The 143500-nt window shown below is 47.8% G+C and overlaps 1 protein-coding gene and 2 long non-coding RNA genes across 4 annotated transcripts; 2 read left to right on the top strand and 1 right to left on the bottom strand.

Moving 5' to 3' along the window:
* The first annotated feature begins 9227 nt into the window (after window positions 1–9227).
* LOC119865309 lies at window positions 9228–13664 on the top strand. The gene is made up of 3 exons (XR_005377041.1): window positions 9228–11623; window positions 13088–13193; window positions 13605–13664. It is a non-coding gene; the product is annotated as an uncharacterized LOC119865309 (long non-coding RNA).
* Window positions 13665–44444: 30780 nt separating this feature from the next.
* LOC111091940 lies at window positions 44445–64342 on the bottom strand. Of its 2 annotated transcripts, XR_005377039.1 has the most exons (4): window positions 64162–64342; window positions 61013–62063; window positions 45525–45673; window positions 44445–44565 (listed from the first exon to the last, which is right to left on the bottom strand). It is a non-coding gene; the product is annotated as an uncharacterized LOC111091940 (long non-coding RNA). The 2 variants fall into 2 exon arrangements; XR_005377040.1 differs by lacking the exons at window positions 44445–44565; window positions 45525–45673 and adding an exon at window positions 46989–48051.
* Window positions 62973–141836, top strand: SLCO2A1 (solute carrier organic anion transporter family member 2A1). Its single transcript, NM_001011558.1, is given in 14 exon segments — window positions 62973–63068; window positions 99680–99817; window positions 105211–105373; window positions 122603–122830; window positions 123637–123735; window positions 125839–125975; window positions 127734–127812; window positions 128392–128556; window positions 129623–129812; window positions 131693–131858; window positions 134192–134355; window positions 137598–137662; window positions 140386–140509; window positions 141716–141836. Coding segments are annotated over 14 exon segments (1935 nt in total).
* Window positions 141837–143500: the final 1664 nt, after the last annotated feature.

Below are 143500 nucleotides of genomic sequence, written 5' to 3'. Positions count from 1 at the left end.
ATGAGTATGATGTTTAGGTGGGCTTATAATAAATGGCCTTTGTCGTGTTGCAATAATTTCTTTCTATTCTTAGTTTGTTGCATATTTTTTCATCATGAAAAGGTGTCAAGCTTGTCAAATGTTTTTTTCTTTCAGTTGAGATGAGATAATACATTGTTTCTGTCCCTCATTTTGTTAATGTGATATATTACATTGGTTGATTTTTTATATGTTGAACCATTCTTGCATTTAAGACATAATTCCTATTTGGTCATGATGTGTTATGCTCTTAATATGCTGTTGAATTCAGTTTGCTGCTATTTTGTTGGTCAGGAATAATTAATCTGTACTTATAGTGTGTTTGGCTTTGGTATCAGGATAATGCTGGCTTCGTAGAACAAACTTGGAAGTTTTCCCTCCTATTCAGTTGTTTGGAAGAGTTTCAGGAGAATTGGTGTTAATTTTTCCATAAGTATTTGGTAGAATTATCTACTGAGCCATCTGGTGCTTGGCTTTTCTTTTTGAGAAGGTTTTTGATTACTGATTTAATCTTTTTACTCATTACTGGTCTGCTCAGATTTTCTGTTTCTTCATGGTTCAGATTTGGTATGTTGTGTATTTCTAGGAATTAGTCTATTTCTTCTAAGTTATCCAATTCACTGGTATACAATTAGTTTTTTGTTTTTTTTTTATTGGTGTTCAATTTACTAACATACAGAATAACCCCCAGTGCCCGTCACCCATTCACTCCCACCCCCCGCCCTCCTCCCCTTCCAACACCCCTAGTTCGTTTCCCAGAGTTAGCAGTCTTTATGTTCTGTCTCCCTTTCTGATATTTCCCACACATTTCTTCCCCCTTCCCTTATATTCCCTTTCACTATTATTTATATTCCCCAAATGAATGAGAACATATAATGTTTGTCCTTCTCCGACTGGCTTACTTCACTCAGCATAATACCCTCCAGTTCCATCCACGTTGAAGCAAATGGTGGGTATTTGTCATTTCTAATAGCTGAGTAATATTCCAGTATACAATTAGTTTTTTATAACTCTTTTTATTTCTGTGACATCATTTGTAATATCCCCTTTTTCATTTCTTTTAGTTATTTGAGTCTTCTCTCTTTTTTCTTAGTTAATCCCCCTAAGATTTTTGTCAATTTTGTTAATCTTTCAAAAAACAAACTCTTAATTTCATTGATTTTTAAAATTACTTTTCTGTTCTCTATTTCATTTATCTCTTCTCAAACCTTTATTATTTCCTTGCTTCTCCTAGCTTTGGGTTTGGTTGTGGGGTTTGTTTGTTTGCTTACTTCTTTAGGTGTAAATTTAGGTTGTTGAATTGAGATCTTTTTAAATTAACATTTAAAACTAATTTCCCCCTTAGCACTGCTTTCACTGCATCCTGTATATTTTGTTATGTTGTGTTTGCATTTTTATTTATGTCAAGGTATTTTCTAATTTCTCCTGTGGCTTATTCTTTGGTAGTTTAAGATTATATTAATTTCCACACATTTTTGAAGTTTTCTGTTTCCCTTGTGCTCTTGATTTTTAGTTCCATTCTACTTGTATTGGAAAAGATATTTGTATAATTTCAATCTCAAATCTGCTAAGACTTGTTTTGTGGTCTAATAATGTGGTCTGTTGTGGAACATGTTCTATGTGCACTTGAGAAAAATGTCCATTCTCTTGTTATTGGGTGGAATGTTCTATATATGTCTGTTAGGTCTAATTGATCTATAGTGTGGTTTAAGTTCTGTTTTCTTTTTGACCTCTCTGTCATTGCTTTTTATTTTAAGCATCATGATCTGTCAATTTCTAAGAAATTTGAGAGAAACCAATGAATATTTCTGGGCTTTTATTACTTTTTATTTCATATATGGCAAAACACATTTTTAGTGCTTAGAGTCTAGTTCACAACTGCCATGTTTTCTTTTTAATAAGAGGTGCTATCCTCATATCATACCTCTTATCAAATATTCTTCCCTGTTCCAGTTTGTGATTTTTACTCTGAATTCTATTTTGACTGATGCTAATACTATATACCTGCTTTCTTCTTATAAGCATTTGTAAGATACATCTTTGCCCATACTTCTACTTTCTGCAGTGTTTTAGTATGCCATATTTTTAAAAAGAATACTTTCTTTTTTAAAGTGTAATCTGACAGACTTTTTAAAATCAGTGAACTTATTCTTGTTATATTTATCATTATTATTGAGAACTCATCACAGTTATTGATTCCTACCAGCCAAAGACCACCAGAAATACTTATGTGGTCAAACAAAGTTGTATTTATTGGTACTTGTTGCAATAAAGCCAGTGCCTCAAAGGTTCCGCATGATGTGTGGTCTCTCTTGTTGCAACAGACCAATAACTTTGTTCAACTAGCAATATGTTTCTGGTGGTCTTTGTCCTCAAGGTAAAGAGGTGTGTGTGTTTATCTTTCTCTCCTATCTCTACCCCATTTCTATCTCTTTCCCAAATCATGCTCTCTCTCCAAATGTGCCTTGCTATCTAGCTACCTTGAGTCTGTTTCAATTTCTTTGTCTCTACTCCCATAACTCTCTGTTTCTGTTTCTGTGTCTGTTTGTTATGCGTGCGCGTGCACACCCACAACTCGACTCTGCCACATTTACTACAGCCAGAAAAATTTATTGGCCTGAAAAATGACTGCACTCTGAGCCTGGGACTAGGGGGAGAGCAAAGATGTATCAAGAGTTTTGCTGATTTAAAGAACAGAATGGTCACAAGTGCCATCTCTCATCCTGATTGTTTTTGATGGCTGATGAACCTGTAATAATATGGGTATTATCACATTTTTATTGCTTGGATTTGATTAATCTATATTACTAGGATAAAAAAAATACTGTTTGTACTTTCTTTCCTATCTTCTCTTCCTTCTGCAGCTCTAAATCTTATGTATTACAGAGCCAGGACTTTGACTTGTGATCTTTGGAACACCCTTTGCATGTTAGGTCATCAAGAGTCAGACTAGAAGGAAGAGTGTGGGGACTTGGGGAAGATGAGACTAGGCCTTGGACCAGAAGCCAGCATGGAGTGGCTTTGCTAATAAGCTCTCCTACCTATATCTAGTCATTATTAAAATGCCTTCCCTTTACACTGCGTACTCACAAATGATTAAATTATATGTCTCTCGCTTATTGAAACAACTCTGTGAAGTAGATAGGGAAATATCAGTGTATGCATTTTTTTGATCAGAGAAATGTGACTGGATGTACACCTTGTGCATTGACTGTGCACGCCTACTGTGTGGCTCATTATGTGCCAAGCCTTAGTGTTCAGGGATGAATTGAGCATACTGGCTGTCTGGAAGAGCCAGGTAAGGGAAGCAGACCATCAAAGTCTACAGGAATGACCAAGGCTAACACAGAACAGGTTATGCTGGGAGTAGGGGGATGGCAGTGGAGGGTGGGCAGACTTACTGAGCCCCAATCCCTCTCTCAGGGATCCAGAAGGGCTGTGAGCAGGATTTTATTTTTTTTAAATTTTTAAAAGATTTTATTTATTTATTCATGAGAGACAAAGACAGAGACAGAGAGAGAGGCATAGACACAGGCAGAGGGACAATTAGGCTCCATACAGGGAGCCTGACACGGGACTTGATCCCAGGTTTCCAGGATCACACCTTGGGCTGAAGGCGGCGCTAAACCACTGAGCCACCCGGGCTGCCCTGTGAGCAGGATTTTAAAGGGTGATATAGTATCACAAGAGAAAAGGAAGATGGGCAGGAAAATGTTTAGGCAGAGGAAACAGCAAATGTGGGATGGAATGGAGGTGGATCCAGGTGCTTTCTGACAGTGGTTGGAGATAGGGCAAAGAGGCTGAGGTCACCAAGCTGGTGAGCTACAGTGGATGCTGGAGCCCTAGGTGTCTGTCCCCATTCTTCTGGCCTATGCACTCTGATAGCCTCTGGCTTTAGGTGTGTTCAAAATGATTCCAGGTGTATTCTTCATTCACTCTCCATCCCCCTTTCTGTGCTCCCTCTCCCTGTCCTAGAGCTCTCGCCTAGTTCTAGGGCCAGTTCTGCCCCTCAGCATTTTATAATATAATAAAGTCCCTTGGATTATTTAAGCCCTATGAGTTAGATTTTTGTTTGCCTTTGTCACTTGCTACCAAGAGAGTCCCAAGAAACCTCTGGACAAGTAAGTGATACCCTCTAGTGCAAGCCATTTTGAAAACAGCTATATGGAGAAGGAGGCCTAGGCCCCACAGTCCAAGTGAATCTAAGATATCTGTCAGGCAGAGCAGGCTCAGGTAACTCCCCAGCTCCACTGCAGGGATGGAAGAGATAAAACAGCACGGTATGGTCAGACCTACCTGAGGAGGAGGAAGAGGTGCCTGGGTATGCCTGAGGGAGTGGAGTGGGGGAGAGTATGGCCAAAGTTGACCTTGAAGACCAATGAATATTCTGAGTTCTGACCAGGCAGGATAAAAAGTCTCTCTTTGAGGAGCTAAAAATTAGGGAGGAGAAGCAGAAGGTTTAAAAACAAAACAAAACAAAACAAAACAAAAAACCCACAAAAAACAAAACACAGAAAAGTTCCCCAACCAGAATTTACTTTATTTATTTTTTTTATTTTTTATTTATGATAGTCACACACAGAGAGAGAGAGAGAGGCAGAGACATAGGCAGAGGGAGAAGCAGGCACCATGCACCGGGAGCCCAACATGGGATTCGATCCTGGGTCTCCAGGATCGCGCCCTGGGCCAAAGGCAGGCGCCAAACTGCTGTGCCACCCAGGGATCCCCCAGAATTTACTTTAAAGGAAGGGATGTTGAGGGAACACCTGGCTGGCTTTGTAGGTGAAGCATGAGGTGTGCGACTCTTCATCTTGTAGTCATGAGTTCAAGCCCCACACTGAGTGTAGAGCATACTTAAAATAAAATATATATATATGTTAAGGGAAGGGAGGTTGGATCAGAGATCCTGAGAAGTGGTACAGATCTGGGTTCTGTGAGCACCAGGGCCAAGCCCCATGGAGAACACCTCTAAACAGGGAACTCTGGCCCCTTTGCCCCCGCTATAGCCCCATTGCCCACCATGGCATTTGGCTAAGCTCAGGGAAGGCCCTGCGTAGCTTGTCTTTGGAGGGAGGCCATGCTGTGCTCCTTGCTGCCTGCTTTGCTATCTCACAGTGTGGTTTGTAGTCTGCTTCATCAGCATAACCTGAGAGTTCCAGAATCCAAATCTGCATTTTAACAAGAGCCACAGGTGATGTCTGCATGTTAAAATTCAGAAACACCAGTTGTCCCTTTGGGTTTTACTGCATGCAGCCCTGTCTTTGTCTTTGGGCAGGTTTTATTTGGTTGGTTTGTTTTAGCTCAGGTTTCCCATGGGAACCTTTGATCAGCAGGCTAAGATAGAATCAATCATTTTCCTATGTGTGTGCTAGAAGGTGTGTTTTCAGGGGCACCAGACTTTGAGGTGGGCCTTTGGAGGGGAGCAACAGATGCTTGCACCAGAACAAAACTGGCTGAGAGGTCAGAGAAGGGTAAGGAAGGATGGTTGTGGGGAAAGGGCCATGGTCCTAGGGGCCAGAGTGATGGGCAGCCTCCCAGCTGCCACCTGCTCCCCCAGGAGTCACCCTGGGCCTCAGTCTGAGGACAGTCCCACCAAGCCCCGGGGCGGGGGGGTTTCAAACACAACTCCTTACCCTTGTTCAAGACCTTGGTCAGAGGTTGGGTGGCATGTAAGAGACAGAGGACAGAAGCCAGTCCAACTCATGATACTTGAGGAGATTTGATTGGTGTCCACCACCTCACAGTGGTAAAGCTGTAGTAGAGCTCTCATCTCAGGGGAGACCCTAAAGCTTATCTATATTACAAAAGCCCCTTCTCCACTGAGTCATATTGAAACCAGTTTCACCTCCATCATCATCACCACATCCCACAGGTATTACTGGGGAAATCTGTTAGGTCAAGCACACAAGAGCCACAGCCCCATGTGCCAGAGGAAAAATGAAAACACCAGTTGTGGGATCCCTGGGTGGCGCAGCGGTTTGGTGCCTGCCTTTGGCCCAGGGCGCGATCCTGGAGACCCGGGATCGAATCCCACGTCGGGCTCCCGGTGCATGGAGCCTGCTTCTCCCTCTGCCTGTGTCTCTGCCTCTCTCTCTCTCTCTCTCTCTCTCACTGTGTGCCTATCATAAATAAAGAAAAAAGAAAAAAAAAAGAAAAAAAAAAAAGAAACACCAGTTGTCCCTGTGATGGTGGCCCCTAGGTTGGAGAGTTTTGCCCTCAGGCGGTTCCTGTGAGCTCTTGGCATCTTGTACACACCCCAAGCAGCGAAAAAATTCCAGGTCAGTCTAATCATGGCACTGAGGGACTTACAGGTCAGACACTAGAGAATTATTCTGGTGATTCCTTGGTTGTGCCCTTAACATTGGAAACCTTAGAGAAGAATGTGTTTCAATGGGGCCTTCTGAAGGGATAAGTACACACTTGGGAGTCTAGAATATGATGCCAACACTTTTCATCATTCCTAAATCGTGTATTAGCCTTTGCCTATCCAAGACATTTTGAGAACAGCTGTGGGTAAGTTGGCTTATGGCTCATCCAAGCTTGGATGGGCATAAGATGCCACCGAGATTAGGTTTGTCAAAGCTATTGGTCCATCCTGACAGATACAGAAAGTGGGAAAGGAAGAGGTGTATTACTGGAATAAAATTGTACTATATGGCATTGGCTTAGAGTTAGGTGGTAAGCAGTGAGGAAGCTATATTGAGGGCTGGAGAAGTAGAGATTCATGTTGTTAGTGAAAAGCTATTTGATAAAATGATGCTTTTTTTTTTTTTTTTAAATGTAAGAGGAAGACCACATACCTAATAAGTCCTCAGGTCCAGAGCAAAGAATGGAGAGTGGGGTCTTGGTTTGTGTGAATGTTATTGGCTGTGATGACATGGTACTGCAAGAATCCTGTGTGTTCAGGAAGGACTCAGCTGGTGTAAAAGTAAAAATGAAAGGAAGTTTCAGAGATTCCAGAAATGTGGCACCTTAAAGGGGGGGAAAGCCCAGTAATTGGAAGCCCCAACTAGGAAGAGATAAGATTTTTAAAAGATTTGACCTATAAAAGCTCAGTAGAACTTAGCTGGATAAAGCACTAAGGGCATACAGCTTCATTTTGGCCTTTTAGTTCAAGCTGGTAGCTGGTAGGCTGGTAACTGCCTTTACATCAAGAGAGAAGCAAGGGAAGGGGTGAGAAAGCACTTTGAGATTTGAGTATTAGGACCAGGAAAGAACCTTGATGATGATTAGTACATGGAACTGAAAGCAAATAGATTAGCAACATAGTATCTGGAGGAATTAAATTTTGTAAGGAACAGAAAACCTGGCCCAAAAACAGTTTTGACTGTTCAAGACTTAAACAGTTGTCAGAGTGGCAGTGGTGTGCAGTGGGAGGCAAGCTTAGGCCTCACGGTCTTCCATACACGAAACATCCTAGGAACTTGTCTTCTCTGTCAGCAGCCAAGCCATTTGCTAGTTCTCAGGAAATGGACACAATGAATTGAACAAATTGGATAACTAATAGACATTTCATTTCAGATTTACAATATCGAAAGGTGAACATTTGCAACTTCTGATTCTGACCAAAGTGGACTAATAGACCAGGTTTACTTCCACCCAAAACAACTAAAAAATTAGACAAATATATAAAACAATGTCATTAAGTAATTGGCAATGAAGAAGCAATGAAGAAGGGTGATCCCTGAAGGATGAGAAGCAAATGAAATGCACCCTGTGATGGCCCCAGCCTTATGCCTGGAGGGGAAGACCCAGGGAGAGCTTGGCAGTCTCCTCAAGTTAAGGTGATAGAGCTAGGAGGCCAGAGTGGCTTGACTTTGCCAGGCTGATCATCAGAAAGGAACAGTTGCACAGAGAACTCTAGAAATCTAGAGAAGGTCCCTGGAGTGTTCAGCTGAGTACTGGCCATGCATGTGTATGAGGAAATTTCATAAGGCAGGGGAAAGTATCACCTGAAAAGGGCCAAAGAGAAAATCCCTGTAGTTCACACAGAGACAGACAATGCCTGTTCCCACAACCCAGAGAGGAAAGTTTCATAAGTCACAGGGCATCAGATAGAATGTACAGAAGAGTTTACTTCAGTTGGGGGTGGGGGGGAGTAGACCCATACTAAACACTACCTCTCTAACAAAGCTCAAACCAAGACCCAAAAGAATTAAACTGGTTTCAAGTAACTTAATCATGCCCAACAAGAATCAAACATATTTGTAGGAATACAAAAATATCTAGCACCCAAGAGGGTAAAATTCTAAATGTCTGGCATACACTCAAAGATTGCCAGGTCTGCAAAGCAGCAAAAATACGTGATCCATAATGAAGAGAAAAATCAATTAACAAAAACTAACCCAGAGATTATGTACATGAAAGAATCAGTAGGTTGGGATTTTAACACAATTATCAGAACTATGATCCATATGTTCAGGAAGATAGATTAAAACTTGAACATGTTAAATAGACATGGAAGATATAAAGAATAACCAAATTAAACTTAGAGCCATGAACACTTCAATGCCTGGGATATAAAAAAGACACAGAAAAAAAAAAAAAAAAAAGACACAGGATGTTACATAAGGTAGATACTGGAGGAGAGAAGATTAGTGAATTTGAAGACAGAGTGGTAAAGTAACCCAATATAAAACACAAAGGAGAAATACTCCAAACAAAGCATCAGTGGACTCTAGGACATCAGGCATCCTACTATACATGTAACTAGAGTCGCTGAAGGAGTGGAGGGGAGAAAAGAGATGAAAAACATTTTTTTTCAGCTTTATTGAGATATAGTTAACATATAACATTATATAAGTTTGATGTGCTGTTTACAGTGTGTTGTTTTGATACACATAAGTATATCACATAAGTGTATACACATAAAGATATATTGCAACTGATTATTACCACCATAGCATTAGCTAATACCTCCATCACATTGTATGATTACTGTTTCTTTTTTTGTGCTGAGAATGTTTAAGATCTACTGTCTTAGTAACTTTCAAGCGTACAATACAGTACTGTCAACTATAATCACCATACTGTACATCAGATCCCCAGGATTTAACTTGAAGCTAGAAGTTTGTACCCTTCGACCAACATCTCCCCATTCCCCTACCCACCAGCCTCTGGTAACCATCATTCTGGCTTTTTATTTTTTAGATTCCACAAATGAAGGGTCATAAGTATATGTCTTTCTCTGCCTGACTTATTTTACTTAGCATAATGCCTTCAAGGTCCATCCATGCAGGATTTCCTTCTTTCTCATGGCTAAATAATGTTCCACTGTATGTCGATACATACCCAGAAGTAGGATTGCTGGATCCTATTAGGATCATCTGGTAGTTTTGGTTTTTTTTGTTTGTTTGTTTTGTTTTTGTTGTTGTTGTTGTTGTTGCCTTTTATTTTCCAAACTAGATGAAAACAATGAACTTAGATATCCAAGATACAGCAAATCTCATACAGAAGAAAAATACACTAAGATGCTCCATAAATTGCTTAAAACGAAATAAAGAAAAAAAATCTTAAAAGTAGCTAGAGGGGGAAAAAGATGTATATTTCTCATTGCAATAAATGCAAAATAGAAATATAATCTAAAAACATTGTTTAAGTGCCGAAAAATAAGAACTGTCACCCTAGAATTTTTTACCTAGTGAAAATATCTTGATGTGATGTAACACCATTTGAAAGTAGACTGACAAGTATTATATGTATGCTATAAACTCTAAAGCAACAACTAAAACAGCATAGAGTTATTGCTTATAAGCCAACGAAGGAGAAGGAGATAAAAAAAATCCTTGATTGATCCAAGAGTAGGCTGAAAAAGAGAGAAAAGAGAACAAAGGACAGATGAAATTTGGCACTGTTAGAACAGTGCCAAACTATTTACCCTATCCTAAGTAATACAGGTGAATAAGTAGGCAAAGAGGTGGATATGATATAGATGGTGGGAGTGGGTGGTAGGTAAGTAGATGGGTAAGTGAAAAGTTGAAGGTCATGGAGTGCATACATTTATCTCCAGGTCTTAGATTCTTCCAGAGTCTGGGGGGCCTTGACCTTGGTTCCTGATATACCTAGTGACTACTTAATTTCAGCCTATTTTCTTCCCTGGGAAAGACCTGTAAGGAGATGTATCATGAAAGATGGATTGAATTTAGACACCAAGAAAGAGAAGGGGATGGTTTTTCAGGAAAAGATAAAAGATAAGCAAAGATAGTAGAGAAAAAAAAAATCAGAGACAGCTAGAATACCCATAGGAATTGAAAGAAGGTATAGGATCAGGAGGGTATGAAAGCAAAAAAAGTTGAATGCCTAACCCTAGTACAGTTACTTCAATGACTGCTATTACTGTTAGTTTATTGAGTAGTTACTATGTTCCATAAGGTTTGCTAGAGGTGGTACATATCTTGTAGCTACCCTCTGAAGTTGGTATTATTACCCTAATGTTATATGTAAGTATATTAACAAAAAGAGATAGATTAACATGGCTATGGACACATAGTGGGTAAATGTCTCAGCTGGAATTCAAACCTGGACGAGGGTGACCCCAATCTGGTCCTTTTGTTGCCTCATGGAAACAATCTTCTCCCTGGGTGGACTATGTAGTAGTTTGAGAGGTCTTACTATCTTCATAGGCCCTCCACCTTGGGATGCTATATTTTCTTCAGGACTTGTGATCCTTAGAAATAAGTCCAAAAACGTCGTTTGACCTGGGGTGGTCCTGGTACTGGGCCTCAGAAACTCAGGAAACAGAGAGTGAGTACCTTAAAGGGGGCACGGCTTTCTCTCATCAGTCTTGCTCACTCTGGGCAAGAGTCCCCCTCCTCTTAGGGACCCTGGAGATTGGGGGAGAGCTTTCTGTACTGGCTTTGAATCCCAGGTCTCACCAGATGTATGACCCCAGACTAATCCCTTTATTATTCTGAGCCTCAGTTTCTTTTATATATATATATTGGTGTTCAATTTGCCAACATATAGAATAACACCCAGTGCTCATCCCATCAAGTTGAGCCTCAGTTTCTTTATTTGTAAAAAGAGACTATAGGTCTTAGCTCTTGGATGAGCAGGTGTTATCAAATGCTCCACCAAGCTGGGTCATTTCTCCCTTAAACAAACAAACAAACAAACAAACAGACAAACAAAAACAGTGAGAGGCTGGGAGGGGTGGCTGGCATCATGCAGGGACTGGCTCTGGTTGCACTGAACTCAGGGTGCTAAGATAAAGTGAGAGGAGACAGGATAGGGACAGCCTTTAACCTCAGACAGTGCAGGGTTCTGTTCCCCGCTCTGCCACCTACTGGCTGTACTTGCACTTTGTATAAGTTCTGAACATTTCTGAGATGTGGTTTCCTCAGCTCTGAAGGGGGATAATCATGGGGCCTACCTCAAATGGAGTATCAGGAGAACTCAATGACAAGTGTCTGCCAGGGCCTGGCCTGGAGCTGGGGACACAGCTATTTTGTGCTATTTTTGGGACATTGTGCTATTTTTAGCACATGGGGCCTGATGAGGGGTGGATTCCTGGCATACAGGGCAAGCAGCTCCTCTCCTTGCTCCTCCCAGCCTAGCGTTTGGCTAAACAATGTCAGGGTTGGCAACTAAAGACAGAAGCATGAGGGTAAGGCCTTTTTTCTTTTGTGACTAAAGCATGTTTACTAGAGAACAACCAAGGGTACCAAGGGTTAGGTTTCCCTAGCCCTGGGGAATGCTCTGGGGGTCTTGGAGGGAGCCCTGAAATTAGCAGTGCCTGGCTAGGTCTGAACCTCTCCCATGACCCTTGACCAACTCAACACTGCTTCCTGAACCTTCTTTGCCGCCTGTCTCCAGGGATCAGGGTTCCTAGGAGCTGCTGTTTTTGCTACTAAGAATCTTACTATTAAAACTTCTGGGGGATTGGGGGCTGGGCAGCACCTGGGTGGCTCAGTTAGTGAAGTATCTGCCTTCAGGTCATGATCCTGGGGTCCTGGAATTGAGCCCTGTATTGGGCTCCCTGCTCAATAGGAGCCTGCTTTTCCCTCTCCCTCTGCCTCTACCCCTGCTTGTGTTCTCTCTCTGTGTCAAATAAATAAATAAAATCATTTAAAAAATCAAAAACATTAAAAAAACTGTGGGACCCCAGAGGGTCCCTTTCCTAATCTGATAGATGAAGTATTGGTATATCAATGTTATCTAAATTTCAGATGTTTGCGTATTATCTGTGTGTTGGGCTGTATTTGTATAGAATCTGTTCCATTATTTACTTAACACTCTTCTTTAAAAAGACCTATTTAAAAAAAAACCCTTAAGTGTAATCATTTTAAAAGGCAACTTAACATATGTCTATGATAAATAGAAAACCTGACATGACATGAGTAAGAAGTGTCATAAATATAAGTAATATGCTTAGAACAACAATGTGTGTCCCATCCTATATACAGTGATCCCACATATCACACTTAGAAAATGCAGGGCTAGATCCTATGGCTCCTCCCAGCTCCATGCTTCCCTGACCTCTGTCTCTTCCTCCTTTCCGGGAACACAGCCGAGTTGGGGAACACACCCCCACAGTCATTATTCTTTGCCCTGCTGTTATCTCTGTGGACCAGCAAATCCTCCTTGTGATTTTGCAGGGTAAGGGACAGAGGTCTGGAGCTCCTGTGTCCAGAGAGGCCTCTGATGTTGGGACAAGCAGTATAATCCAAAGAGGAAGTCCCCTTTGTTATTTAGTCCCACCTAAAGAATCTCAGACATTCTCTGAGAAGAATAACAGCAGAGATTACATCAGCAGCCTGTCCTCAGGCCCCAGGGGACACAGGCATCCCCTGGGCAGCCGCAAAGAGACAGATAGCACACCCTCACTTGGGGACTAAGAGCTGCTCTCACTTTCTGAGGCCAGCTCTTTCGAGAATGTCAGGAAGAGCAGGGCAGGAAGGTAGAAGCCAGGGACGTGTGTGTGCTTAGGTCATGTCCAGAGCAAAGAAGCGGCCAGAGGGCTCTATGGGGCTTCTTTGTTGCAAGTATGACATCTAATATTGATTGAGGCCTGGCATGTGTTCAGGCCTTGTCATGAATGATCTCATCAGGCTTTATCTCTTTCATTCAGAGATTGGTTTGAGGAGGAAGAGAGCTGGTGAGGGGCAGAGGAACTCCAACCCAGGACTGTTGGGACTGCAGCACTACTACCTTGCTTTCCTGAGTAATGTCTCTGGGTAACCTCTCTCTTCTCATCATTTCCTGCTATTCCTTCCTTCTCCATCACCTCTTGATTTATTAAAATAATTACTGACAATTTATTGTATGCTAATCCTGGACTTTGCATGAACCACAGAGAACTTCTCCCACTCTGTACTGTCTCTAGTTCTCCTATTCTCTCTTAATTTTTGAAAATCTATTTTATTAGAGTAATTTTTAGATACTATAGATTTACATACAATAAAATGTATCCTTTTTAAGTATTTTAAAAATGTATACACTTGAATAGCCAGAACCCAGACCAACATGTAGAACATGTGCATCACCCCCAGAAGTTCTTTCCAGTCCCTTTGTAAGCCAATCCCTCCCCCACCCCAGGAAAGTACCAGTCTATTTCTGTCATTATAGATTAGTTTTTCCTTTTCTAGGACTTCATATAAATGAAATCATACACAGGATCCCTGGGTGGCTCAGCGATTGAGAGTCTGCCTTTGGCTCAGCGCGTGATCCTGGGATCCAGAATTAAGTCCCACATCGGGCTCCCTGCATGGAGCCTGCTTTTCTCTCTGCCTATGTCTCTGCCTCTCTCTCTGTGTCTCTCATGAATAAATAATTAAATCTTAAAAACAAATAAATGAAATCATACAGTATATATTCTTTTATGTCCAGCTTTGTTTGCCCAGCATAATGTTTTAGAGATTTAGTCCATTTTTATTGCTGAGTAGTATTCCGTGGTGTGCATATACTACAATATGTTTACCCATTCATCTGTGGAATATATCTGGTTTGTTTCCAGTCTGGGGCCTATTCTGGTACAGCTGTCATGAATATTTGTGTACAAGTTTTTTTGTAGACATATGTTTTTATTTCTCCTAAAACCTTGGAGTGAGATTGCTAGGTCATATGGCAAGAATGTGTTTTACTTTATAAGAAACTGTATAAAACTGTTTTTTACCATTTTACATTCCCATGATGTATGAGCAATGTCTGAGAGTTTTGGTTGCTCCACATTCTCACCAACATTTTGTGTTGTCTGTTTTTAAATTTTAACCATTCTTGTGAGTCATTGCATATATAGTGGTTTCTCATTGTTGTTTTAATCCATTATTCACTGATTACTAATGGCTTGAGCATCCTTGCATGTGCTATTCATGTGCTATGTCATTCATAAGTTTTCTTTTATAAAGTATCTGTTGGAATCTTTTGCCCATTTAAAAAAATTGGGTTGTTTGTATTATTATTATGATTATTATCATAATCATTATTATTTTGAAAGAGAGAGCATGTGAACAGGGGGAGGGGCTGAGGGAGAGAATCCCACACAGGCCCCATGCCCAGTGTGGAGCCCAATGCAGGTTCCAATCCCATAACCCCAAGATCACGATCAAGCTGAAAACAAGAGTCAGATGCTCAACTGACTAAGCCATTCTGGATGCCCCTATTTGTCATCTTACTATTGAGTTGTGAAAGTTCTTTATATATTCTAGATGCAATTTTTTTCTAACATGAATATTTTCTCTTGGTTTGTAGCTTCTCATTTTCTCAGTAGTATCTGTTGAAGAGCAGAAGTTTTTAATTTTTATAAAATCTAAGTGATCACTTTTTCTCTTCTAGTTAGTGCTTTTTGTATCCTGTTTAAGAAATCTTTGCTTTTCCCTAGGTCACAAAGATTTAATCCTATATTCTAGAAATTTTATAGTTTTGGCTTTTACATTTAAGTCCATGCTCCAGTTCAAATTAATTTTTGTATATAATGTAAGGTAAGAATTGAGGAGCCTTTTTCCCTTTACAGATATTCAGTTGTTCCAGCATTACTGAAAAGATGATATCACTTGTGGAATATCAATTGACCATTTATGCATAGGTTTATTTCTATACCATCTAATCTGTCCATTGATCTTACACCTATAACACACTTTCTTGATTACTATAGCTTTCTAGTATATCTGAAAATCAAGTATAGTATAAGTTCTTCAAATTTGTTCTTCTCTTTCAAGATTATTTTGATTTTTACATCCTTAGTTATTTCCGTATAAATTTTTTTAAAAGATTTTATTTATTTATTCATAGAGACACACAGAGAGAGGCAGAGACACAGGCAGAGGGAGAAGCAGGCTCCATGCAGAGAGCCTGATGTGGGACTTGATCCAGGGTCTCCAAGATCACACCCTGGGCTGCAGGCAGTGCTAAACCGCTGCACCACCGGGGCTGCCCTCCATATAAATTTTCATATCAGTTTTCCTATTCCTATCAGAACTACCTGCTGGGATTTTGGTTGGAATAGTATTGAGTCTATAGTTCAAATTGAAGGAGAATTGACATCTTAACAATGTAGGGTCTTCCAACCATGAATATAGCATATCTCTTTGTTTTTTAAAGATTTTATTTAGTTTCTTTTAATAATATTTTATAATTTTTAGTGAACAGGATGTGTTCATACTTTGTGAAATTTATCTCTTTCATATATTTTGATATTATAATTGGTAGTTTTAGTTTCATTTTTCAGTTCATTGCTGGTATATAGAAATAAGATTGATTTTTATATATTGACTTTGTGTCCTACAAACTTTCTAAATTCTCTTATTTCTTCTAGTAACTTCTTTTGGTAGATTTCTTAAGATTTTTAACATATATGAGCATGTTGTCTGCAAAATAAAGACAGTTTGGCTTCTTCCTTTCCAATCCTTATCTTTTTTATTTCTTTTTCTTGCCTTATTACCTAGGCTAGTACCTCCAGTATTCTGTTGAATAGAAGTAGTAAGAAATACATCTTAGGACCATTCTTGGTTTCTTTCTTGATTTCCCACATAATGCCATTATTAGATCTTATGATTCTTCTTTTGAAATATGTCCAGAGTCAGATGACCTCTTATATACTCTATATAGTGAGCTAGTTAAATGCACGGACTCTAGATCCAGAATGCCTGAATTAAAATCTTGACTTTACCAGCTACCTGCTCTGTATGTTTGGGCAGTTACCTAACCTCTTTGTCTCAGTTTTCTGATTTATATAAAGAGTATGTATAATTATACCTACTTCATAGTTTGTTTTTGTTGTTGTTGTTTTTTTGCTTTGCTTTGTTTCTTTGTGTAAGGATTAAGCCTTGGCTCATGGGAAGTGCACACTGAATATCAGTATCAAGTAGTTCTGTAAGTGATTTCACACTTCCAGCTCTGCCCCTACTTCAGGCTATTCTCAACCTAGAAACCAGATGGATCCTATTAAAAGGTAATTCAGAGCATGTCACTCTCCAGTTCAAAACCCTCTAGTGGTTCCCATTTCATTCATGGTAAAAGTCAAAAACTTTACAATAGCCTGCTAGTCTAGGTTATGTAGGCTTAATGAAACCCCACACCTCACTGTTCAGACACTCCCCTCTTCAGGGAGTGGACTACAGGAAGCATAGTAGCTCAGCCGGAAATTGCATGAGTGGTTAGGGGCAGGTAAGAGTAGCTGCCCACTCCCATTGTGGGGCTGCCCTGCCCTTCAGGAAGTGTATTCTTGCCCAGCCCAAACTCTTGTTCCCTCCCTGAGATAACAGGGACTTGTCACTGCACACAGGCTAAATGAATGAGTGAGCTTGAGAGGCTGGGGAGAACTAGCAAGGTCAGCCTATTCAAGTTGACTAATTTCTTCTTTTTTTTTTTTTTTTTTTTAAAGATCTATTTATTTATTTTCGGGGAGGGGAGAGGGGCAGTGGGAGAGGGAGAGAGAAAATCTCAAGCACATTCCCTGCTGAGTGCAAAGCCCAATATGGGGCTCAATTCCATGACACCACCTGAGCCAAAACCAAGAGTCAGATGTTTAACTGACTGAGCCACCCAGGTTCCCCAAGCCTGATTTCTTAATGAGCTATGTATCATGCCTAGATGGTCATGGAGTCAGAGTAGTCCAGCTGTAGCCTCTTTGGCTTCTGAGAGGGAAGGGTATCTCTCTGTGCCATCTGGAGGACAGGGTCCAGCCTGATGTTTGAATGTTCTCATTCCTGTTTGAGGCCCAGTGATGGTACTGGAAGGTCCCTTGTGCTGGGTGCCAGTGATTCAGTGATGAACAAGACCCAGCCCTGCCCTCCCGGGGCTCATCATCTGGCAGGGAGACAGACGTGTAAATGCCCAGTGGGACAAGTATTAGAGCTGCAGAATTGTGAGGAGGGTACCGACACAAACCTGGGGGCATGACAGGCACTCAGAGAAGCCTTCCAGGGAAGAACACAACCCAATTTCTCAGAAATAAAAGCTGTACAAGTCTTCACTGATTTTTTTTAGGAATGGAGACTCCAAGGATTGCCTTTCTAACAGATAAGGCAAGCACTGTCACCCACTTCTTACCACACCTGCACCGATGTCATCTAGCCATCTTGTGTGAGTCGGCATCCTTGGCTGGAAGCCAGGCCCAGGGTTGTGGTTGTCACATCCCTAGCAGAAGGGGATGAAAAGGGGTCCTGATGAGTGTTTAGCATCCACTGTATGCCCCACGCTGTGCTGGGCACATTGCATGCATGGTCTTGTTGTTTGTAGCACTGCTCTGTGAGATCAGTATCATTACTTCCATTTTATTTTATTTTTTTAATTTTTATTTATTTATGATAGTCACAGAGAGAGAGAGAGAGGCAGAGACATAGGCAGAGGGAAAAGCAGGCTCCATGCACCGGGAGCCCGACGTGGGATTCGATCCCGGGTCTCCAGGATCGCGCCCTGGGCCAAAGGCCCGCGCCAAACCGCTGCACCACCCAGGGATCCCCATTACTTCCATTTTAGAGATGGAGAAACTGGTTCAGAGGGCTTTGGTTTTGTCCCAGCCATGCAGCTAAGAGGCCAAACCTGGATTTTTTTTTTAAGATTTTATTTATTTATTTATTTATTTATTTATTTATTTATTTATTTATTTTATTTATTTATTTATTTATTTATTTATTTATTTATTTATTTATTTAATTTATTTATGAATGAGAGTGAGAGACCATAAGTGGTGAGGGGGGAGAAGCAGGCTCCCCACTGAGCAGGGAGCTCAGGGCAGGGCTGTGTCCCAGGACCCTGGGATCATGTTCTGAGCTGAAGGCAGACACTTAACCAATTGGTCCACCCAGGCGCCTGGATTTGCACACAGACCTGTCAGCCTTCAAGCATGAGTCCTTCCCACAGAACTCAGGATTTACCTTCATGCCCTCTAACACTCCTGAGAAAGGGGGAGAATAATATCTGCAGTGTCTCCTTCACAGCCTCCAGGCATTGGAAGTGTTGCAGAAGCCAGGGCTATGACCAGTGGGTTCTGTAACTATCTCCAAACTTCACCTCACTCAGACTTCTTACTCAGCCTCAAAGGGAGTCTTGGGCAGGGCAGTTCCTGTGACAGGTAAAACTTTTCCCTTACCACCTGCCTAACAGGAACCAGCACTTTTGTTGCCCAGTCACAAGGAGACAGACTGACCAACACTCCCTCCCTAAAGATGGCTCCCCTCCTTATGCAAGTAACATGTTAGGGCCCACATTGATATTAATGACACTCTCTAGGTATCAAGCCCTTTCTGGGTGCCAGGCCACATTGGAGACCAATCATTATATCCCTCACCTCAAATCTCTGAGGCAGTCAGAATTTCCATCCTCATTTTGTAGAACAAGCATTTTTTTTTATAGGCTCAGAGAGGTTAAGTCATTTTTTCAAGGTCAGTATCTGATTTTAAACCAAACTGACCCAAAGTCAGTCCCTGATCTGCCCTAGAGAAACCAGAAGTATAAGGTGGGGAGAGGGTCAGAGATACACTAGAAATTCACGGGTGATTCTAAGTGTCTTTGAACAGATGTATTGGGGAGCTAGACTCACAGGGGCTCTTTCTTGGGGACCTAATGCTCCTCGAGATCGCATCCTCCCTGCCTATGCTGCCACTTTGGGGGTATTGCCAACTTGAGGATGGATGTTAGAGAGTCAAAAGCATTGGACTCTCTCCATGGCCAAGCTCTGCCAACTTTTTCACTCAGTCCCTCATCTAGGAGCATTTCCTATTTGATGGCTCTTCCTCTCTGCAGGGGCCCAGCTTGCCCAGCTGTTTGCCACAGACAGGAGTTCTGGGGAATCCCTTCATTTCTTCTCATCTGTCCTGATATCACTGTATTTCCAGCCAAACTTTCCTAGACAGGAGTTTGATTGCTGGGAGAGGGGTCTATGGCCTTATTGTCAAGGTTTGGGAAGCCTGAAACACTGACAGGTGGCTTCTGACAAACCATGGAGCTCTTGGGGCCAGCCCCCAGGAGCTCTGAGCTCTAATGGAGGTCCCCCAGGCATCAGACTCTGTAACATCTTCTAAATAGGGAGGCTTTAGCTGTAGGACTACATCTCAGGCATTGCAATTCAGCCAGGGTCTCTCACAACATCTGCTTCCTGAATAATGAATCAGTAACTGACTGGCTCTCTTCCCCCAAGCTGTCCCTCCTTCTCCTTATTCCAGGATCCCCACATCCTTGCCCTAGCTTACTAACAGTCTCTGAGTGAGGGCCTGCGACTGTCGATCTGATCATTGTCTCCTGGACTCCTCTTTAACTCTATGAATATTAGCAGACTGTGCCTTCCTGAGAGGCCTTTACGCCCATCCTTCTCCTTTACCACATGCTCTCTTATGCTGACCTCTTCTCTGTCCCTTCCCACTCCATGTGCAATTCTTCATTTTTCATCAGGAGCAGAGCCCAAAGAGCACTGGGAAGGCTCAAGTGGCTCCAGCCTGGCCAACTTCCTAGGAAGCCAGCATAACATTGGAGCTATTGTGGGCTTGCTGTTGGGCCCTAAGAACACACAGAAGGTTGCCTTTCTGGGTAGGGGTGAAGGAAGGTCTACCTGAAGACCCAAAGGAGGAAAAGTAAGGATGGAGGGGAAGACATGCGGGGAGGAAGGGGTCAAAAATCATGGCCGTTCCCTGTAGTCTGGGAGGACTGAGTCTGCATCCTTGTGGGCAGATTTACAATAGGGCAAGAGGCTTCCCCTTTCCCATACCATGTCACATACGAAGGACTGCAGGCCTGGACACATTGGCTGTAGAGTGTTGGGCAAGCAGAGACAGAAGGGAGAAGGACCAACCTGAGTGAGCTGGGCCCAGGAGAGCCCAATGGCAGGTTTATGCCACAACCTGAGAGGCAGAGTAATGGTACCTAGTGGATTCAGGGATGGGGTGAGAAGTTGGGCTGGAGAAAGCTGACACATCTGAGAAGAGACATTTCTGCCTACTCCCAGTCCCATGGGTTCCAAGCTTTCCAAATGTGTGGACCCTTTTTGATATCCAAAAATCTGACGTCTTTCACATGATTGACAGTATTTTTACTTTTTCTTTATGGTAATAATTCCCAAAAAGTAAATTTAAAACAGGCTATCTATTTAGGTATGGGCTTGGGACAAAATGTTCCTGAATGCTGTTAAGTATTCTGCTCACAACCTTTAGAAAAGCAACTTCATTTCAATAGGATTAATTCCTTCTTCTCAGATTTGATGTACTGTTCTAATTCTGCCAAATACATAATTATTATGTATTTGGATTTCATTAGTTGCATTATTTAAGAAGCCTAAGAATAGTACCATTTTGCTTAAAAATACTTTTTCACTCTGGAAAATTTCAATCACAAAACTAAAGAAAATAGTAAAACAAATCCCCATGTGCCCATGACCTGCTTTAATAATGAACACATGATAGATCTTGTTTCATCTCCAACCTCTCCTCCCTCTCCTCCCCCTCTTCTCCTGCCTCTGGCCACTGAGTTATTTTAAAGCAAATTCCAGACTCATAACATTTCATCTGTGAACACTTCAGTCTCTAAGAAGGACTCCTCTAACACCTAGAAGTTAACAATTATTCCTTAATATCATCAAATATCCTATCTTATTTAAATTCCCCAATTGTCTCATGAATGGCTTTTTACCGAGATAGTTTGTTTAAATGAGGGCCCAGAGTTCACATATTGATTGCATTTGGTTCACATGTCTCTTAAATCTTTCAGTATCTAGTAGTTCTACCTCTTTTTTTTTCCCCTGGTCATTTGTTTATTGGAGAAACCAAGGCATCTGTTCTATAGTTTCCAGTTTTCTAGACCTTGTGGTTTGCACCATCTTGGTGTCATTCATATGTTTCTCTGTTCTCTGTCTTTTCTGTGAATGGTAGTTAAGTCTGAAGGTTAACTCAGATTCATGGGCAATATTCTATAAGAACATTTCATAAATGGCATAATTTCCTATTTGATTACAGCAGGAGTCACATAATGTTTGTTATCTCTGTTTCCGTGAGACAGTTCTTTATAGATTGGTGCACTGTAGAGTTTTCTACCAACATTCTAGCTAGTGGTTTTAAAAGGCAGCCATTAGTGAACATTGCCTAAATTCATTATTACATTAAGGTATGCAAAGTGATGATTTTCAAATTCTTTCCACCTCTTCTGAACTTATTAGCTAAAATTCTCTAACAAAGATCTTTCCTACAGCAACTATTTAGTTACCCTGGAATATGGTTTGTGCAGGGATTATACTTTCTTTTCACTAATTTACAAAATAATAAGCTGATGTCCTAATAACTGCCAAAGGTGACAGGTGAGATGGGTGTCTAAGATCTTATGAAAATTCACCAAGTTAGCCTGCCACAGTCTCATGTCTCATGGATGTCAGCTTAAGACTGCAACTGCTAAGGTAGCCTGGGTGGCTCAGCGGTTTAGTGCTGCCTTCAGCCCAGTGCCTGATCCTGGAGACCCGGGATCGAGTCCCACATCGGGCTCCCTGCATGGAGCCTGCTTCTCCCTCTGCCTCTCTGTCTCTGTCTCTCATGAATAAATAAATAAAATCTTAAAAAAAAAAAAAAAAAGGCTGCAACTGCTTGGTTAGAGACAAAGGACTTTATTATTCATGGCATGGCAAGGAACATGAACTTCATGTTCACTTCAGTTTCCTTGTCCCAAGTCCTATGGGGCAACATGGAGTGCCCCAAGTGGATGCTGTATATGCAGGAGGGTTGTATCACAGTAAGGAGTCACCTTTGTCCTAGAGGGAGAACTACTCATCCCCTTAAGGTTACTCGCTGCTAACATAACCCTGATAAATGGCCTGGATATAGAATGATCAGGGCCTGGCATTCTTTGCATATCCAGCAAGAACATGCAGGGATGCTCAGGGCCCATCGCCTTTGTCTGACAGTGTTTTTGTTTCTGTATTATTATGCATGGGCATAATATTTTAATATATTTGATGTATTTTATCCCATTGCAGTCATTATTCTTTTTTGATGCTTAAATTGTCCCATGTCTGGCCAGTGGCACTTGCCTCCTGTGATATTTGTCATGACCCCAGGACTCTTGGATAGCATCCTTGCTTTCTAGTTTGACAAAGTGGTGCAGCTCACCTTGTAAATTTCCTGCTTCAGACCTTCAGACATTTCCCCAAGAAGCTCTTTATTGGGAGACTGTAATTTAGAGACCATAATCTGAGTGCTAGAAGTGCTCATTGCTACTGAATGGATCATTACTTCTAGGTCTTTGCAGAGGACAGAGGTAGGAAATAGGTGTTTGTTTTAAAATATAAAAGTAAATTATGAGCCAATATTAATATTTTAGATTAAACTTTATAAAATTTGACTTAAATTTAAAATTTTATATTTGTATCTCCTTTCTCTTACACTGAAAATTTTGATTCCTATTAACACTAATGTAATTACTGATTTTTTCTCCTGTAGAATAGTTTCAAAATGATATTACTAATATTATCACCACAACATGATTACTGAACTAATCAACTTAAGATTTCTTTGCAGTTTATTTAGCATATGTCTTATTTGGAATATTTGGCCAAGTTACTGTATTTTAAAGTAACTCTAGGATGCCTGGGTGGCTCAGTGGTTGAGTGTCTGGCTTTGGTTCAGGTCGTGATACTGGGGTCCTAGGATCGAGTCCCATAGCGGGCTCCCCCTGGGAAGCCTGCTTCTCCCTCTACCTATGTCTCTGCCTCTCTCTCTGTGTCTCTCATGAATAAATAAAATCTTTAAAAATTTTTTTTAAAAGTCACTCTAATAATTCTGTATATGGTTAAGCCACCAATTTGATGTTTATTTAGGCTATTTGTTTTATTTTGTATTCAGTTTTTATGTATATTTTATTTTGTTCTAATTTTCTTCAATTCTTTATATTTTCATTTTAAAAATTTTAATTATTTAATTAAAACATCTACATGATTTCAAAGGCAAAACTATAAAGTAAGAGAAATTTAGAGAAATTCAGCTTTCATTGTCCTTTCCTAATTCTTTTACACTCCCCCATGTGGGAAACTTTTCATTTCCTCTTCAGCTGTTGTTGCATTTGTTTTGAAATGTAGACAAATATGAATTTATTTATTTACTTCTTTATATTTCCCTAGTTCACATAAAAAGTCGTGTCTTATACACATAATTCTACATTTTGCCTTTTTCATAAACAATATATGCCCTGTGGATTTTATCAAGAATGCAGAAACTCTCCTTATTTATTTTTATAACTATATAGAACTCCATTGTGGCTGGAGTGGCTTATTAAAACAGTCTCTGATAGCTAGAAATGTGGGTTTCTAGTATTTTGCTCTTATAAGGAGTGCTTCAGTGAGTAGTCTTACAACATGTCATTTTGGTTTTGCTAGTGTGTCTTTGGAATAGATTCCTAGAAGTAAGATTGCTGAGTAAAGGGGAAACAGTTATGTAATTTTGCCAGATATTACTAAATTTCCCTCCACAGAGTTTGTGCTATTTTGCATTCCTGTCTTGCATACATTTTAAAGAGTAATGTGATAGTTTTGTTTAATATTTACAGTGTGTCAGAAATTATATATATTGAGGGGCTCCTGGGTGGCTCAGTCAGTTAAGCATCTGACTCTTGGTTTTGACTCAGGTTGTGATCTCAAGGTCGTGAGACTGAGCCCTTCGTGGAGTTCCACGCTGAGTGTGGAGTCTGCTTCAGATTCTCTCTTTGCCCTTTCCCACTGTGCATGAGCTCAATATCTCTCTCAAATAAGCATATTTTTTAAAAACTTTATATATATTGAGAGCAATTTAGACTTATGATAAAATAGAGTTAAATTTTGAGGGAGTACAGTATTTCAAAACATTTTAGGGTTTCTCAAGGAAAAAAGTGTTAAACTATTAGGTGATATAAGAGACTAAAGAATGATTGGTTTATAGTCATATTGTTCCCAGTATACCTTTGACATGAGGTACACCTGTGTCCCTATTCCTGCCTGTCCACCCATTATCTGGGTGACCCTGCACAAGTCACTTAACCTGTCTGGGCCTCATGGGGAAGACATTTGTGGAAGGTGCCAGATGAGATAATATATGAAAAGCCTTTGGCATGGAGTCTGGGGTAGGTGGATGACCACGGGGGAGAAATTATTATTATTTGACTGTTCTTGCCAGGACCACGCTCCCCTTCCCTCTCCTTGTGGATCTGCATCGAGGAGGCAGCTATGAAAGGACTGAATGGGCCAGGGGTGGGCTGAACAACTTGTCCAGTTTGCCTCAGATTTTTCTGGTTTTAACTTTGAAAGTCCCATGCTCTGGGAATTCCCTCACTCCCAGGCAATCTGGAACAGCTGGTCACCCTCTTGGGGAGAGAGACCTGGCTTAAGGGCCAGAGAGTTAGAGACAGCTCTACCCCTCTGTTCTCAGTCACATAGCCGAACAAAACAAGCTACTCACATAAGGAACCAAGAGCTGTTTTGAAGTTAAAATAGGGACCTCAGCTTGAAAGGCTGAACCACCAGGGGAAATCAGGCATGCCCAGCTCCTTTCTCTTAGTCTGTAGTTGGGGATGGTTTTTTGTAAGGCCTTTGACCTTTTGGTGTCAACTGTAACTGAAAACCCCCTTACCTGTCTCAGAATGGTTGAAGGTAATATTTTATTGATAACAATTGTGAGGTGTGTAGTTAGCCTATTGGCTATTATGAAATATGGATTTTAATGTAATAAGAAATCCTATGAAGCTGTATTTAATCTTCTGTATTCATTGGAGTAAGTCATTGTTTAATATTGACGAAGCGAGTAAGAACACTGGTATTTGGCAGCCTGAGCTTCAGGACTCACGGCAGGAATTTTCATGCCAGATTTATGTCACTCAGCTCCAATTATTCCAACATTTTCATGAAAGGAAAATGTCCTTCCATAGATTGCAGGATGCCCCAAGATTGCCAAGAAGTAGGCCAGTCAGCTAGAGAGTTGAGGAATATGCTGGGATCTACTGACCCACCTCCAACCTCTCGGGCTGCGGAGCTTCCCAGGGAGCTCTCTGGTCCCTGCGAAGGGCCAAGGAACAGTCTCAGGGTGTGGCACCACAGGCGCTCTGAAGATTTAGCCCCATTGGGCTTATAACATGAGTCATACAACCAAATCCTGTTAATTGCCTCTGAAAGTGTAACTTTTGTCCAGAATAGTTTCCCAGTTTTCAAGACCCAGGATTCCTTTCTCTTAGCGGGTACTCTGTCAGTGCGAAATGTGGGCCATCTCCTGTGGCCAGTTACTCACTCTCATGCTTCCTTTGATCTGAACATCCACCATGCCATTTTTTTTAACCCTGTAGTTTCTTTTTTAATTTTAATTTTTATTTACTTATTTGAGAGAGAGCATGAACAGAGAGAGGGGCAGAGGGAGAGAGAGAAGCAGACTCCCCGCTAAGCAGGGAGCCCAACGTAGGGCTCGATCCCAGGACTTCGAGATGATGATCTGAGCTGAAGTCAGACACTTAGCCGACTGAGCCACCCAGGCACCCCTACCCTATAGTTTCAGGTGCATTGTGTTCCATCATCCCTGTGGGGATGTTCAGCCAGTTGTGGCAGCCTGGCATCTAACAGCTCCCAGTAAAGTGAATAAAGCCTCCTCACTGTGGGCAGCCCTAGTTAGGGGTGATCCCAGGGATGTGCAGGATGTCCACTCATAGCCCCAGGCACTTCCATTGTCACCCTGATGCAGCCTTCGGTAGGCACCAGACCAAAGATTGGTCAATGGGACTCCCTCTTCTGGGACCTTGATTCTCCAAAAGAGCTCTGCAAGGACTGAGTGGACAACTGGACTTGAACCCATTCAGATGCAGCTTAGCTCTCCAGGCCCCAGCCTCTACAGGCTCCCATGTGTCTTCCTGCCTGGGTGCTCTGTGCACAGGCTGGAGCCTGTGGCCTGCCTGGGGCTACAGCACGCAAGTGGTACATAATGATGAGGAAGACCTATGAGCCACCATGCTTGGGGACTTGCCTACCAAACAGACTGCCTCCTCAGAGCTGGGGATTAAAACATTTTTAAATTAATTCCTCATTTTGATTAAGTAATACATAAATCTCATAATAAAATGCAATAAAAAAAGTTTCTCTCTGACTCCTGTCCTCCATCCTGTCCTGCCAGTGTCTTAGTTTCTGTCCAGAGCTAACTTACATGTCCTTTATTATGATGACTTTTAACATCACAAATAGAGTCCACCTACTTATAAACTGCCCTGCACCCCACTTTTTTCCACTAACATGTCTTAGAGTCTCAATATTTCTGATGGGAAGAAGTAATTGGGTGTCTTTGTTGGAAGGAACACGGACTTCTTCAAAGGATTTGTTTTAAAGTGAGAGGCTGGCCTCCAGGGAACCTCCAGACAGGAGCGGGGAGCAGCTCGAGTTGCTCTGCAGATCTTTTAGGACCACTGCCTATTCTCTGAAGAGAAACTTTTGACAAAGGCCATTGAACTATCTCCTCCCAGTATGCCTTCTTGTATGTGTGGGTGTACGTGTATGCACACGTGCATATTTCTAACGCCCACTGCCTTGTGTGGGATGTGATAGGATGGGGAAAATCAGCCCTTGTCCATCTTATAGCGCTGAGCACAGGGCCTGGTACATAGTGGATACCTGAGAAACAGCTGATGGTCTCCTCCTGGTCCCTCAGCCTAACTCCTATACTTTAGCCATGATACACCATTGTTTTCCCAGCTTCCCAGCCCCTGCTTAGGAAAAATTTTGTTGTTTCTTGTGATATTTCAACTCTTCTACCTGGAGTATCTTCCTGAGTTCGTTATCATCCATTGAGGTTGTGAACATGCATTCTGGGCACCCTTCTCTGGAAAGCTTTCTCTGACCAGCTGGGCCAGCCAAAGGCCACTGAAGGCATCCCTCTGTCTCACACAGGACTGCCCCAAACCCTAACACTTACTCACACACAGCAGCCCCACCCTTACCAGAATCCCAGCGCTAACATCAACACCAGTGACACGGTATCATACATGTGGAACAGTGCCTCACTGGGGCCTGAAGGCTCTCAGTGGCACCTGGAACCAGAGAGTTCCCAACAGCCTAGGGTCCCATCTGTGGATCTGCCATCCTTCCAAGGTGAGCCATTGTCTCTTCAGCTGGGAGCCCTCAATGGGTAATTTCTTCTTCATGCTCTCTCTTGCCTATTCTTTTCTTTAAACTCCCGAGAAAGAGGAAGCTGGAGACAAATATGGGAACAGGTTGTACAAGCCACAGAAAGGACTTTAGATTTTGCTCCAGTGAACTGGGAAGGGTTCTTTGGACTCTGAAATGCTCTAGAAGAGTGACAACATCGGGCTCACATTTTAAAAGACCATTCCACAGCTGTGTAAAGAACACATTCTAGAGAGACAAAGGCAGAAGCAGGGAGACTGGTGAGGAGGCACGGCAGTAACTCAGGTAGGAGAAGATGGTGCTCGGACTGGGAGGCAGCCATGGAGTTGGTGGGAGAGGTGGTCTGGTTTGGTCTGGACAGAAAAGTGAAAGAAGAGCCAGCAGGAGATGTCAATGAATGGGGGACGTGGAGGGAGACAGGCACCAGTAGAAGCCCAGGGTTTTTGTCTTGGGCTCCTGGAAGGTGGGATCGGTAAAGCTATGGGAGGGGCAAGTGCTGAGCAGCTTGACAGGGTCAGACCCTAGGATACCCACTGGGTCACCATCTGACCCAATAAAACAAATCTTCGCCACGACAGGCTTCAATTTCTTCTAAATAATCGGTGACTGGAGACACAGGCTTGCAGAAAACCCAGTGTGTTCCCCTTCTGGGGCCCACTGTGTAGTGCAGTGATGGTGTAAGGCCTTCCAGTAGGGTACGGAGCCCGGGGGGCTGCTCTTTCTACTCCAACAGCCTGATGACACCTGCTCCAGTCTTTGCAAGAACACCATCTGTGGCAAGTAAACTCAGTTATTGTGTTTAGGTCTATATCCTCCAATTCAATACTACAAGATAGTTTCTAGACTGCAAGCTGGCTACTTTGGTTAAGTGATGACTTTTGTTGTAAACAAATACAGCCTTGCAGCCTCAACCGCAAGGCATGAGGAATTCTGACCCCATCCCACCATTGTTGTGCGAAATGTCCACTCTGTGTCTTTTGAAACAATAGAGCCCTCTGAAATGTAAACAGTGCCTTTCCCCTTGGATGTCCCTCCTGGGCCATCCTCCCCTCCCCCTGGGTCTCCGCAAGTGAGTAACTTCTGCAAGGAGACTCTCCCTCTGGGAGGTCAGGGCTGAGCCTAGAGCTCCTGTGTTCTTCCCGGGCAGGACTCGGGCTTTCAGTGAGAAGTGGGAAGACCTCTCTGGGTCTCTGCATCTGTAAGTTTGGGTAAGCAGATCATCAAGCGTCTGAGTTTCTGGACATTGTTGCTTGAGGCTCTGTTCCGGGCACCTGGCAATGCCTCCCAAGAAGGTGTCCATTGCATGGTGGAGGCACTTCCATGTTCTTCCTTTAAGAAGTCATGACAGGGGGATCCCTGGGTGGCGCAGCGGTTTAGCGCCTGCCTTTGGCCCAGGGCGCGATCCTGGAGACCCGGGATGGAGTCCCACGTCGGGCTCCTGGTGCATGAAGCCTGCTTCTCCCTCTGCCTGTGTCTCTGCCTCTCTCTCTCCCTGTGTGACTATCATAAATAAATAAAAATCAAAAAAAAAAAGAAGTCATGACAGGGCTCTGACCTATGAGGGAGGATAAGGACCCAATAACCAAGAGGCAAGTAGGTGTCCTCCACCCCGTTCTGGCGTGCAGGCTTCTGGACACTGCAGGAAGATAATGATGGTGGTGGCTAACATTTATTGAGGGGCTTGCTCTATACATGACACTGTTCTAAGCACTCGATATAGATGATCATATCGTCTAATCCTCACAGCTACCAAACGAGGTGGGTGATGTTATTGTTGCCATTTTGCAGTTGAGGAAATCTAGGCTTGGCAAAATTAGGCAAGGTGACTGGGTCACACAGCCTGGGAGGGCTGGGGCTAGGGGGGAAGCCCGTGTAGCCCAGTTCAAGAGCCTTCATGGTGATGGCTGCTCTTAGGCAGGGTAAGAGAGTACCTTCACACAGTGGGTACGGGATCGCCAGTCACCATAGCATAGAGGCCTTGCAAACACATGTAAGCTTGCTTTGGGGGTTCAGAAATGAATGGGACAAAGTTCCTGCCATTAGGGAACTTACGGCTTTGCAGAGCAAGGACCATGTGCAAAGCCCACCACCCTGACCAGTGCCCCTGCCCAGTCATTGTTTTATAATGTTCCCTGGGTAATGGGTAAAAATACAGAACCTTGCTCTGCTGGGATGCTAGTGTTACTGGGCTGAGACACCTGCCTTTGGGGGCTTAGACACTGTAACACCCTTCCTTACAATGTTAATGGTGAACTTCAGTGGGGGTGAACCATGAGGCCAGTATCTATTGTGTTCATGGGTCTAGCACGGGGCTTGGCACATTGTAGGTAACCTGGTGAGGCTCCAGTTAACAAAGAGTGTAGATTGTTGAGAGGAGAGAGGCTGCTGCACCATCAGCACGGCAGAGCCGGCACCCGGGTCACCTGATGAGGCTCCCAAAGTCACAGGTGGATTCTGTGGATGACTCCCCAGGGCCCTATCCTGTGCCCTGGGAAGTGATAGTGCTTTGGAAATATTCTTTAGCCTTAGGAGCTGTCGGTGAGTGTGCCATGGAGGACCAGCCCCAAGGAGGCCTGAGTAAGGCTCTTCGTGGAGTGCACGGGAGGCTGGGAGGAGCCTTCAGAGATGGATGGGAAGAATAGAGGCCCGCTGCATGCTGGGTCCAGACTGTCACTCCCTGACCAGAGGATTTGGAGAAGGGAGGTGTGCCGGGAACGTCCAGATCCTCCTTTGAAGGAGCCAATCTCCCATGAATGGGTGTCCAGGACTTCCTCAGGTGGGAGATGACCAGCCAGACCAAGAGCAGCATAGCAGCACAAGGCAGGGGCTCCCAGGAGAGTTACCCACCTTCCTGCCCTCCAAAAGGTCAGAAAGAACTTTCAGCCCCTCAAAGACATTGGGCATAAGTGTCACTTTCATTCGGTGAATATTTAATGAGCACCTGCTTTTGTACCAAACCCCTTCTTCCATAGAGCCCACGCCCCACTGGGATGATGAGCCCTCTTTCCCATACACTGAGAATTCTCACTTAGAGAGGCCTGCGCCTCTCCCTGAAGCCAAGAGGGTGGCCGAATGGCATGGACTGGAGCTGGAAAGTCAGGCTGTCAGAAGCATCAGGAGTAGCAACTAGGCCAACTGGTTGCAGACTTTCTTAGCTACGGATTTTTTTTTTTTAAATATCTCACCTGGAATCCCACATAAAGTGTTTTACTAAGCATAACTTTATTTGTTGCCTTTCTGTTTGCGGTGTGTGCTTACTAAACCAATCGGTGAGAACAATAAGACAGATTTGATCAACATAACCACTTGAAATCCAGGGTTATGGAAATCAATTGGAATCATGCCAACCTAGGCATCTAGCGCCTTCCCACGTATCAGGGATTCTCCACCTCAGCACTGTTGACATGTATAATTAGATATTTCTTCATTGAAGAAATGCTCAGGGCCTGTCCTGAGCATTGTAGGATGCTTACCACTCTCCCTAGTCTCTACCTACTAGATGCAAGTAGTAACACTCCCCTCAGTAGTGAAAACCAAAAATATCTCCAGATATCGTCAAGTGTCCCCAAGTGGGGAAGGGGAGCGCAAAATCACCCCATCTGAGAACCACTGCCATCTATTTTAATTGAATATCAAGAAAATCCTGTTTCACATGGGGAAGTACTTGTATTTGGGAAGAGTGTATTTTGGGTTTTTTTTTTAAATCAGCTCGCTGGACTCTCCTAGGACCACATTTAATTAATGTTTTATTCTAAGGTCCGTACCAAAAACAAAAAAAGTTGAAAAGCAGCAGCTCAAGTTAATGTGTTGGTAGTTTTCAATGTACTAAAATTTGTATGTAACACATTTGTGTGGGTGTGTTGTTTTTATTACAATTTTGAAGAATAGGAAAATCTTCATATTAAAAACATTCAGACCAAATGTTGGCAGGTCCCCTAAGCCCTCTGGGAGGCACGTTCAGAGATGCTGGTTTCACATTAGGAGGCAGCTGTGGAGAGGCCAGGTTGGGCAGTAGGGCAGGGTCATGGTGCCCCTCTGCTGCCCCAGAGACCCCAAGACTTCATTGGGCGATGCTTGGAGGAGGCAGGAAGGGTGTGTGGAGGCCTGGGGGCCTCTCAAGATCTAGAATTGAAGAGAAGAAAAAATAAAGATTGAGTTAGGGGTGAAGCCTCTCAGTTCTAAGAAAGGGCCCCCTAATCTTGGTGACGCAGGGCCAGGAGGTTAAACCCAGAGCAATCATAATGAAAACAATCTGTTTGCACCATTTGATGCTTCCAGAAATTTTCAGGAGCAAGTCCAAGGTGGAGAACCCAAGTGGAAGCGCTGCTGGTTGGAACTGAGCAGGCGGTAGTGAATTAAAGGCTGGGGGACAGCATCTCTCCCAGCTCCCAAGGAGGAGGGCACTGGCCACCCGGGGATGACAGGGTGGGGGCCCACAGGCTGCAGGAACAACAGCTGGCTTTAATGTTCTGGCAAAAATAGGCCTTCCCTGGAATCAGTGTTTTCTCCCTCCTCTGAAATTGGGAGCCAATTTCGGGGCTTGCTCCTGGGAAATCCGTCTCAAAGGCGATGGGACAGCTGACCACAGGCTAGAACTCACTACCCCTGTGGGGACTGAGAGGGAAACGTGGCAAAGGCTTGGCGAGGGGGCTCATGACCCTTGTTGCTGTGTCCTCAGCTTCCGCTGGGGCTCTTGGGGGCAGACTTGCTGCCCGGGGACCCGCTGGAGCCTGGGGTGCAGAGGCACGGTCAGGGTGCCCTGAGCTCCCTCCTCCCCTTTCCCTGCCCCACGGTCACTCTGGGGAACTTGGTTCTTATGCCCCAACTGGCCACTTGCAGGGTGCTCAGCCCCAGCGCCACCGCCAGAGCGCCTGTCGTCCCGCTGTGCCTCAGTTGCTGACCGTGGGGCTGCGGTCAGGGCGAGGGCCGGGCCTGGCAAGGTGAGCGCTGGGGCAGCCCCGGGGTCTGAGGAAGGTGCCCGGAGGCTCGGGACACGAGGTCCATGCGGGATGCTCAGACTGTCGGGGTGAAGAGAGCCCGCGGGAAGGGGCCTGGGCGGCTGGAAGACCAGGGGGCGCTTGGCCAAGGCCGATGGTGCGTGTTGACGGGGCGGGCTGATCCGGGGCACCGGTGGTCCGCTGCCAGACATTATGAAGCGCCAGCTGTGTACAGGAGCTGTCCTGGGGTCTAGTGACAAAGGTCCAGGGGACTTGAGAGTTGATCAAGAGATGATTCTGGTCCTTTCCCAATACCCTGGGAGGCCCCACCTGGTGGTGTGCACAGTGGCTCCCCAGAGCCTGGAGTCCCTCCCTGGGACCTCGCCACAGGGAGGCCATGGGGGGGGAGAGTGACCACAAGACGCAGTTGCGAGGGCCTTGCGGCTGCCTGGGAGGGGCTCCTGCCTCGTTCTCAGCGCCTTGCCTAGTCCTGGCTCCTAGACCCCAGCCCAGGAGGCCTGCAGGGCTCCTGTGCACCCCCACCCCGGGGGCTCTGAGCTCCCAGCACCTGCGGGTGTGCATCCCCTGGCCCCCTGAGACTGTCAGGGACCTCCAGCGAGGAACCACTGGCCCCCACGAGCCCACGGCTTGCTGTGCAGCGTGCAGAGCTCAGTCAGGGGACAAGAACCCCGGGACCTGTACTTCAAAATCACGGATGCAAAGAAAGGCCCTTCTGCACCCCAGCTCCTCATTCTGTGGGGCCCCTTCCCGCTGTGCCCTTGGAAGCCCCGCAACTCTGCGCTCTCCGCTGAGGGCTGTCCCTGGCTCGCCTCCATGTCTCTCCCCTGGGATGACTGGACCCTGAGGAGTCTCACGTCGGAGAAGCACCTCACGGCCTCCTGTGACCTCAAACCTCTCTCGGCGTTGGCGGAGCAACCGCGGCTTCCATTTACAGTGGAGGTCATGGAAGCTTGGAGAAGGTGAGTATGGTGCTTGAGAGTGGGCTGCCCCCGAAGCCGATTGCCCTTCCCAGGCCTAGGCCCGGCCCCGCAGCTTTGCTCGCAGCCCCTGCTCCTTCCAGGACAGCAGGCCGCTGCCCTCAGCACACAGGCCACGTGGGCTCTGCTCCTGTGCAACTGGAGTGACTTCCCAAACCAACTGTGAAGTTTCCTGAAAGGTGCTGCGGGGCCACCAGCCTCAAGGGTTCGGCAGAGCCCTGCCCAGGAAGCACCGAGCGCCCTCCCCGGGCCGTGTACTTGTGCTAACCCTGGCCTCAGGGGCCTTGCTCTCCTCATTCAGGAAGGATGCTGGGGAGGCGGACGGAGGCTCTGGGGAAGGCCCAGCCCTTCTGGGAACCATCCTGAGGGAAGTGGAAGCTCCTGGGTGGTCCTGCCCAGCACTGGACCGCACCCGCCCTTGGCTTCAGGCGAGCTTTGGCGCTGGAAGGACCTGGAAGGACAGGGGCTCAGCTCCTGGGCCGGGCAGGAGGCAGAGGTCAGCACACTCCAGGCTTTACCTTTCCACCCAGAAAGCTCCCTGTGGACGGAAGGCCCGGGCCCCTCCCAGGCCGTGCTGGAAGGCTGAAGGGCGTGGAGCGTGGGGACCAGGAGCCTCTGCTCTGCCAGCAGCGCTCTTGGGGCTCCTGGCCTCTGCTGAGTGGGAACTGAGCTGGGAACTGTCCTACCCGAGGGCATTTCTGGACCCCAGACCACTGCCCACTCCCAGTGTCTGGGTCCCAGGCGTTGATCCAGTGAAGGAATGGGCCTCTTTCTTTGCTGGTGGATGAGACACACCAATTAGAATCCTGCCTTTCTCTCCAGACTTCCTAAGCCCCTACCTGGTCTCCCCTCGAGGCACACAGGCCTTCTCTGTCCTCACATCTCTGCCCCACTCTCTGCCAGGAATGCTTTGTCCTCATGTCTCCCCTTACTGACTCCTGCTCATCCATCAGCCCCATCTTTCCCCTATATCCCCAGATGCCTTCACGGACCCGGTCCCTCTATCCCATGCCCAGGCCTTTCCCTCCAGAGTGCACCATGTGGTCACAGTTAGTGACCTGAAACTGAGCCCTTGACTTCCCTTCCCCAGCCGCAGGAGGACTAACGTAGTGCCTGTCACTTGTGTGCCAGACCAGACACAGTGGGAGCTGTCTAGCTGTGTTTATGGGGCAAACTGAATGTCCTAGCAGGATTGGGGTTGTCAGAAAGTACTGTTATGTGAGCCTGTACACACCTGCAGTAGGAAGAGGCGTGCATGGCCCAGAGAAGATTCTTTAGGACAGGGCAGGGCAGGAAGCATTACAGGGTTCATACTGAGAGGGCAGGCCAGGACAGGGTGCCAAGGTTGGTGCTGGGCTGGAGGATTAGGGGGGATGGCAAGTCTTATCACAGGTTTGCAGAGGAAGAAGAGACCTGTAGGGGATAGCCAAAGGCAGATCCCCTTAAGCCTTCGGGCAATGTCACCAAGGGGTCCCCCCTGACAATAGAACTTCCTCCTTGTAGGGAGGCAGCAGTGGATTCAGGGGCAATGGGCTCAGACCTACTCCTTGCCATGTCTTTCGATCCCCACTCTCCTCATCTGTAAAGTGGGAAGGGTAAGACCTAACTGATGGGGTTCTTGGAAAGTCAGCTGAGGGAAAGGTGAATCAAATGTCATTTTGCTTTTCCCATCTCTGCAGAATCACGGGCCAGAGGTGAGGGCCAGAGGAAGGGAGTCCTCCTGGCTTGTGGGAAGCAGTCCTGCTCCTGTGACTCATGGCTCTGGGAAAAAAGCAGAAGTGGATTCCTGTGACTTTGCAGAGTTGGGGAGAGTTTTTCTTGCCCTTTCCAGCCCCATTGGTCAACAAACACGTACCAAGCTTTTACCAGGGGCTGGGCACTGTGCAGGTACCTGCAAACGCAGATGGAACGACACATCTCTGCCTTAGAGGGCTCCTTCTCTAGGGCTCAGGGAGGCCTGACCCAGGCCTGAATGAGGGACAGATTTGGGAACCAGGGTTCATTTTCTAGAGAGCCCAGTGGCCTGTTAGTGTGAGGGAGCCAGGGCCTGGCTGTCACCCACACTCACTCCTTAGGAATCTGTCCACAGTTCCTGGCTTTCAGTGCTCTGTGTGTCTCGGCCCAAATGTTCTGGAATGCCAGCTTCACATGGCCAACTACCACCAATCCTTTCCCACATGGGGGCTATTTGACAGCTCGAAAACTTGTCCAAACCTGAGCTCTGGAAGCCCTTTCCAACTTTGTTCCACCCTGATCTCGAATGATGGCAACTCTGGCCTTCTAGCCCTCAGGCTAAAATCTTGATCACCCTCCCTTTTTCCCACAGCCTACCCCCAATCTGTCAACAGTCCTGTGACCTCTACCTAAAGTAGAGCAAAACCTAATCCATAGCTGTAGAAAGCTGACTATGGTTGCCTGGAGTTGGGGGTGAGGGAGATGACAAAGGGACACAAGGACACTTCTGGAGGTGATGGTTTAATGGGTATGTACGTATTTTAAAATGCACCAAATCATACATTTTGTATGCGTATGATTAATATGTATGCCAAGTATACTTTAATAAAGATGTTTGTTGTTTATTTAAAAAAAAACAACAGATGTTTCCAGTGACTTCTGCAAGTCCTTCTATAAGACCCTTCCCTCTTATAGACTCAGTTTCCCCACCTGTGAAAGGAGGGTCTCTAAGGGACCTTCCATCTGGACCGTCCATCTGGACCTCCTACCACTGTAATCACCTCCCTCATCTCCCTTAGAGGCATCACACATCTTGAGGAGACAGAGTAAGGCTGTGTGGCCTGGGTTTGCCCCAGGACTCTGATCGCAGCTCAGATCGCCAGTGCTCCGTGTAGAGTTGGCTCAGACCAAAATAAGAGCTTAGTTGGGGAGAAGTGGATGCCAGGAAATAGGGCCAAGTCATGTAGGAAAATAAGGAAATGAGTAAATCCATGACTCTATCACTGCTCGGGTTCTTTTCAGGCCCAGAAAACTTCCAGAAAGCTGGACAGAAGTACAGACATTTTGCCAACATCTGCATTTGATGGATGCAGAAACTAAGACCCCGAGAAAAATCTTTTTTCAAGTATACTGAGCTGGAAACTGGCAGAGCTGTTACACAAATGCAGGTTGCTGTTAACTGGACTTACTGTGGTGATCATTTTGCAGTATATACAAAAATGAAATCATTAGGTTGCACACCTAATACTAATATAATAGTTTATGTCAACTATATCTCAAAAAAAGAAATACAGGTTGTTGGACTCCTAATCCAGTGCTCATTCCAGCCCCTCCCCTGGGGGTCAGAAGACATGAAGTTCATCCACAGGTCCCTGAGCCTCTCTAGGCTGGCTCCCCCTGTGGCCTCGGCCTCTGCCCCTCCACATCACCCCCCGGGGCCTCACGGAGGGCTGCACCCATTTGTGAGCACCCCCCCCCCCAACAGGGGGAGAGATTGCACAGTGCCACGTGCCCCGAAGTGCTTCCGTTCAGAGAATTATCTGTACCTGCCTCCTTTGGGGGCAGGAGGGCAGGGGCTGAGAGCCCTAATCTGAGGCAGGTCTCAGGTGTGGAGTCCGGAGGGCCTGGAGAGAACCATCTGGAACTGAGCACCTGTTACCCGCTCAGCACCTCGCATCCATCATCAGAGGTGGTTCCCAAACCGCCCTGTGAGGCTGGTACTGTTAACTCCATTTTGCCCTGTTTTCTAAATGAGAAAACTGATGTTTGGACAGCCAAAGCAGCTTCCTCTGGCCTCCGAGCTGCGTCCTGGGAACACCAGGGCTGGACCGAAGTAAGCCCCATTCCCCAGACTTTCCAGAAAGGAGGAAGAGGAGGAGAAACAGCAGCAGCGGCAGCAGAGTCTGGCACTTCCTGCGCCAGGCCCACCTTGTCCAAGCCACTGGACCTTTTCAAAAGCCTCTTAACTGGTCTCTGCGTCCTCTTTGTTCCTTGCAGTCAGCTCTCAGCACAGTAGCTAGAGTGATACGATAGGAAGGCCACACCCTGCCCCCCTCTGCTCAGAGCCCTCTGGTGGTCCCATTTCTGAGAGGAAAGCCCAAGCCTTGGCCGTGGGCTGTGAACCCAACACCAGCCGGCCACGCTATTCTCAGCTGGTTTCATCCCCTGCACTCCCCTCCCCTTCTCAGTCACTCAGCCTCCTTGCCTTCCCGCAGTGCATCAGACACACTCCTGCCCCAGGGCCTTTGCACTTGTTCTCTGCCTGGAATGCTCTTCTCCAAACATCCACATTGCTTAATTCTTTCATTCCTTTGAGTCTTTGTTTAAACATCACCCTCTCCCTGAGGCTCTCCCTGACTACCCTAGTTAATACTACAGCTTATGCTCTCTCCAGCCCAGGATTCCTGATCATCCTACCCTACACCTTTTCTTTTGCCATAGTACTTCTCACTTTCTAATGTATAACACGATTTACTTATTTATTGTATTTATTGTTTGTCTCCTTCGGAAGACTATAAGCTCCATAAAGCCAGGGATCAGTGTCTGTTTTGTAAGCTGATGAATGTCAAACATATAGAACAACACACTGAACAGCGCCTGGGGAAAAGTGGGCCCTTAATAAACACATGAAGTTTTGGGGAGGTCACGACCCTGGAAAGAGCACGAGCCTCTGCATTACCTTGATCTGGTTTCAGAGCACTCCTCCAGCACTGGAATAGCTGCTTACTTTTATCTCCTTAAGCCTCCACTTTCTCATCTCCAAAATATGATTTATTTTGAGATATAATGCACATGAGTTGCCCAGCGGAGTGCCTGGCCCACAATAGCCATATGAGAGCCAACTGCAGGGAGAAGTGACTTTATTTAGCAAATAAATGTTATGAGATGAAGCTCTGGCAAATTAAATAGGACAAGTAGAGCGGGCTCCCACAAACTTGATTGGAGTGTGAGGCTCTTCTCAGAGGAGATATTTTCTTCTCTCCTTGGAGAGAGAACACTTGGAAGTGTTCTGGTCCCAAACAGTGAGTTTGAGAGAACGCTACAGAGGAGTGAGGGGACCAAGTCTCAGCCCCGCTCACTCACTTCCTGGCAGGGGCACTTAGGACCTCTGGCTTTGCTTTCAGGCATTTCATTTATAAAATAAGATGAGAATGCCTTTTGTGCTGACTTTGGGGGGAATTAAAGGGATTGAAGGAGAAAGCGTGTGTGAGCATGCTTTGTGGGCAATGCAGGATTGCCTTTATGAGAGGGGTGCACAGCTGCTTATATGGGATACGATGCTGGCTGCTTTCAGAAGGTGTTATGGGCTGGATTGTGCCCTCCCAAATTCATGTGTTGAAGTCCTGACCCCGAGTATACCACAGAATGGAACTGTACTTGGAGATAGGGTCTTTAAAGAGGCAATTAAACTAAAATGAGGTCATTAGGGTGAGTTCTAATCCTATGTGGCTGGTGCCTTCTAAGAAGAGGCATCTTAGACATAGACACATACAGATGGAAGATGACGTGGAGACACAGGGAGAAGATGGTCATCTACAAGTGATGGAGAGAGGCCTCCAAAGAAACCAACCCTGCTGACACCTTGATCTTGGACTTCTAGCCTCCCGAGCTATGAGACAGTCCATAGGTGTGATGTAAGCCTCCTAGCCTGTGGTGCTTGTTACAGCGGCCCTGGGACACCAATGGATTAGGTCTGGATGGGACTCCCTGAATATTAGCAAGCTCAGGGAACCATGCTGCTCTGCTCCTTTCCCGCTCACACACATACTAGTCCCAAACATCAGTTTCCAGAGTGCTCCATGGTCCACTCCTGCCTCCCTGGGTCCCAGAGATGTCTAATTAGGTCTTTCAGCCTGAAGAACCTAGTCACTCAAGAGGAGTCCCGATAGTACCATGGGGGCCATCACTGGGCAAAGACCCTCGAGAACATACACTGTTGCGATTCCATGAGGAGGGGGTTTCTGGAAGGGTTGGTCCCGTTGATTGGGATGGAAAGTGCAGTGTCTTCTTTCCTTTTTTTCCTGTTGGCAGAGGAGAGAAAAATATCTATTCTCCAGAAAGGGCTGGGCATACATCCAGGGCCCTGTGCCCAAACCCCCTCGTCCCTCTACATGCTCCCAAAGTCCTGTCTGGACATGCTGGGCTGTTGGGGTTGGAAGATCTGTTTGTGTCACGCGGTTGCCTCTAAGCTATGGTGTCTCAGATCCTCTCAGCGAGAGCCCAGGGCTCCGGGAAGCTGCCGGCGGATGGCCTTCCCGTCTCCTCTCCTCTCCTGCACTAGGTTTATTAAGTCACGAGATGTGGTGGGGTCCACTTGCCTTCCCCAGAATCACCTAGCCCTATCCCCCTTTCAGGACAGGTGGCCCCTGTATTTTTTTTTTATTATTTTAAAATTTTATTTAAATTCAAATGAATTAACATAGAGTGTAGTATTGGTTTCAGGAGTAGAGTTTAGTGATTCCTCACTTACATACAACACGCAGCACTCAGGGGTCCCTTAAACTGCTTTGGTCAACAGTACAGGCCAAAGGCCAAGGGAATGAGACCCACATATCAGTGAGGTGAATGCTGACCCTCTTGGAGGAGTTTCCAAGTCGGGTGCTAGGGTACAAATCCTATTAAAACTTCATAGGAAGTGTCATTTCTTCTGCAGAGTAACAGGAAAAAATAGACAAAACATGGGTTTTCTCGGCAAAACAAGGCCACCCACATATACTCCCCTTAAATCTAGCCCTGCCTGGTGTAACTGCGAATGTTGGTCTGTTGTCATGTAATGGTCACACTGCAGCACGTGGTCTGAGGCAATTTCCTCATTTGACTGGCTTCTGACTTCAGAAAACGGGAGCTCCCAGGCCCCTCCCTGGCTGACGCACCCTCGGGCCTACCGGGAGAAAGCTCTGAACTCCAGCCCCATAGCCCTGGTTCCGGTTGCCTCTGAATTGAAGGCTAAAGTTCAGCTGCCCTTGGTCAGCTGGGGTGTCGAGCCCCAGAGGAACAAACTGTCCTGTAGAAGCTTGGCTTCACAGTAGCTACTGGCATGTGGTGTTTCAGATCCACAGGGAATCCTGTTTGACATTGGACAGAGCTCAGAATCCACACTGTAGCTTTGGGTGTGAATATTCAGTCCTGACCAAGTATTTTCAATGAAGGGTTTTGGACTTTTGCTCCATCCTTCATGCCTCTCCATAAATATGGATGCTTTCCCACAGAAGCTGGACAACATGCAGATGTCAAGTTCTATGGCCTCTAATCTATTTGTGCAAAGGATCAAACTAAAATGGGCTTTTCTTGACAGTTCCAAGAGTGGATTAGCAGCCTGTGCTTGTGGGTGTTATGAGGCCAGAGTGACCTGAGACCCCCACCTTCTGTCCTTCTGTCAGGAGAGGAGCCTCCTGGGAAAGGAGATGACTGAGGAGCTGGCCCAGGTCCCTACATGTCTGAGGAGTCCCTGAAGGCCCTCAGCAGCCTGAGCTGGAAGGTCCTGGAAGGAGGAAGCTTCATCCCATGGGGCCTGCCTACATTTGCAGCTAAGAGCATGATGCCTGATTTCACGCGAACCCAATGCCAGGGAATTTCCTTCTCATTGTTGCCTCCACATTGAGGTGAAGGCAAATAACCAATCAGGAATGTATTTTTTAAAGATGTTTAGGGAGTTTCCTGGCTGTGGCCACACATTCTCTCTCTATACCTCCTACTTTTGCAGCCTGATCCAGTTGGAATTCAGAATGAGATGAAGCCTCAGGAATCATAAAATCCTGACTGATTTCTTTTTAAGTCAAACTATGCCTACTAGATGATTCTTACAAAGTCAGGAAATGAGAACTATGTTTAGTAAAGATTTCCAATAAACCACACTGGACAATCTGTGGTTGGTAGAGTGCCTACTCCGCCCACAGGGATTCCTATGTTGACCGACTGTGATCAGCCGCCCTGACCATAGCTGACTGTCCTCCACCTGAAGGCAGCTGCTCATTGGTGACAAAGAAAGGAGCCTGGTACCTGGGGTCAGTCAGTTCAGCAACGCTTTGCCTTCAGAGCAATTCCACACTGGCTGGATTCCAACTGCCCCTGAAGTTCCTCTCTCAAGGAATCTTGAGTTGGACACACAGAGCAAGAAGCAGGAAGAAATATTTGAGAAAGAGAGAGACTGAGAAAGAGAGAAAGCAAGAGACACAGAGATGTGGGCAAGCCATCTCGAGACAATGGCAGATCCACCAGGGCAGGAGAGCATCAAGATAAGGGGGACACCTGGGCAGAGTGGTTCTCCTGTGCTACAGTGCTGGGTTCCCAGCTTGGGTTTGCATCCCAGCCCTGCAGGTACTGGCTGTAAGATTCCCAACAAATCACAAATCTCTCTAAGCCTCAACACCCTCCTCCTCAAATGGCAACAATGGGACTCTATACTATAAGGCTGTTGTGAGCACCACATGATAATGGGTGCAGAGCATCTAGTGTCATGTCTGGGACCCAGGTGGGACAGTAGATGCTCACAATTGTCAATATTGAAGCTGCCTTAGTATTAACCCCAAACCATGAATGCTGACTGCAGGGTACTGCTGGGGTCCTGCCCCAGTATCTCTCTGTCCGTCCTTTCTCTTCATTTCCAATAAGCAGCCACCACTCCAACTAACTGGACAATGTCTGTGTTTGCAGCTTGAAATAGTTTCTTTAATGCAGAAATAAAAAGAACTGTATCAATTTGCTAGAGCGCGGTGGCCAGGATGCCCAGTTCCTCCAGCACGCCACGTTATCCACGTGGGAAAAGCAGCTGCTGGGCAGTGGCTTGGCCTTTGAAGGACTAGGTCTTGAGCGTCCTTTGCGTCAGTGCGAGCACAGTGAAACACAGGGATGGGGCAGGGCCTTGGCTCAGGGAGGGAGAGGTAGTGGAGGCCATTTCAAGCCTGGAGTGGAAGGAGGGAGCGGATATCCTGGCCTGTCCAGAGGAGGAAGGGCAGCACTCCAGGGGTCTGATGTCCCTCAGCAGCGAGGCCATGCCCTTGCCTGTGTATGTGTGTGAAGTGTGTATGGACAGGGGTGGGAGGAGAGGCAAGAGTGCAGTGTATCCCGAATCCATTGACGCATCTGTGTTTGCCGGGGTGGATGTGTGAGGGCAGGCTGCAGGAAGGGGTGTGCGTGTGCAGTCTTGTCCCCGGGGAGCACTGTGGTCAGCAGTCCTGAGTGTGTGTACCTGAGGATGGGTCACATGCTCAGGTGTGAGTGTGGCCCCAGGTGTGGATGAGCGCGGGGTCAGCAGTGGGCTTCGTGGATGGGTGATGGTGGTGCGTGCCCAAGTGTGCGTACAATTCTGTGCATGTAGCCCTCTGCCTTCAGGGCCCTAATGCAGGCCCTAATGCAGGATGGGGCAGGGCAGGCTGCCGGGCCACCAGGCTGACTGGGCTGTAATGACAGCCTTTATGGGGCCTGCTGAGTCCCAGGAACCAGAGGCATTGAGGAGCTGCTGACAGAAGACAAGGAATGAGGAAGTCCCAAAGGCTTCTCTGGGTTTGCATTTCAAGAGGCATGGAGTGACCTTCGCCTCCACTGCTTGGGCAGGTGTCTCCCTCAGAGAAGGGGAAAGGTCAAGTTTCACTTTTCTTCTAGTTGTTTTCACTTTCAGATCTTGATGAAACACCAGGAAAGGTGCAGGTAGTGATGACAGGATGTGTGCCTGGCTTCGGTGCCTTCATGAGGGCCCCGGCAAGGTGGCCATGCTGCACAGACTCAGGAAGAGGGATGCTGTGCCTCCCAGAGCACCCCCCCTCCCGGAGCCGTCTGGGCCTCCTCATTCGGACTGCTGAGAACATAGCTCCTGAGAGCAGGCGTGGTTGTCCACTGTCGCACGGGGCCTGGTGGCGGAGCAGAGGCCAGAACCAGCTATCAGGCCCGGGATTGGTAGAGCACAGCTGACTGGCCAGCAGCAGGTGAAGGCAGGAGTCGAATTCCCGACCCATGTTCCAACAATCTGTGCCAGACAGTGTGGCTCCCAACACCTCTGTCCAACTCTGGGGTCCCCCCCAATACTTCTCCTCAGCCTGAGTCTCCCATCCTTCAGGAAGGTTCCTCCCATGAGACTGGACATGAACAGCCCAGCTTTCTCTCTGGGTTACCAATCCCTGGCTCCCCATGTCCTCTCCCACTTGGGGTGTGTCTGCTTTGCCCTGGACCACCGGCCTCCCAGGTCCTGGGGCAGAGCCGGATGGTCACTGTGGGCTCTCTATTCTCCAGAGTTCCCCCAACAGCAACAACTCACATGAACACACAGGCACAGACACTGCGCATCCTTAGGAACACGTCTCCCCGTCGCACACTGCTTGCCCGCCCACAGCTGGCCCCTCTCCGCTCTCGTGGCCCCTGTAAACCAGTCCCGTTCCTCCTGAGGCTTACTCTCCCGGCCCCTCACCCCTCGCTCTTCAGGGGCTCCACCCGTGTTGTTTGTGTCTTGGTGGATCTTTGACATTCCTCAGGAATATGTATGTTCTTCATTTCAAATAAAATAATGATAGTCTTTTCCCAATTCACAGAACAAGTCAAGAGTGAGAACTCTCTCTAAGTCTTTTTCTCATTAAACGTTTGACATCTAAGACCTCAAACAGAGAAACAATAACATGTTTGATGGAAAACATCTAGATTCAGTTTCTCACCCTCAATCTTCACATTAACTTTGGCTGTTGCTTATTTTTATCTCACTGAGATGCTGCATGTGTCTGAGATGAAATGCCGGTACAAGGACACCTGCTTGTAGAATGGATTAAATGGACTCATTCTCTGGGAGGTCACTCAAGAGTGGCTTTGCTGCCACCCGACCGTGGGCACCCCCGACCTGCACTTGCTTATGTAGTCTGGAGAGGCCTGACCAGGCTGGATGCTTGTCACCACCTGGACTTGGCCCCTCATGGCCCTCAGCCACCTTGTGTTGGCTTGCTAAATTTATCAAGTAAAAATAAAGATCACCCAGTTAAATGTGAATTTTCGATAAATGACCAGTAATTCTTTTTTTAGTGAAAGTCTGTTCCTGCAATATTTGTTGTTTTTCAGAGATTCACATTGAACTGGACACCCAGCATTTTATCTGACGACGCTAACCTGGTGCTTATATCCACTGCGTGTGCGGTCCACTTCAGAGGCCCTGCAAGGGTAAAGAACCGAGGTTTGTCAAAGATCTACACATGAGGGCAGATTCTGTCCTCTCCTGGCGTAATGCTCCTCTCTCACACAGCCTTTGGCCGGTCTCACTGATGCCCAGACCCCCAGAGCTCACGTCAGTGTTTTAGCTTATATGGCAGTACCCAGCAGCATAGTGCTCTGGGCTTATACTTCTGTGGTCTCTTTTTATTTTCATTCTCTTCTTTTCCCATTCTAAACACTGAATGTTTGTGTCTCCTCCACCCTAATTCATATGTTGTCACCTAATCCCCAGTGCGTTGGTGTTGGGAAGTGAGGCTTTTGGGAGGAGACTTAAGTCCTGAGGGGGAAGCCTTCAAGAATAGGGTAGGTGTCCTTATGGAAGGGACTCCAGAAAGCTCCTCCATCCCTTCCTCTTTGTGAGGACACAGTGAGAAGACAGCAACCTGTGAACCAGGAAGTGGGTTATCACCAGACACAGAACCTGCCAGCGCCTTGACCTTGGGCCTCCAGCCTTTAGAACTGTGAGAAATAAATTTCTATTGTTTCTAAGCCAGGCTATTCTGTTATAACAGCCTGAATGGACTAAGATACTCATGGACACTTTTTTTTTTTAATTGAGGTGAGGTGACATACAGTATTAGGTTAGTTTCAAGTGTACAATATAGTGTTTTGACATCTATATATACATGATGTAAGGCTAGTTAACCATCCGTCACCAAAGTTACGACAGTATAATTGGCTATATTCCCTGTGTTGTACTTTACATGGGGGTGGCTTATTTATTTTATAACTGGAAGTTTGTACCTCTTAATCCCTTTCACCTATGGCAACCACCAGTCTGTCCTCTGTCACTTATGAGTCTGCTTTTGTTGTTTTGTTAGTTCATTTGCTTTGGTTTTTAGATTCCACATAGGAGTGAAATCATATGGTACTTGTCTTTCTCTGACTTATTTTGCTTACCGTAAGGCCCTGGAGGTCCACCCATGAACATGCTTTTGGAAAGAAGGAAGGCAAACCCGATGAAGATACCACCTCCACATTGCACTCAGGCGAGGATGATGCAGGGAACATCTGCGTGAGTGATTCCCACTTGAGAGCAGAGCTGGATTCTGCTATGACATTATCCAGGTTAACACCATTATGCACATTTGTAAAATAAATAATATGATTTTTTTATGCTTAGACTTCAATAACACTTCTAAGCCCTACTAATAATACTTCTGGATTGGAGATACAGCAACAAAATCAATATTTATTACAAAATATTCGATATTTGAAAACAGATTAATCTTGTTCATTTATCTGGTAAAGTATCACATTTTAGGCTGATTTATTCATTTATATGCTTGTGAAACGCTTTGGGATGAACATTGCTTTCAAATACAATGTCCGGAACACGCTCTGCTTTGCTTCTCTGCACAGCATTTTGGGGATGTGTCAACACCTCTGCTGGCCCTGTGAGGGAGTCACGGATTGGGCTCCTGCTCACCACCCCCCAGCTTAAGCGGGTCAGCAGCCACATTTCCCACCACATCAGCATTGGCTGAAATAACTGGCAGGTTGACGCAAAAACCTGCTAGGATCTCATATTTCTTCTTGTCATGGTTTCCCTACAGATGCCAGGTCACGAGCTAGATATGATGTTGAAAGAACTAGCAGGAAAGAGGGGAGTTGCACTGCTTTTGATTTGTGCAGACAAAGGGCCAAGAGAAGGGGCAGCAGGCAGACCCCAGCCTTGGCAGTCTTAAGGAGCAGACTTCCTGCTTGCTCTGCTCCCAGGAGTTCTGCTCCAAGAAGTCATTTTGGCATCTGAGCCCAGAGACAGAAACCTGGAGCTCTGACTTCAGGTCACGTAGCCCAGACTGGCAGCACTGTCCAACCCCAAGCCAGCATGAACTGGCAGGACCTGGGCAGGGGCTGAGGGTCTGGGGACAACGGTCATCTGCTGGAGCAACCCAGGAGGAGTCTCCCCTGGCCAGGGGCCTGAGCAACATTGACCAAGGAAAGGAGTATATTCCATGGGGGTGCTTGAAATGATCTTAGGTACATGAACTTTAGCATTTTTGTAAATGGTTATGAGTTATTTCAATCTAAACTAGAAAAATATGATATCAAATTCAATAATCATTTATTATACGGTGATATGCCATAGGCTGACTTCTTTAACTTGGGCCACATTATCACATTATTTGGCCATTTAGGTAAGATGTCTTTGCCCAGCAAGATTGACTTCCCTAAGGAAGGGCCTATGCCCAAATTTCTGCAGGCCTGGCTCTGAGAGCCCCATCCACCAGGAGAGCCAGACATAAAAAGAAGCCCAGCTGTGAACAGATCTTCCCAAATCTTGGCTCCAGGCAAGATAGGTTTGTTTATATCCGGTAATCGAATCAATTCTTTAAAAAACAATCTTTCATTTGCCTTTTATTGAGCTTTGACTCCATCCCCGGCCCTTCTTGGTTCTTTAGTCCTCCTTCAAGGACCCAAATCTGAGGCCTGGGAATTAGGGACATCACTCAATGAGGAATCTACAAGGGGAGGGATGCCCTCAAATAATCAGAGGACATCTTGCCCTTGTGGATTTCTGGGCCTTTCATCTCCAGAGAAGGGCAGGCAGCCCTGAATGCTGCCCCAGTTTGAGGACCATCAGAAGGTGGTTGGGGCTCCTTCTGGGGTGAGGCCAGTGAAGGGGACCGCCAGGTTGGCCAAGTGGACAGGGAGCCTGTGGCCAGGAGATTTTCATTTCTGAGCTGCTGAGTGACCAATTCATTGTTCCTGGGCAGCCAGCTGCAGGATGAAAGAAGATTTGCTTAATGCCCCATCTGAGAACTTTAAAAAGGGAAGGATTAAAAGAAACAGGAAAAACTCAAGTCTAGATGAGAGTAGCCAGGATCGCATCAGATGTTTAGGAAAGGACAGATTATGCTAGAATGAATGCAGTTCATTCAACAAATATTTATTGAGCATCTTTTGAGTGCCAGGCAATGATCCAGGCACTGCTCCACTGGTTTTATTAAAATATGGCTATTTTAAATTGGATCTGCGTCTTGGTAAGGAAGTGAGTACCATTTTATTACAGTATTTGCCAAAGAAAATATCAAATATTTTTAGGCTTCATCCAAAGAAACTCAACCCCCGCCTCGGCAGCTTCATATGCTCATGAGTACATACACCTCAGTCCTCTGAGCATGAGTGCCCTTCTTCCTGTGCAGATACAATCAGCCCTTGGTAGCTGAGGGAAACAGGGCAGACATTTGGCTGGGGGCTCAAGGTACAGGCTGTTTATTCAGTCCCTCTTGCAGACAGAGGGCAGAGAGGAAGGAGACGGCGTGGCTCTGAGGCTTAGCCCCTGGGGAGCGATGCTGGCTTGTGTTGAGGCTGTGCTCAAGGTCCACATCAGCAAATGTGTTCATTGCATTTCCTTTCCAGAGCTGGCATCTGCTGTGCATGGAAAGTCCTTCTGTGGGTGCTGCTTGGGTAGCTCAGGGTCCTAGAGGAAATCGAGTATCCCGAATGTGATTGATAACATTTTTCAGCCTTTGCAGAGGCATGGCTTTGTGTCCTCTTAAAACTCACATGGATGAGGCATAGAGAAAATGCAACAGTCTGAAAGGAATATCCGAGTCTAACTTGGAAACAGCAGAGCAGCCTCTGATGGCCATCAGTACCACCTACCTATGCCTTGCACACCATTAATGGCCATTAATTTCTACTTCCTGCTCTCCAGCCAATGAAATGGACCAAGAATGAGTCCAGGCACAGAAACAAGCTGATGTTGAGGGGTTCGCCATCATCAGCTGAGCCAAAGTGGAAAGCCGAAACCATCCCTCCAGCTTTGATGGGAGTGGCCCACATTTATGTGAGCCTGCTGTATTCATTGAGGGTTTCAGGAGAAGGCAATTTCCTCTAAGACAGTGATTCTCAAAGCATGGTTGCTGGACCCACAGCAGAATTACCTGGGAACTTGTTAGAAATGCCTGTTCTCAGGCCTCACCCCTGACCTTTTACATCAGAAGCTCCAAGAGCAGGGCCCAGTGATCTGTGTTTCTGGTACACACTCAAATATGAGAATCACTGCTCTACACGAACCACCTAAATTTATCTTCTTTGCATCTGCACAGGCCAGGCAAGTATTGTCACATATTGTCTACAGGTGAGAACACAGATCCCACTGTTTATTGAGGGGCCCGTGGGTCTGGCCTTCCCAGTGCCCACCTGCTGGCCACTGGCCTCTCTCTTCAACTTCTACTAAAACGCCTCGGTGGTGGGGAAGGCAGAGCAGCAGAGGTGAACAGAACCAAAATGTGCTGTCGTAGAGGCCAGGTAGGCCATGCTTCTATATGACCTGTGACACTGTCTCTCAGGGAGAAGTGGATGAAGAGATGTTTTGCAAGGTAACCTGAGGTCAGGAAAGGGACAGATGGTCTGTTTGCAAGGTAAGAGCAGTTAGGCTAGCCAAGGGTATGAATCTCACATAACTAGCAAAGGATGAACTCTGGCACTTGAACTACATTGAGTGTTTTAGGTCTTCAGACGTACCAAAGAGGAGAGAAGCAAGTTGCAGCTGGAGCGGAGGACGTTCTGACAGTCTTCCACCCTCTTCCATCACTGTGGGCCTAAACGCCTCCTCCCCTCTGCCACAGTGAAGCTTTTGTACCAAGAGAGAATGGCCAAGACTCACATCCCATGGAAGAGTCAGTGGAAGTTTACAAGGGCATGAAAACATGAAGCCTTGCTAACTTCTGAAGGGTAATGGGACCTTGAGGGAGACAGAAACAGTTTTAAAAGACAGAATGGGGGGAGGGAGTGGAGTGATTGAGGGTGGCATGAGGTTCAGAGCAGTGGCCCAGGTGGTCACATGATGCCCTCGGTGGGGACATCTTTGCCGTCTGAGTGCCAAGACTCCATACTCTTCACACTTTAGCCTGGTTCCAAAGAGTGAATTATCATAATCTGGATGAACAATGCCGTTATCCTTACTATTTGCTGCTATTGCAACTGCTTGGCTGTCAGAAGTGAGAAAGACGTCTAGCAAGACTCGGAGATTGCTGCCTCAGAGTTGGTGGGTAACAGATGAGCAGGAAGATGAAGAGGTTTGGGGGAAAAGATAGATGCACTCAGCTGAGTTCCAGGCATCTGTGGGCGGTCCGGATTAGAAGTCAGGGGCCACAGGGTGCGTGGGTTGGAGGTCAGACAGGATCCAGGTTAGAGAACGCTAGTGTGACTCACAGCAGCAGGAGGCAACTGAGTTCACGGGGTCAGAGTGAGGAGAGGATCTGAGCACTAGAGTGCTGGCATTTGAGAGGGGTGCACCTCGAGAGAGTGCCATGGAAGAGCCTGAGAAACAGGCAAGGAGGGGACAGGAGAGGCAGCATGAGTGGGGTGTGTAGGCTCAGTAGAGAGAGAGTGGGTGAGGCTGACGAGAAGCGGCCAAGAGCAGAGCCCAGCCCCTGGTGATCCCACTATGATGGTGAAATCTCCAAGCCAGCTTAGTAGTGGGTTGAGCTGTGAATGGTGAGTGAGAAAAATAGAGACGATTTCAGGAAGCCTGACCATAAAGGAGAACAAAAAACCCAGGACAGTGGCAAGAGGAAGTCAAGGAGTTGCTCTATTATTAATGTGGGGGATAGCATGAGAACCAAGCAATTTTTCTGCAGGGAGAGAAGAAAAAGAGACCGTAGGGGAAGACCTCAGGGTGAGGAGGAAACTGGAAGGAAAGAATATCCTGCCTGAGAAAGCTGAAGGCGATGGACCCGGAGCACATCCAAGGGGTTAGTCACTCTTAGTCAAGAAGAGTGACAGCTCTTCCATGGAATTCTCTAGGCTATAGGCTAGAAAGAAGTGGAAATAGGTGGGGACAGACAGATGGGAGGATTGGAAGGAGCTAAAGCACTGCACATCTCTGTGTAGGGCAAGGCCAAGACCAGATGGTTGGGATATGGCCAGAGTAGAACATGGGTGTCCAGAGGTAGAGCAGCTCCTGGTGGAGGCGACCCCCAGGTGTGTGCACAGATGACTGATGTGGCTGAGAGGCAGAGGCCACCCGAGTGGAGGAGGTCGGGCACTGAGGACATGGGGACGGGAGGGCGGTCGTGGGATGGGAGTGGAAGCAAGAGGAAAAGCTCTTGAAGAAGGAAGAAAGGGACCAGCGGGGGAGACGGGCTGAGCACTTGCTGGGTTGGCTATGTGAGCCTCATGGTAGGAAGGGCCCAAGAGACAGAAGCGCCACAGGGACCCATGAACAATGGCGTTATCCTTACTATTTGCTGCTATTGCAACGCTTGGCTGTCAGAAGTGAGAAAGACGTTTTGGAGAAACGTCACCCTTTTGGCCCTGGGTTTCGGAGAATGAGCAGCTTCACTCAGAAGGGCATAGGTAGGCCCTTGGAGGAAGCCAGTTCCACCAAAAGGCAGAAGGGAGCAGAGGGGGGCAGAGGCTGAGGAGGTGGGTGGTGGGGACCACAGACCCAGGGCTCAAGGCAGGCTGAGAGGAGCTGGAAGGGTGGGGCAGTGGGAGCAGTTAGGTCTGGGGGGAATCAGAGGGGACTGAGGGTGGAGGAGTCAAAGGATCTGGAGCCAAAGGTCTTGAGTTTGAGCACACCCCATGCCAGGGTGGGGGGCCTGGCTGCTGGGGTGCTTGGCAGGGTTCGCTGATGTTCTTCAGGCACCAAGGCTGAGGGAGGAGGCAGGGACGGGGGGGGGGGGGCAGTGATCACGTTCCCTGAGTTATGCCGGGCGCACTCTCAAATCTAGCTGGGGCTGGTGAGGTTCGCTTACTGCCTTTGACGCCTGCCTTTCTCTCTCTCTGCCTGGATAGAGCCTACTCACCCTAACGTGGCTCCCACCTTCTCTACAAGCCCTTCCCGATCATCTTTGGCCTCTGAGCTCTTACCACATTCATTGTTTTCTCATTTTAATCCTCAAATAACCTTGAATTTTTATTTTATAGCTGCACATCTATAGCCTCATTAATATAATTGGTGAGTCTTTGCTGATTGCACACCAATCAAAGGTTGATTGATTTTTTTTCTTGGAAAGCATGCATTGGGGTGAGAGGCAGAGGGAGACAGATAATCTCTAGCAGACTTCCTGCTGACTGTAGAGCCTGGTGGGGCTCAATCTCATGACCCTGAGATCATGACCTGAGCTGAAATCAAGGTAGATACCCAACCAGCTGAGCCTCCCAGACACCCTGATTTTTTTATGTGGATGTTACTATATCAAGATATCATGCATGTTATAAGCACATAAAAATAGGAATTAAAAATCATGAGACAGAAATATCTATAAATAGTTGTGATATATTTGTCCTTACTGCCCTTGGGGTGGTCCCAGGCCCCCACCAGTGTGCACACACTCCCCTTGAGGTCACAGATCTGTGTTATGAGCTGGAGGGATATGCTGGTGTCTTATACCTCCTCCATGTCTCCTTTGTGAACAGGAATCATGTCATGTGCATAACAGGTGCTTAGTAAATATTTATGAAAGGGACAAATAAGTCATCCAGGAATGTTTTGGAATAGAGGTGGCATCACGGTATGGCCAGTGGCTTGGACTTTAGCATGAGATGGTTTGCATTTCAGGTTCCAACTCTGCTCCTTTCTAGCCCTATTGTCAAGGCAGGTTCTGGGGCTCCCAGAGTCTCAGTTCTCCCCATGAAAAGGGGCACAATGACCAGAACTCCCTGACTGGATGTGGATTTTGACAAAGGTCAGTGACTGAAACATTAACACTTGGAAGCACCTCAAAGTCACCCGCACACCGTCTCATTTTGCAGAGGTGGTAAGGAGCAGCGACCCCTCCCTCCCCTAAGACCACAAGGTCAAAGCAGGGCTGGACCAACACCCATCTAGGCAACAGATTGATGGAGATTTGGTTTCAATTCTGAAAATGGTGCTTATGGAAAATGGTTATGTGGTCCAGTGATTCTTCTCTCTCTCTCTCTCTTTTTTTTTTTTTTTTAGATTTTATTTATTTATTCACGATAGATACACACAGAGAGGCAGAGACACAGGCAGAGGGAGAGGCAAGCTCCTCACAGGGAGCCTGATCCGGGACTCGATCCCTGGGCCCGGGGATCACATCCTGAGCTGAAGGCAGATGCTCAACTGCTGAGCCACAGAGACATCCCTCTTCTTTTGTTTTTCAAAAAGCTTATTTACTTCATCATAAAGTAATATTTATCATTAAAATCAAAAAGATGTAGAAAAAGATAAAAAAAAAAAACCCTCACATTCCCACCATGGAAAGATTATTAACATTTTGCTATCATTTCTTTTACTCTTGCCTGGTGTTATCCAAACCTTGGTTTCCTGGATTTATCTAATATGCCAGCAACAGGAAATCCAGCTCCACAAAACCTAAACCATAAAGAGAATCTACCAGCTCACAGGACTGCAAAGTCCAGATGCAGAGGCCTCGTGGCAGAGCATGAAAGGCACGGTTACAGGGCTCAATGACCTACCTCTGTCCCACATTCTCACTCCTCCTTAGAATGCCCCAGACCCCAACACTGAGGGAGGTGCCCCCACTGCTGGCAGTGTTGGGAGAAAGCATGCTGTCCTGAGGGACTGTCCAGCAGAGGGCCCAAGTGGCTAGGCCTGGCTCCCATGTTCCCACCCTGGTGGGTTCCCACCAGAACTCCCCGACTGGCTGTTATGAAGATGGGGCATGCAGCACAGAGTCTGGGTTCATGATGAGGGGGTCACCGCCAGACAACAGTGCTTTCTGGCTGTCTGATGTGGGCACTTGGAAGCAGCTGAGCTCTCCTGTGAGTGTGTATGGATGTGGATTTTGACAAAGGTCAGTGACTGAAACATTAACACTTGGAAGCGCTTCAAAGCACCTCCCACCAGGGTGGGAACCCACCAGGGCTCATAACCTGAGAGCTTGGAGGGGTGGTACCCCAGAGGAATGTCAGGTGCTTCCACAAGAAGTGGGACAGATTCTGGAGGAGGCCAACAGCAGATATCTACTCCTTGGCCGTCATCCTACTACTGTGGCCAGAGGGAGGTTCTTAGGCCTGGAGTCCCCTCAAGGATCAGTCTCTGCATGCCAGGGTGAAAGAGCTATGGTCTCTCCATCTTCCCATCCAAGCCACCCGCCCCGACACCCTCCTCAGCCTCCTCTCCTGCTGGCTTCACAGAGGAGCAGTGAACATTCTCTTCCTGAATGCCCAGCAAGGTACTCCCTCCCTGTGACCCATGACCAGGGAGGAGGCCTGACTTCCACTGACCTCATCAGGTGACTCAGTGCACAGCGAACACAGCCCAGGGTGTGTTAGGGACCCCAGGCCCAGGTGAAGAGCCCCACAGAGCTTTACAGGCCCCAAAGTTTACAGCTGAGAAAGCAGTAGATGCTGCCTGGAAGAGCCAGGCTCGGGGCGGGGCATGGGGCAGGGACAGCCCAGCAGAATAGGTCGTAATCAGAGCAATCACTGGCTGCCAGCACCCTCAGCCCAAGTGCTGTTCAACTGGGAAATAAGGTACACGATAAGCACGTCCCCACTAGTCCCTCCTGACGGAGAGGTGGGGAGAGGCAGGCTCTTCCGACAGTCATCCCTGCTCTGTCTCCTGTGGGTGGCATCCTGCTATCTGCGCTTGTGTTTGTACTTGGTCCCTGCCCCGAAGGCTCACAATCCACTGATACAGGATCAGTCCAAACAGTGCAGGGAGGGTGTGTGCCTGGCAAGGCAGGACGCCCATTCCCTTTCCCCGAGTGAAGGAAACAGGCCCTGGGAGACGGGGAGGCTGTGCTGAGGTGCATGAGGGAGGGGAACAGGGAGCAGAGGCCTTTCCTGTAAGCGGGGAGGCTGCAGACCTGGACAACTGAAGGAAAAGTAGAAGAGGCAAGGGCAAGAAGCAAGGCAGAGGGAAGAGGAGATGATCCCTTCTGGAAGCGAGGGTGGGTCAGGTGGGAGCAGGAGCCCAGACCTAGATTCAGAACCAGGGAGAGGGCACAGGGTGCGGGGAGGAAGGTGGCCCCGAGTGGATCAAAGGACTACCATGGGAAATGTAGAACGTGGGAAGATGCTCAACGTACTTCCCTCACGAGAGCTTCCATGGACTGACCCTGCCGTGGACAAGGTGAGGGGGCGGTGAGGAAGGGAGGGGCACCTCCAACCAGGAAATGCCAAGAAGGCTTTAAGGAGGCCTGTCTTTGAGGGTGTGTGTGTGTGTGTGCGCGTGCGTGCGTGTGCTATAGCCATGATGGAGCCCAAGACTTGGGCTCCCAGGGAAGAAGACTGAAAGCCAGGAATGGGACTGGGACCCCCAGACTCTCCCATGTGAATGTAGAGGGGAAGACCCGGGGAGGACAGAGGCGGCAGGGCCTGGGAGGACACCTAATCCTGTGGCCCCCTCCTGGACCCAACATTAGGGGAGGATGGGGCTCCAGACAAGCCTACTTAGGGGGCTCGATCGTCTCCCAGGCTCTACTGAGCAGAAGCCTTTAAGAAGAAGGCTGTTACGGAGAAAGCAAGGCCTCCTAAGGAGAAAAGCTGGGAACAGGTGAGGAGGGAACAGGGACCCAAGAGGGAAGCCCTGCTGAGTTAGAAGAAAACAATCATTAGTGAAGGCCTGTGAGTCAAGTTCGCTCCTCATGCCGCTCTAAGTGGCAAGTGCCACCAAGAGGTTAAATGACTTGCCGTAGGTCACACAACTAGTAAGTTGACAGAGCAGGGAAAGAACAAGAAGATAACCCCCCTTTGGACTGTGAAGTCCAATACCTCGATTATACGGTGAGGGATCCAGTACTCCCCAGGAGGGTGCCCATCTACCTATAGTCCTGGGTGCTGAGCTCCTTCTCCAGAGCTAGGGGCAGGGAACAGGATTTTGGATCAAGGTAGCATCACTCCATGGCATCCTTGGATCAGCCCTAGGTTGGCTCCCTGAGCTGAGTTTTCTGGGCTGTTGGGAATAAGAAAGACCCCCGATCCCCAGGGCCTAGGTGGACTCTCCAGCTAGATTAGCCATGCCATTCCCTCTGGGGCGCTGGTCTCCCCCTACAGGGGCTAAGAGGGATATCAGGGAGGGAGAAGGGACTGAAGTAGAAATGCAGCCTGAGGACTGATTTTGAATATCATAGAGAAAAATATCTAAATGTGTTAAATTACGCTGCTTGCAAACAGTCTTGAGGCAAACTTTTTTTTTTAATAAAAAATTACTCAAGGGACACCTGGGTGGCTCAGCGGTTGAGCATCTACCTTCGGTTCAGGGCGTGATCCTGCGGTCCTGGAATCGAGTCCCACATCAGGCTCCCTGCATGGAGCCTGCTTCTCCCTCTTCCTATATCTCTGCCTCACTCTCTGTGTCTCTCATGAATAAATAAATAAAATCTTCTTTAAAAAAAAGTTACTCAAGTTGTTATTTGTAAAAGACAAAAATTAGAGACACCCCGACCATTCAACACCAGGGCAGGGTTTAAAAAACTCCTCGTTGGCACTCAGAGGGATGGTGATGAGCCCTTCTCAACACGGGAACGAGGCTTATTGTCAAAGAGGAGGAGACAAATGGCAAATGGTGAGTTTTCTTTTCTTTCTTTTAACGGTGAGTTTTCTAAGTGAAAACATACTTGTTGGGGAGAATTAGAAAAAATAGAAATTTAGCAAAGCTTAAATAGTGGTATGGAATGATGGGTGAATGAAACAAATATTTTCTCTCTCCCAGTAGAGTTAGGACAGAGTTATTTTTCAAAGAGTATAATGTAAAGATTAACAAAGTTTAAAAACAAGCATCATGGCAGAGACAAGGCACTGGTTTTCTGTTTACTCAGTAACATTCAGATGACAGGATCCCCTGGGTCCTGGGCCACACGGGGCCAAGGATGATGTAGGTGCTCACGGACTGCGTGGTGTGTGAGCCCAGCAGGGCAAGAGCAGAGGTAAAGCATGAGCTCTCCGGCAGTGGCTGATTATCACCCAGGCGTGGTGATGAGCCGGCCCAGGATAACAGGCTGTGATAAGCATCCCTCCATGTGACCCGAGGTGGGTGGGGTGCAGCCGCTGGGGACAGGCTGGGGCTCCTCACCCACAGGGAACGGACATGGGAGGGATGCAGGGTGAGGCCTATTTAGGTTTCTCCTTTTCCTGCTCCTGCTGTGCTTCCTGCCATAGCAGAGAGTGACCTCCACCGAGTCAGACTCAGAGAGAAGAGCACAGCCAGGCCTTGAAAAGTCTTTCCTGGAAGCACATGGAAATCCCATCTCTATGTGTCCCAAGCATTGCTGCACCCCAGGTGACATGTCGAGAGGCTGGGGTTCCATGAGGCAGGACACCCGGGTGCTGCAGCACCCTCCCCTCTTGTCACTCGGAAAGGGAGGGCGAAGTTGGCCTCCAGGCCAGAGAGGGAGATGTGGGGCTGTAGGAGCGCAGGGTGGGCCAAATGCCACGGCGGAAGAGAGACTGGAATGCAGTAGGTGTGCGGGAATGGGAATGGGATGTGCACAGTAGAGCAGAGCAGAATGGAGTGGGGTGCTGGAGCTGGATCCAGGAGGGCCCCAGCGGCCAGGCTCTGCCCGGACCTCATTTCAGGCCAGTGGTGCTGGCAACAGGGGTGCAAAGGGGGCAAGGACGGGCCAGGCACCAACATGGGCTCCAGACCCCTACCGGGCCATCCTCTGGGTGGGGGTCCGACTTGACCTGCCTGCATGCTGTGACTCAGTCTCTGTGAGCAAGGGTCCCAAGGAGCCGGGGCTTGGTACGGGGCTGCCAGGGTCTAGATCCTGGCTCTGCCACTTACTAGCTATGTGTCCTCAAGTAAGTTATTTTCTCTCTCTGTGCCTCAGATTCTCCAAACATAAAGTAGCGCTAATAAAAGTAACCCCTTCCATTGGGCTGTTTTAAGGATTAAATGAGTCAACATTGTTTTGGTGCCAGGTATGGACTGTCTACACTGTGTGTTTGTTAAATAAAAATATAAGCTAGTGGCCAAGGTGGTCCACAGGGGAGCAGGCTGCCCCACTGGTGACCGTGACAAAGTGGTAGAGCACTTGACTGCAGACGTGCCCTCCACCTGCCGTGGGGGGGGCAGTCCCTGGGGGACGTCCCCCTCCGTGCCTGTACGTGCACAAGGAGCCAGGCAGCCAGAGTTAATTCGTGATCACACTTGAGTATTCAAATTGCCAGGAGACCCTCATCAGCTGCTGCAGGAGTAGGGGGCACGTGGCCCAGGGAACCGTGCCAGCCACCAGGGAGGACAAGGTGGACAACAAGGAGCCTGGGGGTGAGCGGTGGGCAGAAGGGATTGCCCCAGGCGGTAGGGCCTTGACAAAGATGGCTTGGAGGCTGCAGGACAATGAGGCCTTCCCCGGTCACTGGGTCGTTTTGGAATTCAGTTCAGTTCAGCTCAATTCTATTATTTATTTGTTTGTTTGTTTGTTTATTTATTTATTTTAAAGATTAATTTTTTAAATTTTTATTTATTTATGATAGTCACAGAGAGAGAGAGAGAGAGAGAGAGGCAGAGACACAGGCAGAGGGAGAAGCAGGCTCCATGCACCGGGAGCCCGACGTGGAATTTGATCCCGGGTCTCCAGGATCGCGCCCTGGGCCAAAGGCAGGCGCTAAACCACTGCGCCACCCAGGGATCCCTTATTTATTTATTTATTTATTTATTTATTTATTTATTTATTTATTTATTTATTTATGATTTTATTTATTTATTCATGAGAGACAACACACACACACACACACACACACACACAGGCAGAGGGAGAAGCAGGCTCCATGCAGGGAGCCCAACGTGGGACTTGATCCCAGGACTCCAGGATCACACCCTGGGCCAAAGGCAGGCACTAAACCACTGAGCCACCCAGGGATCCCTCAATTCTATTTAATAAACATTTTTAAGCATCAGCGTATGCTGGACCAAATGAGGGATTTAGTGCAGAAGCTCCCAAGGAGCTCACAGCTGAGTTAGAAAAAGAGACTTAGATGCACACTTATTCCCATCAGCACTGCCAAGCATAACGACAGCTGGCAGCCCTGAGACCTCACGCGCTGCACACCTTAGGATAGCCTGGGGAGGTGCGCATTCGTATCTTCAGCTTAAAGAGAGGGCACTGGGCGGCTGGGAGGTTAAGCAGGCCGCCTAATGTAACCCAGCTGAACAGAAGGGTGGTCAGCATCTAGGTCTGACGGTAAAGTCACGTATTGTCTCTGCTATCACCTACGATAATAAAGGCAGAGACACATTGTGTGTGCTAGGGAAGGGCCCTGATTCTTATTCACCTCTAAAATGGGGATAATGACATCTAGTTTCCTGAGAGACAAGGGATAGATAATGAATGTGACAGGTCTACACCAGTTTCTCCTCTTGCTGTGGAGGCCCAGAAACAGGTAGTAACAGGAGCTGCTCTGGAAGGGTAGAAGCCAAGCTCTCTGCAGCAGGCAGTGCAGGAAGGGGGAACAGAATGAGCAAAAGGCCGGAGGTGTGAGCATGCAACAGGTCCGGCATGAAAGCAAGAGATTCAGGCAGAGGGGAGAGCCCAAAGCTCGTTCCTCTCTTTCTTCCCTTGGCAACCCCGGAAAAGCTGCTGAAAGCTCCTTTCCAGTTCCTCCTCAACCCACATAATCTGACCTCTGCACACATTACCCACTGGAAACACTCTTGCCAAGGGCCTCAATGCCAGCCTTTTGCCAGCCCACTGGCCATTCTTAGATCTTACCTTCCCTCCTCCACAACCTGATGTGTTCCTTACCTTCTCTTTGAAACACCACTTCTCGGCTGGTCTACTTCTCTGTGTGCTGGGCTCTCCCCTCTGTCTCCTTTGCTGGCTCCTTCCCCTGTGCCCCCCCGAATGTTGCTGTGGCCAGTCATAGGCCTACTCCTTGTCAATGCATTCTCATTGGGAGACTCATTTGTTCCCAAGGCTTACCCACCACCTCCATGTGGGATGGTCCAAGACCTGATCTCTTGCCCAGCGCCCACCCTGAGCACTGGACTCATATAACTCCCCGCTGGGCATCTAGACCTGCATGTACTCCAGGAAGTTTGACTCAAAATGATCCCACAGGGGTTCCCTGCATTCCCCAATAGCTGCTGCTCTTTCTGGGTTCTCTCTTCCAGGGGTTGGTATCACTAATGCAAGTCAGATCCTGGAGTTCGTCCCTAACATTCCCTCACTAACATCTGGGTGCCATCTCCTAGCAATGTGTCTCACATTTTTCTGGCTCATCCTTCCCTACAACATCTCCACTGCTGCAGAAAACATCTTCATCATAGCTCCTGGGGTTCCACAACCTGTCCCATTGCATTCCTACCTGGCTGCCAGAGAGGTCTCTGTGAAATGCAAATCTGCCCAGGGCACCCCCTGTCCAAGAGCCTTATCCCCATTGTGTCAGGGATAAGGCCCACACTTCACAGCATGCCAGTCAATGTTCCAGCCTCTTTACCACACATTCCCACTGTCCCTGGGTCTCCGGACAGACTGAAACCATGGAGCAGATAGATTAGGTCCCAATCTTTCTAGTCTCTAGGCCTCAGCTTGAGGCTTCCTTCCTCCAGAAAGCCTTCCTGCTGCCTTAGGATGAATTAGGGCCCCTCTTCTGTGCCCCCATAGTAGTTGTGCACAACAGAGAGCTATGGTCTCTTTCTACAACACATTCAGGCTTTCTCTTCTTGCTCCCCACCTGAGGCCATGGAGTCTTTGAAGCCAGGGCCTGTCCTTGTGCTATATTTTTCTATGGTGCTAAAAAGTATTTGCTGAAATCAAAGAATTTGGGAAGGGTCTTGGAAACAGACCCTGGGGGTGCTTATAGGAAATGGGTTACTCTTTGTGCAGACACCTAGAGCTGAATACACAGTATCCTTTCTCCCCTTTTCCCTAACAGAAACCCAATTTTGTTCAGGAGAAAGCAACAACATAAACTACACTTCAGGGTCTCTTTTGCAGAGGGTATAGCCATGTGGCCTCATCTTAATCAACAAGACTTAAGGAAAAGAGTCTAAGCATGTATGGGAGAGATTTGTTTCCCTGATGTGAGCACAACCCTTTCCTGTTTCCTGTCTTCCACTTGGAATTAAGAGAAGAGGCTAGAGGTGGAGCAGCTATCTCATGACAATGAGCAAGCCACACACTAAGGAATCTGTAGGGGTCTAGGTCATGACCCCTAATTATATTCTAGCAGGCTTCTTTTTAAAAAAAAAAAAAATATTTATTCATTTGACAGAGAGAGAGAACAAGCAGGGGAAGTGGCTGGCAGAGGGAGAGGGAGAAGAATCCTCCCAAAGAGCAGGGAGCCTGACGCGGGTCCTGGGTTCATGACCTGAGCTGAAGGCAGCCACTTAACCGACTGAACCACCCAGGTGCCCACCTGGCAAGCTTTTTATTATGAGACAAAGAAATCTCACTGAAGCCACTTTGGTTAGGTCTCCACTACATTTAGCTAACCCCACCTCGTAAGAGCAGATAAAAGCAGATAATCATTGGTGAGCATTTCTGACTAGGCCTTACCTTTGGAGATGATGCTGGTCTTGAAGTAGGCAGAGGGCAAGGTTAATGGAATGAGATGAAATGAGGATTGGAGAAGCTGACTTTCCCTGGATTTCTATCAGAGGACCATGACAAGGCCTTGCTCAGGGTTTGAGGAGGATGCTCCAGACATCACAGCCTCAGTGTGCCCATGACCTGAGCCTTCACTGCTCTCTGTGAAATGAGATGCTCCGATGGAAATGTTATCTTCTTTCTCTGCTCCTCATGAAATGAGGCTGCTGGAATAGATAACTTTTCAAAGGGGATAGTGCTCCAAGTCTGGGCTTTGGAGTCAGGCAGAGCTGGGTTTGGTTCTAGCTCCGTCACTTACTGGTTGTGTGTCTTTTGGTCATTTTATTTATTTATTTTAGTTGACCTCTCTAGCATCATCATCTATAAAAATCCAGATTGTAATAGAACCTATAACTGTTGGGCTAATGCTGGGGTTCTATGGAATCATGCATTTGAGTACCCAACAGAATGCCTGGACAATACACCATGGGTACTGCAGCGTGTGTTGAATGCTCTGGGTGGCAGCCGTCCTTGTGTTCCAAGTTCTCTGCAAGGGGAGCCTGGCGACCCGGAGCTTCCTGCCTATTCTAGGTCTGGGGCTGCTGCAGGGCTGCGGAAAGCAAGCCTCCCGAGATGCCCTTTACTCTGTGAATGAGTGAGGTGGCCCACCGCCCAACGGCTTTTCTTCCAGCACCGTGTGCTGTTGTATCTGGAATTCTTGGACTGCAGGTGGATAGGGGAAGCCCACAGACAGAGGACGGCCCAGCCCAGGCCCAGAAAGGCATTGTCCTGTGAGTCCTTGTCTTATCCAAAGTTTCCTGGGTCTTGAAGGTGGCCCTGTGCTTCTCCTAGCAGTCGAGTGGGCTTGCACGGGGGACTACGGGAATCACGGAGCTGGAAAAATACCTCCAGAACTGGATTCCTCACCGCAGCTGCTTTTGGCATAACTTCTCTTAGCCTTCCCTTGAAAAGCCTCACCTTCTTTCTCTTCTGTGCAGTAGGAATCCTAGTGGAAAAAAATCTTGGGGAAGAAAAAAAAAAAAAAAAAAGCCGATGTTCTATTCCAGCCTGAGAAGGAGGTCAGTGGGGTGCGTCCCTAACGTCCACGGGGGGCCCCCTCTCTTGGCTGCTGTCGCTCAGGCCAGACCCAGCCATGCTGACACTTGACAGCGCCTGCAGTTTACCTTGGCTCGGCTCCAGAGAGTTCGGGCCCTGCCCGGGGCGGCCCCCTCTGCAGCGCAAAGAGCAGTTTAAATATAAATCAGTCCTCGACACAAACAGCCTCGGCGCGTCAGTCCCGGAGCCATCCCCGGAACTGGGAGCCCCGGTTTTCGGCGAGCGCAAACAAGCAGAGACCCGCTCGGCCCGTCCCCCCGAGGGAGGGCGTCGGGAGGGCGGGGGCCCCGCTCCGGACGCCCCGGCCCCGTCTAGCCCCCGGGTCCCGCTCGCCGCCCCAGCGCCTCTCGGTTCTCCGCCCGCCTCCTCCTGCCCCCGGAGCGCCGCCAGCCCCCTCCTCCGGGCCCCTCGGGCCGCCCGCCCGTCGGTCCCCGCTGCACCCCTCGGGCTCCCCCGACGCCCCAGCGCTGCCTCCCCTCCCCGGGCCCGGCGCCCGGCAGGCGGGACCTCCCCGGGGCGCCCGAGCCCGCGGGTCCCAGCCGCGCTCCGGCAGCTCCGGCGGCTCCGGCGGCCCCGGGGCGCGCGGCGAGGTCACGCGCGGGCGCCCGGCGCGTCACACCTGTCGGGGGGCGGGGGGCGGCCGCGGGGGGCGGGGGCTCGCGGCGCCTCCGACCGCCGAGGGAAGGAGGGAGGAGGGAGAGCGCGTTTCATCATCGGCGACCGCGCGGCGGCCGCTATAAGAGTCCTGGGCGCGCACCCGCTCGCGCAGTCTCCGCGCCGCCCTCCCGCCCGCCGCCCGCCGCCCGCCGCCTCCATGGGGCTCTGGCCCGAGCCCGACGCGCGCCGCGGCAGCGACGCCTCTCCCGGCCGGCCCCGCCGCTGTCCGCGCTCCGTCTTCAGCAACATTAAGGTGAGCGCGGACGCCGCGACCCGTCGGGGCCCGAGCGGCGGGGGCGCACCTGGGGCGGGGGCGCCGCCGTCCACCCTCCGTGCCGCGCGGGGCCGCCTCCGCGGGGCCTGGCGGGGCGAGGGGCGCCCGGGCCGCGCGTGTCTGTGCGCGCGTGTGTGCGCGTGTGTGCGCGTGTGTGCGCGTGTGTGCGGACCTCTGCGCGCTCGCACGCCTTCATGGGGTAGCAGACGGGACGCTGGCGGCCCCGACGGTGCCCTCGGAGGGTGACCAACCGGCCCTTTGACAAAGAACCTCGTGGAGCGGCGCCTCTCCGTGCGCGGGAGCTCACTTGGAGAAGGGATGAGCTGGGGGGGGGCGGGGGGTGACGGGCCGTGGTTCCTTGGAGACGATCAGAGCCGAAGGCATGGGGGGGGGGGGGCGGAAGGGATGTTCTCCTTCCCCTAAAGCAGCAGTGCCCGGCTCTGCTGCCTCGCTGCTGCGCTGCTGCCGGCGAAGTTCAGAATCCCCCCACCCCCCACCCCTGCCCCCCACCCCTGCGTGCTTCCTGGGCTGGAAATGGCCCCAGGAAAGCAGCAGGCCCTCGCGGTGTGTTCAGGAACTTCGAAGCAGGTGCCTCTCTCCCGGCAAGTTATGGGAAGTGGGTGAACAGAAGATGGGGGTGTAGCTGGCCTTAGGGTGAGGACACTTTCTTCCCGAGGGCAGAGCTGCTGCGATGAGGACTGCAGAGCCCCCGGGGAGGCTCCTCGAGGGTAGTGGAGGCGGGAGTGGGGGGAGCAAGGCGCAGAGAGGTTGTTTCCAACAATCCTACAGTTAGATGGGGCTAGGTAAAGCCTCCGGCGCTGCAATTCAAGGGAAAATAGGGGAAGGGTGTCGCTGTGGACCGATTAGGTGTTCAACAGGAGAGTTGAACCGCGTTCAACAGAAAGCCCGCCTATCCTTATTCGTATTGTTAGCAGGGGAGCTGGGATCCCCACTCCTGCTTCTGCTCCATCCCCACAACACAATAAATAGAGGCTGAGTTGATTCCATGGTTGGGTGTAAATAAGACACAGAAATTTTGACACAGTTTCAGATAATTCTCAAATTGCCTCACCTTTGGCCAGACCTGGATGAGAACGCTGTGTGCGGTTGGTTTTGGTCCCACCATTCAGAAGAGTCTTGGAGAAGTTTCAGCAGAGAACTATAGAAAATTTGGTGTTTATAAATTAGGGATTGGGAGGAAAGGGTGGGAGCAACTGCTGGGTGGTCCGGAAAGAAGGAGGCCCAGGAGAGAGTCAGGGTGGGGGCAGCTCTCCCTATTTTACCAACAAGGGCAAGAAGGGTAGCTTGTCCCGGAACAGTTTCCTGACAGTGAAGGTTCCCCTCCCCCTCCCTCCCCAGCAAGATTGATCCATTTAGACCTGCCCTGAGTCCCTAAAATTAGTTTATGGTGGCAGTTTCTTTGAAGATCTGTAGAAATGAGATAATTGTTCACATGTTGATGATTTTACCGCATGTGCCTGAGGCCTGGACCCAGGCCAATTGGCCTCCTAAAGGTTCACACCAGTTAAGAGTTTTTCTTAACTCTAAAAATCAGATTCTCTTAATTATCACCTCCACTGATCCATAGCAACTCTGAAACCAGAGTGTAGAGAGACTCCCACTTAGCGGCACTTAACCTGAAACCAGGTACAATTTGAATATCTCAAGGCAAATCTGGGACCTAGAATTCCCTTAGTTAAGCTCACATAACCCTTTTTTTTACGGGGGGTTGTCAGGGGATTGCAGTTTGTCAGGAGATTCCCTCGTAGTGAGAGGCTGGGTGACTCCTCTGCCCTCTCCCACTGGGTGATGGACTGCATGTGTCTTATGACATGGGTGACATGGGTGCAAACAGGGAACACCCAGCCTAAGGACCCATCATTTTCATGGGTTCCTCACTGCTGGAACAGACTAACCAATTGGGTTTATGACTTTCCTGCAAAACCCCACATACCATATGGTTTAGGGGAAGGGGATGAGGCCAGGAGACATCCAAGTCTAAGTCTAACCTCTTACTAACTGGTGACACATGGGAAATTTCTCACCTTCCCTGGCAGCAGAGTCCTTATGTTAAAACAACAAACAAAAATGGGTACAATGAATGATCCCCACGTCATGGAGCTCCTTAAGGATTATGTGGGAGGAGACATAGTAAAAGGGTTTTGTAAACCATGCAGGACTCTCCAGGATTGGCTTCAAGAAGATGTCAGTTCTTTCCTCAACAAACAGGACTGCACATTTAAACACCATTTAGGACCTGCTGGTCTACCAATTATGCCTTACAGGAGGCGTAGTTAATCCTTAAGAGAAACTATAGTTAGCAATAACGTCCAAAGGAAAAGTAATAGTAGCTGACACTAATGGAGCTCTCTGGATGGACCAAGAACTTTGGACATATTTCACCCATATTTAATCCTCACTACAACTCTGTCTAGGGGATACTATTACTATCCTATTAATGATGAGGAAAACAAGGCTTAGTGAGGTGTGGACACATAGCCAGAAAGGGGTGGAATATCTAACTGGGTGTGTGAAACCCCAGGGTCAGAGACTGACCGCCGTGCACCCTGCCCTCACCATCACACAGTACTGCTCAATTTTGGTTTGGCACTTGGGGATCCAGTAGGTATGCTTGTTCCGAGGGGTCAGTGCTTTCTTCAGGCCCTCCTGACACTCACATCCCAGCCATGAGCAGGGGTCACTGTCACAGCTACAGGGTGGATGTTCCCAGTCAATAACAGGGTCACCACACCTTTTCACTCCACAACTCTCCCCTAAAGAGCCTGGTGACTCTTATTTATGGGATGAGGTTTTTGTACTCTCTCCTGTAGGAGTAAATGCAATTGTATTTATTCTGGAGATGTCTCTATTGCTTCTGGCTTACAGGATTCTTAAGAAGCAGAAGACCTGCTCACCAGTCATTGTCAGAGAGAACACTTCAACATCCAGGACTCTAAATTAAAAACAGTTCATTCAGCGAATGTGGGGGTGGGGAGGCAGGAGAGAGCCTTTGTGGCCAACTCATCCTGGCAGCCTCAAAGAGATCTGTTTCTTTTTAAAATGAAATTGGGGGGGGGGCAAACGTAGATTATCTTATAAGAGGAGTAGACCATTGGTAATTGCTGTCCAAATTTCAGAAACTCCCACACCTCAGGCCCCAGCATAGGGAAATAGTATATATCTATCTAGTCAGTGAGGGAGAGTCCAGTGGGGATGGTGGGCAGGGGACACACGGTGAGAAGAAAGGGAGAGACAGATCTCACAGCTTGGCCTGAGTGGCCCAGTGACCTCTGACCTGGGAGGGAAGCCCCAAAATGAGGGAGAGATACTTTATCCTAGCCTGTGTCTGTAACTTCCTAAGGCCTCTGACACCTAACTTTGGGGAGACATCTTGGGCTTAACGTCTTGGTTTTCAGAGGGGAGTACTATATCCCACCAATCTGACTGTTCATGCCTCTCAAGAGAATACCCGGGAACAAAGAATTCCTTAACTGACCTCACGGATTACGAGGTGTCCACTTCTCCTGCCCTGGGTTAATGGGTATGTCTCTGATATTCAGGACAGCATTATCCATCCTCTGAGAGATCCTGGCTTGCCCTGCTTATATGTGGGGGTTGGGGGGAACTGGTTGGGTAGGGGTCACAGGTCACATCTTTCCTCTTATAATGATACTCAAAGCCCTTCTCCTGGTGATGAATTGTGACCTACGGAACAAAGAGAAGAGTGATTTATGTCTCACAAAATGGATAGCTCGTCTTACCTCCTTCTGATCATTCTCCTGTGTCTGTAATAGTAACTTTTTTTCCATTCAAGTAGACCCAGATATGATGTTGAGATGTTGGGTTGGGAGCATGGCTTCCCCACATCCTCTTTTGCTCTGTTTGTGGAATGAAGAGGAGTGTGGGTGGTCCTCTGTGCAGACCTCGTCCCTCCTTGTTCTCCCTCTTCACACCTCTGCTTGGTTTTATCCCATTCCATGGGTTTAACCACTTCTAGCCCTTGCTTCACCCTGCTTTCTGCTTGTGGCGGTGCTGGCCTGAGAAGAGCTCCATTTATGTGCCAAAGCCAGAAAGCTGTGCATGGTGAAGCTAAGAAGCTTGGGATGCTCCAGGCTGTGGACCCATCAGAGGACCTTGCTTGGGGCTGGGTGAGTCTGGCCTCCATTTAATATCCTAAGTTCATTACCATGTGGGCATTGCACTCACAGTTTCTATTGAAGAAGGACATAAAGAAATAGCTGTGTGAATGTACACTTGTCTGTACCACACAGGACCAGCACAGATGGGTTGTAACCATGGTCTTTGGTGGGAGAACCAAAGGGAACATGGGATAAGAACATGGGAGAGAGCTGAGTTCTTAGTACCAGACAAAGCTTGATTTATTTTGAGTTTTTAAAATACTTTTTATTTTGAAACAATCACGTATTCATAGGAAAAATAGTATGGAGAGGTACTATGTACCCTTTACCCGGTTTCTCCCAATGGGTCCATATGACATATTGCGCTATAATACCAAAAGCAGAGAGTTGACATTGCAGTAATGTGTATAGTTCCATGCCATTTTGTCATACAGATTCATGAAACTACCACCCCACTGCCTCAAGACACAAAACTGTTTCTATCGCCACCAAGATCTCTGTTGTGCTACTCCTTTGTAGTCATGCCTGCCCGGTTCCGACTGACTACCATCACAACCACTAATCTGTTCGCCATCACTATAATTTGTCATTTTGAGAATGTCACATAAATGGAACCATGAGATATGTAACTGTTTAAAATTGGTTTTTCTTGTTTAACATAATACCTTTGAGATCTGTCCAGGATGTTGCTTGTATCGATAGTTTGTTCCTTTTTATTGCTGAGTTGTATTCCATGGTATGGATGTACTGTGATTTATCTGATCGTTCACCTATTGAGGCATATTTGGGTTGTTTCCAGTGTGGGGCTATACAAGTAAAGCTGCTGCTATAAACAATCATGTACAGGTTTTTGCGTGGACATAGACTTTCATTTCTCTAGAATAAATGCCTAGGAGTGCATTTGCTGGGTTGGATGGTGGTTGCTTGTTGATTTTATTTTTTCTTAAGAACCTACCAAACTTTTTTCCAAAGTGGCCGTACAATTTTACATTTGCACCAGCTATGTAGGAGAGATTCAGTTTCTCTACATCTTTGCCAGCATTTGGTGTTGTCACTAATTTTTATTGTGGCTATTCAAATAGGTGTGAAGTGACATCTCAGCATGGTCTTCATTTGCATTTCCCTAATGGCCGGTGATGTTGAACATCTTTTCATGTTCTTATTTGCCATGTGTGTGTGCTCTTCATTGAAACGTCTGTTCATATAGTTTGTCCTTTTTGTAACCAGATTTTTTACTATTGTTTTGAGAGCTGCTTATATATATGAGATACAGGTCCTTTTGGGGGCATGTAGTTTGCAAATATTTTCTCCCAGTCTGTGGCTTAAGATCCTCTTAATAGGATCTTTCACAGAAAAAAAAAAAAGTTTGGATTCTGATGAAATCTAATTAATCAATTCTTAATTTTCTGGATCCTGCTTTTGGTGTATGTCTTAAGAACTCCTCACCAAACCTAGTTCCTGAAAGTTTTCTCTTACGTCTTCTTTTAAAAGTTTTATAGCCTTGCATTTAAATCTGTGATCCATTTTGAGTTAATTTTTGTATAGGTGTGAGGTTCTTTTTTTTTTTTTTTTGCCTATAGTTATCCAATTGCTCCCGCATCATTTGTTGAGAAGACTATCATTTCTCTATTGAATTGCCTTTGCTCCTTTGTCAAAAACCAGTTGGCCATGCTTGTGTGGATCTATTCTGGGTTTTCTCTTCTGTTTCACTGATGTATGTGTACATCTCTCTGCTAATACCACACTGCCTTGATTACTGTAATGGTATAGCAAGTCCTGATAACAGGTAGAAGCTTGATTTTTAGTCTGCAGTGGTATATGTTTATGTTATGGTTACCATACTTTATAACCAATTCAGTTTCCCTTCTACTTTGCCTTTAAGGAGACTTAAAGACAAATTTGAAGCTTGCTTTTTAGTAACTGGATGGGATCTTATGTATTTCTGTGCTCCAGCTTTTCTTCTAGGCTTAGCTGAATAGTTGTATTTTTCCTTTGAACTTGATTTGTTAATCTATGTTCCTAAACTTTTTCTATTCTCAACAACAGTCTTGCAAAGGAGGTGTCAGCATCTCTATTTCACAGTTGAGGAAATGGAGGCTCATTCAAGACCACCTGTCCAATACATGGCAAGCAGGAATTCCTTCTCGGGGTCAGCTTAATTCCAAGCCCTCTTCCTTTCAGGGCCACAGAATGCCTCTCAGTTCTGGATTCTCTCATCCTTGAACATTTGGGCCTGAGCTCAGTGATCTCTGAGGTCCTTGCAAGTTCTCAGATCCTCATCTCATGCTGTTAAGTTGCTGATGGAGATGAGACTGGGAGCAGGGCCAGTTAGGTCTGAGCTTTGCTGAGAGACCTGCTATGAAACCTGGCAGAAGCTGAGGGTATAGGCTGGCTGGCTGGCTTTGATCAATCCCCAGCTCTCTCAGTTTAGAAGATCTTGATTCCTGGGGTGTGGCCTCCTGTTTGGGATGGATTACATTTGATCAGGGTGGGGAACGAAACCAAGACAGGGAGTGTCAGGCTACACCATGAGGTTGAAGGATGGGTGGATACTCCAGTGAGCAGCCCTCTCCCAGCACCGGTCCTCCGAACCCCTTTGCCCCGTTGGGATGCTCAGGAGGCTCAGGGGAAATGCTGGAGGCTCTGACATGGCTGGAGGGAAGAGCACCAGCCTGGGACAGTAACCCCAAATGAACTTGGGGATATTCAGTCTGGTCAGCATTGGTGCTGACTCCCACAGGGTTGCTCCCTGCCTCCCAGAAAGTAGGCACACGAACCCTTTGGTAGAAATTCAGGGGGATCCCTGGGTGGCTCAGGGGTTTAGTGCCTGCCTTTGGCCCAGGGCGTGATCCTGGAGTCCCAGGATCAAGTCCCATGTTGGGCTCCCTGCATGCAGCCTGCTTCTCCCTCTGCCTGTGTCTCTGCCTCTCTTTCTCTCTGTGTGTCTCTCATGAATGAATACATAAAATCTTAAAAAAGAAAGAAAGAAAGAGAGAGAGAAAGAAAGAAAGAAAGAAAGAAAGAAAGAAGAAAGAAAGAAAGAATGAATTCAGTGTGCACCTGAGTCCTATAGGAACCTGGGGGAGTCTGGTAACAAACATCAGTAATACCTATTTTTGTTCCTCAGAATGCTCTTACACCCCTGAGAGATGCTGGCCTAGAGCACAGAAAGCCTCAGTTAAAATGCAGGTGTCATTGGGGAGGGCCTCAGTAAGCCAGTGTTTGTCCAACCAACCCGCCAAGATGCCCTGAGTTCTAGGAGAGAGTGAAACAGGTTTCCACATAGGAGTAGACAAGAGGATGAGTGGATGAACCATGAGTATTATATTTCTGGAATCTTTTATGTTTTATCTTAAAATCAAGTGAATTTTAGGTTTTCCTACACAGTATAGTGTATGTTTCCAAATAATGTATTTCCCCCTAAATCTTGGAGTAACAGTGATGCTCTAGGAAGCTATGCTGCATCTAGCTCGAGTCTCCCAAATGTGACTCCCAGGTGGAGCATAGCAAGTTTGGGAAACACAGCACAGGTAGACCTCACGCCAGAACTAGTTTATCCAGTTAGTTCACTCAGCCAGCTTGGTACGTGCAGAGGGACCGGTACCTAGAAAGTTTAAGTGGGACAGGTACGGGGTGTGGATGTCAGACAATTCCTGGGCTGGTCTCTGCGACGCCCCAGGAGATGAGCCAGCTAGAGAATGCACTGAGGTCCCTATGGGCCCGGAGGAAAGGGGTAGTAGCCAAGGGAAGGGCGGGGAGGACAGCAGGCTTCCAGAGTCACCCTTGCCTTGCATAATGGGCTGCCAATGAGTTTGCAGGATGGGATTAAACAGACCACTTTCTCAGTCGTTTTACATCATTCTTGCCTCATGCCTCAGGGCCTTTTGAAAGCTTCCTGCTTTGCCTTTGATTCTCAGAGCATTTGAGGGGAGTAGAGTGGCAGCTAAGCATTGGTGCAGGAGCCCTGGGCTCACTCACTCATAAGCCTTTACTGAGCATCCACCACGTGGGGCTCTGTACCAGGTATTACTGTTTGTACTTGGCTCCCTAAGAGGCTCCCAATCTTCCAAGAAACAATAATCTGTAAATTCCCTGCCTCTCAGCATGACCAACAGCCTTGATTTGTCCAGGACTGAGGCAGTTTCTGGGACACAGGACTTTCAGTTTTCAAACTGGAAAAGTTCTGGACAGGTTGGGACAAGTTGGTCACCCTACTGCTTCCCTTGCTGTGACATTGTACAAGAAAGGACTTCGACCCTCTGCTGATGGAGGGTCAGGGATGGTGCCCAGTGATGGAAATAAACCTCAAGGATCTATGGCAGGAAGGGATTGTAGTCTTCCAGAGAGAAGATGAGCATGAGCCAGGACACTGGTGGTGGGGCTCATGGAGCAACGAGCCCTATTACTCCTTCTCATTTGTATGCAGAAGCCTGTCTTCGTTGTTCATCATGATTGCTACAGCATTTTTAACTTCTCATGGTATAGAATCCATACAAGTGATGATATAACTGACCTGTAGAAAGATGGTGCTTCTTGGCTTATAGAATTAGTTGAATTTCAGAGTTGAACGAGACAAGAAAGATCATCTGCTCAAAGAGGCAGGAATCCTCTTGATGTCCTTACCTCTTTTGCATAGCCCTAGTAACGGGGAACTCACCACCTCACAAGGAAGGCCCAGGAGCTGGTAGCAACACAGGCTTTATTTTTTTATTGTTTTAAAAAGATTTTATTTATTTATTTATGAGAGACACACACAGAGAGAGAGAAAGAGACAGGCAGAGACACAGGCAGGGGGAGAAGCAGGATCCATGCAGGGAGCCTGATGCGAGACTCAATCCCAGGACTCCAGGATCACACCTTGGGCCAAAGGCAGGCGCTAAACCACTGAGCCACCCAGGGATCCCTGCAGCACAGGCTTTAAATCTCTCCTATGTTGAATTGAAATCTCCCCTGCTTTTCCATGTACATCCCTAGAGGGAAGCTAGCAGAATCCCCTCTTCCTGGTTACTGCCCTCGATATTTCCAGTAGAAAACAGTCTCCTCTCTCCCATAAGTCCCTATAACTGGGGAGCAGCTTGGCAGGGTTGAAATGGAAAGCCAGGTGGTCTGGGCTACTCTCCTCTGAAAGCTGAACCAGGCTCTGAAGTTGGGCGTTGCTAAGGGGTGTGTGTGGTTCCCGACTCTTGCTGTCCCTGATCACAAAAGTTTTCTTGCTAGTTTCAGTCACTGCAAGGAGTGTGGTCCCCACTCATGAGGGGGCCTCCGGCTTTGTGGAGGCCGGTGGGCTCCGAGTTTCCAGGAACCAGCAGAGATCTTCTCATCATGGGGACCTTCACCCCATCAGATCCTGCAAATTTGTTATGCCTTCATGAGCTGCAAGGCCTGCCCCAACCCATTATTCCTCCTTACCCCCAACTTCCTCTGTTCTCACTCTCAGCTCCTCACTTCCTCTGACTCTGCAGGCCTTCATGGAGTGTCCATGCCAAGCCTGGAAAAGCTCTGAATAAGTCATTGAGTCTATCATCTAGTCTCCAAGTAGATGGCATCTCTCAGGAGGCTCACTGGGGACAAGAGGCTCACTGGGGACTCCATCCTGACTCTATCACCAGAAGGCCTAGCAGAGACCCTCACAGAGGGATCTGACCTAGTGCTAGCAGGAACATACCTGTGGGATGTACTCCAGGGATACACCTCACACATCCCTCCCATCCTAAAGTGGCAGGACCAAATTACTGTAGAACCAGCTTTGTCTATTGGACCATCTCCACCCCTAGGCCTTGTCACTGACTTGGAAAGTAAGCCTGCAGGGCCCTGTGGTTGTCCATTTCATTTCACATTGCCCTGCTGTCAGGAGGATGTCCTCCTAGGCTCACTGCAGCCTGGGGCTCCTCCTTTGTACTCAGTGTCCCAGCAAAGCACTGTTCCACTGAATCAACATGAAAATTTAACATTTAACATGTAAAACTAGCAAGGAGTGGGGACAAGCTTGTTTGGGTTGCTTAAATTAACAAATATTCAGAATTCCCACCCTCAGCAACACATTTTTATTGGTAACAATTATGATATGGTTTTCAATCGTCACACAGATGGATACATTTTATGAGGGCAAATATGTATGGGAAAATATATGAGGGCATATGGATATTTAATTGTGATATTTAATTTGGATATTTAATTTGGGGGAACCCATTATGCGATAAATTTAGTGAAATAGTAAGTGGGCCTTTCAGAAATGCTATCTGACTAATCTTACCATGCTCCGAGGTGTATATTATCCACCTTTTATGGTGGAGACTAGCAGGCAGCTCACGGGAATTGCCATATCACACAGTGACAGAGCTGGTATTTGGGGACTCTTTCCTCTATGGCTGCTTCCTGCATCCCACCATAATTCCACCAGCTGAGCCAGAGCTTTGCTACTTCAGTCCTTCGTACCAACAGACACAAGCAGAGCTATTTATTTATATTTATTATTTTATTTTTCTAAGCCAGATTTGACAATGGTAGCCCTGTAAGTCTTTATTCCTCAGCTTTGCTCTTTTGTTGCACATCCCCTCCCCTCTGCTCATAAGGCTAGACAGATGCTCCAGCTGTATGGCACACAAGCACTTAGACCAGAGACCCCAGCCTGAAGTGGGGGAAGCCATCAGGTGAGTTGGAAATACTTCCTAAAGAATAAATGGAACCCCAGTCAGCTGAACAACATTTTATTATATGACTCATATGCTTAAAGGCTTATAATGAGGAAATGACTCGCATATCTAGCAATCGGATATGCATTCAGGTACACCAGGGGACATCCATCTATGGAATATTTACGAATTATTATTAAAAGTTTTCTTGAGAGGTGCCTGGGTAGCTCAGTCAGTTAAGCATCTGCCTTAAGCTCAGGTCATGATCCCAGGCTCCAGGGATTGAGCTCAATGTCAGGCTACCTGCTCCTTGGGGAGCCTGCTTCTCCCTCTCCCTCTGTCTGCTGCTCCCTCTGTCAAATGAATAAATAAACAAATAAATATTTTCTTGAGAATAGTTTGGGGGTAAGGGTTTGTTCTATAACGAAAGCAGAAGCTGCAGGATAGGCAACTATATGTAGAGATGATCCAAATTTTTAAGTCACAAGAAGACTTGAAAAGTATATACCTAAACAGATAGTTCTCTGTGTGAGAAGCCCACAGATGATTTTTGTCTTCCTTCTTTGTGACTTCCTATGTTTTCCATTTTTCTGCGGTAAACATGTCCTGTACTTATAATTAGAAAAACCTGCCAATTAAAATGCCCTAAAGCCTGTGGGGACCCCACACCCCCCTTTGTTGGATGCAGTGAGACATGTGTTGTGGAATATGAAATGTGATATAAGATGGGAGGTGTCTGGTCTCCAGGTACCTGAGGATGGACCAAAGATGAAGTCAAGATGGCAGGTGGGGGTGTGGGCTTCTCTAGAAGACCATTCCCATGGTTCCCATCACTGTTCTCATGGCATTATTATGTTTGTTATTGCATTTGAGTCTTATATCTCTTCAGAGTTGGGGGTAAAGTTGAATAATAATACTCCAATTCTATTTTTTTTTAATTTTTATTTATTTATGATAGTCACACACACACACACAGAGAGAGAGGCAGAGACACAGGCAGAGGGAGAAGCAGGCTCCATGCACCGGGATCCCGACGTGGGATTTGATCCCGGGTCTTCAGGATCGCGCCCTGGGCCAAAGGCAGGTGTCAAACCGCTGCGCCACCCAGGGATCCCTCCAATTCTTTTTAAAAAAGATTTTAGTTATTTATTTGAGAGAGAGAGAGAGAGAGAATACAAGCAGGAAGGAGGGGCAGAGGGAGAAGTAGACTCACAGTGGAGCAGGGAGCCCAGTGTGGGACTCCATCCTAGCATCATGACCTGAGCCAAAGGCAGACGCTTAACTGACTGAGTCATCCAGGTGCCCCAACAATACTTTAATTCTTAAAGAGAGGTAAAACTATGGAACATTTTCTTCTCTGAGAATATTTGAGAGGCATTTCTCTGCTTTTCTCTCTGCTCTTCTGGTGCCCATTCCCAGGGACTGGCTCAGAGCTTGGGAATCTAGCCCTAAGGTTGGCCAAGCATCTTAGGGAAGTGAGTGTATCTGATGGGCTCCATGCCATGAAGGAAGAGTGTGCCTGAGGGAGAGGCAGTGAGGATAGAATAGAGGCTGAGACAGGAACTGCTAAGTGCTGCCTGGAGTCTGGTCCTGAGCTTGGACTTTTACACCTGGAAGGATGTGGGAACATCCTGGGTGGGTTTTACCTAGTCATTTGGTAAGCCTTGATTAAAAAAAAAAAAAAGAAAAAAAGCCTTGCTTAACTACCCCCTGTTTATAAGATAGCACTCTGCAAGTGTTTCTATTCAGCAGGGGTTTCAAAACTCTAAGGCCAGGAATGGTGTCAGGATGGCTGCCTGAGATGCATTCATTTTGTTCATTCATTCATGTGACATGTCATTATTGATCACCTATCATCAACCATTAAAGATACAATGATGAACAAGAAAGAATGGGCTATGCCTTCTCCAGAGATATAAACAATGGGTAGATACACAAATAAACGTAGTTACAAAGTGTGTCACGAAGGAAAAGAGGGGCACCTGGGTGACTCAGTGGTTGAACATCTGCCTTTGCCTCAGGTCATGATCCTGGGGTCCTAGGATCAAGTCCTATATCAGGCTCCCTGCAGGGAGCCTGCTTCTCCATCTGCCTATGTTTCTGCCTCTCTGTCTGTGTCTCTCATGAATAAATGAATAAAATCTTTTTAAAAATAGAAGGAAAAGAAGTGGGTTTTATAAAGGAGAAGGGAGTAGAGACAACTGGATTTTGCTTAATACATGTGGGGCCATGAACTCTGGATTCTAAAAAGTCACCTTCATGCTTCTGATATATAACCTCTGCATAGAGAACACTGCTGTGCTTCAGACAAGGTACCTATCTTGCAAAGGCTCTGGTTAGTTAGGATAAGATGGATTATAGAAAACTATAATGAATTATGGGTTCCATCAACATGTTAGGTTTACATAACAAGGGGCTTCATACTACAAATACTTACAGATACTTCTTAAATAAAACACCACCAAATATTTTAAAATGGAGCCAAGCTTGTGAGAAAGAAAGTGAAATTTTCAGGTGCAAGAAATGAAGAATGAGTTGAACCAAAACAACGAGTACCCACAGACCCTGCAGTAGGGATAGAGGGGAAAATTGTGTGTGGTATGACTAGACCAGTGAAGAAACCCTAAAGAAACTCCTAATGGAGTTTGGGTATTCCTGTGCTCCTTTGGGAGCAAAGATGGCGTGGGGAGTTGGGCCTCAGACTTATGCATAAAGCTGCCCCCCTAGTGAGAAGGGAACTAATGAAACTCTGCCCACCGCCCTAGGGACAGCAAAGAGGCTTATCTCTAACAGGACCTCTGGGTGAAATAATTCCTCTAAGAAATTATAACCCCCAGTCTGTGCTCCATAGAATTGAAAACAGAATTTATACTATCCACGTAGTATGGGAATCTCTAAGCAGATAAGTTAGCATAAAAATTGTTTTGGGGCTGGTGATAACTCTTTGCCATCTGGTAGACACAAGAGTAAAACCACTTTGGAACGATGTTTCTATAATCTAGACCAACCAGAATCCCCAAGAGAAGACAATGCCCTTGGAAGAGGAGCCTAAAAAACAATTACACAAGGAAATGATCTACCATAAGCAACAGGCAGCAGATATATCGATGAGGAAGATTAGCACCTCAAGATTTTGAGATAATGGGGCATTCTGAAAGAAATTATAAAACCATATTAAAAATGTTTAAAGAGATATAAGAAGAAATAGAAAATAGCAGGAAAGAACAAACTGTGAAAAGGGAATGGGCAGTTTTGAGAAATATGTGGGGATTCTAGAGATGAAAAATATAGATATGAAAATTTAAAATTCAGCGAATGGTTAAATAGCAGATTAGAGAATTTCCCAATTTCAGACCCTTAACTTAGTAACATCTGCACTTAATGATAATTAGTAAGTGGAAGATAGGATTGAAGAAGTTAGTCTGAATATAGCACAGAGGAATAAAGAAGTGGAAACTGTGAAAGATATTAAGACATTAAGGGCAGGGTCCAATAAAAGTCTGAAATGAGTGCCAAAGAAGAGAATAAAATGAATAGATGACAGTATTGAAGAAATGACAGAGTTTTCAGAATTGAGAAAATGTATTGTACCATGATATAAAAAAAGTATAGTAGATTCCTGCAGGAATTTATAGGAAGAGCCCAACCTCTACATATTATAGTGAAATTGCAGAACAGTAAACAGTAAAATTTTAAGAACTCTAGGGTGAAATTGCAGATTACTATAAGAATCAGTAATTAGATCAACACTAGTCTTCTCGAAATAAATAATAGATACTAGAAAATAATGGAATAGTTTTCAGAATGCTAAAAGAAAATCATCACCAAATTCAAATTTTATAACTAAAAGATAATTCAAGAAGACAAATTAGAGATTTTCAAACAAAAGCAGAGAATTTACCAATCATCAGTCCTCACTAAAACAAAGAAGGGTGAAATTCATAAAGCAAGAAAAAAAAAAACAGAAGAAAAGGTTAGTATGCAAAAAGTGGGAGTAATTATTAATTGTAGGTAGACAAAAATAATAATCATTAATGGAGGGCGGAAAAGATGGAAATAGGAGAATACATGCCATTCATATGAAAAATTAGAAGGGAAAATTGGAATTAAATCTTAAGTCTTGGGCCATCTGAGTGGCTCAGCGGTTAAGCTCTGCCTTCAGTCCAGGGCATGATCCTGGAGTTCCAGGATCGAGTCTCGCATCAGGCTCCCCGCATGGAGCCTGCTTCTCCCTCTGCCTGTGTCTCTGCCTCTCTCTCTCTCTCTGTCTCTCATGAATAAATAAATAATCTTTTAAAAAATAATAAATAAATAAATCTTAAGTCCTTAGCTTGTTTGGGAGGAGAGGGGAAAAATTTACTCTTTAAGTCAATTATGTATGTTAAAATGTATAGGTAATTTAACAGAAAAGATGCTGAATCTATACCATCCAAAGCAGAAGAAAGTAAAAAGTTGAAACCTAATCCAATCAATAAAAGGCTAGAAAAGAGAGAATGAAAGGCAAAAAATAAAAATAAATACAAATAAAAACATCATGGAAGTAGAGCATGATAAAATGAGGTAGATATAAATCTCAATTTGTCAGAAATTACAACACATGAAAATGGATCACTCTCACCATTTCAGGGCTAGAGAATTTCAGGCCAGATTGAGCCAGAAACAGAAAGAAACAGAGACAGAGAGAGAGAGAGAGAGAGAGGGAGAGGGAGTGAGAGAGAGAGAGGAGGGAGAGGGAGGGATGGAGGGAGGGGAAAGGAGGAAGAGAATTAAAAAGATAATTCCCCCTGAATAGGATCTTTGGCCCAATGTCTATGATCATCTTTTCCTGATCACCTGCCCTGTAAATTTCTGATTCACTTGTCCAGCCCCCACAATTGTATAAGTCAATTCCTTGAAACATATATACATATACATACATGTATGTATATCTTCTGTTGTCTCTGGCTTGATCAAACCCTGAAGTAGACAAAACAATGGCCTCCCCAGTGTCTGAGTACCCTAATACCCAGAACCTGTGAATCCATTACTTTACGTGGCAGAAAGGACTTAGCAGAAGTAATTACATTTTTTAGAATAGATTGTCTGGGTGGCCCAATGTAATCACAGGGTCTTTATAAGAGGGAGGTGGGAAGGGTCAGAGTCAGCCACAAAGGTAAGAGGGAGAGAGATTTCAAGATGCTCAACAGCTGATTCTGAGGAGGAAGGAGCCACAAGCTAAGGAGGTCTCTAGCAGCTAGGAAAGGCAAGGAAGCAGATTCTCCGCTAAAGCTTCCAGAAGGACTACAGGCCTACCGTCCACCTTGATCGTAGGTCTTCTGTCCTCCAGAACTGTAAGACAGTAAATTTGTGTTGTTTTAAGCCACTAAGTTTTATGGTGATTTGTTCCAATAGGGGTAAAAAACTAATACAAATATTGATTCATTCAGGACCCTTCCCTTCTTCCCCAGTAGCGATGCCTTCATTCAGGCTACTTCTTGTCCCTCAGCAGGACCACTTCTCCTGCTTTTCATTGTCTCCCAGAGGTATGTTCTCTGCCTCTCCATAGGAAGTCTCAATTGTTTCTCCTCCTTCCTTCCTTCCTTCCTTCCTTCCTTCCTTCCTTCCTTCCTTCCTTCCTTCCTTCCTTCCTTCCTTCCTTCCCTCCCTCCCTCTCTCTTTCTTTCTCTCTCCCTCTCACACCTGCTTTTAAGGACTTCTGATTAATTGAGTCAGGTCCACCCAGATTATGTAGGATAATCCTCCTTACTTAAAGTCAACTCATTATATATTGTAATGACATCTGCAAATTTCCTCCACAGCAACACCTACTTTACTTTGATTGAATAAAAAAAGAAAAAAGAATAACTGGGGACTGTAGCCTAGGCAAACTGACACATCAAAAACATTGCCAAAGGGCAGTGACAGGACCTGTATATGGCAGGATGTGGGAGCAGCAGGCAGAGGGCTCCAGGAGAGGTGAGCACCACTGGGCAATAGACAACCCTCCAAAAAGGGCTGCAGGGGCCAGAGGGGCTTTGCTGAAGTCACTGAAGGGAGGAAGGCGTATTTTGGGGTGAGCTGCTGCAAGGAGGCCTAGAATGGGGCATTCCGTCCACTTCTTCCCATGACTGGAGTCTCCTTCCATTCCTCCCCACAGATCAGATGCCCAGCATATCGCCAGTGCCTAGATGCCCCTTCCTTATGTTGTTTATCGGTATTTGTTCTGTGATCTGCTGCAGAGGTCACCTGCCCCTGGGCTGCAGACATGAATGGGTAGCGGTATTGGGGAAGTGGGTGAGCTCATGTCTGCTCCTCCTAGGCTGTAGCTGGTAGGCGTCAAGTATTTGCTTAGCTAATCTTTTCCCGTCTAAAGATGCTTATTGGTGATTTCATTCATGAGTCTTAAACCTGCAGGTAGAAATCTCAGCCAAAACAAACCAGGTGTGGATGATGAAACCACATTCCCTTGCACTTGCCTTCAACTCTCTAAGTGAGGCAGCGTGGGATAGTCAAAGGAACTGAGAGGTGGGCAGAAGTATGCAGCCAGGGGTAGACTTCGGCCTCCATCAGCAGCACAGCCAGACCCTCAGCATGTGAAGAGACCACGTGTCCAGATAGGCAGATGGCCAAGGGAAGTGCTGAGAAATCATGAGATTGCCTCAGTTTTGTAATGGATTTGCACACGGAGGTTGGGCCTTATCTCTAGGAAAGAGATACCTGGAAAGGTATAGGTTAAAGCTCAGGAGGACATACCTGAGTCTGAGATGGTGGTTCCCTAAGCATAGTCCCTGTTCTAGCAGCACTGGCATCACGTGGGATAAATGCAGATTCCTGGGCAATCCCAGAGCTTCCGAATCTGGGGCCCAGCCAGCTGTTTCAGCAAGCCCTCTATGTAATTCTGATGCACCCTGAAATTCTAGAACCTCTGCTCTGAAGCCAGGTACATATCGGGACACTGATTCACTTGCAGAGGTCACCGGGGTGTCTGGGATATCATTGTCCCCAAGCCACTGGTGGGAAGTAATCAATTAAATTGAAATGGTGGCCAGGGAATGTGGGTCTCTAATGTGGAGTCATAGTTGATGGGAGGAACTTTGGGGACTTCCTGCTCCATGTAGTCTGGGGCAAAGCCAAGGGCCATGCATGTCAGGCCCTGAGACCTGCCCCTGGGCCAGGAGAAAGGAGGCTGGGAAGGGTGCAAGAGGGTAGGGTCTTCTCAGCCTGGAGGACCGTGGCCGGCCACCTGTTGGAATTTAGAGAATCTCCACAAGTGCTCTGAGCCCACACACTTGCTGTGCTAGGCTGAGTTCCGTTTCAATCTCTCTTTCTCTTTTTTTTACCCAGGTAGTTTGGAGATGGCAAATGTTCTCAGGTCAGAAGTATTCAAACTAATGATATTTATAGCTTAAAATTAAATACTGTAGGTAAACAGAGAATTTGAGAAATTGGCTTGCTTTCCCCTTGCTCCCACTTCTCCCCTCATTTCCTGTGTTTAGATAGGACATGCCATAGTGCACAGAAGACCTTGACGCCCTGAGCGAGCCCTCCCAGCAGCAGTGGAGATCCCTGTGGCCTAGTCCCCTTGTCACTCCCTGGGGTCCTGGGCAGTGGGTGTGGGAGGGAGTGCCAGAGGGTGTGGGTAGCTGGGAAGGATGTTCTGATTGCCTTTATCTAAACATGGCTTTCCTATAGGAAAGAAGTGAGCATGCTTTCTTGACTTCCTGCCTTGACCTCCCATGTAACAGTTTCCTTTCCTCTCAAACACCAGCCTAGGACCTGAGGAAATTTTCCAAGAGAGGCTTTGGGCATTTTCTGCAGTGCTGACTTGAAGCCCTCTCTTCTCGCTGCCTGAGACCCACCCAGTTTCTTCCATCTTTCCCCACGCAGGCTTGCCAAGGAGGGTGTCCCTCTTCGCCCTCCTTGCTGAACTGAGGAGTGGAACTGGGAGGAAGGCAGAGGGAGGAGAGAGGGTAGGGAACACCTTGGGAGACACAGGAAAGTCAAAGGGACAAGGTTAGAGAAGTAGCTGCCCTCTGTCTGCAAAGTCCAGAAATGAGTTGAAGCAATGGAGAGAGTAGAGCTGGAATAGATGCTGGCGGGGATGACTGCAGAAGACCACCTCCATCCTGGTGCGGACTTTGTTGATAAGGCTGCCCGCCCCTGGAGATAGTCAGGGTGGGGACCAGATGGGCAGACTTCTACCCATCTGGAGACTAGACAAAAGGTTGAACTTGGACCAAAATGCATATGTTGTTAGCAACCAACCTGCCTCTGTCAAGCTCCAGATCATCTTTCAGAGTTCCTATGTCCCAGAGAGCCCCGTGTCCTCCTGATTCTTCCACAAATTTAGCAAGTGAAGTTCTGTTAGGAAGCATTCCTGGGGGCTCCATTTCAGGCCAACACCCATCTCACAGATGGTGACTTGCAACTGTGTGGAGTCTAACAAGACATAGAGCTCTTCTGGCCTCAGGGAGAAGGAGCAAAGGTAACAGAAATAATGGGACAAGACATCTTCCCACAGCGGAGGTATTGCTCATGGAGTGTAGGTGTCAACAAAAAGCCCAAGGGGGATTTATTTCAAAACCCAACATGTAGGGTACCTAGGTGACTCAGTGGTTGAGCATCTACCTTTGGCTCAGGTTGTGATCCTGGGGTCCTGGGATTGAGTCCCACATCAGGCTCCCCGCAGGGAGCCTGCTTCTCCCTCTGCCTATGTCTCTGTGTCTCTCTGTCACTCACTCATAAATAAATAGATAAATAAATAAATTAATTAATTAATTAATAAATAAAATATTTTTAAAAACCAAGTAGCAACCAAGTTACCATTTTATTTTGGAGATTAGTCCAAAGGATCTCATCCTTTCTTCTTGGGTGTGAGGTTGAATAACTCTCACCATTCACTCTTGGTCCCATTTTCTTTTGAGTTCCTTCCTTCCCTTTCCTTGGTCTCTTACCACCTTCCACTTCCACGTAGTCATCTAGGCACTGTCTTCCCTGGAGCTTTTCTCCTGCTGACATCCCCTGGTCCATGGCCACCCCCTGACTGGAGGCTCTTCCACTACCTGTTCCAAGACCTTGTATGGACCTACCTGCCTCCGGCCTTCCTTTTCTGTCCTCTATTCCTTGTCTTGTTACTGGTTAACCAAATGGTTGACAAGCATTATCCCTGCCAACAAGTATTCAGTGACAGCCAAAGAGAGAAAATTCTGTGGCTCTCCTTGGGCACCAATCCTCTTTCCTGACTTGGTTTTCTCCTCTCACCTATCCAGAACTTTCTCAGACTAACCAGATCATTTCCTAACCCCTAGTCCTGTCAGGCTTGCATTGTTCCGCTCCTCACCTTGTCTCCCAGGCTAGGATGACCCCTTTGCTCCTCTCTGCATTCTGACATTCTTGTCCTCAAAAACCCAGCTCTGATCTCATTTTCTCCAGGGCCCTCTTCCTTACCTTCTCATATTCTGAGTGCCCGTGGCACCATTATCTGTATGGCTGCTCTAGCATCTGCCCTATTGCCTTGAGAGTAGTTACTACTATTGTATACATATGCCTCATCTTATTACCAAACTGCCCCCAAAGGGGTCTGGCTCTGCTTGGCCCTTGGTCACCCCTGGAATATGCTTGGCCCATGATGCTATTCAATAAATATCTGCTTATCATAGTATTTTTAAGGTTCCCTCTGGGCAAAACTAACAATGCCCACCCCCCCCCCCCACACACACACACACACTCATAGTCCCCAATAAAATCTATCTGAGCTGGCAGGCCAAAGGAATCATAAAGTGTTTCTGCCCCTTTGTCAGAGGGAGGCGCTGTTTCAGTCATCATAGGGAGATCCACATTCAGTGAAGGGTAGCTCTTGTGTGTGTTTTGAGCTAAGGGAGGTCTTTAGGAGTGACCAACCCCCCCCACCCCTTCCCATATAACCGTGACTGCCCTGGCATCACACATGTGATGGCATTAAAGTGATGTTCAAACAGAGCTTGATGGGGAAATCAGAGTTAGGCCGACAAGGAGTCAAGGGAGGGCAGGGTACAGGAGAGTGTGCTAGGCTGAGAACAGCATGTCTGGGGGGCAGAACCCACATGAGGAGAGGTGTGTTTAAGGAAGAGACACAAGTGCAGTGCAGTGCACTGCTGCTGCCTCCCAAAGCCAGCCACGCAAAGGAAGGAGGCCTCCTACAGGTGTGCATGCTGGCAGGCACAGGTTCATGGTGAGTCTGGAAAAGGAAAAGGCTGGAAAAGCAAGTCAATATGGAGCTGCATCCTTTATAGGATCTAGAAAAAATGGTGAGTAGATACCATTCTCTGGCCTGTGGCAAAATGTAGATGGATTCTCTGATACTTGTGAGAATTGGCCATCAGTCAGGAAGACAAGTCATTCTATGTGACAGCTTTAAAAGGCACAAGGGGACACAGATTCAGCTGGAGGAGAGAAGGAATCCCTCCCCGCATTTTGCATGGGCTTCCCATGTCTATTGGCTCACATGGAAAAAAGGTCTGCGTATTTGGGGAGAATTCTCATGGACCCTCCAGCTGTGGATAGAAGGCAGAGGCACCTGAAAATGAGTAAGGAGACACTCAGTGTAAGGGAGCAGAGCCTAAAGGCAAGACAGACCAAGGATGGGAATAGGGGTGAGGCAGGAAATGGGTGCCCAGTACAGGAGGCCTTGGCTGTTACTTGTTCGTCCATAGTGGCCAATAAGTGAGTAATAGAGGAATTAAGGACATAGCTGGGTGAATTTGGAGGGACTCAGAAATTAAAAAATAAAGCAACCTGCTTTCTCAGGCACCTGGAAAACAAGTGAGAAGACTCTCCCTGGAGCTGGCGGGGGAAATGTGGTGGCCTAGGGAAGGTGAAACAGGTTTCTGCAAGGGTCAGCTGAGGCCAGCTGGGCCAGGGGGACAGGAGTCTATCACTGAGCCTAGGGCATGTCCCCTGTACTTCTAGTGATTGACAGAAGTCCTTGGTATTCTTTGGCTTGTAGACACATCAGTCTGTTCTGTGCCTCCATTGTCTTGTGTATCTCTATATCCAATTTCTTCTTCTTCCCATAAGGATAGCAGTCATTGAATGAAGGCCCGCCCTATTCCTGTCTGACCTCACCTTAACTTGATTACATCTTTGAAGAGCCTATTTCCAAATAAGGTCACATTCACAGGTATCAGGAGTTAGGGCTTTGACCCTCACACAATCCAAGGACACAGTTAAACCCATCATCCCTAGCAAGGAGGCGGGGCGGGGGGGGGGGGGGGGCAGCATAGGTGGTAGAGAATATCCTTAGCATTTTACTGTGAGTTTCAGAGGCAGAGGGAGTTGGGTGTAGAGAGATGTGAGATCAGTTATGAGGATCATAACAAAGAGTGTTGGAGGACCAGCACTTTAGGTGGTGTAGTCCTTTGGGTCCATATCTTTGATATTTTCACTCTCATGGATCAGTGGGGAAACAGACTACCAGGTTACATGCCCCTCTTAAGATCTCCAGGAGGTCAAGTGGAAAAATCTGGAATCATGGTCATAACTTAGCACTTAGGGAAGACATTTTATCCCCTTGAGGTATCTGATGGGACAGAGAGATTCGAGTCTGAAACCAAGAGTCCTTTCCTCCTGCCATCCTTCCACCTGCCACCAGAAGAACAGAGAGACAGAATAACTACAGAAGTGTGGTGATTTTCCTATGTAGGAACTATCAATTCACTCTGTCGCAGGTTGTGTTTCCTCCCTCTCTGCCCCCCAAACATCTTATCCTGGCTGCCAAGGGCCTGCTCCATCTGGTGCCAAGTTTTAAGGGGGGCTGCATCTCTTTTAGAGTGATGGGATCTTGGAAGGCTGTGGGTGTCTGTGACAACAACCCGAGGCTGTAAATTCTGGGTCCCTCAGCATGCAGGGGAATGCCCAGGTGATCAGAATGGGGTGTGACACTGTTCCCATGCAGGAAAGCATGTCTCTGCCACTGACAGGCCTGTTGTAGGGGAGTCCCCACCTGTGTGAGTGCACGTGATGGGAGTGGCGGCCTGAGCATGCCTGTCCAGTGCATGTGTGTGCATGTGTGCATGTGTGCTTCTGCAGTAGCCTCAGGAGGCACTGTGACACCAGAGCAGCAGGCGGGAGAGTGCTGACAAGGAACACCCAGCACCAGCTGGGTCTGGGCCAATGGGCAGCCACACATACATGTCAGTGCCTTGGCCTCTCAGGCTGGGCAGCCGCTCACCCTTCTCTCAAGCACCTGCTATGTTTGACTCTCTTGCACGTTCTTGATACTTTGTTCTCAGTCCTCCAATGTGGCTTTGATGGGCTGAGCATGCTGTGGTTTATCAGGAACTCGGCAGCCTACGAGGGAGGCTGTAGGATGGTCTCAGCGGGTAGTGCGTGGGGACGAGCTGCCTGCAGAGGGGGTTTCCCTGGGCAAGGGCTCCTTCCTTATCCTGCCAGAATACCCACTCATTTCCACCAAACCTTCTTAGGCTTCACACGCTGGCCCAAGTCATGCTCAAAGACTCACACACTGCTCCCTCCTCGCCGCTCAGGGCAAGCCTCCAGTCTCTGGTCTGCTACCACACTTGGCAGGGTCAAGAGGCAAAGATGGGTCCAAGCTTTCATTTCTACAAATGGAGATGCTTGGGAGCTCTGATAGGGAGCTGGTCCAGGGTGAAACCCTAAGGAAAGTGGAAGAAGTTATAAGGGCTTGCTAAGCAACTTACCGGCCTCCAGAACTTTTTTGAGAGAGAAACAGGTACAATAGGAGGGAAAAAAATATGCATTTGTGCAAGGAATTTACAATCCCTCTGCATCATTTCAATTCCACTTACTTATGCCTTATGGGCACCCCGGGAACCAGTGGTGCCATTCACTGAAATGCATTCCTTCGCATTGATTTATTCCTTATCAAGCATTGGCCAAGCCATTGCCTCTTCTCATCAAGTAGCAGCCTGGCTTCTGTGGCCAGTTCCTTCCCCTACTCTGCTGGCTGGTGACAGGTATACATGCAAGGTGCCAGGATTGCCAAAAGGCCCAAAGTACTCCAGGTGATTGTAATTGAGCTCAGTGCCCCGAATGAACAATGGACAGTGTGTAACAGGAGGGACATTCTTTGCCACCGGAGAAGCTAACCAGGGGAGGAGACAGGAGTAAAGAGCCCCCAGGGAGAATGAGTGGCCCCCACCCCCCAAAGGCTCGGTGGTGGGTAACACAGGGAGAGAAGGTGCACAGGGCTAGAAGAGGGAGGACCCTGGAGGCTGGGGCACTTCACTTGTTTCTAATCTGAGCTGGTGGGAATCTGCTGGAGGGGTTTTTACAGGGTCATGACAGGCTCTGATCTCCATTTTCAGAAGATCATACTGACATAGTACGTGATTGTATTTTCATAAAGTACAAAACAGGCAGCCTAACCTGTGCCACTAGAAGTCAGGAGAGTCATTCCCCTGGAGGTGGAGAGTGGCTGAGAAGGGCACAAGGGGCTTCTGGGAACCAAGGCACGTTCTGTTCTTTGATCTGGATACTGGTTCCTTAAGGGTCCTCAGTTTCTGAAATTTTATCAAGGCACACTCTGTGACTTATGCCTTTTTTGTGTGAATGTTATACTTAAAGTTTCTTAGAAGATTACTACTGGCCAACCAACAGATTGGAAGGAGGAAGGAGTGGGTTTAGGAGAAGCGTGGGAACCTGTGACCATGGCTAGGTGGGATCTGACAGTGACTGGATAGAGGGTGGTGGTGGAGCTGGAGAGCAGGGTGTAGATCTGAGTCTTGGTTTGGAGGTTGAAGTCCCAGGGCAAGAACTGAAACTGAGAAGAGGAGACGATGCAGGGTAAGATCATGGTTTGGGGCATGAATTTCAGATACTGGCAGAGAGTCAAAGCTGCAATGTGTGGAATGCAGTTCACTGCATGGCCCAGGCTGGAGGAGGGGCGTCTACCCTCCAGTGTCAGCAGGAGGCTTCAGTGTGAGTCCAGGGTGGGCCTGTGCAGGGGTGTGTGGGGTGCCCAGGGCCAGCATGTGTAGGAAGATGAACAAAGGGGCCGAAGATGGAGAACATCCTCATCAGGTGGGGAGCCAGAAAAGGGCTCCCCCATGCATTTCTAAGAAGGGACAGAGGGGCAGAAAGCAAGAGCACTGGGATGGCAAGTAACATCATAAAGGTGAGGGAAACCAAATGTGTCGAATGCTGCAGAACTTAGGTAAAGCCACCTTTGGAGGCCACTGGATTGGCAATTATATAGCCAGTAATCTTTTTTTTTTTTTTAAGATTGATGGATTGATTGATTGATTGATTGATTTGAAGGAGAGCGCAGGAGTGGGGTAAGGGTCAGAGAGAGAAGCAAACTCCCCATTGAGCAGGGAGCCTGATTTGGGGCTTGATCCCAAGACTCTGGGATTATGACCAGAGCCAATGGCAGACACTTAACTGACTGAGCCACCAGGTGCCCCCTCCCCTTTTTAAAAAGATTTATTTATTTGAGAGAGAGCACTCATGATGGGGGAGGGGCAGAGGGAGAGAACCCCAAGCAGAACAAGGAGCCCAACGCGACATGGGACTGAATCTCATGACCCTGAAATCATGACCTGAGCCGCTGAAATCAGCAGTCAGACTCTTAACCGACTGAGTCACCCAGGTGCCCCAATAGCTGTCAGTCTTGATACAAACAATTTTGGGGATGCCTCCTTCCCCCAAATTCTCATAAAATTGGGCAGCAGGATGATGGCCTGATTTGGTGTCAAATGGCTGCTATCATTCACCAGCTTTGTAATATGAGACAATTGTGTAAGCTTCCCTGACCTTCCATTTCCTCATCCATAAACAAAAGGAATCATACCTACCTTTCAGGGTCGTAGGAAGATTAACTTAATGAAGCAAATATTTGTTGGACATTTATTATGTGCCAGATAGCCAGATGCAAAAGATACAGGGTGACCAAGGCTGACAAATGGGGAAAGACAAAATAAATAAACAAAATGATGTGAAGAAAATAGCCCCTTGGAGCTTCCCCATGGCCACAAGCCAGCCTTCCTCCTGGCCAGCTTCCTGGGGATCAGCTCTGAGGGTGCTGAGCTCTTCTGATACCGTATCCCTGGTCCCCCCTTTTTCTCTCTCTCTCTGAAAAACTAGCTTCCTCTTCCTTGAGGGTTTAATCTTCAAACCCTTCAGGGAAGTGAGGGGAAAATATTAACAACTTATCTTGTTACTACAAAAAATAGGAAAAATATAAAATGTGGTGAAGCCTCCTTGTTAATACAGCCTGAACGTTCTTTTCCTGCCATAAGCGGATTCAAAGCAGTTTCCCTAATGGTGCCTTATGTCAATCTAACAAATAACTCGTGTGCCAACCTCTGAAGAAGACAAATGGCACTTGTATTCCATGAAGGAAAGCTTTTCTTTTCTTTTCTTTTCTTTTCTTTTCTTTTCTTTTCTTTTCTTTTCTTTTTCTCTTTCTCTTTCTCTTTCTCTTTCTTTCTCTTCTCTTCTCTTTCTCTTTCTCTTTCTCTTTCTCTTTCTTCCTTTCTTCTTTCTTTCTTTCTTTCTTTCTTCTTTCTTTCTTTCTTTCTTTCTTTCTTTCTTTCTTTCTTTCTTTCAGATTTTACTTATTTATTCATGAGAGACACAGAGAGAGGCAAAGACATAGGCAGAGGGAGAAGCTCCCTGCAGGGAGCCCCATGTGGGACCTGATCCCAGGACCCCAGGATCGCGACTTGAGCCAAAGGTAGATGCTCAACCGCTGAGCCTACTCAGACATCCCAAGCTTTTCTATATTAAAAAAAATAATTTCTGGGGAAGAATTTGGACATATATTCACATAGATGTCAATGATAGGCTTGTTTCAAAGTTTTTATTTTTCTGAGAACCCTTGAGTACCATGCTCCTAGCTAATCTGATAAATTAATGTAGTCTCATATGCTCATGTTTCATCTCTTCTAGACTTTTCTTTTTAATCTATGATTTCTAAAGCCCAGGCTGCAGGTCCTTATCATCCCAGGCAGTCTCTTACCCACTCTTCTTCATTTTATCTTCCCTCACAAATGCTATCAGATCAATTCAGCCACCTGCCTTCTCCCTCCGTGGAGTTGAGCATCAGACAGGAAAAAAACCTAAACAACCACAGTCCAAAGTGTTTGTGGATCACCAGTGTTATGAGCTAGAGGGCTCACATACCTCCTTTTCTGTGCCCTGTGTCCCTTCAGACAAGGATGCCACAATGGCAAGATGGTTTTGACCTATATACTTGCAAGGCCCCTAGGACTCTGGCTTTATCAAAGGCCTTTTCCAACTCATAATAATATTAAATACAAAACACAAAATAGTAACAAAAACTAAAAGAATTATGCAGGTTGGGACTTTCAGTATCCATTCTAATTTTATCTTACATAGAGGCCTTCAGGTGAGATTTTTATCTAAGCTGAATAGACTAAACCAAAAAGTAGCCAGAAGATCTTATCTAATTCAATTCACCGGGGACCTGGTTCCCACCTCTGGGAGCCAGGACCCACCAGGCAGTTTGAAAATGGGAGAGGGTCCACTTGGACGTGATGCTCCTCTGTGCCTGCTGTGGTTTCCTGTGGCCTCCTGGCCTCCGCTGTGCCTCCATCCTCCCTGAAGCAGCTCTCACAGGCCTTTCTCGGTTATATTAGAAGAACCCTGCTATACAGTAAGGCTTCTCTGTGGACAGTAGAGGCTGGCAAGGGAGCACTGGAGAAACTGGTCAGGGGCCTGGCTTGACTGGTCTCCTCTCCCAGGCAAGACTCCAGTTGAATTCTCCAGCCTGGCTACTTCCCTCTTAAGGAAGAAAGAAGCTGTAGTGGAAATCATGGGGTTTTTATTGTTTGTTTTGTTTTGTTTTTTGTTTTTTTAGACTATCTTGATTTTTATACTTCCAAGGGCTCCCAGGACCCTGTCATATCAGAGGCTTTTTCCAGTTCATAATAATACTAAAGATACCTTTTATTATTGCCACTACAAATACCACCAACTTTGTCCCAACACTGACTGTTTTGAATCTCTGAGCTTTATCTTGTTCAGACATTCTTCCTGAATGGGAAAAAATTTGATTTCCTGAATCACTTCTTGAAAGAGACATTCCCCTTTGGGGCCACGGGACCATGGTTTAGATCCAAAGCCACACCCTGGAGAAGGTATAGAAGGGGTAAGCAAGCCAATTGGCGAAGGGGGCCTTTCACATCTGAGTCCTTGCTTTGCTTCCTTATCTTTCTTTTGTCAGGACAGGGAAAAAGATCCCTGTCTCCCATCCAGCTCTGAGGGGCCTCTCAGGTGAGCCTCAGAGGAACTAACCCAGACATCCTCCTCCCCTTTCAGATGTCTACATCTCTCAAGTCCCCAGGAAACAGCCAGGAGTTACCCTTCTGGGTGGCCTTCTTTGTCCGCATTTGCACTATGGCCTCTTTTGGCCAGAGTCTCACCTCCTAGGTCTTTCCCATGTGGTGAACTGCCGGCCAGGACTGACAATGGGCTATGAGGGTAGAGACACTGAAAGACACATATACAAGTGGAGATGGGCAACACTCAGAGCCAGCACTGGTCTCTGGCCATCTGCCTTCTGTTGGAGACACACCAACCACTTTGGAAGATTCTGGTCAAATAAATGAGGTTTCAGAATGGATGAGTGTAGTAGGGAGGTCATGGAAGAGAGTTGTAGAGAAAGACCTGAGTACACGTTTTGGTTTGACTACTTAGTCCACTGACTGACAAGTGTATACTATTCTTTTCCCCATTAGAAAAGTGGGCATGGAATTATCACTTTGTTTGCTAGACTAGCATCGGAAAGACATTGGGTTTATGATTCAAGATGGCAGACTGCACACATTTTTCTCCCCTCATCTCCATCACCCTCATTATAATGAGAGTAATGAATGAAAGAATGGTGAAAGCCAGTCACAGAAAAAAGAGGAGAAAAGGGAAAGAGATTATGAATGGATGAATAGTTGCAATAATTTTAGCAAGATGGAGGTAGTTGGGAATGTCGAAGGACCAAGGAAGGACCACTCTCATGGGCGTGCATGCATGGGGCCTACAGTGTGGGTAGCCAGTGGACTGGGCATGGCCCTAGAGAGCAACAGATTTAGAACAAGGAGATGTGGCAGAGACAGAAATGAGAAGTGGGGCTGAACCCCAAGGGGTTATAGAGCAATCCCTTTACCCCTGGGAAGCATAGATAACCTTCTCCTTGAGCTGAGGAACCATCAGCTAGCATGGGTATGCACTGGGAAGGGAGGCCCTGTTCCTTCTGGCTCCCAGCTGGCTTGTCACAGAGTGAAGTGTTCCAGTATTAACGCAAATATGCATAGAACCATTACAAGTTGGGAGGAACAGGGAGAGGGGTGGGAGATGCGAGAACAAGTGATACAAGTTCTCCCCTATAATGGCTTGCAGTCTAAAGTGACAAATCAGGAAACTGCAGAACAAGCGTGTTATTTTGATACGTGTGGAGATAATCCTTGGAAAAGCTAAACCCAGAGGTGGCTGTCCCTGAGGTGCTGCACTGGTGGTGGGCTTGAGCTGAGTGCAGGCCTGGGCCTCGGCATTCTAAGCCCTTCTGTGTTACTTGATTTTTTAAAACATATGCACATAATACATTGATTCAAAATGAAGGGGGAAAGTGAAAAAGAGAAAAGAAATGTAAATGGATTTATGATTACATAGGAGAGATTCCAGCTGACTGTGAAAAGGGGTTTCTGATTGCCTAGTGTTGCTCAAACCCCATTGGGTTGTCAGCATGGCTGTGCAGTTCTGGTGCTTCCTGAGAGATGTGTGAGCCTGTCTGGGGCTCCAGCATAGAGATGGGAGCAACAGAATGGACTCTGGGGCCAGATTTTGACTCCCAGATGTTGGAAGAACAAAAGCAAGTGGCACTGTGGGGTCTCCTCCCTAACTCAGAGAACTGTAGAGTGGCCCTCAGCACACCCCTGAACTCTCCCCAAATTGCTGGCGAAAGTGAAAATAAGGTCTTACTATGCTCTTCTTTTCTTTCTCCTCCCTCCCTCCCTCCGTCATCCTGGTTTTCCTTTCCTCCTTCCCTCTATTTCTTCTCTCCCCTCCCTTCCTCCCTCCCTCCCACCTCCACCTCCCTTCCTTCCTTCCTTCTTCCAAAAAATGGTTCCATTTAGATTGCTGGCAGCTGCCACTTGTGGAGCAAAGCAGTTGTTCAAACTGGGAGGTCACAGCCTATGTCTCAATCAGGCCCCACTTCCTGCTCCTGATGGTTTTCTTCCCACTCTTAGGCTCCCTCAGTGTACTAAATTATCTCAGAGATATCCCATCCTGGTGGACGTCAGGCATCAAGTGAATTTAGAGTTTTGCCTTCCCCAGAATATATGTGGACAAAATCAGAAGTGGTTGACAGCAGAGTCAGTGATCAAACAGGTAGCAATTTCTTACACATTTTAGAACTTCTACCCAATGTCCCTATAATAAATGAGTGGATGCCTCAGATCATAGCCCTAACACTTAGTTTGGAAAAGAGGGTAATGAACAGATAAAGGATACCACGTCTTGGCTGTACTTTGACCCTGTCTCACTCATCCTGAGCTGCAGAGGTTTCCCTCCTTGTCCTTCTGGTTCACCCTTTATGGCTGTATTACTTACATCTTCAAGCTTGGCTGGAGCCCCGGGCCCCACTCTGAACCTTCACTTGGCATCGCAGCATCTCATCAGCCTTTAGCAGCTCTTTGGCACAGGTAGCAAAAAGAGTTCTCTTCATTAGGAGAAAGATCTTCATGACCACCCCAGTTTCCCCAGTTGCCTCCTCTCCAAGCTTCCTCTTCATGTTTGTTAGGGTTGAGAGGAGGAATGAAGCTATGGGTGTAAGCATTTGGGTCTTAGAGCTTCCTGCCTGCCAAACCCTGCCATCCCCTGCCTTAGCCTTTTCCTCGAGCTTCCTTCTACAAGATGTGCCTAAAGACATGTACAGTTTTACACACTAGCTGTTTATATTGGCACACCACACAAACTTAGCCATTTACATGGCTTCTGACCCTTTCAAAGTGGGCTCCTTGGATAAATAAATGTATTCCAATGACACTGCCAGTGCTCATAATATTAATAAAACAAAATGGGGCACCTGGAGGGCTCAGTTGGTTAAGTGTCCAACTCTTGATTTCAGCTCAAGTCATGATCTCAGGGTCCTGGGATCGAGCCCTGTGTTGGTTTCCATGCTGGATGTGGAACCTGCTTGAGATTCTCTCTCTCTCTCTCTCCTCTCTCTCTCCCTCCCTCCCTATCCCCCTCTGCCCCTCCTTCCTCCCCCTAAAAAACAAAACTGTGGAATTCCTTTCAAAAGCCTCAGAACACTATTTTGAATCCTTTCATGGTTGCAAGTCTATTTAAAAATTAGTTTTCCCTTAAATCAACTCTATTGAAAGATAGCTTACATATAATCAAGTATTCAGATTGATTGATGAGTTTTGACAGATGTATACACCTGTGTAAATACTGCCACAATCAAGATATAAAATATTTCTACCACCCCAGAAAGCCCCTTCAGACCAATGCAAATGTTGAACTTTTTTATTTGGGTTTAGAAATAACCAACAATCATTTAGCATTGAGCCAAGTAAATGAGAGGGGCAGGGGAACAGACACATGCAGCTTTGTGCCTTGTGACCTTTGTGGCCTGTGGACTGACCTAGGGGAGGACTGAAGGTTTGGATTCATCCATCACTGAGGACAGACCATTGGAATGAACCTGCAGCTTCCTGAATGGCTGCTCTGATGGACAAGTTCCTGGAGCAAGGACTCATGAGTTAAGAGTGTTTAAAGACACATTCATTTACCTGACAACAAGTGAGCCCAGCTACAGACCAGACATCGTCCCAGGCAATGGGGAAGTGGCACCCTAAAAACCATTCATCATCATTCCTCCGTGCAGTCTCTGGTGGGGGAAGGTGCTGATAAACGAGAATGATATAATTTTAGGAAGCAGGAAGCACCATGAAGAAGAATAAAAGCCGAGTGAGGGGATAGAAAATCATGGTTTGCTATTTTAAGAACAATAATATGGCCCATATAATATGTCTTTATTTTATTTTTGTTTTGTGAAGAAATCACAAGGCTGATTCTACTGTAAGCCACTTTCTAAAAGGGACATGGGATCTTCCTTAAAGTATATTTTGCAAAGTGCTAGTACCTGTTATACAAATATATATATATTTATATACACACACACACACACACACGTGTGTGTGTGTGTGTGTGTGTGTTAAAGTGTATGTGGTGGGAGGGGCATCCATGGTTGGAGAAGTATGGAGAAAGTTGGATAAAACAGTTAAGCAGTTTTTTACCGAAGACTTTTCTCAGAGTCTTTTTTTTTTTAAATTTTTATTTATTTATGATAGTCACACAGAGAGAGAGAGAGAGAGAGAGAGAGAGAGAGAGAGAGAAAGGCAGAGACACAGGCAGAGGGAGAAGCAGGCTCCATGCACCGGGAACCTGATGTGGGATTCGATCCCGGGTCTCCAGGATCGCGCCCTGGGCCAAAGGCAGGCACCAAACCGCTGCGCCACCCAGGGATCCCTCTCAGAGTCTTTAATATGCTAAATGATTTGTGAATATTCAAGAGGCAGGATGATAGTAAGCACAATTTTCCACACTTTTTCCTCCTGAGAATGCTTTCAACTCCAAGCATCTCGAGTGAATAGTGTTCTGCAGGGCACCTTGTGGGAAATTCTGCTCTAGAGTTCTCATGCTGCAGGAGGATGGAAAGCAACAGAGAGGCTCAGTTACTTGGGCAAGTGAGGCAGTGGGAGAAATCTCCACTTACTGAATATCCCTCATATGTGTGACACTCGCTGTGGCCCAGGGGGGTGCCAGGTGCTTAAACATGCCTCTGTGGATGCTTCCCAACAGCCCCATGAACAGCAATCATCAGAGTTCCTATTTCGTAGCAGGGAAGCTGCTATCAGAGAGGTAAGATAAGGAGCCAAGGGTCATGCCATTCCTTGCAGAGTCAAGATTGAAACGTACACTGGTTTGACTCTGAATCCAAACTATCCAAACCCGTAGCACTGTGTTGTCTAAAGGATGGTGGAGGGTGATGGCAATTCAACTAGCAAACTTCTTCCTTCTCCCACCAGGGCATCCACATGGTTTCTTAAACCCTATGTTCTATTTCTCTTGCAAGTATCAAGTGTTTGGTGCTTCATCTCATGCTGGCCATGGAGTGGGTTCTTGGTAAGGTCAAGCAGCCTGGGTGGTGATCCCAGGGTCCAGTCTGCATAAGCTCAGGGTGGTCCTGGCCAGAAGGCTCTGCTGGAACCATCCATCTACATCTTTCCCTTGCTGGCACTCCCTTCCCTGCAGCCATGTATCTTCTCATTCTTCTCCATCTGCTAAATCCATTGGAATGAGAGGCCTGCATATATGCCAGCACTTTTATCAGGATACCCATAAAGCACCCAGACCTGCAGGGCTGCAGTGGCCAAAAGCTGGTGATGAAGTTGGCTCTGTGAGGGGGCATAGGATGTGAAAAGGTGCCGGCCGGCTCTAGGTGGAGTCTGCTATCTAGTATCAAGGGGGAAAAAACGGGGGATTTCTGTATTTACTGGAAAAAGAACAAAGGCATACCTTTCAGGAAAGACATGAGACAGATTTTTTTCTCCCACTGTCCTCACCTTCCTCTCATGAGACTGCTGGGGAATTTGGTAGAGGTTAGTCACGCCTATTAATTCATTACTAATTTGGCTAGAGGGAGACTGGTCTTTTCTGAGCTTTATAAGCAGAAACTCTGGTGTTCTAAAACTGAACTCCTGTCCTCCCCCTCTGTATACAGCCCCCCACCTGGAGCCCCTGTCTCCCACACATTGCCTTGCTCCCTTCCTGGCCCTGAGGCTGGAAACTCTGCCCCTTTTCTTCCACCTTGAATCGGTGACAGCCGTATCAGTTCAACCTCTACAGGTGCCTCCCTGCATCCCCACTGCCCATTGTTTGGTCCAGACCTCGTACTCTCTCAGGCTGCTATGACAGCCCTCACACCTACTGGGTGTTCCCTCTAATGCCAGCCATGTGCCAAGCCATCAAGAGGCCTCTGCAGCAACAGGGTACTGGGTTTTTTTTTTTTTTTTTTTTTTTTTTTTATTTTATTTTTTTTTTGGTACTGGGGTTTTTAGAAGCAACTTTGAACTAGACACATAACTGAGCCCCACGCTGGGCAAGACATGCCAAGAATTAGTTTTCCAGACCAAGAAGGGGGAGATAATTCTGTCCAGATTGTGAGCAGAGACACAGATAATGAATGTGTGCTGTGGGAAACTTGAGTAGTTTGACCTCGGTGAAGTTTGAAGGGCAAGGTTATGGCAGCAGGTGTTACAAGCAATCTAGTGCTGCATTGCAAAGCAACCAAAAACTTTGTGCTTCAAACAATGCCAGCATTCGGTTTGTTCACAGATCTGCCATCTATATAAGGCTTGGTGGGATAGCTCATTTCTGCCCCATTTGGCATGAAGGCTGGGGCTGGAATCCTCCGGAGGCTCTTTCAGTAATATGTCTGGCAGTGGATGCTGGTTGCAGATTGAAACTTTAGCTGGAGTTGGCGGGAACAGCAATACGTGACCGCTCCATGAGCAGGGAAGATTGGACTTCCTTACAATGTGAGGTCTGGCTTCTAAGGGTCCCAAGGGGGAAGAAGCTAGATGGATCCTCTATCAGTGTCAGGACTCATCTTCAGAGGCCACATAGCATCACTTCTGCTTCATTCTCTTCATTAGAAGGAAGTAACAAAGATCAGCCCTGATTGAAGGGGAGGGAGACTCCACCTCTTGATGAGAAGGAATGTCATTGTCACAGTGGAAGAGATGCATGTGGGATGGGAGATATTGGTTTAGCCATCTTCATAAAATACGTCAGTCACAGCAGGGCATGGATCCAGAGGCACACAAGGTCTGGGATCTGTAGCATCTTAAATATCATGCCAAGGGCATTGGCTTTTATCTTATAGGAAGTGAGGGGGCCAGTGAGCGGTGTTAATTTGGGGATAGCCTGCTCACATTTGAGTTTGAGAAAGTTGTCTCTGGGGTGGTGGGATGGAGGGCTTTTAGGGGGCAGGCGGGAGGCTCGTGAGAGATTGCTGCAGTAATCCAGGGCGAGAGGTGAGCCTGGGGCAGGGCATGACTAGCACACAGAGAGCACGTCAAGTAGGAGAGGCACCAAGGAGAAATCAGGGGGCTTCCACCAATTTTAATTCAGGAGGCCTGGGTTTGGGCCTGACTTCTATATTTCAAAGACACCACCACCTCCTACCAGGTGATTATGGATAAAAACTGAGTTAAGAACCACCAATTTAGCCCAATTACCTCACAGGGAAATCAAGGGCCCAAGAGGGCGGGAACTGGCTAAGGTTGCACTGTGAAGTGAGAGACAGGCCCCAAACTGGTTCCAGGCATCTCAAGGGCCTGGCACATAAGCCCAATGGGCCAGCTGCATGCAGTATGCTAGCTAGGCAGGCACTTTGGATCCCCCTCTCTGGACTTCAGTTCCCTGTTTGTAAAAGCCCTTAGACTGCTTTCAAAAACACCTTTATCATGAAATCTTAAGAATTCTGATGTATGAAGCAAAGCAGAGCAAAGGCTCCCTAGGGACACAGGGAGGGCGTGCTACCTCTACTTCCTTCTGTCCCTGGTGAGGAGCTGGGTGGCCGCGGGCTCAGACAGGAGACAATTTGGAGAGGCATGTGATTTTGTGGCTGTAATGGCCTCCTCAGATTTGGAGACCGTGAGCATGGTGCGTGGGTGGCAGCCAGTGACGGGCCCTGTCAGAAGCCCCAGGCTGGCCTCATGAAGGCTCTGCCCTAGCAGGTAGGAGAGGGAATGTCAGCTCTGGCCCACAGCCTGGAGAGGGGCCCCTGCACGGAGGGTGGGCTTGGCTGTGTAAGGAAACGGAAATGAAGGTGGAGTCCCAGTTGCTGTCCTAAGATGCCAGCCCTTCAATTAAGGAAAGAACTTTGGCAGCCTGTGAAACATCCCCGCCCCGCCCATCCCTGAAGGAAAAGTGCAATCTCCAGAAAGGGGCACCTTACAGGGGATGTGGGACTTCTGGTGCTGAGCCTGCTCTGGCCCAACCCACCAGCTAAGAACCCAGGAAATCCCAGCGCTCAGCCTGGAGCCAACTACAGATGTTACATGAATGTTACCTCACATTCATGTTTACTCATACCCACAGGACAGGCATATGGGGTGGGGTAGGATGCAGAGACAATGCCCTGGGGCCTTCCCCAGGGCCCCATCACCCATCCAGGACCCCCAATAAGAGGTGATGACAAGCTGGGGGATACCCACTCAAACCGGGTAGCTTAAGAGCCCATTGTGGTGCCTTAGAGGTGAGCCTCGGAGAATAGGTGTTGATGGTGGAGAGGGAAGTGGAGGACAGGTCAAGAAGAGTGAAGCAATGTGACTTGGGGTGTGTCATGCCCCTGGGAGTAACCGGGACCGGTTGGAGAGTAGCCTCTAGGCCTCCCAGGACACAGGAGGGAGGGCACAGTGGTACAGTGAGAGAGCAAATCAAGGTGCTGAGTGCCCCGGGTGTGGGGCTGAAGAGTCAGGCCTTTGCCTTGGGGGCGCTTCTCCAGCCCTGTGGTTTTGTGGCACCATTTATGCTGACGGTGATAGGAGTGGCGGGCATGAAGGCAATGGGGGACAGCACCGAGCGAGGCCATGGGGGAGAGCCCCGGTGTGGCCGTGGTACGGTTTCACCCTCAGGACCATCCCATGACGGAGGTGTTCCCAAGTAACAGGCGAGGAAACAGGCCAGGCTGTGGACCTCCTGCCACGGAGGTCCCACAGCGGAAGGCCAAGGTCATAGGCAGGGCTCCCGTCCAGAGGGCCTCACCAGCCGGCGTGTCTTCCCCCAGGTGTTCGTGCTCTGCCATGGCCTCCTGCAGCTGTGCCAGCTCCTGTACAGCGCCTACTTCAAGAGCAGCCTCACCACCATCGAGAAGCGCTTTGGCCTCTCCAGTTCCTCCTCAGGTCTCATCTCCAGCTTGAATGAGGTAAGCAGGAGGTTCTGGTCCCTCAGACTCCACTTGCGCACCACCTCCCATCACAGGGTCTGGTTAGGGGCTCTAGGAGGGGCAGGGGAACGGGGACCCAGGCTGTGCACATGGGGAATGTGTTCTAGGGACTACTAGCTACATTGCCTGAGGCTTCCCTGCACCCGACTCTGAGCCAAGAGCCTCTGGCAGCGCCTGACCTTGGGGCCTAGTCACAGCAGCCCTGTGAGCAGGTGCTCTACTCCTTCCCACCTGATGAATGAGGGCACCACGGCTGAGGGTGTGCAGCAGCTCGCGCCAGGTATGCAGGGCCATCTGCCTCCAAACCCTGGGTCTCTCTAATTGAGTTGTGTGGCCGCCCACAAGTGTACGTGGCCTCTACTCATCCTCAGTTTCTGGAGGGGAATTGGTGATGAGTCTCAGGGATGCAGGTGGAGAAGTGGCCCCAGGCCTGGTGGCTCCTGTCTTATGAGGATCACAGCAGCCAGAGCTGCTCAATGGCCCTGACTCCCAAACAAGGTCAGATCTCTGTGACCTGTCAGCAACGTGGGTTTCACATGTCCCTCTGTGACTGCTCATCAAGGTCAGAGGAAGGTGGGGTGGCCTCAGAGATCGGGAATGGGAGGTCAGAGGACAGGGCTAGCTAGGAGTCACTGGAAACCAGGGAGGAAGAGGCCAAGGAGGCAGCAGAGCCCCCTCCATTGTGGCTGCAACACCAGTGGCTCCGGGTAAGGAGGCAGGTCTCCCTGGCCTGGCTTCTCTCTTCTCTTTCCACAAGGCCCACCGTTCTGGGGTGGAGGCAGTGGCCTCCCCCTCCCAGAGCAAAATTAGATCTTCCCTTGACTTAGTGGAATTCAGGCTGATATGGTAATCCAGAGCCTGGCCCCCACCAGGGCAGCTTCTAAGACGGAGCCGCAAAAGAAGGTGGGTTGCCTCCTGGCACCACCCTCAGCCACTACCTTTCAGTTTCCCTGTCCTCCATCCTGCTCCCAGCTGGAAGTGCTCTTTGCCCTTCACTCCTTTGCCCTCGATGGCCTACACAGCAGTGCCCTCAGGAACCTCTGCCCTGTGCCAGATCCCCCTTTCAGTCCTAGGAGTGGGGATGTCTCTGCCTAGCCGTGTTATCCAGAGGAGGAAACTTGCATCTAAAGCCTAAGTGCCCCATCCAGGCTGGCCACGTACACGCACACAGTGCAGCCAGCATCTGAGCCTGGGTCTGTCTCATGGCCGCTCTGAACCCCCAACCGCCTCTTCGACCAATCCTCCCTGCTCCCTTGTCCACAGCCCTGCTCTGCTCCAAATGCTCTCCTCCAAACACATCGCCAGAAGAATCTCTCTTGCCTCCCCTCTCTGCACGTATTCCTGCATCATGGGCTGTCTCCCACACCTGGGGCACCCGCATACCTGCCCACATGCAGCCCTGTGGCCCATCAGTCAGCTCTACTGGCCTCAGACCCTGTCCTCTGAACTCCCTCCCAGAGCCACTGCTTCCTCTGCCTGCATCTGTGTCTGTGTGTTTTAGTGTGTATGCATGTGTGTGTGCACACCCGTGTTTTGGCTTCCTGGTGCCACCAGGTGGCCGGTCTACCTCTCCACGTGGGTTGTGCTCCTGCAGCGCTGTGAGCTCCCACACAGCGCTGATCACAGCACCCATCACATGGAATGCACCTTCTTCATGTTGGCCTAGGACTTTAACAATACGCCTGGCACATGTTGTCCTCACTCATGGAGGGAAGACAGCCTCTCTGGCATTTGTGTCACTGCAGTCCTATCCCAAGACCCTGGCAGGCATCAGTAGTCAGAGTCCTCTTTCATGCTAAGTCCAGACTCTGAATCCTCCTCAACATGGTGTTCTAGACACACTATTAATCAGTGTCAGATTAGTATCAGGCTACCCAGTCTCAGAGCTTTCCAGACTGATGGGTGAGTGAAGGGGAGAGGAGGGCTGGGCACAAAAGGCCAACGGCAAGACCAGGAACTTGGCTTATGGGAGAAGACATGGGCATCTTGGTCTGTGAAGCAGCTGCTTCTCCTACCCACTGCTAAAGGCCAGGTCTGAGCAGACAAAATCAGAGGGAGCCCTGGAGGCCCCAGCCTGAATGTCTCCCACCAGTTTGCCCTGGGGCCCCCTGGGTTTGGGACCCTGATGGGCAGGGATGTGTTACAACAGGGCTTGGTAACAGACTTTCCAATAATCTAACAGAAAGTCTACAGAGCTGTTGTAGGGGCTGCTGAGGGGGTGAGGTGTGGACTGTGGAGGCCCTCCTCTCCTCAGCTAGAACAGCTTCATTTATACACAATTTATATACAATGATATATTATATTGTATTATAGTATAGTACATTATGGAAAAACTTTTTGCAAAGGGACTCCACTGCTGAAGAAAAGTTTGGGGACCAAAGACTTAAGCCAGCATCAGCTATAACAGGTGTGGAGGTCCCACTTTCTTCCAAAAAAAATGAGTGCATGCCCTGGGAATGCTTCAAGGGCCAGCCCAGATGCATGGGGCCTGGGCACCCCAGGCCTCCTTGGCCTTTGGGGTGCTCTGTCATCCCTCACCCAGACCTTTTAAAGCTCACCAGCTTCAGTTAGCCTAGCAGACATAGTCTGACACTTATAATCAGTTCTTGAAAAAATGCTGGAGAAATAATAACATGGGGGAGATGAGCTCTAAGAAGCATAAGAATAAAGCTTTGCTTCCAGGTATGGGTTTCAGAATCTCCTGGATCAGGCTAGGCTGCCTCCCTACACACCCTCACACCCTCTTTTTGTATATATTATAAACCATATTACTCATTTCCACAAAGGAGGGATCTTCTGGGCAATTGTGTCCTCTTGAAAAAGCCAATCATTTGTTCATTCATTTACTTAGTCAACAAATATTTAATGAGTACCACCTATGTGTCAAATATTGCTCTAGGTGCAGGGAGCAGGAATGAACAGACAGATAAACATCTCTGTTCATATATCATTCTAATGATAAATATGACATTTGTTTATATAAATAAACAATATTAATTATTTAATTTATTTATTTAAATAAATAAAACTTGGTAGATTGGGTTACAACAAATGCTATGAAGAAAAATAAAGCCACGGAGGAGAATGGTGGTTGTATTTTAAAATATATTTACATATAACTAAAGTTTTAAGTGGTATTTAATTGTTATAAATGTAAGTTTTACCTAACTCCTTTTTTTATTGAGATATAATTGACACTTAACATGATATTAGTTTCAGGTATACAACATAATGTTTGGGCCTTTGTATGTATTGCAAAATGACCACCACAATAAGTCTACATCCAGCACCTCACAAGGTTACAACTTCTCTTGGTGAGCTCATCCGGTCCCATGGTGTTGTTTAACTATAGTCACCATGCTTGGCATTATATCCCAGTACTTGCTTATTTATAACTGAAGTTTGTACCTTTGGAGCACCTTCACTCGTTTCACCCACTTTACCTCCTTATTTCTCAGAGAAGCCCTTAGTAAGAAGTTACCATCTGAGCAGAGGTTTAAAGTAGGTTAGATGTCAAGGGAGTCCTGTGGACAGATGAGGGAAGGAGCAGCAAGTACAAAGGCTCAGAGGAGGGTATGTGTGTGAGTTAGGAGAACAGCTAGAGGCAGAGCAGCTGGGATGAAGGGAAGGAGAAGGTGGAGGAGCACAGATCAGAGCCTTCACAGAGAAGGGGTGCAGGCTCTAGAGGGCTCGGGAGGCTCTGGGACAGACTTTGCCCTTTATTGTTTGGGGTTTAAATGGAGAGAACATGGTCTGACTTGACCACTCTGTCTGACTCTGTCTGCTGGGTGAATAGGCTACTGGGAGGCAAGAGTGGAGGCAAGGAGCCCAGGATGGAGGCTACCATAATAGTTCAGATAGCATATGGTGGTTGCTTAGACTAGGAGGTAGCGATAAAGGTAGAGAGAAGCAGCTTCCAGGTGGCTGCTGAAGGTCCAGGTGGTGGGATTGCTGATGGCTGCATGTGAGTGTGAAAGAGCAGTCAGGGATGGTGCTCAGGTGTTTCGCTTGAGCCACTGATTGGTCGGATGCAGGTGCCATTGAGATGAGGAGGACTGGGGTGGGGCGGCCAGGTTTTTGAGGGGAAGATGAGACATGAGGTTTGGGTGTGCTAAGCCTGTGAGAATTAGAAGCACACACATAGCATGTAAAGCCATGGGACCGGATGAGCTCACCAAGAGAAGAGTGGAGGTTCAGGGAGTGAGCTATGAGAGTTGAGAGTTCAGGGAGGTGAGGAGGAACCACCCAAGGAAATGGAGAAGAAGCCATCAGGGGAAGAAAATGAAGAAACTGAGAAACTCAGTAAAAGAAGTATTTCAGGAAGGAAGGAAGGAATGGCCACCTGAATCACATGGTGCCTAGAGATCAAGTAAGAAGAAAACTGAGGAATTGGCCAGTTGATGATCTTGATGAGAACCACATACCAAGACTTTGGTTCCTGTTTCCTGAGACAGGGCCGTTGCTTTTCCAGCCGGAAGGAGGCTATGTTGTGGACAGGGCAGGGCTGTGGGTACTGACATCCAGGGCTCCTCCAGTCCAGATGAGCTTACATTCTGGGGCAGAGGATCATCTCTTTGGAGGAGTTGTAGTCAGAAGATCTGCCAACACCCCGTTTTATCATTTTGGACCTTGCTCCCTAGGGTGGGCCTCCAGTTCCCTCCCCTGGCACAGGGTGGGGCTCAGAGACCAGGCCTCCCAGGGAGCACCAAGGACACAGAGTTACTGATGTTTGCAGCCAGAAAAGGAACTTAGGGGTGGCTTAGTCCTCCTCCCTCACTGCCAGGAGTGGAAGGAAGCCCAACGGGCAGGGCAGGAGCAGAGCTGCTGGGGCAGAGACCCGCTTCTCCAAGAGGCAGTAGACCAGTCCAGTTAAGACTGGGTGCTTTAAACCCAGGCATTCCCCATTCCAGCTGCCTCCTAGCCTCATAGCAAGGGCAAGTTCCCTACTATTTTGAGTCCCAGTGTTGTCATAAAAAGAGAGCTGTTGCTTGATGAAATGAGATAGTACCCATTGCTTGGTGGTTATCCTGACTACCAGGCGGCATCCTTAGGGCATTTAGTTAGCATGTGATGTTCCTAGGCTTCCTTGGACTTTGCCCCAAAAGGTTTGGACCTAAGATGTTTGAAATTGAGGCTATGAGCTTTTCACGGTTTCTAGATACTTCCCTTTGTCTGGTCCAGGAGGCTGAGACTGGGAGGGGATTCTGACATAGGGGAGGATGGAAACAGCACATCTTGGGCCCACGGTGAGGCTGACAGTGGGCGGCCTCTTGCCTCTCTGCTTTTCCTGGAGCAGGTACAGTCAGGTCTCCTCTGTGGGTGAGTAGGGACAAAGTTTCTGGTCTCACTCGGCCCCTCTGCTCTCTCTGCAGATCAGCAATGCCATCCTCATCATCTTTGTCAGCTACTTTGGCAGCCGGGTGCACCGTCCACGGCTGATTGGCATTGGGGGTCTCCTCCTAGCTTCGGGTGCCTTCATCCTCACCCTCCCACACTTCCTGTCAGAGCCCTACCAGTACACCTTGGCCAGCGTTGGTAAGTGGCCTCAACTCCTGCTTCAAGGGCATAAGGAAAGAATGGGCATCTCACCAAAGTTGGTGGGGATGCTTCTGGGGCAGTGGCTACCACTCCAGGCTATGCTATGTTCTCTTACCAGAAAGTGTCGTTGGCTTTTATTGTTTTGCTTCTCCTCGAAGCATATCTGAAAGTGAAAACGTGTGGAATTATGCAGAGCTTTGGAGCAGCCCTGGCTTGCTGAGGTCGGAGCATGCAGCTGGTGGCTCACCTCCCCCTGTGATTCCCTATAATTCCCTGTGCTTCATGCAAGGAATGATCCAGTGCACACAAGTGGGGATGCCTCCGAGCAGTGCCTGTGATGGGCTTGGCAGAGGGTCAAAAGCATTGCCCACGATGAGATCTGTGGATTTTCTGCATGTTTAATCCTGTGTTTAATACTTCCTGACATTTGTACATTCATCCATCATTCTTTAGGTTACAGTGCACTTAAACTGTGATCTCATTTGATTCTCCTGGACACCTGTGAAAGGAAGAGAAAAGGTCTAAGATGAGAACTTGGCACTCAAAGTTGTCCAGTAACTTTCCCAGGGGCACCAGTCAGTTAGGGAGAAACAGACCCAGGTCTCCTCATTCTTACGCAAATGGTCCTCCTGTAGCACAGAGTCCCTTGTTCTTAGTGACATGCCCTGTGGTAGAGAGAGATGTATGACGATTTTACCTAAGTAATAAACAAGGAATTAAATAACACAATATTGCCTGGTGAGAGTTCCCTTTTCTTTAAAAATTGTTTTATTTTTTTAATATGAAAAAATCAAAATATAGCAAAGTAAAGAAAAAATACAACAAACACGTACTGATCATTAAGATATATCTGTTTTCCTTCAGATACTTCTTTTATTTTTCCTTTTCTCTTTAAACAGATTTATTGAGACATAATTCACATACTATATGTGTAGCTTACCCAATTAAGGTGTACAGTGGTTTTGGTATATTAACTTTTGGTTTGTGTGTGTGTGTGTGTGTGTGTGTGTGTTTAAGTAGGCTCCACACTACTTAAGTAGGGATGGAGCCCTACATGGAGCTTGAACTCATAACCCTGAGATCAAGACCTGAGCTGAGATCAAGAGTTGGACACTTAACTCACTGAGCCACTGAGGTGCCCCGATTATGTTATTTTTTTAATGTGGTAAAGTATACATAAAACATAAAAGTTGCCATCTTAACTCATGGAAGTATACAATTCAGTGGCATTCATTATATTCATGATACTGTGCAATTATCACCACTTTTTCCAGAATTTTTCCATTAACACCAAGCAGACACTACCCGTTAAGCAATCACTCCCCATTATTCCCTCCCCAGCCTCTGGTTATCTCTAATCTTCCTTCTGTGTCTATAAATTTGCCCATTCTAGATATTTCATTTAAGTGGAATCATACAGTATGTGTCCTTTTGTATCTAGCTTATTTCACATTGCATCATGTTTTCAAAGATCATCCATATTGTAACATGTATCTGAATTTCACTTCTTTGTGGCTGAATAATATACCATTGTATGGATATGGCACATTTTATGTATCCACTCACCTGTTGATGGATACTTGGGTTGCCAGATACCTTTTTTAAAAAAGGAATAAGACAAGGGCATTATGCTAAGTGAGATAAGTCAGTCAGAGAAAGACAAATACCATATGATTTCACTCGTATGTGAAATTTAAGAAACAAAACAAAGAGTCATAGGGGAAGGGAGGGAAAAATAAAATAAGATGAAATCAGAGAGGGAGGCAAACCATAAAGGACTCTTAGCTCTAGGAAACAAACTAAAGGTTGCTGGAGGAGAGGTGGGTGGGGGGATGGAATAACTGAGTGATGGCATTAAGGAGGGCACTTAATGTAATGAGCACTGGGTGCTTTTTTTTTTTTTAATTTTTTTTTTTAGCACTGGGTGTTACATGCACGTGATGAATCACTAGATTCTACCCCTCAAACTAATAATAAACTGTATGTTGACTAAATTGAATTTAAATAAAGATTTTTTTTTTAAGTTTTTTAAAAAGAAAGAAAGAAGATATTAACTTCCTCTTGGCTCATCACTTCCTGCCTAACAGGAGGTGGCCACTCATCTGTAGTTGGTGTGCTTAATAAGCTCATTGCATATCTGTATACTTTTCTTCCTTCTAGTGTTAGGTCTTATTTCTTTAGTCTTATTTTTTTTTCTTCTACTGGTTTGGAAGTTATACATTCCTAGTTATCCTTATATTGAAACATTTAAAAAATTATTAGAGAACAAAATTGACTTTTTGTTGGGGGTGAAACACAGCTCTATAAATTTGAACACATCTATAGATTTGGATAAACACCACAATCAGGATATAGAACAGTTCCATCACTCCCAACACATCCATCATGCAATTCCTTCATAGTCACACTCTCCCTATCCACCCAACCATTAGCCCATTTCCAACATTATAGTTTTATGGCTCTGAGAATAACACAGAACTGGAAACATAAACGTCTTGAACTGGATTCTTTCCTGCACTATAGGCCTTTGAAATTCACTGAAGTTGTTGCATGTATCTGTAGTTCATTCTTTTTTCTTGCATAGTAGTATTCCATTATATGGACATAACACAGTTGACCCATTCATCCATCAAAAGACATTTGATTTGTAATGATGTGGATGGAACTAGAGGGTATTATGCTAAGTGAAATAAGTCAATCAGAGAAAGACAATTATCATATGATCTCACTCATGTGGAATTTAAGAAAAAAAAAACCAGAGGATCATAGGGGAAGGGAGGAAAAAAATAAAATAAGACAAAATCAGAGAGATAAACCATAAAGGACTCTTTTTTAAAGGTTTTATTTATTTATTTGAGAGAGAGAGAGAGGGAAAGAGAGCACAGACAGGGAGATGGAGAAGCAGGCTCCCCGCTGAGCAGGAAGCCTGATGCAAGGCTCAATCCCAGGATCCTGAGATCATGACCTGACCTGAAGGCAAATGCTTAACTGACTGAGCTCCCCAGTTGCCCTCCCATAAGAGACTCTTAACCATAGGAAACAAACTGAGGGTTGCCGGAGGGGAGGGGGGCGGATGGGGTAACTGGGTGATAACATTTAGGAGGGCAATGATACAATGAGCACTGGGTGTTATATAAGGCTGATGAATCACTGACCTCTACCTCTGAAGCCAATAATGTATTATATGTTAATTGAATTTAAATAAAATTTTTAAAATGCCAAAGGAAAGACATTTGAATTGTTTCCAACTTGTACAAAAAACAAGGTTGCTGTAAATATTTGTGTATAGACAGGTTTTTTTGTAAATATAACTTTATGATGTTGAACATCTTTTCATGTGTTTGTCATGCATGTATTCTCCTTGGCAAGGTGTTTGTTCAAGCCTTCTGCCCATTTTGTAATCGGATTGTTTTCTTACTGTTGAATTTGAGAGTTCTTTATAAATTCTGGATACAAATTATTAATTGGATGGAAGGTTTGTAAATATTTTCTCCCAGTCCTTAGCTTATCTTTTACATTCTTTTAAGTGTCATTTGCAAAGCAAAAATTGTTCATTTTAATGAAATATAATTTATAATTCTTTTTTCTTTAACCTATTGTGCTTTTAGTGCACATATAAGAACTGTGCTTAATCCCACATCAGGAAGATTATCTCCTATGTGTGCAGTTCTGTTTTTTGTTTTTTATTCTTAAGTTTTACAGCTTTCCACTTACATTTCGATCTATGATCCATTTGAGTTAATTTTTATAGGACTCTTTTTCTTCTCTTGCATATGGATATTAAATAGTTTTAGCATCATTTGTCAAAAAGACTATCTTTTCTCCATTAAATATTTTTTGTACCATTATTAAAAATCAACTGGTCATACTTGTGTGGGTCTTTTTCTAGACTTTCTATTCTTTTCCATTAGTCTATGTGTCTGTTCTATCACACTGTCATGATTCCTGCAGCTTTACAGTTAAGGCCTAAAACTGGTTACTATGATTCTTCCAACTTTATTCTTTTTCAAATTGTTATATCTATTCTTATTCATTTGCCCTCCCATATAAATTTTATAGTCAGCTTGTCTCTGAAAAAAAATCCTTCTGGAATTTTTATTCGAATTGCATTAAATTCATAGATCAATTTGGGGGCGCCGAACACATTTATTCAGTCTACCAATCCATGAACACAGTATGCCTCACCCTTACCCTTACATTTTAACACTGACCTACAATTTAACAAACTCTAAAGCTGATGAATGTCTCTATTCTTCAACAAAGTAAGGATGCTAGGATGTTTTACTACTCGATGTCCTCTTCCATCTTCCATGTTTTTGTTGACCACTGGCAGGTTCTGCCAGTACCTATTATTATTATAGTCATTGTTAGTTATAAATAAGTTAGCACTTATGCATATTTACCTACAAGTTTTCTTCTTTCTTTGCTTCTTGCATTTCACCTGCTCTTGTTGGTTTAATTTCCTTTTTCCTGAAATACATTCATTAGCATTACTTTCAGGTGGGACCATGGATGAGAAAATCTCTAAAACTATGTCTTAAAATGTAAGTTTTACCCTTGTCCTTGCCTCGTGGCTTGGCTGCAAGCAGGATTTTAGTTATTTCCTCTCAATGCTTTGAAGATACCAGGCCTCTATCTTCTGGCTCCTCTTTCTAGTATTGGGACTTCTACCTCAGTCTCATCATCATTCCTTTCTGAGAATTCCATTTTTTCTCTGTAGTTGACTTTAAGATTTCCTTCTCTTCCTTGAGATCTTACATGTCTACTATAATGGTTTCTAAATATAGGTTAATTTTTACTTATCTGTTTGGAAGTTCAGTATGCTATTTCTTTTGAAGATTAAGGTTTTTCTTTGATTCTGAAAAACTCTCAGCCAAAAATGTTCCCAATATTGCATAGCCCTATTTTCTCCCTTCTTTCTTATAAAAATGCATATGATATATATATATATATATTCATGTCTGGCCTCCTTGTCTCCTGTCTTTCATAGTTTTGGGTGCTTTATTCATCCAAGCTGCCTCCTGGGTGATTTCCTCAGGCAGGAAATCTTGCTGCTCACTTTGTCTCCCCCAGCTCTCTCAGTTGGATCCAACTCATACTCTACATTGTACATTTTAATGGCTCTCTATATTTTGCTAATTTCTAAAAGTTATTATGATAGTTTTCCAAATCTGTCTGCCCTATTTTCATGTTTTTGATGGTGTCTTATGATTTCTATTTTTACTTTGGTCTCTTCAATTATCTTAAACATTTATTTATTTTATAGTATTTTTCTGTTTGCTCCCATAACTAAAGTTTGGGGAATGTTAAGCCTCCCATGTTTTGTGTTTGCTTGCTCTTGCTTAGGGTGGATTATTTACTGTATGTTTTACAATGTTTGACTGTGGGATCATTTGCAGTGGGATTATTTTCCCCTGTAGAAATTTTATGTGATCTGGGTTGAGGATATAGCCTTACAAAGTGGTTTTACATTTGTATTCACTCAGCATCTCAGGAACAACACTGCTTTGGAGATAATTTTGTGATAATTTATTGGCTTGGGATAAACTTGTACATGTTTTAAAGGATGTAAGAAGAGGCAGTGGTTTTGGGATGAGCAGCAATGAGAGGCTCAGTCCACACATGCTCATCCTTGGCCTACTATATTGGAATTGAAGATGTCTGAGAGTCAGTGAGCCACCAAAGACTATACTAAGGGAATAACTGATTCTGATTTTTGTTTACCTGTTTACTGAAATGTCAGGCATTTTGGGAGGGGTCATATGTAGAAGTTAGTTTTAAGAGTTGAAACAGAATGACTAAACAAACTCCAAATTCTTTTTTTTTTAAAGATTTTATTTTTTATTTATTCACAGAGAGAGAGAGAGAGAGAGAGAGAGAGAGAGAGGCAGAGTCACAGGCAGAGAGAGAAGCAGGCTCCATGCAGGGAGCCGACGTGGGACTCGATCCCGGTCTCCAGGATCACACCCTGGGCTTCAGGCGGAGCTAAACCACAGGGGCTGCCTGACTAAAGGGGTTCTTAAAAATAGATTTTATTTATTTATTTGAGAGAGAGAGGGAGAGAGCATGAGCGGGAGAGGGGCAGAGGGAGAAGCAGGGTCCCCGCTGAGCAGGGAGCCCCACATGGGACTCAATCCCAGGACCCTGGGATCATGACCTGAGCTGAAGGCAGATGCTTAGCTGGCTGAACCACCCAGGCAACCCAAAGGGATTCATTCCTTTATAGGTTGTGAGACCTCTGGTAGGGAGAGACAGGTGGCTGGAATGGAAAAAGAACAGAGCCAGAGTAGCAGTATCTAATGGTGAAATGTCTGTTGGGTCTGATCATGGGAATCTTTTGCATTGTGGCCTTGTATATGTGTGGACTATGTAGAGACTAAATCCTTCCTCAAGTAGCTCCAGGAGGAAGACAGACCCAAAGCTAGGGGCCCTGCCATGCTCTTTCTCCTCCTCAGTCTAGACAAGGGATTTGAGGCCAGTTCTGAAGGAGAGTTGGGTATTGCTGGCCACCCTCCCAGAGAGCCCTGTGCCAAGTCCACTCCAGACCCAGGGCCCCTGCCCTTCCCCAGCAGCATGAGGACTGGGTTAATGAAATCAGCAAGGGAGCCTGGGGCACTGGGGCCAGGCTGAGGGGAGGGCATCCTGCCAGGCACCACACACTATGGGTCGGTGGGTTGGCTCTCCGCAGCGTGGGCCACATACCAATGGCATTTGCTTCGCACAGAGCAGCCACCACAGAGGGTGGTTAGAGATGGGCGGGCCTCTGAAAATAATCACTCTGCTCCTTGTTAGGGATGGTCCATTGGCTGGGGTTCAGCCCACCACAATCCTCCCTGCTCAGAGGGAAACACTCTGCCATTCCCTCCTCGACCCCGGTGCTCTTAGCCAAACTCCAGTGAGAGGGAACTGAAGGGGACTGGGACAGGGACCACGGCTAGCCTCTCAACCTGCCCGGGGAACTGCAGACCAGGAGAGGAAACTTTTTCGTTGCTGTTGCTCTATCTGTGTAAATTCTATTTGCAACAATGAGGCACAGCAGTCTTTCTTACTCTGGCTGGGGTCAGAGCAGCAGCTGGAAGTGCTCAGGGCTGAGCCACCTTCAGAGCATTTTCCCAGTGCCAGGGGTAGGATGAGGAGGACTTTGGCCCAGGAGCCACATCGGTGGGATCCATCTGGGGCTGTGTGCAGGGTACCAGTACAGCATGGGCATGTGCTATGCTAATATGTGCAAGTAAAAATATCCAGAAAGTCTCACTTCATGGGAAAAGTTTGAAATGCAACTCCTATTTCAAGTATATTCCTACGGGAACTTTAGTTTTGAATTATGCAAGGCAATCAGGAACAAATGAATTTTATTAAATGCACCGCCCTGAGTCGTGTTCTGGAGTCAAGCAGTCCTTGGGAATTGAGACTCACAGTGCAGCCTCGGGGCCATCTCCTCCTCAGCTGAGTGTCAGTTCCTCCCTGTATGAAATGGACACTTGCTCACAGGGGTACAAGGGCTGGGAGAATGCATGCTCAGAATTTAGACTGTTAAATGTTGACTTTTATAACTGGAAGTGGTGCGGTGGGGCACCTGGGTGGCTCAGTCAGGTAAGTGTCTGACTTCAGTTCAGGTCATGACCTTGGGGTCCTGGGATTGAGCCCCATGCAGGGTCCACACTCATGGGGAGTCTGGTACTTCCTCTGCCCCTCAGCTCATGCTCACGCATGCTCTCTCTCTCTCTCTCTCTCTCCCAAATAAATAAATAAAATCTTTGAAAAAATATTGGCAGTAGTGGGGACAAGATATGTATTATGCTGGGTAAAGCAGGGTCCCAAATGAGGAAGCACCCTGCTTCCCATAGCAAGTTGAGTCTCACAGCTCTCGGCTGTGGGTTGGGCATCCTGGGGGCATCTAAAGGCAATTTCTTCTTGGTCCTCACTATAGGTGTTCTGCTCCACTCAGGAGCAGGGCTCCTCCCTCAACAGAGTCCCTGCTGCATCCTCCTTATGTGAGTCCATAGGATTTCTCTCAGTTGAAGCATGGGCTGCTCTTCTGCTCCAACAGGAGTTGCAGCAGCCTGGTATGATGGGTAGAGCATGGACTTCAGCATTCAAATGAATCTCAGCCATTTACTTGCCAAGGCCCCTTAAGCAAGCTACTACCTTACTCTTCTAACCCTGTTTCCTTATCTGTAAAATGGGACCCATAATAACTTCACTTTCAGGGTGTTCTGAGGGCAAAATTAACACAATATAGTATAGGTAAAGTGTCTGGCCCATGTTACCTGTCCAGCACATTTTTCTTTGTCTGCCCTTGTGACATTTGAAATCTGTTACTCGTAAGTAATGACCCCCAGACCTATTATATCTTGATTTCGTCCCCTTGGAGCAAAGCTACTCCAGAAATGAACATGGGAAATGAAGAGTAACTGTGTATTTTAGGAAAAAAATAAAGAGGGGCTGAACATTGTGGGAATCATGGAGACCTTTAACAACTAATTGCTAATTTTAAAAAGGCCAGGCAGACATTTATGAATGTTTAGATTTTCTAAATGTCAGAGGGGTCCGGAAATGTGCCGTGGCGCCTTTAGAGAAAAGACTAAGCTACCCAGCCAAGCTTCCAAGACCACTTCTGGAAGGCTCAGAGAGGTTTCAGTAGATGGGAAACAGGCCAACATGACACCAATTCCCTTAGGAGATAAGGGAAGGGTCTTCGGAAACCAATGTCTGGCAGGACTAGGTGTAACCCGTGAATGCTTCTAAGCCAAGGCCAGAGGGAAGTTGGCCCCTACACAGACAATGGATGCGCACAGGCAGGGAGCTTCCTGTAAGATAAGAAGTGGGGGTTGGATTGTATTTTTGAAACAGTTGGGAAAAGAAAGGGAAGAGTCGCTTTCTAGTCATTTATTCATAAATGTGCCAGCTTACCCATGCTCATTCATCCCAAGGGTGTCCCTGGGAAGGAGGGTGTAAGGAGGCATAAGGAGGGGAAGCCTCAAGCTCCTGGGTGACTGGGTCCCTTCCTCAGTGGATAACACACAGGGCCTGGAATCAGCGCCCCAACCCCCAGAGCAGAACCCACTCCGCTAAACTGTGGAAGCCATTCAGGGTCCTTCACTGAGAGAACTGCTCATGACAGATAAGCTCAGGGCTGTTCAGTAGTGAACACCCTGCCATGGTGTAAGATGGGTTTGCTCAGAAGTTGTGCAGGGGGACAGGGAAAGTGTGAGTGTGTCTGTGGGGTAATTATGTATAGGTGTATGTGTGAGGGAAGTATTTTATGTGTAGGAAGTTTATGGGGATCCCTGGATAGCTCAGCGGTTTAGTGCCTGCCTTCAGCCCAGGGCATGGCCCCGAAGTCTTGGGATAGAGTCCTGCATCAGGCTCCCTGCATGGAGCCTGCTTCTCCCTCTGCCTGTGTCTCTGCCTCTCTCTCTCTCTTCTCTCTCTCTCAATCTCTCTCTCTCTTCCTGAATGGATGAATAAAATCTTAAAAAAAAAAGAAAATAGTGGACCGTCAGGCTCTCTTAACATCTGTTTTGTGGGCAAGCCACAGTCTCCCACCTTGACGAGCCTGGAAATGAGACCCCATGTTCTCCTAAGTCTCCAGCTGAAGTCTGAGCAGAGAGACCTGAGCATGGCTCCCCCTTCCAGTCAGGCCCCCAGGGCTTGTTTAGTCATTTCCTCTGTTCAGAAATGAGGCTGGGGTGGCAGCCCTGCTTGGGTCTGGGCGGGGGGCAGGGGGTAGGCAGTGCTAGGCAGCAAGCTGCATCCTGCAAGTTGTGTTCTGCACTCTGCTCCCCTGGGGAGAGTCACTTCTCCAGCATCCCTGGCTGACTGTATGTCTCAGGCATGGTGGGAGGTTCTGGGAGGTGGTGGTGGTGGGGTCTCCTTGGGAGAGTCAGCACACAGGGTGGAAAAGAAAGAGTGGTGACTATTCCACTGGCTTTGGGCACAGTTGGGAGTGAGGGATAGCCCCACAGAAACAGAGTCTGGGTCCTTGTTCCACTGGAGAATATGGTTTGAAGCTCTCCTGTAGGAGGCCTGGGGCTCCCTGAAGATCCCTGGAGAACACGGAGGAACTTTCTACTACTCTTCTTGCCACACCTGGTAGAGCAGAACTGCTGGCTGTGCCCAGACACCTTCTGCGACCCAAAGGTTTGGAATGGGAACCACCAGGCACATTTGGGCAGTGTGCTCCCCACCGGGAGGCAGGAAACCTGCAAGAGCAGTTTCTTTCTCTCGGGGGCAGAGGATTCTTCAGGGTCAAGAACTTGGATTGGCCACCATCCAAGGATGTGAGGCTCAGAGCTAAAGGGAGAAAACTGCAAAGAGAAGTCAGGACCCACGTAATGGTGTTAGGAGATGGGGACTTTGGGAGGTGATTAGGGCACCAGGGTTGTGCCCTCATGAATAGGATCAGAGCCCTTATAAGAGATCAAAGAGCTCCCTCACTCTATTTCTGCCTTGTGAGGACATAAGAAGTCTTCAGTCTGCCACCCAGAAGAGGCTCTCATCAGAACCTCTGTGTGCTGGCTCCCTGATCTCAGACTCCCAGCTTCTAGAACTGTGAGAACATAGATTTCTGTCATTTACAAACATTCAGTCTATGATACTTTGGTATGGTAGCCCAGACCGATTCTATTAGATTAATTCTCCTTGATTGGAGCCCCTCCTTAGAGCCTCATGCCTAATTTTGAGTTTTCAGGTTTGGACTGTCTTATTAACTATTCCTCTCAGCTTTGTCATTTGTGCCATTCACAAATTTTCACCCAAGCCTGTGACAATAGCATTGGGTGGTGTGCAATTAGGGCCACCATCTTCTGGGTCACACTGGCCCCTTGATGCCAGCCCTTGATGTGCTTTGAGCCAGTTCTCCTCAAAGGACTTTCTAGCCACATGTCCGCATCTTGTCTACCAGGATATCATGACAGGCTTTGTCTAAAAGACTTCCTCCGGTCAAGTAACACCATGTTACAACTTCCTGCTGGTCTGCAAGCCGCACTAACAAAGGAAATGAGGTTGGTTTGGCATGACTGGCTCTTAATGAACTCATGTTGGCTCAGCTAATCACCTTTTTTTTTTTTTCAAAGAGCTCCTCATCAGCCTGTTGAATAAATCTGTGAAGAATAAGTTCTGCTTCACTACCAATTGGGGTGTGTGTGTATATTAAGCTCACATCTCTTCCGATATTAAAATTAAATGGCTCTGAACCACCATCCAAGTATATCTTCCTTCACTCCTGTCCACTGAGAAACTATTTTGTTGATGAGCCAAGCCAGGCGATGCCTCCTTCCTTGGCCTGGTGGCAATTCCCCAGGGTTCAGGGGCAAGATGTGAGTGGGGCAAACCCCTTGCTGGCAGTGTAACGTCCAGTGTCGTTTCACCATGCACAGTGCACCTGCCCTCTCACGTCTGGCTCATTGGTCACCTGGCCTCCTCAATACAAGTAGGCATTTTCCCTGGGGCCCCCTCTAGGGTGGGGTGATGGTGTGAGGAGGTGTGTCCAGCCTCAGCCTCAAAACTAGTCTTGCAAACTCAGTCTGAGAGCAGAACACAGGAACACACTCCTTCTACTCCCCTGAGCTCACTCTTTTCTCTCAAAGATATGAACCCTTCTAAGCAGTTCCTTTATTCTAATCCATCCTCTGCTGGTGATCTACACTGATCTTACTTGTCTCTAGTTTCTAGACCCAGTCCCTAAGTTCTTAGAAACCTGGGCTCTATTGCCTATCTCTAGGATTCCACCATCTTCCTTCTCCATTTAAATTTCTCAAAGTTTCTAGCCTCTTTGGATGATGTTTTTATTTGATCACTATGTCCCATGTTATAAGATACTCACTATTTTTAATCCTAATAAGAATATTGTAAGGTAGATATTATTATATCGTTTTGGGATGAAGACATTGAGATTCTGAGAGGCCCCCAATCAGTGAGCAGTAGAACCGAGATTTGAACTTGATTTATCTGGCTTCAAAATGTGAATTCCTTTCACTACCCCATGATGTGTCTCAGGCTGTCAAACCTAATTCTGTTGGGTTTCTGCTGGTACAGACTCTTTTCTCCTAGTTTCCCAAAATAAAACACATTTTGGGATATGCATATGCCCATAGAAATTATTTTGTAATTCTTTCAAAGAACCAACTCCTGGTTCTGTTGATCTGTTCCACAGTTCTTCTGGTCTCGATTTCGTTGAGTTCTGCTCGAATCTTTATTAACTCCCTTCTTCTCTTGGGTGTAGGATCTATTTGCTGTTTTTTCTCTAGCTCCTTTATGTGTAAGGTTAGCTTTTGTATTTGAGTTCTTTCCGAAATTATTTTGTAAGTGGAGACTTAGTCTAGTTGGAATAGACCACATATTATTAGCGGGACGTTATGGAGTATCAGGGTTTTGTGAACTGCACTGAGAATCCAATCACTTCTGATGTGTGAACAACCTACTTTGCAAACCACTTTGAGATCTCAAATCACGACTGAGTTTGGGACAGTCTGTTCCAAGCCTGCTGGTGGGTGTTGCCAGAGTTTCGGGAAGAACTGTTGAGAAGCTGAATTTAGGAGGATGAGGAAATAGGTCCTTCAGAATGGAACATTCTGAATGAGGTTCCCGGGGTTTGCTGATAGCCTGAGGGTTTGGCACCTTGGCCATGTTTCCAAAAAACTCTCCAGAAGCACCCCCTCCCCAGCCTTTTCCTATTATTCTCTAATGAATTGCTTCTGAGGCTTGGGTCTTGCCTCACTTGACCCTACTCACCCACAAACCATGCCCCCTTCTGAGCAGGGAGGTGTGTGTGGCTTTCAAGGAACGTAACTTGAAGAAGGACTCACTGCCCTTCTGTTCCCTAAAAGACCTCTCTTTCCTCTACCAAAATGATGAGCATGACTAGTCAAAGGAAAGCCCCATTTGCTGTGGCCTTCTTATGTTGCTTGACCCTTCTAGGGTCCTCTCTCAGACCCCGTTTCAGATCTTTGTGTAGAGACCTCTTATACCGTTGGGCCCCCTCCAGCTGGCTTCAGCCTGGCCACACATGGAATGTGTGTCCTTGAACAATGGAGTGGCTAGACCTTAGTTTGCCCAGATTTGCCCTGTCTCTGTAGGTACCCTTCTAAGGAAGTCAACCTTCCTGCCACAAAGTCCTCTATCTTTCTAAACCCACTGAGGGGTCCAGAAATTAGAACTGAATCTCTGAATTTAAACTGTGGAATGAGTCAGAGGGTTGACTCACGTGCAGCTGGGGTGGTGCTGGGGTAGCTGGAGGAGGAGAGAGGTCCCAGCCTGTTTCTGGTTAGCATTTCACAGCCCTGTGAAAACTGGCACAGTCAGACTTCTGGTGTCTTGTGGGAAAAGAATGTGTTCTGATGAGCTTGAGCCTTCCAGAAGTCTGCCTCAGGGAAGATGAGAAACAGACTGACATCCCTCTAATGAACAGACTCCCCTACCTCCTTTTCCCAGGGCCCTCCAAGATGGAGGAAAGAGACCTTGGGTGGGCAGGCACCCTCTGGAGTCTGTGGTGGCTGGACTAAGCAGGCATTTCTCTGACCTTACCACAGGATTTGATACGGTGGGAAGGTCAGAGCTAGCAACATCAGAAGACGAGGTTGATGTGCTTCCATAAGTCAATGGAGAGTAACTGGGTACAGGCCCCTTGCTGAAATGCTTGAGAAATGGGGAGAGGTTGTTCTGTCTCCTTCAGATGGGCCTGAGCTCCTAAAAGAAGCTGAGAAATCCACTCCAGGGAGAAGGGTGGAGTGGGGCAAAGAAAGCCAAGTTCCCCACCTCCCCACTGGTTTTGCCAAAGTCTTCTGATAGAAGGTCTTTTCCTCTCCATCCTTCTAGCCCTTAGACTCACCGATCCCTGTCCTCTAGATTTTTAGCGGAAGATCCTAATGGTCTAACGGTTTAAATTCTAGAAGACTCCACTCTCACCAGAGGAAGCCGGCCATGGCCACCCACTGCAGGAGTCTCAGGTGTGAATTCTTAGGAAGCCTACACTATGTTTGTCTCTGGCATAAACACCTGTGCCCACATCAAGCCAGGGAGCAGCAGGTCCTACCCATTGTTGCACCCTGCTCTTCCTGGCTTCAGGGCTGCCTGCCTCCAGGACAGCCAGGTGCTACATCACTGAGGGCAGTGCTACCTGGTGAAAGAAGCCTTGTCTTCTGCAGGTGAATTTCGTATGAGTCATGGCCTGGGCCAGAGTGGATTTGGCCCCAGTCAGGCCTGGCATAAGGAAAAGAGAGTTCATGAAGAGATCTTGGATCAATTTGGAATGCAGAAGAGCCAAAGAGGAACTCCAGAGACTTGCAGTTGGGGCCAATTTTAAAATACACATTTTAGTAAAGGCAGTTCTTGACACGGAATTGACATTCCAAAAGTTAATAATAACAAATGACCCCCAGAGGGTTTTGCCTCCTGGACATTTCATTAGGTGGAATTTTGTGAGGATTTTTGTGGCACTGGCATACCATGCAATGTGCCATATGAGGATTTAATAAGCTGGTCAACATTTCTATGATCTTCGATGACCATTAAATGTCCCACAAAAAAAATAATTTTACCAACCAGGCCAGCAACAGTGTTCTAATAGATGTGAATGTCGAAAAATAATAAGAGATCAGAGAAATTAAGAACTAGACTCTTAGTGAGCCCTGGGTGGCACAGCGGTTTAGCGCCTGCCCTTGGCCCAGGGCGCGATCCTGGAGACCCGGGATCGAATCCCACGTCGGGCTCCCGGTGCATGGGGCCTGCTTCTCCCTCTGCCTGTGTCTCTGCCTCTCTCTCTCTCTCTATGTGACTATCATAAATAAATAAAAAAATTTAAAAAAAAAAGAACTAGACTCTTAAAAGAAACACTTACTCTTTAGGCCTTCATCTACCATGTGCCTGTGCTCCAGCAGCTAGCCTGCCCTCGTGTGTCCCACACACGTGCCTCTGGGCTGTGCATCACAGTCTGCAAAGCCGGCCAGCCCTCCCCTTCCCTCGTGCAATGCACCACCTCATCTATTTTGCTATCAAAATACCTCTTTACTGGGTCAATTCCACTCCCTGCACATAGGCCTTGCAATCGGTCTTAATGCTTCCAGTGTGTTCGTTGCACTGCTCCCGTCATGATCTTCAACCCTCCGGGATTTTCCTTAGGATACAATCCAAACCCCTTCCCAGGACACACAAGCCCTCCAGGAGTGGCCATGCCTCACCCTGCTTAGACCTGCATGCTGGTCATACTGAACTTTATTTTGTGCCATTCAGTCCCCCTCCCCCACCAGCCCCTGATAACCACCATTCTACTCTCTTTCTCTCTATGAATTTGTCTATTCTAGTTTCTTCATATAAGTGGAGTCATGCAATGTTTGTACCTTTGTGTCTGGCTTTTTTCGGTTAGCATAATGTCTTCAGGGTTCTTCCATTTTGTATGTAGCAGGTATCAGAATTTCCTTCCTTTTTAAGGCTCAGTAATATTCCATTTTATGTGTCTATCACATTTTGTTTATCCATTCATTTGTTGATGGACATTTGGATTGTTTCCACCTTTTGGCTATTATGAATAGCCCTGCTATGAATGCTGGTGTACAAGTCCTGCTTTAAATTATTTGGGGTGTATACCCAGAAATGTAAATGTTGAATCTTATGGTGGTTGTATTTAAGTTTTTTGAAGGAACTGCCATACCATCTTCCATCATGGCCGCACCATTTTGCATTCCTTCCAGCAATGTACAAAGGGCTCTAACTTTTTCTTCGTCTTATACAAACAACACTTGATGTTTTCTGTTTGTTGTCATTGTTATTGATAATAGCCATCCTGACGAATGTGAAAGGATATCTCATTGTGGTTAGGATTGGAACAATACTGTGGTTGCTTCTTCAATGAACTGTGGCCACAGTAGGCTGAAGTTTGTGAAGGCAACACTCATGCCTTTGTCTCTGTCACCTCCCTGTCCCCTACCCCAGCAGAGTGCCTGCCCACAGTCACTATTGGCCAAATAACTGACCAACTGAGGATGAATAAAATTTGGTCCAGGAGGTTTTTCAGGACTCAGCATCCAAGTTTTCCCCTGTCTGGATGACCTTAACAAGAAGACACCTTATCCTTCCTTGGTGTTCCTGGGACAGGCCTCCTGTTCATTCCATGGGGGAGTTCTGTAGGCCAGGAGTTTTCAAATGTGCCCTATACAAACATCAGTGTAGAGGACAGGTAGGGGTGGGACTAGGGGGACCAAGCATGTGTGCCTGGGGAAGAGAGAGAGCAATGAGGAGGGCAGACCCTTACCCCACCATCCAGGGCAGGCTGGGGCACAGTTGAGCATGAGGGGCAAATCTGGTCCACAGCCCTCATATTTCCTCTCTTTGGGGCTTTGAGGCCAACATAGATCAGTGCTTTACCCTCTCTGGCAGTACCCCAAATGAGAATTAAAGGGAATTATGTTAGTGTGAAATGACAATCTCATAGAGCAAGATCAGTGATGTTAGTGGTGTCCATTGGCTTGGACAAGGTATGAGAAAAAGGGATCTTCTGGAAGGGACCCCTCAAGAGCTCTTGAGGCCTTGGAGAGCTGACAGTGCTGATTGGTTAGTGTGGGCCAAGTTAAAAACAATGGCATGGAAGTGGCAGTCACAGGCAGCATGGTGCTCACAGCATGCTGGGAGTCTCTGGGACCCTCCCAGAAAGGAGGGATTGAACTTGAAGGTCTCAAGTCCTTTCCAGCTCCCCAGATTGTAGGATTCTTGGTTGCTGCCCACATTCAGTAAGGACATTAAATGCCTTTGTGTGACACAGTGCCAGGCTTCTCCAGGAATCAGGTTCCAGGGGTCATGACACAGGAGGGATGCATCCCAAGTGGGGATGACACTATCCTCTGTGTCTTCTGTGAGCCTTTGTTCTGCTAAAGAGAACCACACCCCAGGGACCCCAAGTCCGAGGCTGAGCACAGAGCGTTTCAGTCCAGCAGGCCTGGATTTTGATCCTGGATCCCCCTTTTTCAACTGAGCAACCCTTTCCTCTGGGAATGCCGGTATCAACCTCCATGATCAGCTCCCTGCCTGTACTCACAGAGGACAAAGAATGGATAGCCATGGGTGGAAGATTCCTCTCACCCAAGAAGGGCTGCTCCTGGAACAGGGAGCCCACACTCTGACCTTTGTGTCTACAGTCACTTCCCAAAGGCCTGAGAGAAAGGCCAGATTTGGAGGCCAGCTGGTGGAACTAGAAGACCAGGTGGTGGTTACTGGCGTGCTCTCTCATTACAGGGAACAGCAGCCACTTCCAAGCTGAGCTCTGTCAGAAGCACTGGCAGGACCTTCCCCCCAGTAAGTGCCATAGCACCACCCAGGACTCCCGGAAGGAGACCAGCAGCATGTGGGGTCTCATGGTGGTCGCCCAGCTGCTGGCAGGCGTCGGGACGGTGCCCATTCAGCCATTCGGAATCTCCTACGTGGATGACTTCTCTGAGCCCAACAACTCACCCCTGTACATCTGTGAGTCACAGGCTTGAGGAGGGCTACGGGGATGTGGCCGCATCCTGAAGTGGCACTCGCTCAGGTTTGGGGGGAAGACATGTGGTTTGAATGCCAGCTCTATTACCTAGCAACTGTGTGATCCTGGGCAGGTGACTGGACCCCAGGGCCCCAGGTTCCTCTCCTGCAGAGCGGTATCTGCATTGGGCAGCTGTGGGATTACATAAGTAATGTATGTAACCACTTAGGCCCGCACTGGGCATGGGGGAGCTCCTTTAACAGCCCCTGAAAATGCTGCTGTCCAATCCTCCAGGTATAGGCCGGGGTACACATGTCTTCCCAAACTGTCCACTTAGGCCTCAAAGAAGCACAAGCAAAGCAGATAACAAATGACCATCTCACTGCCCCCATCCTTCCCTTAAAACAAGCCGCAATGAGCATTCTTGAGGCCCACGCCTCCAACAAGACAGAGCACACCCACTGGCTCCATGGCCCCACAGCTCCTGCCAGGGTTCCTAGCATTGTACTTGCAGGGAGCTTCGCCCACCAGCACACCCAGCAGGAATCGTTAAATGCTGGGGAGGCTTTCCCTCCTGGCAAGTGGGTCTCTTTGGTAGCTGGCTGGAGGAGAAACAGCCTTGGTTCCACACATCTCAGGATCTTGGGTGATTCTAGTCTTGTCTATGGGAAATGCCCTCGATGTGGACTTGTGAAGGCCAGGGGACAGATGGGGTGACATCTCAGGAATCCCTCAGCTAGGGAAAGAACTCGGGGCTGCCACACCCTCTCAAGCTCCCTCAGCCTCCTTTTCCTTCCCTGCTTTCCAGCCATCTTATTTGCCATCTCTGTGTTTGGACCGGCCTTCGGATACCTGCTGGGCTCCGTCATGCTGCAGATCTTTGTGGACTATGGCCGAGTGGACACAGGTGAGCGTGTGCAAGGATGCCCATCCCACCACTGGTTCCAGGGGACAGCCTCCCCAAGCCCCAGCCAGGCAGGGCAGAAGGTGAGCTTTAACTCCAGATGCTTGGGCTTCCTCTTTCCCTCACTCATTCGCTCCTGCAGAGCCTCAGGCAGCCGGGAGCAAACTGCGTGCTTCCTCTTGCACAGGACACTTTCTGTCCTCGAGAAGTGTGTAGCAGGAAACCTAGAAACTTGGGACAGGGCTTCAGCTGTTGCTACCATAGCTGCCCATCTTGGTAGTGGTATTAAAAATAGTTTTACCGTTCTTGGATTCAAAGATGGCGTTGATTATTCAAAAAAAAAAAGATTTAATAGGAGCTCTTTTGAGGATAAAGAGGCACTACGTAAAATATACACATGGATTATGATTCACATCATGTTTAACTCTGTGAACACTGGTAGTTAACAAGCTGTGTCTAATCCTGGTTCTACCTCTTACTGGGTGAGTGATCTATATCTTTCTGTGCCTCAGTTTCCTCACCTGTAAAATGGGGCTAATGGTAGTAAAATAAAGTTGTTGTAAGGATTAGAACATGCCTGATATATATATTTAGAGGTTAATAGGTTTGAGCTCTTATTCTTCACAAAATGGTATGGACTAAATTGCTGTATGTCTTAGAATGAGGAAATATGGTCCGTAGACCAGGACACATGAGGTGTCCACAGGTCGCTGAGGTGACCACCCATGGAGCCAGCCTCCCAGTGAATCCTGCAAGGGCTCATGGCCTTTGTAAGCTTGTCCTATGCCACCCAGCCTCCCAGAGGGCAGGGAGAGCCAGCACTGTCACAGAGGGGCAGGCAAAGTGCTTTGGAAGGTCCAAGGCAGGAGACAGTGCTCCTGCCTGAGGTGGTCAGGGAGGGCTTCCTAGGCAGCTGACATCTGCATGCATCCCCATTGGTGGGTGGGATTTCTGCAGGTAGTACTGGGAAGGAAGGCCTTCCAAGGGGAGAAAAACACCTGGACAAAGGCAAGAGATGGAAGATGTGTGGAATGTGGGGATGAAACAGAAAGTTCCCACCCACCAGAAGATGTGACTAGGTGGCAGGTCTGAGCCAGACACGCGGGAATAATACTCCCACCAGTTCCTGGCACACAGACCGGAGTTTGCCTATTACACAAAGAATATGGACAGACATTAAAGCCACCATCCTGCCAGAGTCCACAGATTCCTGTTCCTGGGTACTGTCAGACCATGATGTCTTCATTGAGGTGTCACCTGCCTTTACTTCACATGACAAGGAAAAGCCAGGAGGAGCTTTCTGCCTCAGAGTCAAGCCATCTTTGCCCTTTTCCTGGCACTTCCTGAATCAGTTCCTGCCTCTTGGTTACCCAAGGAGACTTGCAGCTGAGCTCCCAGGACCAAGGACAGTGCCCAGAGATGCCTGGCATGTTGGACTGAGGGCCATTCTGCTACCTTCTCCCTCCCTCCCTCCATGCCCACATGGTTTCTTTACAGCAAGAGGCACAATGGCAGACTCTCAGATGCAGATGGGAGACATTGGCTGGGTGAAGCATCTCCTTTGGAGGCCAAGCAGCTCACTCTGATGATAGTTGTTCCCTCAGGCTCTTAAGGATTATTAGTTCTCCTTTCTTAGGGATCAGTAAAGTGGGGAGGCAGTAGCATTCAGTGATTAGGAATGGGTTTGGATACCAGGGAGACATGGGTTTAAAATCGACCAGTGAAATAGTACTTACTAGCCCTAACCTTGGATCAGGGCAAAGCTAATATCTCTGATCCTCAGTCTTCTGATTGGTTGGAGGTGGGTGGATACAGCCTCCTTCATTGATATACCTACCAAAGGTTGGGAATAAAATAAGATGAGGTCCAGGTTCTGATTCCTTCAGCCTGGGGATTATCTCATGATCTGCTTCATGCACAGTGGCCACCATGCTCTGGAGACCAGATGGCCTGGAGAGGGAATGCTGTCTTGACCCAGATTCTAGCTCATGCCTTACCTCTTCTGCATCATGGGAAGACAGCCCCCCTGATCAGAGGCCCTCTTTCCAGTAGAATGAGATCCCGCATTCACTCAGAAAGCACTTGTTCTCTTTGCTTTCTTTCTAGCTGCGGTTAACCTGAGCCCTGGAGATCCCCGGTGGATTGGAGCATGGTGGCTGGGCCTGCTCATCTCCTCAGCCTCCTTGGTTCTTACCTCTTTCCCCTTTTTCTTCTTTCCTCGAGCAATGCTCAGGGAAGCAGAGGTAAGGTTCTGAGAGCCTATGACTCTGCCTCTTAGAGTTCAAGAAAGGGAGGTATGGGGAAAAAATAAACTGAACTGAGAAACTGCAGCATGTTAAGCAAATTCTGGGTGAAATCTAAACAAGTTGCATGACACAGGACTTCTCAGAGGCTTTGAGAGGTGAGAGTGTTGGTGAATTTCCAGACAGCCTCTCACCAGAGTGCCCTTTCCACGTCAGGCATCAGGAGGGTTCCAGGGAGCATAGTTTGGGAAACACCAAATTCATAGTAAAGAGCCAGGAAAAGCCAAATATATGGACTGGCACAGTTGGCCCCTCATGTGTGAACCTGCAGGACTGAGTGGGAAGGAAAGCTCTAGAGCTGAAGAGCATGAGGGTGGGCTGAGAATGAGTTGACTGTGCGTGGATGGACCTTCTGTGTGTCTGCCAGCCCTGCCTCCTGGGAAAGAAGTCAGGAAAGGATGAGAATGGAAAACAGAGACAAGAAGGCTGGGTGGGACTTTGATGTTAGGGTCTAAAACTTGTTCTGATCCCATGAAGTTCCTGGGGCACTGCAGTGACTGGGTGACCACATAGGTGGCATCATGGCAGCTGGGTTGAGGTCAGGAAGTCAGGAAGGAGGGAAGGCTGGCCATCTGAAGAAGTCTGTGTAGAGATGAAGGATGGGGCTGAGTGCCAGCCAGTGGTTGCCAAACAGCTGAGGCAGGACACGGAGAGATGTTCTTGGAGGGGGTGCCAAGTACTCAGCAGTGGGCAGATTGGAGGAGAAGCAGACGAAGTTGGCACCAAGGTTTCAAGCCAGAGCCCGAGCTCAACATCTGGCAGTGAGGTGTGTGAGATCTAGGCCCAGCTGTGGGAGGAGTGGCAAGGGTGGGAGAGCCTCCACCTGTCTTAGGGAAGAACTTCAGAGGTTGTCAGTGCATTGTGGTGGTTTGGGGGTCAGCGAACCTGAGCCTGAGTGCCACTTAAAACCTAGCAGAGTGATCTTGGGCAAGTTGCCCTGTTTCTACATTTCCTTTAAAATACTGGAGATAGAGCACCTGTCTCAGAGGAGGCTGTGAGGAGTGGAGATGTGTGTGGAAGGCTGGGCACGGTGCCCGATGTGGAGTGTGCTCGCAGTACATGGAGCTCCTGGGCCTGGTGGTGTGTTCCCCTGGGAAGCCCTAATGGCGTCAGAGCGCGGGGGCCTTGCACTCCTCGTGTAGGGGTTCAGAGCTACAGCTGACAAGTTCACAAGAGGTAGGTGAGCTCACTGAGGTGGTATGCATAAAAGCGTGGGCCAGGGGCCAGGACGCAGCCTGGAGTGGGACTCAACTTTGGGACCAGAATGAAGCAGGGACTCCATAGAGGAGATGAAAAGAAAGAGCTGGAAGCAGAGGTCATTGAGGACCAGTGTATCCCAGAAGCCTGCCAGCCCTGGAATCTGAGGACAGCGAGGAAGTGTAGCTATGACAGACAAGATCTAATCAGTCATCTTTTGGCATCAGTCAAGAGAAAGCTAGATATGAATAACATGCCCAGAGGGATCCCAGGAGGCATTGGCATGGATGTGTTCTGGCCAGCAGCCACCGCACTGGGCTCACTGACATGCAGGTGGCACTGGCTTCCAGCGAGCATTCTCTGGGCGCCCTCCCCCACACACCTGGGGCAGCTCACAGCTGCCCATCCCTGAGCCACCGACACCAGGAGGGGCAGGGGCCCAGGGTAGGGCCACCACAGGGAGTTTGGACCATTAACGCTCACCCCCTTTGCTGCCTTCAGAGGTCTCCTGCCATAGTGGATGAAGCAAGGAAGATGGATGAGGCCAAGCCAAGAAGCTCCCTGGTGGATTTCATTAAACGTAACTAACTGCCCCAGCAAATCCCTGGGCAGGGCGGGGGGTGGGGTGGGGCATGTAGCACTGGCTTGAGGTGGGGGCAGGGAGTACCCCAGCCCATGCAGTGTTGTGCATAGGAAGGGGCAGCTAAAGCAGGTGGTCTGTAACTGGCCCATCTCCCAGGAGCGGTTCTGCTAGAGGCTCTGGTGACTGCTGCTGTGCAGGTTCCAGGAGACTCAGATTTAAGCAGAGTCAGCCCTGCCTCCATGGTGTGGCCCCCATGTTCTCTCCCTCGTTTCACATGGAGGTGGCTGTCATGTGTCATGCTTAACACCACGTTCCCAGTGTTAGCCCCTTTTCTATCCAGCCCCCGCCTGATATCTTCTAGGCACATCCTCACTTTGCTTAGCCTGTGAACATGTTGAGTGGGAGTTGAGAGGCTATGTGCCCCTGGACTGGCCACTGAACATCTTGGTGCCTCAGATCTGCCCCGAGGAAGAGAGGAGAGCTGCCTAGAGGAGGAGGAAGGGCAGTGACTAGTCCCAAGGCACCCCTGTGGTGACCGCCACGAGGGCCCGGCCCCTGACAACCATCTGTTGACAGGGTTTCCTCGCATCTTCCTGAAGCTGCTGATGAACCCACTCTTCATGCTGGTGGTCCTGGCCCAGTGCACCTTCTCCTCGGTCATTGCTGGCCTCTCCACATTCCTCAACAAGTTTTTGGAGAAGCAGTATGGTGCCTCCGCAGCCTATGCCAACTTCCTCATCGGTGAGTCTGGAGGGTGAGGGCGCTGCAGGAGCTGGAGAGCCCTGCCTAGGCCCTTGCTTGAGGGAGCAGCCGGGCCCTCCGCTGCCCATCCAGGGACGGGAGAGGCCAGACCGGACACAGACAAGAGCCAGAGGAGGACTGGCCCAAAGGAAAGAATTTTAAGGACATTTTTCCTGGTTAGCAATCTAGAATGTTCTTAGCAGGTCTCTGGGGTTCCTATCATTCCAGGCAGGGGTGGGCAGAGGATAGGATCTGTCTTCCTCTCTGTCAGAGGGGCTGGAAGACTGACAGCTTCCCAAAGGCCCTGACACCATCAGAGGCAACAGAGAAAAGAGAAAAGGTAGAAATTGGGGTTAGGGATAATGCCTCCTGTTTTTTTTTCCCTTTTTCACCAAGGACTTGAATACCCACTTGGGTAAGGAGTATGTGGCCCAGTGATTCTCCACCCTGGCTGCACTTTAGGATCCCCTGGACAGCTTTAAAAAAAAATACAGATACCCAGGCTGCTTGCTCAGCCAATAAAAGCAGACTCTCTGGGTGGGCCCAGCATTGGTATTTTGTGCAGCTGAGATTGAGGAGCACTGATGTGGTCCCACCAAGTACCAAAGTGAACTACTGAGCCCAATCCACAGGTGAGCCTGGTCATCTGGAGATGGCAAGATGGTGGGGGCCTTAGCTGTGACCTCATCCCTTTAGCTTCAGTCACTAGCTAGTACATGAAATAGGGGCACCACCGTGTGATCCAGCTGGTATAATGAGGATGCAATGAGGGGCCAGGTAATGAAAGGCACCTAATAAATGCACCTTCAACCCACATCCCTCTGGCTGCAAGGGTTCCACTTATTTCTTTATTCTTTGCATAAGCAGGGCAATCTGCTATGTCAGGGTAACTCTGTGGATATGCCTGGCAAACAGTAAATGCTCAATTAATGTCATTTATTACCATTAAAGTTGAATGTATCGAATGTTCCTTCAAGCAACCATGCCCCCTTGCCCATGGTTCAGCTCAGTGTCTACCCCCAACTCCCAGTCCTTTGCACCCAGACCGGCTTCTCTTTGTTTGTAGGTGCCGTGAACCTCCCAGCTGCAGCACTAGGAATGCTGTTCGGAGGAATCCTCATGAAGCGTTTTGTTTTCTCTCTGCAAACCATTCCCCGCGTGGCTGCCACCATCATCACCATCTCCATGATTCTCTGCGCCCCTCTCTTCTTCATGGGATGCTCCACCCCCACGGTAGCGGAGGTCTATCCCCCCAGGTAATGGGAACGAGAGGTGAGAAGATCCCCTTTGCTGAGGCCAGAGCCTAGATCTGGCTACCATACATCTTCCTTTCTGCTTCTTCAACTCTTTTCTCTCCTTTTTTACTTTTTGATCTAATCTCTTATGTGGCAACTTAGAAAATGGGCTCTTGAATCATATGCTTAATTATGAGAAGAAATCAGAGGTCCTAGTGAGCCCCACCAATCAGGGTCAGGGTTCTGTTTTTTAAGAAGCACCAAAAACTAATTAGTCTGGTTTCAGGATGAATCTATAGGGCAGTGAGTCTCAGGAACCAGGAAATAAGCTATGTTTAGCATCAACTCTGTGCCGGCTACAATTACAAAGTCTCCTTGAGCTGCTGAAGAAAGATGAGAGGAGGGGACTTGAAAAGATCTGGGAAAGAACAATGGAAGTGATGACAGACTCAAAAAATTGGGGCAGGTGAGGCAGAGGGCAGATAAAGTATACCTGTCAGTTTGCATAAAGCAACCTGGTCCCAAGGTTTAAGTCTGGCTTCGTGTTCAGGAAGAGCTTTAGAGGCCCATGAGAGGAGGGTGCTGAGTGAAGGGCATTTATTTTTTCCTGGGTGCCCCTTCCAACTACCTCTTCTTTTAGGTTTTGCCTAGTGAAGTTGCAATGTTTGGAGAAACTGTACCTTTCAGCCTTGGTGTTTTCTCTTTTTCTTTAAGATACTGTCTTTTGTCTTTGGTGGGTGATGGAGAGAAGGGGTAGGAGGGAAGGGAGGCTGGCCCAGGGCAGGAACCTCCATTGAATTTGTATTGTTCTGCAGGCAGACGATGGATTAAGAGAAGCTGAGAAAGCTTTGAGCCTTTGGGTGGCTCTTACTAGGAGTGTTTGGGTTTTTTTAAGATTTATCTATTTATTTGAGAGAGAGCAGGGGAAAGGGTGGGGTGGGGAGAGAATCTCAAGCAGACTCCCCGCTGAGTGCAGAGCCCAACGCAGGGCTGGATCCCACGACCCTGAGATCATGACCTGAGTTGAAATCACGAGCTGGATGCCTAACTGGCTGAACCACCCAGGCGCCTCTCACCAGGAGTATTTAGCACAGGGCTTTGTCATCAGACTAGGGTGAGCTCTGGCACAGTTCTTTGTAGTTGGCAAAAGTTACTTATCTAATCTTCAGTTTTCTCTCATGAAAGGAATGTGATTAATTGTAGAAGTGTTGTGAGGGCAGCATAAAAAGTCTTGGGCACTGTGCCTGGCACCAAAGATATATCCCATTAATATTAACCATCAGCAGTGTAATTATTTCAGCAGAGTCCTGGTCTGTGGTTTGTCAGTTTATCCCAAACCTCAGAGAAATGAAAATCAGATGTGGTGGTCGGGGGGTGGGAATGGTGAGATCAGCTGGTGGAACCCCCTGGGTTGAAGCACAGGGGTGGAGGTTCAGTGACCTGGGCAACATCTACATAGACCCAGAGACAGGAGCCCTCCAGACCCCAGATGCCCTCCAGGGGCCCCAGCCTTCTCTCAACCAGAGCCCAGGTGGAGGGGGAGGGAAGGGAAATATTGCCTATGACTCTGGCATAGCATCTGCCATTTCTTTCATCAGAGTCCTGGTTGGTTGGTTGGTTGGTGGGTTGGTTGGTTAGTTGTCTTGATGCTCTTCTGCAGCACGGGGTTTGCTGACCGAGTCTTTCTGACCAGCAGTTGGCGGTGCCACAGGCACTGACCAAGCAGTCAATTCACCACTGGCTCCAATAGGCATAACTCCGATCCCAGGGTGGCACTGGCCCAAGACAAACAGAGACTCACAGGCATACTAACCAGGCGGGGAACTCACCCTGGGCTGGCGCGGGGAGGTTTTTCTTTGGTCTCGCTTTGTTTGATTCCCCATTTCCTGTTTTGCTGGCAGGACATCAAGTCCTATACATCCGCAGCCTCCTGCCTGCCGCAGGCACTGCTCGTGCCCAGACTCCATCTTCCACCCAGTGTGTGGAGACAACGGAGTAGAATACCTCTCGCCGTGCCACGCAGGCTGCAGCGAAATCAACGTCACCTCCATAGCCTCCAAGCAGCTGGTAAGGGCATGAGAAGCCCTGTGCGGTCTCTGTGCTCAGCTTGTGCCCTCGCAGGCTGCTCCTCAGCTCCAGGATGGATGAATGCCACCCACGCCACACTCGTTCCCAGCCTCCTGGCCCCTGGGCCACACCCGCTCCCTCTCCGCCTCTCCTTCCCTAAGGTCATGACCAGATGCCTACAGCCCAGAGTCAATTAAAGATTGGCTAATGTTCAAAAAAATCACATTCCTGAGGCCCAACAATGCTCAGAGTAGAAACAAGCCAAAGCATTCCTTCAGCTGAGGCCTTTGAGTATCATCCTGACGGATCCTAAGGGGCATCTCTGGGTCCTGCATCTTGGCTGTATGGGAAGCCACAAGGACAGGCCCAGAGAAATTGTGGGCACAGGGCCTTCTGTGATCTGAACTCAGAAGGTTAGAACTAGAAATACGATCTAGGGTATTTGGTTGAACCCCTCAGCCCCGACATATGGCTACACAACTGGCCTGAGGTTATACAGCTATTTAGGGGCAGATCTGGGACTGGAACCCAGGATCCTGCCTCAGTTTCAGACATACCTGGTCAAGGCCATGTATCTCCTGGCCACCAGCCTTCCACTTGTGCAGCCCACGTTCACTGTGCCCACGCGGTGAGGTTCTACTAGCCCTCTGAGTGCTCTGGCTCCTGGCTTCTGCATCAGCAAGCAGCAAACCAAGTCAAGACGTTTGTTCAGTTATTCAACAAATACTTAGTGAACGTCCAGCACAGCCGTGGGTGTTGAGGACTCAGTGGAGAACCCATCAGACAAAGTCCCTGCTCTTGTCGAGTTTGCATTCTATCAAATAAATGCACAAGATAGTTTTAGAATGTAATCTGTGCCACAGAGATACTTAATGACTAGACTCTCTAGTTCCTGGGGGCCTCCCTAAGATGACATTAGAAGTGAACAACCAGAAGAAGAAAACTCTAGGAAGTTCTGGAAGTGAGGCATTCCAGGTAAAGTAACAGCAAGTGGAAGGCCCGAGGGCATGGAGAAAGCACAGAAGGCTAGGGTTGGCACTGAGAGGCATGTCATACCCAGGCCAAGGCTGGGCAGGCCAGGCCTAGGAGCCAGATGTGCCTTCTCCTAAAAGCAATGGGAAGTCTGTGCAGTTCTGCTAAGGATGCTCTAAGGAGGGGAATGCACCCCATTCCCTTAAGCCCATATGGAGGGCATGGATAAGGCTAGCCCCCACTTAGCATCCTCCTCCAAGGGCACAGGGAAGTGCTGCTCCCACAGCCACCTCCGTGGGCAAAGGGAGACAAAGCATGTAAACAAGGTGGTCTCTCCATTGCCTTCTAATTGGAGGAGTCTCTGGTGGCTTCTGTGGTTTTCTTATCTTTATTTACTTACCTCTGATTCATCTACTTCCAGAAATCATCTTGACATATTTCCAACAACAGCACAAATCCATTAGCGTAATATCAAGAAAAGACAATAAATTATAAGGGGAAAAAATCTATGTGAAAAAATGCAGACTGAGGGAAGTAACAGTCATATTATATATAACTTACTTCTGAGCTTCCCGGGAGCCAAAATGAAGAGGGTACCGAGTTCCTGCTGTCTTCCAGAAGGAAGCATCCTGGCTCATTAGTTCCAGTCCTAGCCTTGTAACTGCTATGACATTTAAATGACCATAGGCTAGTCCATCAGGTGCTGTGAGAAGTAAGGTGAAGACCACCTGACATGGGCAGTGGCCACCAAGACCAGTTATGTAAGAGTGCTGAACCATATGGACTTGTAGACTGGAGACAGGGACCTCTTTCCCTAGAGTCCTTCACAGACAGGAGGCATTCCTCTCTGGTAGGAAGCTCTGGCAAAGGCCTGACAGATGAAGAGCTCAGTGGATTCCACTGGGTTCCCACTGCTGTCTCCTCCTGTCTATACCTTTCTTACCTTCCCCGGCAAAAAGGAGCATCCACAAAACCACTGCTCCAAGGCACAGGGCAGCCTGGCCCCAAAGAGAGCCCTCCAGCCCCTGGTCCCATGCTGGGTAGGCCTTGACTAGCAACAGGATCCTGCATGTCGTGATGTGGGTGGAACTGCAGGAGGGGCCCGGCCCATTCTAGATGACCAGTTTTGGTGAAGACGATTGCCAGAACAGTGGTCAGAGGTGGTATCTGTGGGACACCTTGAAAACCTCACCAGGTCTGCTCTCCAGCCTCCACACGCATCATCGCCCAGCTCCCCAAGGCAGGAGTCCAAACCTGGGGGACTCTTTGGCTAGAGCTGGTACCGGTGACAGCATTTGAAGTGTGTGGTGGGTGAGAGGATGACAGGGTGTCTCCCTCTCCCCCTCCCTCTCCTTTCCAAGACGTATCTGAACTGCAGCTGTGTGACCGGGGCATCTGCTTCAGCCAAGACGGGATCGTGCCCCATCCCCTGTGCCCACTTCCTGCTCCCAGCCATCTTCCTCATCTCCTTCGTGGCCCTCATAGCCTGCATCTCACACAACCCACTCTACATGATGGTTCTGCGGTGAGTGCACCTTGGCCCCCACGCTGCCTGCTTCTGTCTCTCCTCCTTTCCTGGCACTGAAAGACCCCAGCCTCGGAAGGGCAGAGCCACGAATGGCTGAGCCACGATGAAGCCAGGCTGCCTCGCTCCACACTGTGGAAATACCTATAGATTCACTTATGTTTAAGTCCTGAAAGAACTAAAAGGAAGGAAATACCTATAGATTCACTTATGTTTAAGTCCTGAAAGAACTAAAAGGAAGGAGGAGAATTCAGCTAGATGAAAGAAATCAAGGGAGAAAAATCTGGAAAGTTCCAGAGACTTGAGAGTGAAGCTATGAGAAAGGATGAAAACAAGAGCAACCCAGTGTGCTAGGAGCCAGGACCAAGTTCTCAGGTCAGAAGGGAAAGGCTGGCCACGCGGGAGGGGAGAGCAGAGGTGTCCCATTACAGTAGCGGTGGAATGCCTCTGAGGTTTTGAGAGGGAATTGACCCTTCCTTCACCTCGCCCTCTGCAAAGAGAAAACAACATTTCAACCAGTTCACCCAACCCACCCCTGCCTGCCTCTTTCCTGTCCTCACCCACCTTGAAAAACATAGGATCTGGATATCCAGTGCTAGGGTCAAAGGCCCAGCTATGCCATACACTGGCTGGATGTCTTGGGTTGTTGCCAACCTCACTGAGTCTCAGTTTCCTCAGTTATGAAAAGACATTAATGATATTGACCACAAAGGACTGGTGTCAGGATTACCTGATAAATTGCTTTGTAAATCTAAGGTACTTTACATATTGGTTAATTATCCCTATTAACCAAATTCTAAGAATTACTAATAGCTAGCTAGGTGCCAGTGACCTGTTTTTCCCAAAAGGCTAGGAGATGAAGAACTGAAGCAGCCACTTCTCAGGGCCTGCGGTTTTATGAGTTAGCTTGCAAACTACCAAGCTCCTATTTTTGTTACCGTTTCAAGAACGTTGGCAGGAGACAGGAGACTCCTGGTTCAAAGACAAAGGACTGTTACTCACAGGAGCATGCAAAGAGCAGGAACCTTGCATCATTTATCCTTGTGCCCCTCATCCCATGGAGTGACCTGAAATACCTACGTGTATGCTTCACGTGCAGTGAGCTTATGTCACAGTGAAGAATGCTGGGCTGGGAAGAGCCACCCACTGTGTAGACCAAGGCTGCTCTTGGTGTAGGGTAAGGTTTTACCCCATGCCCCAAGGTCACTCATCGCAACCACAACCCTGAGAAATGGCCCAGGAAAATAGCAGTCAGAACCTTGTGTTCTTAGTATGTTCCACAGAAACCTGCGGGGATGCTCAGAACCACAGCGTATTCCCCTCCCAACACCATCAGCACCCAGTTTCTACCACCCCCCACCCTGTGCATTTGAAGCACCAGTGCTTTCATTGAAGGCCCTTGAGTGGGATGACCTCTTGTACCAGGGCCAAATGGGCCATGGTGGGCCCTCTAACCCTGAGAAATATTTGTGGGTGGCCATGATGAGCAGAGGGAACAGAATAAGGAAACTTCACAGGGAAGTCCCTGAGCAGTAGGTAGGGACCAGTCCCAGTCAGTCTGCCTCCCAGAGGACTCCATCAAGCCCCAGGGTTAGGGAGGCTGCAGAAGAGGAGCATCATTTCAACCACAGGAGGGGCTTTCCTAGAAAACCTCTCCCTTCCAAGTCTTATCAGCAGCTGGAGCAAAACTAAAGAGGCCCCAGGATCCCAAAATTGTTTAAAGATAAATCCCACTAAGAAAGATGAGAGAATAGATGCTATTTAGTGCAAAGAAGGTGAGGCTTAAAGGTGACTTTGTAGGTGACCCACATGTTGTTTGTACCCTAGCCCCCAACTAGGTGTGGAAATACAGGCTGGGAGGGAAGGTTCACCAGAAATGTGGAAGGAGAGGGTGGTCCAAACATCAGAGTTAGTTCACGGCCAATGAGGGCAGAGACCAAAAGGGGCTTAAGCTGTCAGAAACCAAACTGTGGTGCCCAACCCCATTTGCTCCAGAATCTAGAGTAGTCTTTCCCAGGGACAATAACCAGGACTATTTAGGAATGAGCACTGTAGGGACCTGTGGACATAAAGGGAGTATCCATTAGATTGAGATTTGAGGTACTTTCCATTGGGGAGAGGGGGTCGTAAGTGGGTGCCTCAAGCCTGTAAGTATTGCTTTCACTGGGCCATCCTGCAGAGGAACTGGAATAGGGCCCCTTTCCACTTTGCTAGCTGGACTGTGGGGCCATTGGTTCTGAGTTCCCTTCCTTGATGTCCCCTCCGCCCCCAGAAGGGTGGGTGTTCAGAACACAGAGAAGCCTGGTGCCTCTGCAGGCTACCTCCTGGCTCCCCACCTTGTGGATGGGGTGTCCTCCCTCTCTGCCCCATGCCCAGCTGGGATGGCAGGGCCTGGCAATACCACCACTTGAAAGCTTCCCCCCATCTCCCTCTGAATCTCTTTCCTCAGCCAAATGCTTGTCTTATCTTGAGGGAAAAAAGGTAGCAGCAAGACTGGCTATATAATTTGTAGGACCCAGTGCAAAATGAAAATGGGAGGCTCCTGGTTCCAAAATTATTGAGAATTTCAAGACAGCCACAGCAAAGCATTAAATCAAACCAGGAACCTTTCTGAGGGTAGGGCCCTGGGAGGCTGCACAGGCCATACGCCCACGATGCTGGCCCTAGGTAAAGGATTCTTCTAGTTGCACACAGAAGCCTATGGCCCAGGGGCCCTAATTACACTGTCATCAGGGCTGTCTTTATTGCTATTCACACTCTATGGGAGTTGTTCAGACCTGCTGCTGTGAACACACCCTTCCCCATGCTTCTCTCCATTCCCAGCCTCTTCTGCCCTCTGCCTCTTGAAGGGGGCACTGGGCAGCCCTGAAAATCAGAGACTAGTGGTTCCCAAATTTGAGTGTGCAACAGAATCTCCTGGAGGACTTCCTAACGCACAGATGGCTGCCCGCCCCCCCCCCCCACTCAGTGTACCTGATTCTTAGGGCCTGAGGTAGGGCCTGGGAACCTGCATTTCTAATGAGTTCCCAGGGGTGGGGACTCATGCAGCTGGTCCAGTGATGGTGCTTTGAGAACTACTGATATAAATGACAGGAGCTCTTGGCCAGGTGAATCCAGTCAGCCAGGTGGCTGTCAGGCCACTTGAGGGTAGGATCTGGCATGTTCTAAGGCTGGCTGCCCCTGACTGAGTAAAGGCACAGCCCTGGGTCCTCTGGCTACTGACTTCCTATTTTCCTTTTCAGTGTGGTGAACCAGGAAGAAAAGTCATTTGCCATTGGGGTACAGTTCTTGCTGATGCGCCTGCTGGGTAAGTGCCTGAGATGCCCCCTTCCCTCCTGAGGGATGGCACCAGGGCATCAGAGGGCTAAGAGGTGCAGGGTGGGGCTGAGGGAAGCCTTGTCTCATCTCTACTCTAAAGGGAGGCCATGCATAATCAAATCAACACATCAGCAAGGGCCAAGACCCTATATGGGCGGTTTCCCCGTACTTGAGGTTAGGAAAGATTCCATCTATGGCATTAACTCCAAACAAAACTATGTAAGAAAAATGAAAAGTGGACACAGCTGAGAATACCTAATAAAGAACTGAAGGCAGGTATTTTTTTCATCTCTCTCCAAGAACTGGCTGTAGGAACAAAACCCTGCATTCCTGTCCCAGCCAGAACAGCAGCTGAGCCCAGCCCTGGCTTCTCTCCCATCTCACAAAACTCATTCCTCTTGCCTCTCTTCTGCAATTGTTTCTCAGTGCGGGGCCCTCTGCTGGCAAACCCTGCCTACGCTCAAGCAGCCTGAGCCTTCAGAGAAAAGGAGCCAGTGCACAAATGACCAGTAATGCTCCGTAGGAGGGCAGGCTGCCCTGAGGAGCAGGGAACACCTGGCTCTCCCTGGGGGCGTGGGCTGGGGGGGTGGGAGATGTGTGCACCTCACCCGCCCTTTCCCTGAGCCTCATGCTGGACCATCCCTTCTTGACACATCCAGGCAGTAATATGCAGATCATTGCTGTGAAAGGTAAACCGAGTAAAGGGACTACCTTCAACTGAGTGTTTTTTTTTTTAGACTTTATTTATTTATTCATTGAGAGAGAGAGAGAGAGAATGGCCGGGACACAGGCAGAGGGAGAAGCAGGCTCCATGCAGGGAGCACGACGTGGGACTCAATCCCGGATCTCCAGGATCACACCCCAGGCTGCAGGCGGTGCCAAACCGCTGCGCCACCGGGGCTGCCCTCAACTGAGTATTGATTAAGGACCCAGTGGGTGCACACTGCAGTGGGGAGTATGGCAGTTGCAGTGGAGGGACGTTAGCCGCTATCAGATTGTACTTTCTGACCTCAAATGCTGAAATTCCTGCAGAGCCTACTGTGCCTTATTATCTGGGAGCCCGGCTGCACGTGACTGACCTTCCAGCGGCTTCCATTATCGTTCTGGGGTGGGTTGGTGATGTCCCTCCTGGGGCCTACCGAGCAAGAAGCTTTGCAGGGCCCTCTCCCACAAAGATTGGGAGAGGAGTGCAGATGATGAGGAACAAACCAGCCTTTTCCATGGGATTTCTCCATGTTGGGCCACTTGCTCTCCTCGTCCCAGCACTGCCCCTTCAGAGCCTGCTCCTCAGGCCTGTATTAGCAGCATGGAAGGATGCAGGGCATGGAGGATGCAGGGCAGCGGGGCCTCCCCTGTCCTGGTGGCAGAGGCACTGCCGTCATCATAGCTGCTTCCTATCATGCATAATTCACATGGGGCTTGCTGTGAAACCTCTGCTGGGAAGGAAGCCCCAGGTTCTGTCCAGCGCAGCCAGCGGCCAGGATGGGCTCTGAAGAGCTTCTCCCAGCCACCTGGAAAACAACCACTATCCCACTGCTCAAAGCACCTGCTGCCTTTGTTTTGTCACTTGAGCTCAGACAACTTGATATGGGATCACAGAAAATCCGGGCTGGAGGCATTCCATTCATCACCCAAGAACACAATCGCACTCTGGGATAGAAGGAAGGCCTTCACGTGGATAAAACCCAGCAAGTTTAAAATTACCCACTGGGACTTGGTTGAAAATTTCTCTGGACTTCATTTCTATTTAGGGTAGTAGCATCCTTGGTGGACCATCCCTGTGGCCAGTTTCCATCCCCTGCTTAGCTGGAGACTTGGAAGCAAGCAGGGTCTGAGTAGACAGGCTGGTTTTCCAAAGTTCCCAATTATGGGTGGAGCCACAAGCAGATCTCTCTCTTTCCTCCTGAAGCAGCTTCTCACAGAGCCCTCAACAGAGCGAGGCTATTCTGAGCACAGTGGTTCAGGGCGTGGATCCTGGACAAATCCCTTCCCGGTTGGTTCAGTGACTGCCTAGAACTATAGCTAACAATACGGGGGTCATCTGGAATATTTTGCAGCAGGAAGACATAGCTTCTGCTGGATCGGGTCTCACCACCCAGCTGTGGGGAAGTTCAGGCGGCTGGGGTAGAGGCTCTGAGCAGCCAGGGTGTTGGGGGTCTTCTGGGGGTGTTGTCTAAGCCAGCAGGGCAACCTAGTACAGTAGAAGAGCATGGGCTTTGAGGAAACTAGGGTTCACAGTCCAGCCCTGACCCTCTTGGCTACACAAGCATGATGTAGCCGTGCCCACCTTCTTCCTCCTTAAAACAAGAGCACCCAGCCATCTCCAGTCCCTATGAGGACTTGAGGGTTTCCATGTCCTCAGGAGACTCCTGCCACACCGTAGAGGTCAGCATATCTCCACCTGAGGCCCTTCCAAGTGTTGCCTGTCTGAGCTGGCATCAGGGTGACCTCTGTGACTCACTGCTCTGAAAGGATGGCTCCGGTCCCTTTTCTCTTCTAAGCCTCTAGTGAAAGAGGAGCTCAGGTTTCCCAGAAAGCTATTTGGCTTTCCAAAGTCACTGTGGTTCCCAGGGGTGAGGCAGAGCTGTTCTCATTCATGGGAAACACACAGGGGCACTGGGGAGAGGGAGCTCACTCCCCACCCTGCCGGGCACCTCTGCCTGCAGCTCCATGTAACCTGGGCTCTCTGAATTCTCTTCCTGCTTATGCCAGCCTGGCTGCCGTCTCCAGCCCTCTACGGCCTCACCATCGACTACTCCTGCATCAAGTGGAACTTTCAGTGCTCAGGGAGGCGCGGGGCCTGTGCCTACTATGACAATGATGCTCTCCGAGACAGGTGAGGACCCAGCATGACCCTGTGGTCCAGGGGGTGTCAGGCCCCAGGCCAGAGCAGAGGGCAGCCATCTGCTCTGGTGACTTTTGTGGGGTTAAAGGCAAGGACCAGAGGGGTGTTGCCATGGACAGAGAGCAGGGTCACTGATGACAGAGAACCATCTGGCTAATAGAGAGAGAGTGTGTGTGTGTGTGGTGTATGTGTGGTGTGTGTGGTGTGGTGTGTTTGGGGTGTGAGGTATGAGGTGTGGTGTGTGTAGGGTGTGAGGTGTGAGGTGTGATGTGTAGTGTGAGGTATGTGTGAGGTGTGTGTGTGGGGGTGTGTGGGGGATATGAGGTGTGAGATGTGTGTGGGTGTAGGGTGTGAGGTGTGTGTGTGGGGGGTGTGAGGTGTGAGGTGTGGTGTGTGTGCAGTGTGAGGTGTGTGTGAGGTGTGTGTGTGTGGGGTGTGTGGGGGATATGAGGTGTGAGATGTGTGTGGGTGTAGGGTGTGAGGTGTGTGTGTGGGGGGTGTGAGGTGTGAGGTGTGGTGTGTGTGCGGTGTGAGGTGTGTGGTGTGGCGGGACCTGGGGCGAGGCCGTGGCTCTGGAAGGATGCCAGGCCAGCTCCCACTGCTTGGAGAGAGGGGCCCGCGCGCTCGCGGCCGAGGTCGAGGGCAGGTGGCCCTAACCTGCCTCAGTGGACCCAGGCCCAGCTGCACGTCAGTAGTTCTGCACCTTTCCGGCCACCTCACCTGCCGCCATTGGCACGTAGACCAGAGACCGTGGGCTTGAGGGGTCTGAGCAGGATCTGGAAACTGGGGGTGGCCTAGAAGGCCGGGAGAGGGGTGTACCCAGAGGGCGGCGAGCAGATCCCCTCTCCTCCTGGCTGTACTGGGAGGACTGGAGCCTCCAGACTGGCTGGGGCTGCGGCGTTGCCTCTGGCCCATGCTGGGATGAGGACCACTGGGCTGGAAGCCCGAGCCCTCTCCCCGGGAGGCTGGTGCCCTGTGCGTCAGAGGGTTGAAGGAAGTGAGCCCCCCACCCCGGCCCCGGTGGTGACGGATCCTTACCTGAGTGGTGACGACAGATTCCCTGGGCCATTGTGAAAGCGATGCTCTCTTCCTGATGGCCCAAGCCCCAGCCCCAATCCCCCCACCCCCCCCAACCCCACCCCTGGGCCACAGAGCCTCCACACCCCCTGACTGGTCCCGCCCCCTCCTGCCCCACAGGTACCTGGGCCTGCAGGTGGGCTACAAGGCGCTGGGTGCGCTGCTGCTCCTATTCATCAGCTGGCGGGTGAAGAAGAGCAAGGAGTACAATGTGCAGGAGAAGGCCGCAGGCCTCATCTGACCCCTGACCCTCGGCCCAGCCGCTGCCCTGCTCCAGAAAGTGGACCCTGCCCCTCCACACCTGCCTGTATTTACTAATGTTAACACATCATTTCCGTTTAGTTTTTTAAATAAGAGAAAACCCCAGGCAGCATTTGCCCTCCCTGCCTCCTACACCCCCCTCCCCGCCAGGATTCCTTAGGTCCACTGTGTACCTGGGCTGGATGGGGACTGAGCTGGAAAGCTAGGTCTTCCCTGGCTCCGTGGGAGGCACCCCCATGTGCCCAGGCGCTCCTCAGTGCTGGGTCCCCCAGCAAGGATGCCCACTGAGGCAGCCTTCCCGCCCCCCCCCCCCCGCCGCTGCCACCGCCCCAGCCTTGTGGGTGGGTTGGTTTCCTAAGTGGAGAGAGCAAAGGGGTATCTTCCCAGAGGAAAAAAGGAGAGCGCTGGGTTATGGTTAATGGCCAGAGGCAGGCCTAGGGGAGGGAGAGCCTGGCTGTAGCCCCCTTTGTGCCTCAGTTCAGCATCAGAACCCAGGAAGGACTGACCTCCTTCCACTCAAAAGGCCATTTTGGAAGCTGCCATGTTGGGAAGTAGGGCCAACTGGCCCCCTCTCAGTTACCCCACACTCAGGCACCAGAGCAGGGACCAAGACACCCCAAGGGCGGGTCATCCAGATGTTGTTCCTGTTAACTCTAGATCCTTCTGAGCTAAGAAAGCTGCACTGTGGTGAAGACCTGAGGAGGGCTGTGAAGTGGTCAATAGCCCAACCTCCCACAACCTCCATGTGAGGATGAGACCACTCAACTCAGAGTGTTGGGAAAACCCTCCCCAAGTTGCCTTGGGAGCAGATGAGGTGGCCGCACGTGGGCATCCCTGTCTGGATGGACCTCACCCTGTGTGCCAAAAAGACAGGCGGTCCAAGATGTCAGCAGAGCAAGTGCTGAAGCTGAGAGGGTACCAAGGGCAGCCAAGCTGGATGGTGAGCTGCAGCCCACAAGAGAGAGGCCAGTGTGGTCAGCTTCCCTGGCTCCAGACATGCCTGTATTCATCAAAAAGATCTCGCCTCTTCTCACTGCCCTTCCTGGGGCCTGGGTTGAGCGACCTCACTGTTGTGTGGTGAAGGTTGAGAGACGTCTGCAATGGAGGCCTTTCATCAACAAGTATTATATTTATCGCAGACCAGCTTTGTGCAAGGCAGCACTAGTACATGGCTCTCCACCGAGCTTGCCTACGATCTCCCTCACCTCCCTCCGTCCACACTGGGCCTTCTCCCAGAGTGTGCTCAGTAGGCAGCAGCAGGGAGGCACAGCACAAACCCAGAGATTGTCAACAGGATCTTGACCATCTATGTCCCACCAGATGGCCCCTGCACTTGGCCCTTTGCCAGACAGAGACCTGGCTCACTGTGTCCTCTGGAGCAGCTAGGAACTGGTTATGGCCATACACGGCTCTCTTGAGTTCCAGTCCTCTTGGAAGAGCCCTCCAGAAGCATATCAGAAGCCATCTCTGGAAAGGGGTCCTATGGTGGTAAGCCAAAAAAATGCCAGTGGCAGTGGCCAAACTGCCATGAGACCGAAGTCTTCGTGAAAGCCACTGCTACACATGGCCTTGTTTCCAGAGCCACCATGCTTATTTCCAAAGATCTCACTCAGGAAGGGAGAGGCTCCGTGCAACCTCAGGGGC

This window comes from Canis lupus, chromosome 23 (genome assembly GCF_011100685.1).
Source record: "Canis lupus familiaris isolate Mischka breed German Shepherd chromosome 23, alternate assembly UU_Cfam_GSD_1.0, whole genome shotgun sequence".
Classification (NCBI taxonomy): Eukaryota; Metazoa; Chordata; class Mammalia; order Carnivora; family Canidae; genus Canis; species Canis lupus.
The sequence above is the reverse complement of the archived record's forward strand: the minus strand, read 5'-3'. Positions and strand labels throughout refer to the sequence as shown.